Below are 101,109 nucleotides of genomic sequence, written 5' to 3'. Positions count from 1 at the left end.
CCAAATCAATCTGTAACTCTGTGCAAGTCCTGGGGGACCTTGGAGCCCGAAGGGGAGGAAGGAGGATGGAGCCAGGTGGGGGTCAGGCTGCTCAGGGAACAAGGGACAGGACAAGAGGAACCAGCCCCAAGTTGTGCCAGGGAAGGTTTAGGTTGGATATCAGCAAAAATCTCTTCACAAAGAGGGTTGTCAGGTACTGGAACAGGCTGAAGTCACCATCCCTGGAAGTGTTCAAACAATGGATGTGGTGCTTGGGGCATGGGTTAGTGGTGAACTGACAGTCGGACTTGATGATCTTAAAGGTCTTTTTCAACCTTAACGACTCTGATTTGATGAATTTCTCCCATCACCAGTCTGTGCTGGGCTCCTGGGATAGGCTGGGGGCATTTAACTGGAATTTCCACTTGTGGCTGCTCCCCAGGGGCAGAGGCAAGGAAACAACAGTGATGCAGGGAGCAGGACCCACACCCAGGGCAAGTGTCTGAAAACCTGTCTGGTGTTTTCTTTTGTTTTTTAGTACAAGGCAAAGCCTTTATTCCAACTTTTCATTCCTAGGGATACAACAGCTGAAGGACACACATAGGGATAAAAAAGTAATATTGTTATAAAATGTCACATTTATTGCTACATTACTGTTATATACAGGACAGTTCTCAAAATCTACTTTAAAAAAGTTAGGATTATTTAAAAATTCCAAATAATCCAGCCAGCTGTTTTGACACTTGTATAAAATTATTTAAAAAAATGAAAACAATTCATATCTTGAGGCACTCAGAAACACAATTTCATCCCCCAATTGTGATTCATTTCAAAGAGCAACGCATTTCCCACCCCCAAATACTTTATTTATTTTTTTTTTTTTTGCTGGGTTAGGCATATATATATATATATTTACTATATATATAGTTCAAAACTATAATGTGTATCTGATTTAAGAACAAGGATTTCAGCCACTTAAGTACATCTGGATTTACAGGTAGGCAGCATAAACATCAAAAGCAAGGACCATTTTTTATTTTAAAGGCCAAAAACCAAAAACAACCCAAAACTTTCTACAGGGTTAAAAATAAACAACTTCCGCAGGCATCTCCCATCTGCTCTCCCACCCCCCATTCCTACAAAAATATAGAGAAAGAACATCCCAGGAATGCTTTGTTTCCCCAGAGAGCTGGAGGTCTCGGCACCCAACGGGTCATTCCCACACGTGGGGTTGGGATCTTCCCTGTCCTGCCTCACCAGGTGCCTCTTTCCCCTCTCCTGGCACATGAACAGTGGCTGGTGCTTGGTTTCCCATGGCTCCTTCCCTCCTCAGTGGCTCCATGTTACAAGGTTTGCTCAAAAGCTGGTGGGATCAAGTGACTTGGGAAGACGTGGCCCCGGGAAGGGAGACCCGTGGTGTCCCCAGCTCGCTGCTCCCGGAGCTCCACGGCTCCCCCGGGCACAGCCCAGGGATGCAGGGGATGCTCTCTGGCAAAAGGCCTTGGTACCAGGACACCCCCTTGGAGCAGAAACCCCTTTGCTCTCCTGAACTGGTGCTGCAGCCATGCTGAGCTGTCCCAGGGTGTGTTACAGCCCCCTCCACCACGGCGGGGGCTTGGCTGGGCCAGGGTGGGAATGGAGAGCCCTGAGGAGCAAGAGGGGTACAAAACCAGGGGGACACAGACACCGATGTGGAGACCCATGACAGGACTGCCCCTGGCCCGGAGCTGGGCTGCAGATGGACACACAAGGTTTGGCAGAAGCTCACGTGGAGCCTGCACCCTCCTAACCAGAGCCCATCTCCCCCTGGGAGTCCTGCAGGCCAAGGCACAGCAGAGCTGGCTCCCCAAAAGGGCTGAATTGTCCTGGAAATCAAAGTACAGAGCACCAGGTCCCCCAACACCTGCCCCAAGGACAGGGAGAGGCAGCCGTGCTGTGGGACAGCAGCAGCACCCACCCCTCAAATCCTCCTGCCTGCAGCCCAGCTGGTGGGCAGCTGCTGGCATGGGCTGCCCCTCTGCAAAGGGAAACAGCTCAGAAGTGCTGGCTGGAGAGACTGGGGATCGTGGGAGGAAGGGAAACACCCTTCCAGGCTTGGGGCAGCTGAAGGAAGAGCAGCCCCAGCCAAGCCTGAGGCTCAGGGCAGTCTGGGCAGCAACAAGGTGGAACAGAGCTTCTCCTTTCAGGGGGCTGAGGGGATGAAGGATGCTGGCAGTGCCCCACCAGCATTGAGCAGAAGGCACAGGAGGGTGAAGGGTGTGTGGAGCAGCCCCAGGACCAGGCCTTGTCCCCTCCAGTTCAGTTCTCAGTATGAGCTGGGTGTTCCTACAGTCTCATCTGCCCCCTCCCAGCTCCAGGGCACAGGTCTCCAAATGCTTTTGGATCTGCCAGGAATGAAGCTGGACCCCGAGGGCAGCAGGGGAGCAGGAACTCAGGAGCAATCTCAGAAAAGAGCAGAGAGAATGGGCTGGGCTGGGATCTGCAGAGCCCTGGGAAAGGGGAGAGGGATAAGATTTGCATAGGATTTTTAACAGGGCAAAGACCTTGTGCAAGCTCAGGGTACAGAAATCAGGCCTTGCTATTGCTGGTGTTGGGCAGGAATGAGAGTCCAGTGGCCAGGGCTTGCTCTGGGTTAGCCAGCACTGCAGGTGGGGGCTGAAGGCTCAGCTCCATCCCGAGCTTTGTTTCACCTCCCAAAGCCCAGGGATGAACTGGAGCTGGCCCAGGCTCCCCACTGTAGCACAGCAGGGCCTGCAAGAGGAATTCGGGTTCCACTGGCTCCAAAGTTGGCAGCAAAGCTCAAGGGGGGCAGGGGATTGGGGGGGGTTCCAAAGCCCCTGTTTCTCAAGCCCCCACAACTGGAACCACCCAGCAAGTGCCCAAAGGTTCTGCTGGCTTCAGTGGGGACACTGGTGAGACACAAAGGACCTTGGAGAGCAGTTTCTGCACTGACTCTGAGGAAACCACAGCTTGATTCCATCCTTGCTGCCAGCACACCTCTGTGTGTGAAAGCAGGGGAGCAGACAGCCCTGAGCTGGCTGGGGCTGTGAGCAGATCTGCCGAGGGCTCACAGGCAGACAGCCAAACATGCCAGACAGCTGGAATTCTGCTCCCTGGGGCTGTGAGCAGGAGCAGCCAGGCTGCCACCACTGCCTGAGCACCAACACATGGGAGGCTGCAGCTGCTTTGCTCTGGGGAAAAAGCAGGTGAAAAGGGAGAAAACAAAAATCTTCAAATTTTACTGTTCACAGGCTGGATTCCAGACACTCCCCAGTACTGTGGCATGCACAACTTGTGTGCAGGGAGGCAGAGGGCTGGCTGAGCGAGGCAAGAGGAGCCTCCTGGGCTGGGGACACAAAAAATGTCCCATGGCAGTGTCCCAGTTGTGCTGCTTCACTGGGATGCAGCCTGGGGAAAGAGGAACTAGAAGCTGCACAGAAGGGAAGACAGCCCCTCTGTCTGATGAAGGAAGCTTTGGCAGGGCTCAGTGGCCCCCAAAGAGGAGGGCACACATCCCCAGGAGCAGCCATGCAAGCAAAGGCTAAGAGAGGAAGGAGAAAATGGAATAAATGGCACTGCACAGCATGTCACCCACCTGTGACACCTCTCCTGGCAGCACCACTGCTGTGGGGACACCCAGCCAGGCAGAGGAGCAGCTCTGGGGATCTGTGAGATCCCAAGTGGAATGGAGCAGGGCTGTGGGCTGGGGAGGGTGCAGGCCTGGCCCTCGCTGATCACAACAGCTAAAGACAAGAGTTTCATTGCTACAGGGTGACATTTCGGGGCTGGGCTGGTGGTATTTTGGGGAAAGCACCTGGCAGTCGTTGTTTTTAGAAAAGCCACTTCCCCTGGCAGGTTACAGGCACCATGTTCACACTAAGCCAAACACACTGGCAAGACAAAGGAATTTTTCCTTGCTGCTCTTCCCAATTGTTCCCTGAGCACCTGGAAAGCAGAGATGCCACTGAGGCCACTGGGCTGCCATCGAGGCAGCTCCAGGGACAGCACTGCCACCCCCTACATTGTGCCTTTGAGATGATCTCTCCAAACCCTGGCTCCGAGGGCTTACGCTCAAGGATCTTCACCCAAGCCTTGCCATGGAAGGAAGTTGGCTGGATTTGCTGTCAAAGTAACATCTTAAACCACCTAAATGCAGCTTAAAAACCCCATTTTTGTTGCAATGCCTGGTGATTCAGGGATGGTGAGAAAGGTTCTGGCTCATTGGGATTTCCCCCTGGCCTGCAGGACTCAGAGGGGATAAAGTTCAGCAAATTTGTGAACAACTCATACATCTTCTCAGATTTCCAATTTTGTTGAATTTATGGATTTTTCTTGGCTAGTCCCTTTAAGTCCAGTTGTCCATGACTGCCACCTCCAATCCTTGGGGCAAATTCAAAAGGTTTGTGAAGCACTTGTATTTTTTGTAGGGTTTCAAGCTTTCCAGGGCTGGGACACTGCTCCATCCCTCCTGGCCCTGGGACAGGGGCACTGAGCCAGCCAAAACCCCTGAGCAGGGGGTACTTTGCAGCCCCAGCACTGTCTCACTAATGGAGCAGGAACTCTCATGAAGTAAACAAAAAGCAGATGCTGAGCCTTCCAGTTTGCCCTCCAGAGCATGAATAGGAGTCAAGGCTGTCACATATGGAGGAAAACCTCTTCCCCCTCCCTGCCAACTGCTTCAGCAGCCAGAAGAACCCAAGGGAGTGAAGTGTCGTAACCTGATGAGCTGATTAGGATAAAATGTGTCTGTTGACACAGGCAAGAACCTGGGTTACTGGAACCACTGAGCTTTCCTGGCCTTCCCAGGGAGAGAGCTGGGGCTGCTGAGCTCTCACCATGCAGAAGGAATGGTGGAAGCAGCAAGCTGGGGAAAGCCAGGAGCACCCAAAAGCCTCAGAGCGGTGGTTGGATGTTGGGGAGCCCCAGGGCAGGACCAGGGTGAGCAGGGACAGTCCCATCCTGCCCTGGCACTTGGAGTGGCTCAGCTTGGAGCTGTCACAGGGAATGAGGGCCATGGTGCCCAGGTGTGGGTGGGAGATAAGCACAGCCCTGAGCACTTCCAGCAAGGTTTGCCAGAGCACGAAGCACAGCTGTGAGCATGGAGGAACAGCAGGTTATGGCAAAGCCTGGGGCTGCTGGGAAGTGCCACAGGATCTAATCCTGTTTGCCAGCCCCTCCCTTTCCCCATGCCAAAGCAACACAGCTTCCCCAGGAGCCCAGGCTGGAGCAGCACAGGAGAGATGGACCCTGCAGGGGAGAGGGGAGTTCCCCACATCCCCCCAGACCAGCACCCACGTCCCGTGTGCCACCCTGCCTGGCTGGGCTCTGTGGAGCGGGGAAGAGCCAGGCACAAAATGTTTCAGAAGGGAAAGGAGAGGGAAGAACCAAGAGTAAATTCCTGGTGAACATTTTTCCATGGCCAGCTCCAGACCAGCTGCTGCAGCTCAGCACTGCCCACAGCCTCTGTTTGCTCCACACCTCTGGAGCCCGAGGGGCTGCCAGGGATTCTCTTCCTGCTGAGCACACCAGAGTGGTCTGGAGTGACTGGGAATCCCTTGGAGTGAAGGGATAGCTGCCCTTGGAGCACATGGTGCAGGATGGGCACTCCTGCTGCCCTCCTTCCCAGTGCCAAGAGAGGAGCCCAGGTGACCAGGTGCAGGTGACGGTGCCCACTCACGTCCCATGGCACAGTGCTGAGCTCAGTTTGCCTCCAAGGATGCCTGGGAGATGTGACAGCAGGTGACAGCAGGGTGTGAAGCCACCCTTCTTCCCGAGCCAGCATTTTGCATTTCCGATACGAGAAGGGATCCTGCTGGTGGTCATGGCTCTGCCAAGGCTGGAGTGAGCCAGATCACTGCTCCTTTCCTGCCTCCAGCATCCTCAGGTCTGCTGCTGCCCAGCTTCCTGGCCCTGTATCCCACTGCTGCTGCCGTGCTTCGGCTGCCTCCAGCTCTTCCCAGTGCTCCAGCTTTGTTCAGTTGGTCTTTGTTCAATGCTGCTCCTGGAAGTGTCTCCAGCAGCTCTGGCACGTGGGAAGAGGCGCTTCCCTCGTGCATCCCTGGCTGCTCTGCTCACCTGGAAGCGCCTCAGTCCCTTGGTTCTCCTGCACCTGGGGCCTGCTCTCTCCCAGCAGCTCATCCTCCCCACGGTGACGCTCTGGAACAGCCGTGTCCTCTCCCACACGGAGCCGTGGGGCCTCGGGATCTCCGGGGACCAAGCAAACCTTGCTGAGCAGCCCAGGGGGAGCGGGAGCACTGCTGCCACTCGCTTTGCTGATTAACTTCCTTTTCCCAAATCAGAAATGGCCGAAGCAAAGAGATGGTGAATTCAGCACATGAGTTTGTTTGTTTTTTGTCATGGAAGGTACAAGCCAGGCAAGGAAGAACATTCCCTCACTGTGGCTACATTCGCTTTTAGTGGCTTTCCGAGCCGAATCTGAGAATTCCTCTCTTTATATCCAGTCTCTCTTAATACAATTTTAATATTCTGGTTGATCCTAAAGATGCAACGTTAACTATAGAAACAGCAGCAGAAAAGCGGAGGGTACAAGACATGTTTTTATACAAAAAAAAAAATTTTCATTGCTTACAAAACATATGCAAAAGAAGCTAAAAAAACCAAAAGGCATTGCTATTTGTTCTACATAAAAAAATCTCATAACTAATGTTCTTTTTTTTTAAAAAAGAAATATCAAGCTTAGGCACAATTTTGCTGCTGGCTGCTTGTGAACAAGCCAAGAGAACACGCCACCCCCTCCTAACTGAGTGATATGTATTGACTGTTCTGCACTTTATACTTAAGGCAATTTTTTGTTTCCGTTTTGTTTCTGACAAAGTGTTTTTTCCACCCCTTACGTCACACCAGGATCCGTCTGTGTGTGTCAGTATGAGCAGTACTACAGTTTATGGTTCAACAGGGTTGCAGGTCACACCGAGGGTTTTCTTCCTACACATCTCCGTATCCAGAGGAACAAAAAGATCTACAAATAAAAATAGAGAAGTCTGAAGTGATAGAAACCCAAATGAGAATGAAACTGCTCCCTGCACAGGGGGCCCCAAGGCTCCTGCTGCAGCTTGTCCCCACAGGGCTGGGCAGGGCTGCAGCTGAGTTTTGCCTTTGTTTTGGTCAGGCCATCCCAGGCACCCACTGGGGCAGGGGACACCAAGGGACTGTGTCCTCTCCATGCACTCCATGGGATCAGCTCCTGACCTGCCACTCCTGGATCTGCTCAGTCCCCCCACCATCTCTGCACTGCTCACATCTCCTGTGCTCCCTTAAATATGGGAATAGCCCATCAAAGGGATTTCCACCTTCTCTGACTCTCTTGGCTTTTCTGGGACCTGCCCATTCCCTCTCACAGAGCCACAAGGAAAAGGAATTGCTGGTTTCCAGTAGCCAGCTGGGGCAGGACTGGGAGGTGCAGTCAGAGCCCACTCAGAGAGCTCCAAACCCCTCCATCCCAGTTATGGGGCTGCACTCTCCTGGGGGCCACAGGCTGTGGGTGTCCATGGGGCACGTGACAGACAAAGAGAATCATGGAATGGGTTGGGTTGGAAGAGACCTTAAAGTTCATCTTATTCCATCCCCTGCCATGGGCAGGAACAGCTCCCACTGTCCCAGATTGCTCCAAACCCCATCCAGCCTGGCCTTGGACACTTGCAGGGATCCAGGGGCAGCCACAGCTGCTCTGGGCACCCTGTGCCAGGCTTTGCACACATGCAAATCATTGATTTCAGGGAAATGAAGCAGGGCCGTGGCTGGTGCTGAGGGAGCGGGGCTGCCCAGCCAGAGCAGAGCAGGGTGTGGACACAGGGCTGGACCCACACTGGGACATGGAATCAAAGGTGGGGAATGGTACCTTTACATGTGTCCAACAGGGTTGTGACCGTCTCCTAGACCAGGATGTGAAGCTGACAGTGTCATCTGGGGGTCTCCTACCACTCCGGACACTTTCTCCTCTTCCCGACGCTTCAAGCAGGCCGCTTTGGGGTTCAGATTGCGCTCTGTGCCCAAAACAGCAAGGGGAGGGAGCAACCTCAGTCTGGGCAACAGCATCAGCCCTGGCAGCAGCATCCCAGAGGGACTCTGGGACAGTCCCAGGCAGGCCCGTGTGAGATGAGCTCTGTGCAGGAATCTGCCAGAGCCCTGCTTGAGCAGAACCCCAGCTGCACCCCCTCTTAAACATGGAATCATGAGATGGCTTGAGTTGGAAGGAATGTTAAAGCCCATCTTGTTCCGACCCCCTGCCATGGCAGGGACACCTTCCACTGTCCCAGAGTGCTCCAAGTCCCAGCCAGCCTGGCCTTGGACACTTCCAGGGATCCAGGAGCAGCCACAGCTGCTCTGGGCAATCTGTGCCAGGGCATCTCCATGTGCTTGTTACAGGAACCCCAATGTGCCTCAGCCAGCACTCAGAGTTGAGGACTGAATTTTCCAAAGCTGCTTAATGGGATCCAGGTGCCAAATTATATTAAGCATGAACAGAGAGAGAGAGAGGAACCTCAAATCCACCCCGGGCTGGGGCTGGGGAGAGCTCAACACCCAGAGGTGCTGCTGGCACTGCAAACACACACCTCACACCAAAAGCAGGAGTCAGGACAGAGAAGCAAGAGCATGCAGAGACAGGGGGAGAGACAGGCCCCAAAATGCACCTGCCAGTGGTACCATACCTCGTACTTGCTGCTCCAGGCCCAGAATGACCTGCACCGCTTGCTGTAGGATGATCAGTTTGGTCTGTGCTTTGTCCGTTTTTAAGTGCATCTGGCACATGCGTCCCAGTTCTTTAAAGGCCTCGTTAATGTCCCGCACACGCACCCTTTCCCTGGCGTTATTGGCCATTCTCCTCTCCCGGTCCCTCAGATCTTTGTCCTCCAGTGACAAGGCCTCGTCTGTACTGCTGGGTTCATAGCACCACAGGGGTTAGTCAGGGGGTGCCACCGAGGGGGGCTCTGTGTTGCCGTGCTGGGAGTGCTCCGGGTGTCCACTGGAAATGGCCCAAACGGCCTCACTTTGCAAAGCCAATTCCTTCGGGTGCTTCCCAGAGCAGCCCGGGCTGTGTCACCCCTGTGAGCCCAGGGAAGGTGCTGCCAGCACAGAGCCAGGTGCCCAGGGGGCTGGAGGGGCCACTGGGGGCAAGGGTGGCATTGATACAGCATTAGCCACCAACACCTTCTACCCTCTGCAAAATTTTGCCTTCCTGTTTGTTTTCGACTGAAAACTCAGAAGACTGGGGGAGGGTCTCTGCCAAAAACATGTTTGTCCCCCAGGGAAAGATTCTGGCAGGAAGCAAATCATCCTTTGTAAGATTTCCTTCTCAAATTCCATCTGCAGCTCCCAGTGCTGGTGTTTGGAGCAGTGGTGCTGCAGCAGCACACGCAGCCTGGCCTGGCACCCTCTTAGGGGCCAGGGCAGCACTGGGAGCAGGAGCCAGGGTTGCTCTGAGGATCAGACTTGGATGCAGACACTGAATCCCAATCTTTCCACCCAGCCAAAAGCCCACCAGAACAGGTGATTTTCTTTTCCAGGCACAGTCAGAAGTTCTGGGAGAGCCCCACTGCTGACAGCACCCCAGGGATGCCCGACACAGGCAGGGATGGGGGGAAGCAAAGTTGTGCTGGCAGCATCTTGAACCGTGGCCTTTGCCCATCCCCTCAAAAGCTCCAATTTAAGCCCAGACGACCTTCTCCCCCAGAGCAAAACTTCTTGCAGGAAGACACCTATCTGAGGAGAGTTCTTGGGTGAGACCTGACACTGGGACAGCCTGCAGCCTTGGGCTCCTGGGGAGCCATGTGGGGATAAGCCTTTAGCAAAGAGGGGCCAAAGAGTCAGAGCCTTCCTGGAGAGCCTCGGGCCAGTGCAGGGCCATGTGAAGGGGGAGCAGGGGCTCCCCAGGCGAGCACTGCCTGTGTGGGACAGAGGGCTGCCCACTGTCCCTGCTGCACCCTCTCCTCGCTGCCTTGTCCCTGCCTTGTCCCTCCTGGCTGCCCCAGCTGGCACTGCCATCTCCTCTCCACATGCCCAGGACAGGCGGGGGGACAGGGACATCCTGGCACCTGTGCCCCCACACAGGATCCCAGATCCTTCCTCCAGCACAGCCTGGTGGCTGCAGGTCCTTGCTGGTGGCCAGTCCTGTCTGGTGGCTCCCCCAGCAGGGACAAGGCTTGGATGTCACACGTGGGCAGGACAGAGCCGTGTCCCCACCACCGGCACGTACCACTGGCAACTTGCACTGTGTGAGGATGGGATGGTTTTGCTGCCTTGTGCCCCTGGGGGTCACTAACCAGCCTAAAACTCCTCAGTCTCCTCCTTTCCCTTCCTATAGCTGCTGCAGCAGAGGGAGGATCCTGGCAGCTCCCCTGGCACACAGGGACCTGATGGCCCCGTACCCATGGCAATGCTGCCAGAGGTGTGTGAGGGTGGGATTCTCCCCTGGAAAGCAGCACAAACCCATGGAGGGGACACTGCCTGTCTGCACTAACCTCTGAGGGAGCCTGCAGGGCTCAGCCACCTCCCTGGCTGCCTCCAGGAAGGGTTTAAAAAGGGACAAGCGTGGGAGACCAAAGTGAACATGGTGCCAACTCTGCCTAAGCCCTGCCCCACCCTCGGTCCTGCCTGGGATCCGTGAGCAGCAAGTACAAGGTAGAGTGGGACCACCGAGAGGTCACGGCTGGGGCATGTCTGTAGGAGATTGGAAAGAACAGAACCAAAAAATAAAAACTTGAAATAAAAAAAAAAAAAAAATCAAAAGGAAGGGAAAATTAAAAAAGAAGACAGGAAAAAATATACATGTTATGAAAGGCAAAAAATTACAAACTGAAGAGAAGCACAAAGGACTCCAACATCAAGGCACAGCAAGGCCAGCAGAGAGGAGCACAGGCAGGCACAGCCCCCGACGCGTGTTACGATAGCTCTGCAGAGAGAAAGGGGTTATCCTGCCCCGGCACCCCGCGCTGCAGGCGGAGCAGGAGCGGCAGCATGCACTGTGGGATGCGGGACAAAGCAGCCACGTCCTCGGAGAGGGACAGCCACCCTCGCTTCCCTCCCTGGGATGGGTGCACACACACTGTGGGTGCACATGTGTGTGGAGGGGAGCGAGGGTGCCCTGAGGGTGTCCCGGTGAGGGGCAGAGCCTGCAGGTGCCCGCTGGCAGCTCCAGGCTCAGGATGCACAGCGCTCCCAGCCTGTGTCAGACAGCAGCGATGCAGGCAGCGAGGGCTGCCCAGCCCACGGCATCCTGCTGCCCTCGCACAGCTGCCGTGGTGCCAGGGCTTTGCCAGGTGCCACGCTGCGGGGACAGGAGCACAGAGCCCCATCAGGCACACAGAGGGGACAGGAACAGGCTCTGTGCTCAGAGCAGCCCTTGGAGATGGCAGAGCTGGACCCCTCTGGGAGATTTTCTAGTGGGGTTTCTGTCGCTTTGCTGGCCAAGCACTGAGCGCTGCTGGCTGTGGGGAAGCAGGATGGCACAGGCGTCCCCGCGGGGACCGGCATGCAGCACACGCGGTGGCAGCGGGGAACAAAGGAGAGAACAGCAGGGATGGATGCAAAAAAGGCAAAAAAAATAAAAATAAAAAGGACATCGATAGCCTTGAGTTGGTCCCCAAGGCCACAGGGGAGAGAGACAGTGCGAGGCACCACAGCACGTCACAGGAGACAGACAGACAGACAGCCCCGTGCCGATCAGATACGTAAAATATCACCACTCCGGGACCCTCACTGACCTCTAACTTGTTGCTCCAGGTTCAGTATGACTGATACGGCCTGGTGTAGGATTAGCAGTTTGGTCTGCGGTTTTTCGCTGTTTAGGTGCAGTTGGCACATGCGTCCGAGCTCTTTAAAGGCCTCGTTGATGTCACGAACCCGCAGGCGCTCACGGGCATTATTGGCGACCCTCCTTTCTCTCTCTCTCTCGGCTTTTTGCTCTGGGGGAAGAAGATCGTCCTCCTCATCCTCATCTTGACTAATGGTTTAAAATAAGAACGAGACAGGGACATTCCTCGTGTGCACTCTCAGCACTGGTCAACTCACAGACAAGAAACACACGGTGACGCACCAAGATGCCGAGCCCCCCATGTGCCCTGCCAGGACCTGCTGGCCTGTGCCACACGCAGGGACACGCAGGGGCTTCGGAGAGAAGCAGTTGAGGCTCTTCTTCTGCCTCTTTTTTGTTTTGTTTTGTTTTTAAACAGCAAAGAAAGAAACCACAATGTGATTAAGGCCTGAGCTTGTTGCCAGGAGAGTGCAGGGTGGCCTGGACAAGGTGAAGGCCAACACTGGAATCCCCAGCTGGAATTTGGAAAGATGCAGCTCTCTGCCTCCAGGGCAGGAGTGGGGCTGGTGCTGCCTCTCTGGGCACCCATCACCCTGGTGAGGTCTCCAAGCTGGTGGCAAGGCTGCAGAGCAGCCAATACACTGAAGGACTCTACTTGAGCCACTGCCACTCCTCTGGCTGGATGCAACAGAGGATACAGAAGCCCAGAGCAGAGAGCAGAGTCACCTCAAGGCAGGGAAGGGGTCAAACTGTGTCTGACTGGGACTGAGCACTTGTTCCTTCTCTGTGTGGCCCCAAGTGCCCACACAGGCGGGGGGGGGATAAGGTGCATCCTTCTGCTTTAAGAGCATGAGGACACCCTGAGGCCACAGGGACAGGAATGAGCAGGAGGGTGGCAGGGACCCTCAGGCAGGAGCAGGAGCCCAGGCTGTGTGAGACCACACCAGGCTCCAGGGTGGGCAGGGGCTGGGGGGTCTGTGCTGGGCCAAGCCAAATTCTCAGCAGGTGCTGGCAGCTGGACCCCAGCCCAAACACCCCTGGCCTGGGAACAGAGAAAGTGAAGGGAGAGACCTGTTCAAAGAGCACCTTGTTCTGTTCCGGGAGGGTTTCAGCTCCTTCTTCTCCTCTTCTGAGTTATCTGCCACTGATGTGTTCTCTTCATCCTCCTTCTCTTCCCTCTTTATTTCGCTCGTTCCTGAGGAGACGCTGCTCCGCCCCAGCCCCCCGGACAAGCCTGCAGAGAGAGCAGAGCCACATGCAGAGCTTGAGGGGGCTGACCCACACAGGAGGCTGGGAGGTCCCCAGTCCCTGCTCCTGCAGTGGCATCCCAAACTCATCCTGCATTGCTGCTCCACGCTCAGGGAAGATGGGGGTGCTGGCTTTGCCCTGCTGATGCTCCCCATTCTCCCTCTTACTTCAGTTTGGGAGCCCAACCTACACAGCAGAGCACTGTGAACCGTGCACCCACACCCGGCAAGGGGGACGGGAAAATACAGGTCAAACATGTAGGGTTAAATGGGATATTGGGAAGGAATTCTTGGCTGGGAGGGTGGGCAGGCCCTGGCACAGGGTGCCCAGAGCAGCTGGGGCTGCCCCTGGATCCCTGGAAGTGTCCATGGCCAGATTGGATGGGGCTTGGAGCAGCCTGGGATGGTGGAAGGGGTCCCTGCCATGGGAGGGGGTAGAAGGGGATGAGCTTTAAGGTCCCTTCCAAGCCAGACCATTTTGGGACACTCTGAAACCTCTGGAAAAGGCTCCAAGTAGAAACTGCCCTGTGAATGCTGCAAGGAAGCACCAGCCTTGCAGAGACATGCATCTTCTCCCAGGCTGCTGCTGCACAGGCCTGGACCCAAGCCCCACAGGTGACCCTTCCCCAGCACAGGTGAGCCCCATCCTGCACTGTGCAGAGCTGCCTTACCACTGTACGTGTCCTGCTGCCTGCTGAGGTCTGGGAGTGAGCTGGGCTGTGATGGAAGAGTGACATGGTTGTGGAGCAAGCTGGGGTTGCTGGACAAGCCATCTTCAGGGTGGCCTCCTCCCACCTGCAGCACAAGGAGCAGAGTGAGCCTTAGAGGGGGGTGTGTCATGGCCAGTGGCAATGGGGACATTGAGCTGAGCAGCCAGCCAAGGACACCCCCGGGGCTCCACAGACTGGGCACCACCGTGTGCTCCCCTCACACTCCCACACCTGGAGCTCTGGAATGCAGGAGGGAAGAGCCAGCCTGCTCCAGCACCAGCTCTCTGGGACTGTGGTGGGGACACTGCAGCTCCCTGCTCTGAGCAGGAGCTGGGCCCAGCCCAGAGCCCCTGTCACTGCTGTGTCCCCCACTCTGTGGCCGCTGCAAGGCCAGCACACCAGAGAGGACACGTGTCCTGTGTCCATTGAGGACCATTGTTTCAGCCACCTCAGCAACACGAACTTGGCTCCAAAGGGGCTGGAGGCAAAGAGTGAAGGCCCCTTCTGAGCCCATGGCCCTGAGGCTGTGCCACACAGGCTGGGCAGTGACAGGACAGAGCCAGCCCTGCTGGCTCCCCAGCTGGCATCAGCCTACAGAGGACACATCTCATTCCCTGCTCGAGCAGAATCCAGGGAGCCTGGAAGGGGATCACAACTGGTTCTCTGGAGACTGGGGAGGTGTCACTGCTGCAGCAGGCAAGCAGCTCTGCCAAAAATGTGCTGCTGTGGTCACCAACTTCTAGACAAGGGGGGACCCAGGTGACCCTGCATGGGACCCCAGCATCCACGTGCCCAGGGCACCCTGGGTCCATCACATTCACTGGAGCTGGAATGAGCCCTCACACACCAGTGGTCCCCACATGCACAGAGGGACATGGTGCCTGCCCAAACCATTCAGAGCAGGGAACTCCTGGTGACACCTGGCACTCCTGTACCCACTGAATTCCTCTTCTCCTCCCTGCATATCCCAGGGATGCCATCAAGTTGTTTTGAGGAATTTCCAATCATATTGAAGAAGAGCAGCTCTCTCACCACCTCTGCCTGCCCTGAGAAGGGACACAAGGGAAGGGCACACAGAGCTTGTGCCAAGGGTGGACTCAATGTCCCCAGAGCAGCTGTGGCTGCCCCTGGATCCCTGGAAGTGTCCAAGGCCAGGCTGGACAGGGCTTGGAGCAGCCTGGGATGATGGAAGGTGTCCCTGGCCATGGCAGGTGGTGGAACAAGATGAGCTTTGAGGTCTCTCCAACCCAAACCACTCTGGGATTCAATGACTCAACTGTCCCTTGGAGGACATGGGAATTGACTTCTGTGCATGTCACCCATGCAACGCTGCCAGCACCTGACCCAAGCTGGACCACACTGAGCTATTGCACCAAAGGCAAATTCAGTCCCTCTGAATGCCAGGGGATGCCACACTTGACACATGTCCCCAGCGTGTCCCTGCCAGCTGCCACAGCGCTCCCACACTCACCAGACTCGGGTGCCTGTTCCCCAGGGCCATGACTGAGGCGGGGAAGGCCTGGCCCAGGCTGCCCACAGCAGCACTGTGTGCTGGTGCTGAGCCCAGCAGCCCGTGCATGTCCCCGTGGTTGCTGGGCATGGCAGAGGTCTGGCCCACGGCGTGGTTCCTCAGCACGTGGATGGCTTCATCCAACCTGTCTTCCATTTTGTTTTGCTGGAAGGGCAGGACAGAGACAGGTCTGTGTTAAGTGCCCCACCCCTGGAAGTGTCTAAGGTTGGATGGGGCTTGGAGCACCCTGGTCTAGCAGAAGACATCTCTGCCCATGGCAGGGGGTGCAACTGTAGGAGCTTTAAGATCCCTTCTAACCCAAACCTTTCTGTTATTCCAATCCAATTCCATGACTGCAATCCCATAAAGGCAGCAGCCCCCTGCTGCTCTGCAGTACAGAATGGCTGCTGGCAATCCTGGACTCAGGTGCTGCAGGGCAACCTGTATCCCAGGGATGGGGAGAAATAAACCCATTCCCCAAAGGCACAACGAGTCACATGAGTGGAACTGCTCAGGGCAGGGAGGCAGAAACCTGCCAGGAATCCCTTGGGCCTGGGCTGGGGGCAGGGGGAGGGTGCCAGGCTGCCAGAGGAATCCAGGTCAGGGATGCAGCACTCGGTTCTGCTCAGCTGCTGCCCCCCAGATACCCATCCCTGACCCACCAGCTGATTCCAGGTGTACAGGGGAGAGGGTGACACCCAAAAACCCTTCACCACCAAGCCCTGAGGGATGAGAGAGAAAAGGAAAAGCTGGAATTTTTGGTGCCACTCACCAAAGTGTGGAGGCTCCCTTCGTAGCTGGGAGATAAGGCACCCGCTCCACCTGCCCGCGGCCACTGCGACGAGCCTGGAGACAAACGCAGAGTTGGGGACCGGCTGTGGCCACGGCTGCCACTAGATGGGGCTGGAAGCTGGGGCACCACACCGGCCATCGGCCACCAGCCACACACAGCACTGCTGGAGCACTCCTCCGGCTACACCAGCACCACCCAGCACTGCACAGGCCACTGCGGCATCACCACAGCACTGCATGGGCCAGCACGGCACTGCATGGGCCAGCACAGCACTGCATGGGCCACCATTGCACTGTATGGGCCAGCACAGCACTGCATGGGCCAGCACAGCACTGCATGGGCTAGCACAGCACTGCATGGGCCAGCACGGCACTGCATGGGCCAGCACAGCACTGCATGGGCCAGCACGGCACTGCATGGGCCACCATGGCACTGCATGGGCCAGCACAGCACTGCATGGGCCACCATGGCACTGCATGGGCCACCATGGCACTGCACAGCACTGCATGGGCCAGCACAGCACTGCATGGACCACCATGGCACTGCATGGGCCAGCACAGCACTGCATGGGCCACCATGGCACTGCATGGGCCACCATGGCACTGCACAGCACTGCATGGGCCACCATGGCACTGCACAGCACTGCATGAGCCAGCACAGCACTGCATGGGCCAGCACAGCACTGCATGGGCCAGCACGGCACTGCATGGGCCACCATGGCACTGCATGGGCCAGCACGGCACTGCATGGGCCAGCACGGCACTGCATGGGCCAGCACAGCACTGCATGGGCCAGCACAGCACTGCATGGACCACCATGGCACTGCACAGCGCTGCATGGGCCAGCACAGCACTGCATGGGCCACCATGGCACTGCACGAGCCACTGTGGCACCACATGCTGTGCATGGGCCACTACAGCCCCACACAAGCCCCCGTGGTGGTGCACAGGCCACCATGGCACTGCCTGGCACCTGATGGGCCAGCACAGAGCTGTGTGACACTGCAGGGACACGTGGCACGGTGTGGCACCACGAGCTCTGCTCTGGCTCAGCCCATCACACCTTGAGAGGTGTCGGAATGTGCCTGGCCCCAGTGAGTCGCTGTGACCTCGGGGCCGGGTTATGCTGCGCCCCAGGCACGGGGGGTCCTGCCCGAGGGGACCAGGAATGGGCTTGCAGCAGGTGCTGAACATGGGCTTTAACCACTTGGCTGCTTCCCAGTTCCCACTGTGCTTCTCCCGTGGGGGCAATCCAGCCACAGCCTCTCCAAGATGGGATGCTCAGGGACAGGGTCAGGAACGGCAGGAGAAGCTCCCAGGGTTGCTGCCAGCCCTGATCTGAGAGTTTGGGGCTGATCTGGGAAATTCACTGCCTGGGAGGTCCCAAAAGCAAACCCGACCCCCCCTTTACCCTTTACATTGTCACTCACCTGCGAGGCCCTGCGGGGACCCGACCGGGGTGGAGGGGTTGGAGGAGAAGTTATTGCTAGAGTGGTCGGGGGAGTAAATCTGCAGGGACAGAAGGGGGACGGTCAGCAGTGCCATCCTGAGCTAGCTGTCCCCTCCCAGTGGCACCCACCATCTGCTGGGACCTCCCTTCCCAAACCCACAGCCAGCACAAAGCCCAGTTCCCCCCAGTTCCCCCACTAACCCCGGGGTCTCTCTCTGTGCCCATTGTCACCACCCCTGAGTGCAGCCTCTGCTCTTGAGGTCCCCTCTCAAGGAGGAAGCAGAAGCTCTCAGGAATTGTTGCAGGGTGCACTGTCAGCACCCCGCTGGCACCGTGCAAAGATCATGGAATGGGACAGAGGCAACTCTCTGGTAACCCAGTGAGACCAGTGCCCTCCAGTTTGAACCAGCACACACAGGGCAAGGACCTGCAAGTCCTGCCACAAGGTCTGTGTAGGGTGGTCTTGGCAGAGCAGCACCAGGCTGGGAGGGCACAGAGCAGGAAATGGGGCTGCAGGGCCACCACAACCTGCAGTGCCTCAGTTTCCCCATCAGTACATCAGTTTCTCCATCCACCAAAAGGTGCCAGGACTGAGATGACAGCACATGGAGAGGGAAAACCTTCTCTCAGAGGCTGCTGTGGATTTGGGATCCATTCACCAAACGTGTCCATGTTCCCTGCTGGGTAGAGTGTTCCTGCAGCAGCAGGACCAGGAGTGGGTCAGGACTATCCCAAACTCTTACCGAGGCCAGAGCCTTCCCAAGCGCGTCTCCAGAGCTCCCGGCTGTGGTTCCTCTGTTACCTGCCAAGAGAGGACACAGATGCCACTGCCAAGGTCCCAGACCCCAGCAGGACACAGGACCTTACAAGACCTTCTTTGGGGTCTTCTGCTCTGGGGTGGAAATTTTCTGCTTTTAGTGCTATGCTTGAAAATTAAATGTTTGTCCAGCTCCATTAAATGTTTGAGCAGCTGGGACATGGGGCACCTTCCCCTGGAAGCCATCAAGGGGCTTCAGAGACATCTCTCCAAGCTCTGGGCTGGAGGTGTAGTGCCACCAACAGCAATCAGACATCTCTGCTGCAGCACAGCCATTGCCATGGGGCATCTCAAACCCCAACCACCACCAATGCACTGCATGATCCCAGAGGTCTCTTCCAGCCTTAATGATACTTTCATTCTATGAATCCCAAACTTGCTTCTCCACAGAAAAACAAGCTTTTTTCTACAAATCTATGTCAGGATCCTCCTTTCCTGGGGAGAATAAATCATTTCAGTAACAGGTTTTGTAACAGGTTCAGCAGTGTCAAAGATGAAAGCACTCAGGGGTTAACGTAGTATCCAAACCCAGCACGAACATTCCCGTTCAGCATCTAGGGCAGCAGCTTCACACAGGTGCAAATCCATCCCACAACTCATCTAATCCACAGCACCTCCAGGAGATACTGCCAGGGCTCCTGGGCTCCTCCCAGACCCACCCCACGAGGTGTAAACCCCCGGACCAGCACCCAGATGCTCCAGCAGCAAGAACATCACTGTGCCTCTTCCCCTGGCAGGGACTCCAGGCACAGGTGACACTCAGGGACCAAAGGTGTCTGGGTGGTTTGTACAAGCCTTGCTTTTCCAGGTGAGCCTGTGGCCGGCTGTGGAGCGAGGGGTCACTGCAGTGACTGGCCATACCCATCATGTTGTCCGTGCCGCTGATCGGGGGGGTGTGACTGGACACTCCGTACGCTGTGGAGGCTGAGGAGAAGCCGGACACCGAGGGGAGTCCACCGTTCACCTCTCCTGAATGCAGCTGGTAGTTCTGGCAGGGAGGGGGAGAGGGGTGAGAGGGGCCCTGGAAAAGCTGTAGGGTTCAGCAGCTGGGGCAGGACCTAGGTGGCCCAAGCCCACAGACAGGGGAGAAGGTAACAGGGAGGTGACACAGCCATGGGGACACGTTACCATGCGTTCATGCTGATGTAAACTGTTGAAGCCACTGGACTGCGGGAGCGGGGACGAGGAGCTGCCCAGCATGGCACCGTAACTCGACTGGCTCATGGCACCTGGGGAACTCCACAGGTCTGGCGAGTTATGGAGTCCATCTGCAAGGAACACAGAGCTGAGTGGGGCAGGGACAGCAGCAGACAGTCCCCAGCCACCCTGGCTGAGGGGCTGTGACTGTCCCCACCTTGCCCTGCCTGTGCTGAGCATCACCTGCTGAGTAAATCTGGACAAACTCCCTGGGCCAGGGACAGGAGCCCAGGAAGGGCTGGAGCTGTGCCAGGCCTTGGGATGGATCTCAGGGCAAGGTTCTTCCCCCCGAGGGTGCTGGCACTGCCCAGGCTCCCCAGGGAATGGGCCCGGCCCCAAGGCTGCCAGAGCTCCAGGAGCGTTTGGACAGCGCTCTCAGGGATGCTCAGGGTGGGGTTCTTGGGGGGTCTGGGCAGGGCCAGGGGCTGCACTGATCATCCCTGAGGGTCCCTCCCAGCTCAGGATATTTGATGATTTTGGGGCTGCATTGTGTCTCATGCACTCCTGCCCTGAGCAATGTGCAGATGTGCAATCCCTCCCATGGTCCATAACGGGCAAGGCTGCCCCTGCTCTGCCTCTCGTGGGATCACAGGGCTGGGAATCATTCACCTGTCATGTAAAAGGCTCCAGGATACACAGTGCTGGGAGGTTTCGAGGGAGTATATCCAGCTGGATCCCTGCTGTAGTCATCACCTGAGTTGGATGGATACACCTGTGGGGCAGGAAAGAGGTTAAAGAGAAGGGCTTGGTCAGTACACAGCCCCACATCCTCACCGTGGCTGCCCCCAACTCTGCACAGATTAGACTTCAAACCTCAGACTTCAGCAGTGTTTGACCACCTCTCCCAAGGCAGCAGAGCAGCAAGTGCTTCACTCAACTGACCTTTCAAGGCCTGGAGGGACAGGACACAGGGAATGGCTCCCAGTGCCAGAGGGCAGGGCTGGATGGGATATTGGGAAGGAATTGTTGGCTGGGAGGGTGGGCAGGCCCTGGCACAGGGTGCCCAGAGCAGCTGTGGCTGCCCCTGGATCCCTGGCAGTGTCCAAGGCCAGGCTGGACGGGGCTTGGAGCAGCCTGGGATGGTGGAAGGGGTCCCTGCCATGGCAGGGGTGGCACTGGGTGAGCTTTAAGGTTCCTTCCAGCCAAAACCATCTGATGAGTCCAGGAGCTTTGCTTTGATTCATCTCACAGCAGATCTGGGTGGGGATCTGGAGCAGCTCAGCCAAGGTCCTCAAAGGGCACAGCCCTACATGGAGCAGGGCAGGGGACAGGGCACAGGGGATGGGGCAGAGGGCACAGGGGGCAGAGCAAAGGGCACAGGGGGCAGAGGAAGGGCACAGGGAACAGGACACAGGGCTCCTCTCTGCTTGTTCCTGTCATCCTTCTTGGTCCCCAGAACCTGCCCAGCTCCAGCAGAAGTTTCGACTCTGCTCCAGTTCCGTTTTCCATGGTTATAACTTTTTCTGGGTAACCACAAAAGCCACCACTGCTGCAGTGACCCCACACTGGGGGGATGGGCTGGGTGGTGGCAGTGGGCACCAGTGTGGCCTCGGGACCCCCCTGTGCCAACCCTGCCCTGTGCCAGGCTCCTGAGCACAGCCTCTGCTCAAAGCCCACAGGGAAACAAGGCTGAGGGGAAACTGAGGCACGGGGGCTGAGCAGCCCCTCACAGCCATTTTCACAGGGGAGGGGACAACTCTCAGAGAGCCCTCACACAGCTTTTGGGTCAGCAGCACTGCTCTGCTCTATGATTTAACAGCACATTAAGCAGAAGAAAAAGCTTTCCCTTCCCTTCTAAATTAACCAAACTCATCCTAGAAAGCCCTGACCAAAAATCAGCTTCTGCCAGGACAAAAACAGACTTTTCTTTTTTTAAAGCAGAAATCCAACACGCAAAGAAACCGAAATGGCATTCAAAGAAACTGAAATAGCACTCTGATGATGTGAGAACTTTTGTCACAGCTTATTTTCATCCCCTTTGATTCATTCTGAAACTGATAATTTTTTTTTAATCCAGCCAAAAGCAGAGGTGGGGCAGGGGCTGGGCTCTGCCTGGCACAGACAGTTCTCTCTGGGAAGGAAACTTGCCTGAGTTTCTTTTTCCCCACAGCCAGCTGCTCCCTTCCAGCCCTCGTCCAAAATTGATGGTGGGGAATAAAAGACACAATCAGAGAATCCTTAAGGTTGGAAGAGAACTTTAAGATCCAGTCCAACCATAAAAGCAGCAGCACCACCATGTTCACTGCTAACCCCTGTCCTCAAGTGCCACATCCACATGTTTTCTGATCAATTACAAGATGGTGACTCCACCATGGCCCTGTGACAGCTTCTATTTGTTTGAAAAAACAACCCTAAAGCCCCCTAAAAATCCAACAAGGATCATCAGAGCTGGGAAGGGTCTGGAGCACCAGGAGGGGCTGAGGGAGCTGAAAAGGGGCTCAGCCTGGAGAAAAGGAGGCTCAGGGGGCCCTTCTGGCTCTGCACAACTCCCTGGCAGGAGGGGACAGCCGGGGGGGTCGGGCTGTGCTGCCAGGGAGCAGGGACAGGAGGAGAGGGAACGGCCTCAGGCTGGGTCAGGGGAGGCTCAGGTTGGATACTGGGGGAATTTCTTCACAGAAAGTGTGGTCAGGCATTGGCACAGACTGCCAGGGCAGTGGTGGAGTCACCCTGGAAGAGTTCAAACAACGTGTGAATGTGGCACTTGGGGACATGGGTCAGCAGTGGCCTTGGCAGTGCTGGGGAACAGTTGGACTGTGTGACCTTTAGAGGGCTTTTCCAACCTTAATGACTCTGTGATTCTACAGGGAACTCGTAAAATAAAGACAAAAAAAAAGAGAGAGGGGGAAGGGCAAATCCTGACAGACACTGGCAGCTGCCCTTTGTCCCTTGCTCAAAAAAGAGAATTCCAGGCCCTGGTCCCCAGGATGCTGCCGGGTGCTGTGGGCAGAGGGAGCCTCGCGTGGGCTGGGGGGGATGGGGGAGGCAGTGCAGAACGGGAATCCAGCAAATTGACTTTTCCTATAATTTGATTAAATAGCGGGAGCCGGGACAGGGAATGGAGTGCAGCACGTCTGAGAGCCCCGCGCCATCTGGCAGGGGCTGGCTCGGGGCCAGGCGCCCAGCAGCTGCACCAACAGCCAAGCCAGAAACCCACGGAGAAAACAACAGGGATAAAATGGCAGGGATGGAGGGAGCAGGGGTGCAAAGCAAGGCAGAGGCAGAGTAGGGGGAACTTCACCTTGCTGTGCATCCACCCTGCTCCACCACCCCTGGAACATCTCCTGCTGGATCCTGGAGGGCCAAATTTCACCACAATCCTGGCCCTGACCCCTGCTAATTTTTCCTTTTGCTGCCCAGCACAGGGGAGGCTGTGGAAAGCCAATTCCACGCTCTGCACGGAGCCGTGTCCGGGGCTGGGCGCTGCAGGCAGCTGTAAATCAGGGCCAGGCCCCGTTCCCCAGCCCGCGGCCCCAGCCCAACGCCGGCGGCCTCGGGGACCTCCAGGTGAGGTCATTTCCTCCGGTTAAAATCTGCCAGCGCGGCGAGAGCCGCTCGAAAAGGCCCAGTGCTGGGATTCGCAGAGCTCTGTGGTCTTGGGCTGTTTTTCCCTCCCTGTTTTTCTTGCTTAAATGCAGGAGCTGGGGTGGGACTTTGGGCAGACTGAGGCTAAACACAGCAGTGACCAGACTGGGAATGTACAGCCTGAAACAGCTCCCAGGCACTGAACTGACTGTGGCAACAAAATCCGGCAGGAACCAACTTGCACAAAATCCCTCCCCGGGTTCCTGTGGCACCAGAGCTGATGTGGGGCCATCTCCAGCCCTGGATCCTGTGCCCAGACAGGTCAGGAGTTCCACAGCTGCAGGGAGACTCCAGGGGGCTCCGTGCCCTGAGGGCAGCCCCAACCCAGCACCTACTGCATGGAATCCTGGAATGGTTTGGGTTCAGAGGAACCTCAAAGCCCATCCAGTTCCACCCCTGCCATGGCAGGGACACCTTCCACTACCCCAGGGTGCTTTGAGCCCTGTCCAGCCTGGCCTTGGACACTGCCAGGGATCCAGGGGCAGCCACAGCTGCTCTGGGCACCCTGTGCCAGGGCCTGCCCACCCTCCCAGCCAACAATTCCTTCCCAGTATCCCATCCAGCCCTGCCCTCTGGCTCCTGGAGCCCCTTTAGGCCCTGCAAGGGGCTCTGAGCTCTCCCTGGAGCCTTCTCTTCTCCAGGTGAGCACCCCCCACTCTCCCAGCCTGGCTCCAGAGCAGAGGGGCTCCAGCCCTTGGAGCCTCCTGTGGCCTCTTTGGGACAAAAGCACTGAGCCCAAAGGCCCTGGGTTCCCAGCACAGGTTCCTCTGTGCCTGTCCCTGCCTGGCATCGCTGCTCACACCCCCTGAAGCCCCTCATGGTGCCAGTGCCTCTCGGTGTCTTTGGCATCACTCCCTGTTCACCCACCCACCCTCAACTCCTGCAGCCGCTGACCTCGGTGAGGTTTCAAAGCAGCTCGGGAATTACAGATTAAAGCACTACATTTTAATCAGATGCTGATTAACCTATTTATTTTGCACGGGGTCCAGTGATAACATGGGGCGGGCTCCTGCATGGGCGAGTCAGACAAGAAAGAGCCTTTGATCTGCTGCCTTTGAGGCCACTCCTGCTTCACACTTCTCCTGCCGCCTAGGCACGGATCTGTCTCCCCAGGTGTGGAAGTTCAAAAACAAACCTGGAGCTCCCAGCACAAGGAGGGTGAGGAAAAGGGGCAGAACCAGCCTGTCCTCTGAAAATTGGAGCTTTGGCATAAAGGGGAAGCTGAGGCAACAGCTAGGGTAGAGAGGGAGATTTAGGTTGGATGTTGGGGAAAAATTCCTCCCTGTGAAGGTGGGAGAGACCCTGGCACAGGTGCCCAGAGCAGCTGTGGCTGCCCCTGGATCCCTGGCAGTGTCCAAGGCCAGGCTGGACGGGGCTTGGAGCAGCCTGGGATGGTGGAAGGTGTCCCTGCCATGATAGGGGGTGGAACTGGATGGGCTTTGAGGTCCCTTCCCACCCAAACCATTCCATGATCCTATGAAAGGCTGGAGTGCAGGTGTCACTCAGACAGAGGGACGGGACTGAGCTGTGGCAAATGCCAAGCAGCTCTTCCTGTGGGAATCAGGGCCCTCCAGGGCTCTGCTAGCAGGAAGGGACAAGCCCCAGCGCTTTGAAATTCGAGGCCAATAAAGGCCATTTGTCAGGGGTGATGTTTACCCCTCATGTATATATATATAAAGCCCCAAATTTCACACGGAAACTCAAGGCAGCAACACAGATTGTGACTCAAGCAGTCTGTAAAAGCACAGACTCTTGGAGCTGGTTTCTGCCTCATGTAGATCCACAAGGATCCTCCAACACCCCCAGGTCTGTGAGCCTAACCTGGCGAGGCCTCAGTGTCTCCCCTCCTCTATCCTGCACAGCCAGCAGCTCGGGGTGCCCAAAGGCAGAGCCTGTGCTGGGGTCACAGCTCGGCAGCAGCAGCCAGGGAATGCCACAGCACGGATTTCCCCGTGGATGGGGGTGTTCCCTGGGGAATGGGGGAGCGTCACAGCGGCTGTGGCAGAGAGTGAGGGCACGTCTCCAGCACAGCCCCGGGCTGGGGACAGAGCCCGATGGGACAGAGCCGACCCCCTCCAAGCACGCAAACATTCCAGCCAGGAATGCAGCTCTTGCCGCCAGACAGCTCCCGTGTTCCTGCAGGAACCCTCCAGCCCGCTCCAATTAGCTTTCCTGGAGATCCCATTACTTCCAGCCACAAAGACATTGTTCAGTTTATTCCCCTGGAACAGCCGCGGGAGCAGGGCTAGCTCAGCTTTCCTCTGAGGCAGCGCACACCTGGAGCGGGCTCAGCTGCCGCAACTGCGCCTCAATCCTGCAGGGAAACCCGAGCCCAGGGCTCGCCTTTCACTCGCCACATAGCGTCAGACACGGCCCAGGCTGCGGCCACGGCTCTGCCCCTTCCCGGGGAGCTCTCCCTCCGCTCCCCACTCGGGAAATCCCTTCCCCAGCCGCGCTGTTCTGGGCACAGCGAGCAGGGATGGGGAACGCGCTGCTGCCACTTACCGAGGAGGGGAGTCCAGGAGGCACCTTCCGAACCTTTTTGGGCTGTCCATCTGGATGAGAGAAGAGAGGATCTGAGTTTTCAAGGGGGTTAGAGAGAGGGGAAACGAGCTGCAGCCAAAATCTCTGGGGTTGGAAACTGCAGCTACAGACAGGGCTGAGATTCCAAATGTCCCGTGGCCAAGGAAGTATCAACAGTGGAAATGTCCAAGGATGAGCCTCTCCAAACCTTGTCTGCACCCTTTGGGGACATGTTTCACACCCACACAGAGATCCCAGGACAGCAAGGGCTTGCTGGGAGAGACCGAGCCCATAAATATAAGAATGTTTAATGTTACAACCCCTCATTGGGGTTGTTTCTTTGGAAACACTTTCAACTTGAAGTGGGTTTGTGGAGAGAGGATGCAGAAATGGAACCCTTGCAGGGCTGGGCTGTATTTTCATTTGCTTCCTACACAGGGATAGACTTGGGAAAGCTTCACTGCTGCAGGAGGCAGGGATGTGCTTCCCAGGGCCAGACCCCAGCCCATCCATCCAGTTCCAGCTCTGGAGGGGGACACAGTGTCCTGGAGGAAGGGGATAGCTCAGGGACGTGGTGGGGAAACATCCAGAAGTGGCTCATGGGGAAGCACTGGCTAAATTTGTTTAAAATTCTATTTTTCATAATTATTATTTTTATAACTATTTTCCCATAATTATTTTTATTATTTTTCATCATTAAGGAAAGCCCTGGCTGAGGGGCACAGGGTGCTAACACAGCTACTTGCCAAGCCAGGGACTTTGCTGGGATGTACTTCCAGAGGATAAATTCACTCCACAGAATGCTAGGGAATTATTTTCCAGGCTGAAGTGGCAGTACCAGAGTAGGTGCCTTTTTCTGAAAAGCACTGAAAAATGCACCCATCACTGGGTCACTTCTGGTTTCATTTGTTGGGGAAAGCCCAAAATAGCAGCAGGAAAGCGGCTCTGGAGGGTGTAGGGGGAACTGTGACGAGAAACACAAATTCTGGGGAACTGGAGCTTGTCTTCCCTCCGAAGTTAAACTCACACCTGACCCCAGCCTTTGGTAAAAGCTTATTCCCAGGTCGATCCAGACACGAGCAAGCCCTGCTTGGGAACAGCGGAGCGGGCAGGGAGAGCTCCTGGAGCAAACACTGCCTGTGTCCCAGGCACAGCACCCAGACCTGCCACTGCCCCCTACACCCTGCTCCTGCCAGCCCTGCCTGCTGCAGCTCCAGGAGGGCCACCAGCCACACAAACAGCTCCACTGCAGCCCAAGGTTTCACAGGAAGGACAAGCGATGTGCAGTGTGGCTGGAGGTGTTTTTACAAGAACCTCAAGCCACTTGCTGCTTTCAGCTAATCTGGTATTTTCCAGAAAGAGGGAAATTGTACCTGACTCTGAGCACCCCTTCTTTGAGGTTAGATCTCTCTCTCTCTATATATATATAGAAGATAAATATATATATATATATATGCATTCTCTCCCCAAAAATAACAATTTCCAAATTCATGCCAGGGACACACATGGCAACATCAGTCCCTCATTCCCAGCATCAATGTTCTCATTCCCAAAGGCAGATCTGATGAGGGCACCTGCCTAGCTGGCGTGGTGGCACCCGGGGAACACGCAGGCACTCACCTATGCTGCTCTCAGCACCTCTCCTGCGAGGATTGTTGGGGTAAGAAAAATACTGAGACCCCCCTTTGCCCCCAGTGGGGGAAAGCGTGCTTGGGCTGGCGATTCCCATCTCGCTGGGCAGGAAACCAGGCTGCAAACAAGGAGAGAGAAAAGCCCTTCCATGGAATTACACTGGAAAATGACTCGCTGGGAGAGAACAGAGCTGCTTTGAGCCACCTTCAAACCAATTCAGCTGAGGGGAAAAATAAACACAAGTCAAGGGGCCAGGAGGGAAAGCAAATCTGTAAATATGGGGGTGGAGGTGGGGGAATAGGTGTGGAGGAACAAAAGGGGCTTTCAGCTTGTGCTTTCCTGCTGGATCTCAGCAAAGAACCTCTGCAAACCAGGGATGCAAACCAGCAGGTGCCATGGTGGGGGACATGGTGGTCCCACAGTCACAGTGCAGGTGCCATGGTAGGACCCTTGTGGTCGCACGCTCACCTTGATGTCCAGGAAGACAGGATGAGCCCCATGTCACCAGCCCATGTTGTGGCCAATACCCTGGAGTGGTACTGACCCAATGCTCACGGTGGTTTTCTCCTGAGTTTTATCAGGGAAAAGCCAAATCCCTCTTTCCAAAGCCAGGAAACTCCTCCCTCGTGTTTATCCCAGCTGACCTTGGGCACGCTGGGAAGCAGCACGGGGCTGGGGGAGCCGGAGCCCAGGGTGCTCCTCCTGGGATGGAGCCTCTCCTCCAGCACTGCCCCTCTCACCTCGAGAGGAAGTTCAGTATATTTACATGGAACTGCACAGGGCTGGCACAGGGCCCTCAAGTCCCAAAAGCTCAGCTCTGACCCATCTTCCGAGGGCAACACATGGAAATAAAGGAGGATTTCAGGCTTTTGAGAAACTGGAAAGAAAAACCTTTGCTTTCAAACTCCGTCTCCTCCAGAAAGGGGTCATGGAGGGAAAGAGGAGCTCGTGTGTTCACAGCTGGTGACATTCCTGCAATCTGTTCCACTGCTCAGGTTTCCTCTGCTCCGGACCCGCTCTGTGCACAGCCAAGGAAAGCACCCGGAGGGATCCCGGGAGCTGCTGCCCTGCTCCTCCTGCAGGCAGGAGATGCACTGGGATTTTGAAGCAATTTCCCAGAGAAAGGGGTTTTCTTCCTGTTTCTTCCCCCTGGGGATGCCCCAGGAGATGGGTCAGGGTTAAACAAGGGGGAATGCTTTGCCAGCTCTGCTCCAGAGCAGGGCATTTCTGGGGAAGATCCTGATCCACATTCAGGGCATCTCCACCAGACAATTTTTCATCTTTTCAAAAACAAACAAAAAAAAGGGTCAACCCCCCTTACTCCCCCAAACTGGAGCCAGAAGCAACAACTGCTCTGGGGGCCACAGAGGCTCCATTGGCCTCCCCCCACCCCCCACAAGGGGGTTTTGTCTCCTCTCCACATCAAGTGGGATTTGCCACCCGATCCCAAGCCCTGTGCCCGCCTCTCCTGGGGCCTCTCCCGGCCATTTGCCCCCCCATTTCTGTTACCTTATATTCCCCCTCCTCCACAAAAGCCCAGCAAAACCATCACATCCAAAAGCAACACTTGGCACTGGGCCCAGTTTTCTTTGAGCAGCTTCAGTGGTAAATGAAATCCACTCTGGCACAGCCAGCACAGCTGCTCCAGCAAAGGAAACATCCTCACTTCAGAGAGGAGGAAATTATGACAAATTTGTGTAAAATTAAAACATGTAATATGTGTGTGTGTACATGGATAAAATAAAAGCTGTCCGGCCAAAAGCTCCTCCCTTGGCTCCAGTGCTGGGACGGTTTCCCCAGGGCCATGCTGGGCACTGAGGGGGCACTTGGAGCCACACATCAAAGGGAGGTGCTTGCTCCTTCCCAACAAACTATTTCTGGATGCTGGTGGCAGCAGGGAAGGTTATCTCAGGGCTGCTCCCCTGCATTCCAGGCTCAGATTGACGCCTGTGGTATTCCCCACAGGAAGCAAACTTGTTCCCCTCAGCAGCTCCTGCTGCAGGGTTCACGTGGGGTGACCCAACGGGGCTGGGATGTGTCTGAAGGAGGTGGCTCTGCTGTGCCAGGTCCCACCCAGGATTGTGGAGATCATGGAGTCCCAGAAGGATTTGGGTTGGGAGAGACCTTAAAGCTCATCCAATCCCACCCCCTGCCATGGCAGGGACACCTCCCACTACCCCAGGGTGTTCCAAGCCCATCTAACCTGGCCTTGGACACTTCCAGAAATCCAGTGGCAGCCACAGCTGCTCTGGGCACCTCTGGCACTGGAAGCCACTCCCAGTGTCCTGTCCCTCCAGGCCTTGTCCCCAGTCCCTCTCCAGCTCTCCTGGAGCCCCTTTAGGCCCTGCAAGGGGCTCTGAGCTCTCCCTGGAGCCTTCTCTTCTCCAGGTGAGCAGCCCCAGCTCTCCCAGGCTGGCTCCAGAGCAGAGGGGCTCCAGCCCTTGGAGCAGCTCTGTGGCCTCCTCTGCACTGGCTCCAGCAGCTCCACATCCTGATGCTCCACAGAGAGCTCCTGCTGCAGGTCCTGCATCAACAGCCCCACCATGAAACCACAGCTCCACCTGACAGTCACTCAAATGATGCTGCAGCAGCACAGAAACCACCTCAGAGACCCTCCCTCCCCAAAACTGGGACACAGGACACTGGCCAGGGAACTGGGAGATGCTGCCAAAGAGGGAGAGGGAAAGCCCAGGGCAGGCAGTGGAGGGGGAAGGAACCTCCTGGAACGCTCCCTTGCCCATGGCCAGCCTGGCACAGGGAAAGGTGTTGCTTTGATCTGACTCCCTGGAGCTCCCCAGCAAGGCAGCGTGGCTTGGTCACGGCTGATCAAATACAAACCAGGAGTAGCAATAACAAAACAAGTGAGGCTGAAGAAGATTGGGAAGGAAGGAAGAGGCTGCTACTACCAACATTTTCTAACCTCTGGCGACTCTTCTGAGCCAGCAGCCCACACCAGTATGAACCCCCAACACTCCACAGAGGTTTTAGAGCAGAGCAGAGGCTTCCCAGGACCCCATGCACGGAGATGAGATGTAAATCCAGGCTGGTTTTCATTACCAGACTCACTCTTGGGAGCCAGTAAATGAAGCAGAAAATCTCACTGCATTTTATCATTCATTACCTGGTTTAGTCCTGGCATCCCTGTGTCTCTTCCAAACGTGGAGTATGAGGCTCTTTCACTGCTCTTCCCTGCAGAAGGAGAAGAAAAAAGACAAGGTTTGGGATAAGAGGGAAGTGGAGGGGGGCGTTTTTGCCCCCAGGCACCTGGATCCTGCTAAGGGACAAGTTCTGTTCCTGCAAGGCAGCTTGCCCTGCCCTCCTATAAAGGGACAGGCTGAAGAGCTCGTGCTAAAGCAGGAGTTGCTTTAAGTTCATGGAGAGCAGGTCCATAAACACCAAAAGCCTGGAGCTGCAGAGGCACAGGGAAGTGCTTGTGGCCATGGAAACTGGCAGTGTCAGCCCCGAGCCAAAAGCTCCCTGCAGACACCGGAGACCCGGCCAGCTGGACTGGGCAGGGGCAGGGCAGAGCAGATCAAGGGCCAGGACAAGTGACCAGACTCCGGGTGTGCTTTCCAGACAGCAGGAAATGCAATCCCAGCACATGAGAGCTGAGCTCCTGCTCCACACAGGGCACTGAGCACCTTCTTCCCCTCTCCTGGGGGAGGTTCAACTTCCCAAGACCTGCGGTTCCTCACAGCCAGAGCATTGCTGCCAGCTGGGATCTGTGTGGGAACAGCCCTGTGCCAGCAGTGCCCGCATGCCCCTGTGACCATTACAGAATTCCAGAAGGATTTAGATTGGAAATGACCTTAAATCCCATCCAGTGCCACCCCTGCCATGGCAGGGACACCTTCCACCATCCCAGGCTGCTCCAAGCCCCGTCCAGCCTGGCCTTGGGCACTGCCAGGGATCCAGGGGCAGCCACAGCTGCTCTGGGCACCCTGTGCCAGGGCCTGCCCACCCTCCCAGCCAACAATTCCTTCCCAATATCCCATCCAGCCCTGCCCTCTGGCACTGGGAGCCATTCCCTGTGTCCTGGTACTCAGGATCAGTGAAGGTTTCTCTCACAACCACCTCAACCTGCACACTCTCAGCTGAAAATAAAGGAGCCCAGACCCCTGGTGGGATGTTCCCTCTCTGAAATATCCTGGCACTCTCCTGCCTCATGGTCACTGCCCTGGGCACAGAGTGGCCCAGCCAGCAGCACCCAGGGGTGCCAGGACAGCAAAGGACACAAGGAAGGGAGGGAGGGAATGGTTCTGTGTTGTTCCTGGAGCAGCTGGAGGCACAACAACATCCTTTGGGATTCTCTCCATTACCAGAAAGCAAAACCAGACACCCTTCTTGTGGGGAGCAGGCACTCCACCAGCCCCCATCCCCAAACCCTTCCCAAAAAGGGAAGATCACATCCTGCCTCGGGTCTGGCTTAGTGAGCAAAATTGTGAGGGGCAGGATTTTGCCAATCTGCTTAGCCTAAAGCCAGCCCTGAAACCACTAAGATGCAGGTTAATGCACACAGGCAACACTGGGGCTGGCAGGACCTTTTTCACACCACTAAGAGGTTTTGGGGAACAGATGAAGAAAGGAGTGGAAGCAAAATGCCTCAAACCAGCCTGCCTGAAGTACAGGACCCAGAGACCAGAGAATGCCAGTGTGGTTTGGGTTGGAAAGGATCATAAAGATCATCTCATTCCAGCCCCTGCTATGGCAGGGACACCTTCCACCATCCCAGGCTGCTCCAAGCCCTGTCCAGCCTGGCCTTGGGCACTGCCAGGGATCCAGGGACAGCCACAGCTGCTCTGGGCACCCTGTGCCAGATGGGAAGAGAGAGGAGGCTGCTCATTTTGCAACCTCACCATGGAGGTCTTGAACTCAACCCAAAAATTTTAGAATGGATTCCCCCACTACAAGCCCCAAGCCCCAGGCCCCCATTCCTGATGGTGCAGCCTCCCCCTCCCTCTGTCCAGTGACAGCCGGAGGCTCCGGGTGCTGCTGCCATTTCCTTTCAGAGGCTTAAACGTTAAGTAAACAAAGGTCAAAATGTCAGAGGATGGATCTCCTAAATGACCTAATTTCTAAAAGAGCTTAAGAGCTCGATCTGCTGCAGCACCAGCCAAGGGGACAAAGCACTCAGCAGGTTGTGGCATCAGGCAGGTCCTGATTACTCCTAAAGCAGAGCTTGGCTGGACAGCAGCAGCCAGGTCTCCCATTTAATAACACACTGCTGCTTCCATGTGTGACTGGAGTGGGGAATCATGGAATCACAAAACAGTTTGGGTTGGAAGGGACCCTAAAGTTCATCCAGTTCCATCCCCTGTCATGGGCACAGACACCTTCCTCTATCCTAGGGTGCTCCAAACTGCATCCAGCAACCTCTGCCATCACCAGAGACCTTGGGCTGAACCAGGGGTCTCCTGGATATGTGTGGGAAGGTGAAGAGACACTGGGCAATCCCCAACCATGTGATGTTTAACAAGGGCAAGTGTCAGATCCTGCCCTGGGATGGGGCAGCCCTGGATGCAGGGACAGACTGGGAATGAGAGGCTGGAGAGCAGCGCCCTGGCAAGGGACCTGGGGGTCCTGGTTGGTGGCAAGTTGGATCTGAGTCACCAGTGAGTCCTGGCAGCCCAAAGGGCCACCAGGCCCAGGGAGGGATTGTCCCACTCTGCTCTGCACTGGGGCAGCCTCACCTCCAGTGCTGGGGGCACCTGGGGCACCACAAGATCAGGAGGATCCAAAGCTGTTGGAGTGTCCAGAGGAGGGACACGGAGCTGGGGAAGGCTCTGAGGAGCAGCTGAGGGCACTGGGCTCGTTCAGCTGGAGCAGAGGAGACTGAGGGGAGGCTCCTCGGGGGCTGCAGCTCCTCCCGAGGGGAGGCGGAGGGGCAGGGGCTGAGCTCTGCTCTGGGCCAGGGACAGGAGCCCAGGAAGGGCTGGAGCTGTGCCAGGGCTTGGGATGGATCTCAGGGCAAGGTTCTTCCCCCCGAGGGTGCTGGCACTGCCCAGGCTCCCCAGGGAATGGGCCCGGCCCCAAGGCTGCCAGAGCTCCAGGAGCGTTTGGACAGCGCTCTCAGGGATGCTCAGGGTGGGGTTCTTGGGGGGTCTGGGCAGGGCCAGGGGTGGGACTCAGTGATCCCTGAGGGTCCCTTCCAGTTCTGGCTATTTCAGGATTTTATGAACCCAGTGCCAGCCCTGCACTGCTCCAAACCCACATCCTTCTCTGGATTCTCTCATTCCTCACTCAGCATCTGCTGCACCCTTGGGTCTGTGGGTGCCCCATGCGATGGGGACACTGGGACACAGAGTACAGCCCTGGACAGCCCCAGCTCCTGCACCATCCATCCCTCCATAACAAGGGAAAAAAGCAGGCAGAGGAAATTCTACATTTAAGTGTCTATGAAAACAAGGCAGAAGAAAGGATGGCAAACCTCTGGATTGGAATGTACCTAAGCCTGCTGAAATTCAAAAGGAGAGGCTGGACTTGCCAGCAGAAGGAGCTGTTTCTGTGGCCAGAGAGGTGGCACAGGTGGCAAATCCAGAGCCACTCTGTCACTCCTTGGCAGCCACAGCCCAGGGCACCAACCAGGAAAGGTGGCAAAGCCTCAGGAAGGAGGCAAGGACCAGGATGGAGACGAGTCCCAGTAACGGGAAAAACCCATAAGGAATCTCCCCAAACTCCATCCTGCTCCCAAGAGAATTACTGAAATCCTGCAGATGGGTGTACAGGGATCTTGTGGGAGGAGGAGAAGATCGTGGGAATAAATCCCTTGAAGAGGAAAGGGGTTTCCTTCGAAAAGAAGGTGAAGCACAGTGAAGGCACCTTGAGTCACTACACCCCAACACTGGCTGAAAGCATTCAGCATTTTCAGATCTTTCTGGCACCCTCCTCCTGCTTTTCCCCCTGCCAGCTCCTTCTCCTGCCCCTCATCTGCCTGTGCTGCCTCCAGCCCTGCCTAAGGAGTCTTTCCCAGCCTCTCTCCTCTCCCAGCATGTTCCCTCTTGCAGGATCTGGCTGTGTAGGGCTCTGGGAAGCCTCCCCCAGCCCTGCCTTCACCCAGGGCTTTTCCAGAGGAACCCCCCACAGTGTCTGTGTGACTCCTCCCAAAGGCACATCTCCTCCCGGAGCTTGGGCATGAGGTAGAAAAATAAAAACTGCTCTTCCCAGAGCTTCCCACCCACTCTGGCAGTGTCAGGGATTGGCTTTGGCACCCTGGATCACGGTAGCATTTCACCTCCACCAGAACAAACTGCTTTTAAATAATCTTATGTGTTGGACATTTCTCTCACACACCACAGAATCACAGAATAGCCTGAGCTGGGATCCTCAGGGATCATCGAAGTCCAACTCCTGGCCCTGCACTTGACAGCCCAAGAAAAAATATTTAAATGCTGCCTACAAGTTTTTCCAGCAGCCACTGGCAGAACCAGTGCCCCTACATCACACCAGCCCCAGCACAGCCACCACCCACCGTGCACCTCCCCCAGCCCCACACTGCTAATTCCATTAAAATTCCATTAGAATTCCGGCCTGGGGGAAAAGGAGAGGCAAAACACAGCCAGGGATTAAAAACAGGGAGGAAAGAAAGAAGTTAAAAAACCAGGAGCAGCAATAACCCCCTGATTAAACCCATTGTCCAAGAAGACCCCCATCTACAGGCACTGACAATACCCACCCGATTAGGAACACCGCTCTGAAAGGCAGCTAATTACTAGAAATAATTACTAGAAAGAAATCTGTTATGGCTTATCAGTTTCCTCACTGTTTAACCACGCCACTCCCTGCCTGTCCCTGCTGAAGATGAATGGTAAATTGTGAAATCGGTGACTTCAAACAGACAGAAAAGCCCTTCTCACCCTCCTCACCCTCTAGGACAAGCCAGTTTGTCACTGTGCTGTGTCCTGGCACCACCCTGGGACAGCCAGGGGTGCTCCTGTCCCCTCTCCCCAGCCCAGGCTGGGAAGCTCAGAACTCCCCAGGAGGTTTCCTGTCCTCCAGGAGCAGCACCAAAGACTCAAACCTGGAAAACCTGGAGGGAGCAATGGAGAGCTCAGACATTGGTTCTGCACCTGCTCACCTGGTTCAAAGCCCCCCACCCAGCATCAGTGCTTCTCATTCAGAGCACTGATGGTGTTTCCATCAGGGATTTAGAATCATGGAATCCTGAAATACCCTGAGCTGGGAGGGACCCTCAGGGATGATCAGTGCAGCCCCTGGCCCTGCCCAGACCCCCCAAGAACCCCACCCTGAGCATCCCTGAGAGCGCTGTCCAAACGCTCCTGGAGCTCTGGCAGCCTTGGGGCCGGGCCCATTCCCTGGGGAGCCTGGGCAGTGCCAGCACCCTCGGGGGGAAGAACCTTGCCCTGAGATCCATCCCAAGCCCTGGCACAGCTCCAGCCCTTCCTGGGCTCCTGTCCCTGGCCCAGAGCAGAGCTCAGCTCCTGCCCCTCCACCTCCCCTCGGGAGGAGCTGCAGCCCCCGAGGAGCCTCCCCTCAGTCTCCTCTGCTCCAGCTGAACGAGCCCAGTGCCCTCAGCTGCTCCTCAGAGCCTTCCCCAGCTCCGTGTCCCTCCTTTGAATGCTTTCTAATTTATTTTCTTATTCTTTTGACAAATTTAGGTTACTCCATCCAGTGCAACACAGCCCAGAGCTTCCTGCCCAGTCCAACCTGTAGAGAGCTCTGATTTTCCCCATCACCTGTGGAACTGAAGCTGTGGCAGAGGGCAGTGACTGAAGATTCCCCTCACAGCGCCTTTAATGAGAGCAGCAGGGGCATCACCCACAGCGCTGTGGGACCCTGGATGTGGGAGCATCTCCCACAGGTGCTGTGTCTGTGCAGCCTCTCTCGGCTCTGTGCAGAAGGTGCCTCCCAAAGCCAAGCTCCCATTGTGCCTCATGTTCATCCAAAGAACATCCATGAGCTCAAACTCAACAGCTGAATAGAAATCAGTGCTTTTCCTTTCAAACTGCTTTTGGATCAGGTGTGCACCCTGTGATCCACAAAATCACCACCCAGAGACTGGGCTGGACTGGGTGAGGAGCAGTCACCGTCCTCCGGCTGCCACCGGCTGCTGCTCCTGCTCTGGGGCCACTGCAGGGAACAACAGGGATTAAATCAAAGCTTTGTACTCCCCAGCTCGACCCCAGGGGCTCAGCAGCCCCTCCCTCACTGCCCCTGGGAGGGGACTTGGGCTGGGGAGGGGGACCCTGGGCAGGGGAGGAGGGCTTGGGTTGGGGTGACACCTAAAGGCCCAGCTGGGACAGGGATGTAGCCTGTGGGCAATTCAGGGATGTGCTGGCAGTGTCCTGCTCCTCTCAAACTCACACCATGTGGAAAATTGAGGCCAAAAATCACCATTTGCTCCATTGCTCCAACAAATGCTGCCTGCTGTAGTGTCCCTTTGCTGTGGAAAGGTGCTCCCTTGTCCCTAAAGCCCATCCTCAGAGGATAGGGGGCTGCAGCCTGGCCCTGGGACATGCATGGACTCCAGGAACACAAAATCCAAAGGATGGGGGTCCCAGGAGGAGCCATCACCACCGTGACTGCTCAGATCCCCAGCTTTGGGGGTCCCTTTCAGCTCAGCCTCCCTCTCTACTGGCCCAACCCACTATTGCCAACACAGAGCATCCATGCTGCTCCCAAAATGGTTCTTCCCATAGTTCCTGATCCTCTTTGAAGGAATAAAGGTTGAGTGAGAGATAAAAATTCTGCTCTTGGAGAAGGGTTTAGATGTTTCACACACCTTTCATCCATCAACAACCACAACATGTTCATCCCCTCCACCTCCTCAGGTTTTAAAATTCCCTGATTCCACTCAACCACGCCATTAACATGAACTTCCCACCCTGAGGGGCATCTTGCTGGCAACCAGGGCCTGGCAGACAAGGGGACACATTTCCAAAACTCCCCTTTCCCTACCATTTTTCCTCTGCTTTTACAGAAGCATTATTTTATTTTCCTGCCTTTCCTCTCCCTTATCCCTTTGCATTTTCCCACTCTCAAAATTTTCAGAAGCAGCTTGGAAAAGAGGAAGAGAAAATCCCACCCCTGCTCTTCCCCATGTCCTTTCTTCACAGCACATAAGCCAAGAGGTAGGTTTAGACTGGATATTGGGAAGAAATTCTTGGCTGTGAGGGTGGGGAGGCCCTAGCACAGGCTGGCTGTGGCTGCCCCTGGATCCCTTGAAGTGCCCAAGGCCAGGCTGGATGGGGCTTGGAGCAGCCTGGGACAGTGGAAGGTGTCCCTGCCATGGCTGGGGGTGGCATTGGATGGGCTTTGAAGTCCTGTCCCACCCAAAGCACTCCATGATTCTTTGATTCTACAATGAAAACTGATTTATGAATTTTGGAACCTGTTCCCAGAATCAATGCTTTCTACTTTAACCACATTCAATTTTAGGACAAAAGGGACTTGGAAATGAGGAACCCTTTCCTGCCTGCCTGTTCCCTGTATCAGTGGTGACCCCCCTGGGGAGATGCAGCCCCTTGAGCCTGGGGCCAGAGTGTGGCCACAGTCCCAGCGCTCACCCTCGGCTCCAGAGCCACTGGAAATGGCCCCACGTGCCGGGGACCGGTCGGGCTCGCAGGGAGAGCTGCAGTGGCTGCCAAGGACCCGGAGCCCCGGCTTTGAGAGGGAGCCAAAGGCGTCTTCCCCGCACACATCAAAGGGGAAAGCTCCGTGTTCCTCCCCAGGCAGCTCCTTCTCAACTGGAAACTCTCAAGGCTGCCTTGGCCCCGGGTGTGGGATGGGCTGGGATGGGTCCCCCCACGCACATCCCCCTCAAGCCGCGCTGAGCTGCAGCAAGGCTCCCCTGTCCCACTCAAAAACTTCTCTGTGCTCCACTTACATCCTCCTGAGGAGGGAGGGAAAGGAGGAACTGCCCAGAATGGCTCCTCCCCCTGCACAGGATCCCCAGGGGACACCCAAACCTTGTCCCCCAACAGCACAAGGGGTGAAAGGGGGGAGCAGAGCTCATAGGGAGCCCCAAGCCCTGACCCAGGCCAGGAGGGGCCAATGTATGGCTGCTCCTGTTCCAGCATGACCCTGCTCTGCTCTTCCCCTTTGCCACCACATCCACAGAGGGGATTTTGTTTTGGGGGGATTTTCTGTTTCAAACATGACTCCCTTTTCTTATCCCTCCCTCCCAACCATGAGCAAGCCCTGCCCTGGCCCCGCTCCTTCCACTTGTGCTGGAGTGTTTTAAGCACCCTTTTGTGTATAAAGATGGGGAGGACTAACCCCAATTCCTGACCTAATGCCATTAGAGCTCTCTAAGCCCTCCAGGAGGGATATTTCTGCTCTTAATCTCTCCTCCCACCCCCGAGCTGGGAGAGGTGACTGAGTGAATGGTCACACAGGATCACCATCCCCAGCACTCGCCAGTCCCTGTGAGCTCCTCAAACTGCCTGCCTGGAGCTGGGGATGGAGCAGCCAGACAAGGCTGCTGGAGCCTGGCAGGATATGGGAAGAGGCCCCTCCAAACCCCACAGCAGCAAAGGGGGCACCCCCAACTCTCTGGGAAGTGACACAGCCACCAGCCCCTTGCAAATCACAGTCACCCAGTGGGTCTGGTTGGAAGTGACCACAGCGAGATCATCTGATACCAACTCCCCAATCGAGAAGGGTCATCCCAAGTCCTTAATAAATCCTTAACGATGTGCATCTCTCCCATCCCTAATTCTCAGCTCCCAGGAGCACACTCAGCCCACCCTGGAGGGCATCGACCCCTGCTACTGCCTTGGAGTGCTACCATAAAGCAGGGAAAAATAACCACACACATAAAACAGCTGGCACTGATGGAACCCTCTGGGTACCACCTCCCTGGACCACAGCCTGGAGAAGACCTGGAGCAGGTCCAGCACAGGGAACAGCAACACTGTCCCAATGCTCCCCCCAGCATGGGCCAGCCAGTGCCACGTGTCCCCTGCCCTGGGGACCTGGCAGGCAGCTGCAGGCACTCACCCACGAGTCCAGCTCCCAGGAATGGTGATGAGGAGATGCTGTTGTGGGATGGCAGCTCCCGGTGCTCACCGTAGTGGGGGCCTTCGCCATAGCTCTGCTGGGACAACAGGGGACAGTCACACCTGATGTGGGGATGCTGAGCCCAACCCTGAAACACTGCCAGGGCCCAGCCTCCCCCAGCAAGGGACAAAGCCAAAGGCTCCTTATGAAAAGGGCATGGAAAGGGTTTCATCATCATGCCAAGGGAGAGCTGTGCAGTGCAGAGGCCGTGGTGTTGGGAGGGGACATGGCAGCTGGGGATGTGGGGACAGGGGACATGGAACCATGCTTTGCCCTGTGCTGGCAGCTCTTGGGCAATTTGGCACCCACCAGGTAAAAGCCAGACAGCCCCTCCCTGAACATGGAGGGTGAATGGGCAAGGAAAAGGCTGGATAAATATAAATGTATATTTTTAGATATATTTATATAAAAATATAAATTCTAAATATACAAATGAGAGTTGACACCACGGTGCCAGCTCTGTCACTGACCAGAGGGAAGGAAAAGGTGCCATTGCAAAAACGAATCACACAAACCCATTACAACAAAAATGACACCATTTCCATGAAGTTTGTGGCATTTCTCTCTTCCCATACTCGGGCCCCTGTCATGAGGTGTTGTAGCCTCAACTCCTTCCCTGAAAAACCCTTCCCAAGTTCTCCATCCCCACCAAAGGTGCCATGTCCAGACAATGTGGTGGATTCCAGGGATTCCCTCCTCAGGTTCCCAAAGTCTTGTGGGGTGGGTGCTCAGAAAGCTTTGCCATCAGATGAGATCCCTTGACCCACCCATCTGTGTCTCCTTCAGGTAGTCTCCCCTGGGCCCCCTCTCCCCAAACCAACACTGAGTGCAGCGAGGGAGATGTCTGAGCAGCCACAGGAGCCCATCTTAGTGCAGGTCTGGGAGAGGGTTCTGGAGGAGAAACCTCAAGGGGACCTCAAGGCAGCAAAGCCTGGGGAGATGGGGATGAGGGAAACCCTAGAGAAGTTCACAGAACCCATGTCCAAAATGGGGCGAGAAAATCTGTTCCAGGGTTGGACCAAACACTCTGAAAGGCCTGGGAAAGACCCAGTTTGTTTTGGTTGGAGCTTGGTGTTTGTGCTTTGTCCTTACCCTTCCTTGGTCAAACGTGGAGCTGTTTTGATCTGCCGTTCCCCAGGAACCTGATCCTGGTCTTTCATCCAAGCCTACCGAAAAACAGGAAGAACAAAGGTTACTCTTTGCTTTATCAGCAAAGCCTCAAAGGTGTTCTCGTAAAATTAACTCTTCCTTCTACAAACAAAACAATATTTTCATTAATAAACCACTTCCACTTGGCGTGACCGAGCCTCCCCTCTGCCTCCTCACCTTCCCACTCCCGCTGGGAGTTACTCCACAAACTTCAAAGCAAATCCCACCACAGCCTGGAAATGGTTCAAAACATAGGACAGTGGGAAGAGGAGAAACAAGTATTTTAACTCCTTTATTCCAGAGAGCACCCACAAACCTCTTTCCCCAGAGAGTGATGGTGAAAGGAACTAACTATAAATCAAAACCACATTGCATCCATTTGGATGCTCCAGCAGGACTTGAATTTTGCCCATGGTGCTGCAAGATCATGGGCCAAATTCTGCTCAACCCAAGCAGAGTGAAAGAGTGCCCAGAGGCAAAATCCTCAGGTGGGAATTGTTGGGGGGTCCAGTGTTACAGAGTCACCTGTCCAGGGGTGATCTTCCAGCACCTCAAGGTTCCCCTGAGGAAGTGGGGCCATCAGAGCACACCCCCAGCCTTCTCAGCCTCAGCCCTCCCAGAAATATCCTTGGCAAAAAGCTATCCAAACCAGACGAGCAGAGGAGCAGGCAGAAGGTTTTGCAATGTTTCTGCACAGGCTGCGGTGGGAATCAGCTCCTTTCATCCCCTGCCAAGTCCATGCAGGCAGCACCTCCTGGGCTGCACAAGGCACCCAGGGGAGTCAGAGAATCATGGAATGCTTTGGGCTGGAAGGGACCTTACTCAGCTCATCCCACCCCTGCCATGGCAGGGACACCTTCCACCATCCCAGGCTGCTCCAAGCCCTGTCCAGCCTGGCCTTGGGCACTGCCAGGGATCCAGGGGCAGCCACAGCTGCTCTGGGCACCCTGTGCCAGGGCCTGCCCACCCTCCCAGCCAACAATTCCTTCCCAATATCCCATCCAGCCCTGCCCTCTGGCACTGGGAGCCATTCCCTGTGTCCTGTCCCTCCAGGCCTTGTCCCCAGTCCCTCTCCAGCTCTCCTGGAGCCCCTTTAGTGAGCTGGGAATGTCCACCATGACACAAAAACCTTGGGTTGTTGCATCAGCCCAGCTCCCACATTTGCAGCTGATAGCACCATCACACAGAAGGAACCTTCCCTGGAACACAGCCTCGACCTGACTCAGCTGCAGAATCTCTGACTGTGCTGCTCCATCTCCTGCTCCAGTGGGTGACCAGGGGCTGGTGGGCAGCACTTGGTGTCCAAAGGGGGCAAATCCAGGAATTTGAGAGAGGCTGGCCAGGGTGGGGGCATCCATCATCTTTGGAGGTGCTGCACAAATGCTGTGAACTCTGCTGGGTTGGACAGGGAGAAATCCCAGATCTGCAGAAGGCTGAGAGTGAGGGTGGCACCAGCCATGGACACTTCCCAGGCCATGGACACCCCCTGCTCCCCACCAGGGGTCATGGCCACACCGGCCATGGAGTGACACCAGACTCTGCCAGCAGCATCCCTGGGGCTCTCTGGGGACCCATCCTGTGCTGGTTCTTCCAATGGGGATGGCACCTGCAGGTGCCCCAGGATGCCCTTTGGGGAGCAAGGAGCTGAGCAGCAGCAAGGCCATGGGGGCAGGGGGTCAGGGCTCACTCCCATTTCGCTTGGCAAAGCTGATTATTATGGCAAACATGCCTCAGATTTGTCTCCTCCGCTCCCCTCACTGTTCATTTAACCAGAAACTTCTTTCAAATTACATCCTTCTATTTCTGTGCCTTTGTGTTAATCATTTCCCCAGAGAATTGGTGTTTAATTGCTGTCTAATTTGCATAATTATGCATATTAATCTCCACACCTAATGAATATTCATAATTCTCATTTAGATTTTGTTTTCTAATCAAAAATTTCCAATGTGATTACTGTGCAGAGCAGGGATAAGCCTCTAATAATACCTTGGATACTAGGGAGAATTACTGCCAATTCTCCCACCTCCTACTTCCTAGAATAAACTTTTGCTTTGCTAATGTGTTTTTCCAAAGCAATTCATCTGCAATCCCTGCAAACCCCGGCGAGGCAGGAGGCAGAAATGCTCCTTTGAGTCATTTTGCTGTCATGGGTGGTTTTAAAGCTCCCCAAGGGTCGGGGAGAAGACATGAGCAGGATCAGCAGCCTTGGACATCCTTGGAAAACTGTTCCCTTTGGGCTGGAAGGATAAGAACTGCAATACCACAGTCCCCATGAGGAACCCCAGGAGCCTCAGAGGCAGAGGGGAAGCCAAGGCATGGGGGTCCAGACCCTCACACCCAGCCCTGCCCCGTGCAGGACAGGCTTTGGGGGTCCTGGGCCACCCAGACCTCTCACAGAGCCCTTGGTCCTGCCAGCAGCCCAACAGCAGAGCAGCATTCTCAGGCCAGAATATGCCTGGAGGGGATGTTCAGTGGGCTCTGGAGGGAGATAGGGTGCCTGGAAATCCAGGGAAATTTTCCTCAGGTTGTTGAGTCTTCCTCCTTTGAATGCCCCTTCAGATATTCAAGAACCTTCAGATATTCTCTTGAATTATGCCAAAAACAATCTGGACAGAATCCTGTGCCCTGTTCTCTGGGATGCCCCTGCTTGAGCAGGGAGATGGGACCAGATGAGCCACCGTGATCCTTCCAACCTCACCCATTCTGGGATTCTGTGCCAAAATTCCTGAAAAATAAAAGTGAATCCTTGTCTGGTCTCCCCAAGGAAGGAGGGAGAGGGGACAGTGAGTGGCACAGGGGGCAAAGGCTGAAGGTGAGGGTCACACATCCCTTGACAAGGACAAACCCCTGGCACAAGCTGCTGTACCCCGTGGTGCCACCACCATGGCAGAGACCCTGAAGAGGGGTCAAACCTCTGAGTGCTCTAACAGTGACTGCAGAGGATGAGCCACTCATCCAGAGCATGGCCAGGTCCCCAGCCCCTCCTTGGCCACTTTGTGACCTAAATGGAGTCACAGCAAACCAACCCTTTTTTTTTCAGGAAGAAATTCTCCCCTGTGAGCATGGGCAGGCCCTGGCACAGGGTGCCCAGAGCAGCTGGGGCTGCCCCTGGATCCCTGGCAGTGCCCAAGGCCAGGCTGGACGGGGCTTGGAGCAGCCTGGGATGGTGGGAGGTGTCCCTGCCATGGCAGGGCTGGATGGGCTTTGAAGTCCCTCCCAACCCAACCCAAATCTGGGATTCTGGGATTCTATAAGCCCCAGGGAAAGCCAAAAGTCCTCTGGTAGTTCCTGTGGCTGCCAAGGTGAAGTGAGGTTCCAGTCTCCCACTAAGGCAGCAAAGAGCATCCCAAGGTTCTGGAAGCACCTCTGAAGATGCCCATGCCAGCTCTGTCTGATGTCTCCTGAGAAATGAAGTCTTGCACCTTCCCCAAGCTGCAGCCACTGGCTAGAAAGGTGCCAGCAAAAAGTCTCCCTATTTTCAGCGCCTGCACCTGCAAGTGTTTTAGGAATTCAGGGATTTCTGGGATGAAGCCAGGAAAAAGCAGACTGCCCTCTTTCAACGTCTGGCATCTGTCCTACATTCCCTGCCAGCCCTCTCTTCCCTCCCTTCGTATTCCTAAGGATCCACAATTTGGCAGCAAATGCCCTTGGCCAGCCCTGCAAAATCCCAATGTTTGGCCATGGGCAGGTGTGTCTGGAAAAGCTCCCATCAGCAGGATTTGCTCCACTCCAGCACAAAGCCCTCGGACACGGTGTCACCCCAAACACGGTCACACATCCCGGCCCTGTGAGCACGGAGCAGCCAGGCTGGACCTGAGTGCAGGGAGAGGAAGGGGAAGGGGGAGAGGGAAGCTGGGGTTGGAAGGACATGGCTCCGCAGCTCCAGGGCTAAACCAAGGGCACCCCAGCAGCTGTAGAGGTGACTCAGGTGCCCAGGGAAGGATCAGAGGCACCTTGGGGCACCTGGAAATGTGTTTCCTGCCTCTGGGCATCACTCAGGTGAGATGGAGATGTCATGAGAATCTTCTGGACCCCAGCTGCCCCATACTTGTGGACAGATCTGCTGCCTTAAAACACCCACAGTGCTGGGAAAAAAAATGATAAATCCAAGTCACTGAAGAGAGATCGTATCCAAAGGGCCGTGGAGATACTCCAAGGGCTGGAGCCCCTCTGCTCTGGAGCCAGGCTGGGAGAGCTGGGGGTGCTCACCTGGAGAAGAGAAGGCTCCAGGGAGAGCTCAGAGCCCCTTGCAGGGCCTAAAGGGGCTCCAGGAGAGCTGGAGAGGGACTGGGGACAAGGCCTGGAGGGACAGGACACAGGGAATGGCTCCCAGTGCCAGAGGGCAGGGCTGGATGGGATATTGGGAAGGAATTGTTGGCTGGGAGGGTGGGCAGGCCCTGGCACAGGGTGCCCAGAGCAGCTGTGGCTGCCCCTGGATCCCTGGCAGTGCCCAAGGCCAGGCTGGACGGGGCTTGGAGCAGCCTGGGATGGTGGAAGGTGTCCCTGCCATGGCAGGGGTGGCACTGGATGAGCTTTAAGGTCTCTCCCAACCCAATCCTTTCTGGGATTTTGTGATTCTGTGACTGAAAACTCCCATGGCACTGAGCTGAATTCTGTCTGCATGAGAAAGCTCCATCCTGGCAGAGCTTGGCTTTGCCACCCTTCCAGTGCTCTCCCTCAGTGAGGTGTGCGAGTTTTGGAGATACCCACGTGCCCATGCTGCTGGCAGGAGCCAACTTGATTTTAAAATAACCCCATTTCCCAGCTACCCAAGTTAAGGCACACTTTCCAATTGAGAAACGACAAAAATAGGAGCTACCTCCTCTCACCATTAATACAGTTATTAAACTGCATACAGATTAATTGTGCATTTTAATAACCCTAAGCATGAATATTCATAACACATTTCTTGCTCATGTTCTAATTAAAACATACTAATAGAATAAGATGTAGCTGTCAGACAGTCTTTTTTTTTTTCCTCACGGTTTTCCTGCCGCAGCCAAGAAGAGCTGATAGACAAGAGCTGTCCTAAGCTTCAGCAGGGATAAAAATGATTTAACCACATTTAGGCTCAGAAAAACCTTCCTTGGTGCAGTAATGAACCCTAGGAAAGGCTATGGACAAGAGACCAGTGACACAGAGCAATGAGAGCTGTTCCCATCCAGGAGGAACAGAGCCACTTTAGACACACAATTCCAACGTTACTGGAGAGTAATAGGAAAGGGGAGCTGTTTTACCTAAAGGAGGACAGATCTACTGCAGATATTTGGAGGAAATTCTCCCCTGTGAGCATGGGCAGGCCCTGGCACAGGGTGCCCAGAGCAGCTGTGGCTGCCCCTGGATCCCTGGCAGTGCCCAAGGCCAGGCTGGACGGGGCTTGGAGCAGCCTGGGATGGTGGAAGGTGTCCCTGCCATGGCAGGGGTGGCACTGGATGGGATTTAATGTCCCTCCACCTGTTCCAGGATTCTATGTAAAGGCATTAACAGGAGGCCAGGTGTTGTGATCCATTCCACATCCCACATCCCTCCTGCTCAGTTCCCAGCCTGTGCCTTCCAGCTGCCATCCACGGGAGCCAAAAATGCTGCACCAAGAGGGGCTGGCCTGGTTTTAACAACCAGGGCCCCCAAACCTACCTGGGCACAGGTGCTTGAGCCCTGAGCTCTGAATGCCCCAGTCTGGGCACAGCACTTGGATATGGTGTGGGAGGGAGTGTGGCTCTGGAGTCAGCTCTGAGCACCTGCACACAGCCAAGGACCCCACAACCTACGGCCTTTGTGTGAACAGGACAGGGTCAGGAGCTGGACTCGATGGTCCTTGTGTGTCCCTTTCCAACTCAGGATATTCCAGGATTCTGTAAAAGGACTTTCAAAACAAGCTCAGCCCCCAACCATTGCTTTGCTCAAAGCAAAGCTCAGTGTGTGTGCAGCCATCTCTCCAGATCCAGAGGACATGCAGGGACGGAGAATGGGATGTTTTGCTCCTGAACCCTCTCACATACCACTTGTAAAGCAAATACAGAGTTTTTGTTCTTAAATCCTGTAGCAAGGGATACATTGAGGAGAACATGCACTGCTGGAAAGCTGCAGCACTGCAGGCTCAAATCATGGAATGTTTTAGGTTGGAAGGGACCTCAAAGCCCATCCAGTGCCACCCCTGCCATGGCAGGGACACCTTCCACCATCCCAGGGGACTCCAACCCCCGTCCAGCCTGGCCTTGGGCACTGCCAGGGATCCAGGGGCAGCCCCAGCTGCTCTGGGCACCCTGTGCCAGGGCCTGCCCACCCTCACAGGGAGGAATTTCTGGGATTTCTTCCTATGACTTGAAATGTCCCAAAGGCACCTTGTTTTCACCTGTCAGGAGGAGGAGGCAGTGAGGGACCCTCCCAGCAGGCGCAGTGCTGATACTGGGGGACTCTGCTGGGGTTTCTGTGCTGCTGGAGCCGTGACTGAGCCAGGCTGAGCCTCTCCCTCCCCCAGCCTCCACAATCTGCCCTCCCTAATCTGATTCCAGCAAAACGACTGGGCCAGGCTTCTTCTTTTTTTTTTTTTTAAATTCTATTAAAAATATTTAGGCCAAATCCATCCTGTGGCTGGAGGAGGAGCAGCCATAGCTGCCACAAAAGTGCATCTTCCATCTTTAGGAGAGACCAAACAGTGCCCATGGTGGGGATTTGAGGGTCAGGAGGGAAATTCCAACTCTGCAGCCACAGCAGTGCCCGAGGGTTGGAGCAGGACAAGGATGTGGTGGCAGCTGGGAGTAAAATCCCACAGCCAGCAGCTTTCCAAGCTCAAGGAACACTTAGATCCATGGAATGGTTTGGGCTGGAAGGAACCTTGAAGAACATCTAGCTCCAAACCCCCTGCCATGGTTATTTAGCCCAGAGGAGCCCTGCTCCCCACCTGCCTCCTTTGGGGCTGGGACAGCACGAGCCACCACAGGCAGGGCCAGCAGTGCCACTGTAATTTGATTTGAAGCAGAGGTGACAGAAGGCTGCTTGATAAACACTTCCAAATTAAGCGGCTTTGTGTGCTAATCGCTCTGGCGATCAGCCCCACAGCGAAATCTCTGCTAAAAGGGATTGGAAATCAATAAAATTAGTCAACTAGTAATTAGCTTTAGTCCCGGGAAAACCAGCAAAGTTGTTTTTCCTGAAGAGAGTTGGCTCCACTCAGTGAGGAACAGCCCACCCGAGCACCCCCCAGGAAAGGCTCTGACGTGCTGGCACAGGCCCTGTGAGGGAAAAGGGGGTGCTGGCAGCAGCTCCCAAAATTCCTGTTTATTTACCAACCCCATCCACCCCCAAATAGGAAAAAACAGCTGTGAGTGGAAGGCAGCCGGGAGCTGTTTACAGGACGTCGATTGTGGAGGGGACCATACAATTTGTTCACTTCCTTTTCCCGGCGCACGACAAAACAATTAAAATAAAAATAAGGGGGGGATGGAAACCCACCCTGAACACCTGGAGGGCAGCACAAGGTCCCTGGCAATGCCGCCCTGGAGGGATCTGCTCATGGGGTGGGTCAAGGGATGTTTTATCCCCTTCACTGCCTTGAAATTTGAGGTTGGACCAAAACTGGCTGGTTGGGATAGTGAGGCTCAGCTGTTCTGCTGCCCTGGAAGTGTCCAGAGCCAGGCTGGATGGGGCTTGGAGCAATCTGGGATACTGGAAAGTGTCCCTGACCATGACAGGGGGGCTGGAATGTGCTGCCACTTCCTGACCTGTCCAGGGGCATCAAACAGGCCAGGTGGCATTTCCCTTTGTGACAGGAGCCCGGGAAGGGCTGGAGCTGTGCCAGGCCTTGGGATGGATCTCAGGGCAAGGTTCTTCCCCCCGAGGGTGCTGGCACTGCCCAGGCTCCCCAGGGAATGGGCCCGGCCCCAAGGCTGCCAGAGCTCCAGGAGCGTTTGGACAGCGCTCTCAGGGATGCTCAGGGTGGGGTTCTTGGGGGGTCTGGGCAGGGCCAGGGGCTGCTCTGATGATCCCTGAGGGTCCTTTCCAGCTCAGGATATTCCAGGACTCCATAAACAAGATGCTCTGGGCCAGGAGAAAGCACTGACACCATCCCCCAGACCAGGCACCCCAAGGGAAGGACACACAACAGCACTCACATTAAACTCACAGACCCCTGCACCATTCCTGGGGCGGATTCTGCCCCTTTATCTTTGTGATGATGAATGAACACAGAGCCCAAATCCAAGACAGGCCCACCCACCCCACACACCCCTGATTCAGGGAAGCACCTGCTGCTGCTGCCCCCTCCCCAAATGTGCACTCAGGGATAATTTTTGACTTCAAAAAGCTGATGCCACCGCTTTGGTGATTGTTAATTCCCCTGCTCAGCATCTGCTCGGCATCTCCTGCACTGTATTCCAGTTCAGCAGTTTCTGCACACACACAGATGGGGTTTAGGAAATGTTTGGGGCTGGGGAAAAATAGGAGAGAACTAGTGAAGGAGTGGGGAAAAAGGATCCATTTCCCCTGGCTTTCCATGAGGGATAACTATAACTATGGGGAGAAACTGAACCTACACCAAAACCAAACAAAGCCAGAAAGAGGGGAAAAGAGCCAAAGAAGTACTTTAGCAACTCCTGGTCTTTTGGAAGATGCTGTGCTACCCCTGAAACAGCTCTCAAAGGACAGGGCAGGCTCCAAGACAACCCCAGGCTGGTGTTGGGGGGTTGCTGTGGCATTCCAGAAACAGAACCCTGGAATGTCCTGAGCTGGAAGGGATCCACAAGGATTGCTGAGTCCAACTCTGTCCCTGCTCAGGACACCCTAACGATCCCACCATGTGCATAAACAGTAATAATTATATGCAATAATAAATGTACAAAGCAGTGCCCAGCACAGGGGTGAGGAAGTTTTGGAAAAACCAACAAAACCCAAAAAGCAAATTCATCCATCCCTCACTTTAGACGTGAGTCATATTTACAGATGCAAAGGGAGGTCCCCACTGCATTTTAGAGAGTGATTTTATGGTAATCAAAATGAAAGCTTGCCTTTATTTTAAGTCTTCATTAAGGAAATTAATAACTTGGGTCAGCCCAAGTCTCATCAAGGCCTTGCAAAATGACTGCACAGGGTGCCCATGGTGGCACTGGGACACAGCCACCCCACTCTGTCCAGAACATGGCCAAGGACCTGACCCAGGGTGCCAAGGTTCACACCAGAAGTGAATTGTTGGGCTGTGCTCCTCCTGGAGGATGGGTCAGAGTGGACAGGATTTATTAAACTAAAAGAATGGGGATGGATGGATGGATGGATGGATGGATGGATGGATGGGATCAGCCCTGGGGAGAAGGACTTGGGCTGTTGGTGGGTGAGAGGCTCAACCTGCCCCGGCCACGGGCACTGACCCCAGGAACCCCCTGTGCTGGGCTGAGCCCCCAGCGTGGGCAGCAGGGGAGGGGGGATTCTGCCCCTGTGCCCCTGTGCTCAGGTGAGACCCCACCTGCAGAGCTGCCCCAGCCCTGGGGAACAACATCAGGAGGACGTGGAGCTGCTGGAGCCAGTCCAGAGGAGGCCACGGAGCTGCTCCAAGGGCTGGAGCCCCTCTGCTCTGGAGCCAGGCTGGGAGAGCTGGGGCTGCTCACCTGGAGAAGAGAAGGCTCCAGGGAGAGCTCAGAGCCCCTTGCAGGGCCTAAAGGGGCTCCAGGAGAGCTGGAGAGGGACTGGGGACAAGGCCTGGAGGGACAGGACACAGGGAATGGCTCCCAGTGCCAGAGGGCAGGGCTGGATGGGATATTGGGAAGGAATTGTTGGCTGGGAGGGTGGGCAGGCCCTGGCACAGGGTGCCCAGAGCAGCTGTGGCTGCCCCTGGATCCATGGCAGTGCCCAAGGCCAGGCTGGATGGGGCTTGGAGCAGCCTGGGATGGTGGAAGGTGTCCCTGGGAGTGGCAGGGGTGGAATGGGATTGACTTTGAGGTCCCTTCCAGCACAAGCCATTCTGGGATTCTGTGATAAAATTCCAGTGAGAGAAGTGAAGGCAGAGAGACTTTGGGGCCTCCCAAATTCAGGGAAGATCCTGCTCCCTCCAGCAGGAATGCCCCGAGAGCAGCAGCCAGGCCCTCTCCCAGCCCCTGGGAGAGCCAGCAAGATGCCACACGGAGAAAGAAAACAAACCTGTGACGACAACCAGAGGGAAGAAAATAAACTTTAAAGCTCAAAACACTTCCCCCAGCTGTAAAAACAAAGGCCAGCAGTGACCAAACATGAGCACAAAGGAGCGGCAGGAGAAGGGGATGGAGGATAACACATTCAGGGCTTTTGAAAGGTCATCAGCCTGCAGGACAAACCCACCGTGTCCCTTGTCCCCAGCCTCTCCAGGACACCTACCCATGTCTCTCATCCCCAGCCTCCATCCAGGCCTGATGGCCCTGCAAGAAGCAGGATGTCAAGGAGGGTCCAAGGGACAAAAGTGCAGGGAAATGGACCAAGAATAACACAGGGCTGAGTCAGACCCGCAACAGGTGTCAGAGGAGCCGCTTCTCCTCGCTGTCCCTCAGTTCAGTCGTGTTTTGGAGGGACAGCTTTGCTCCCTCTATGGAAACAGAGACCCAGTGTGAGGTGACAGTGGGGACCCCACAGTGCCACTGCACTGTGACAGGGTGGGTGACAGGGACCATGGCAGCTGGGACAGCACAGAGGCATGTCCCAAAGCTCTGGTAACAGCTTGGATAAACCCAGCCCTGCAGAACAACAAGGAGGTGGCCCAGACCAAACCATGTAGTACCTCCTGTGCAGGAAGGTGTCACACAGCACAATGTCTGTCATTATAGTATCATGGAGAGGTTTGGGCTGGAAGGGACCTTAAAGTCCATCCAGTCCCACCCCCTGCCATGGCAGGGACACCTTCCACCATCCCAGGCTGCTCCAAGCCCTGTCCAGCCTGGCCTTGGGCACTGCCAGGGATCCAGGGGCAGCCACAGCTGCTCTGGGCACCCTGTGCCAGGGCCTGCCCACCCTCCCAGCCAACAATTCCTTCCCAATATCCCATCCAGCCCTGCCCTCTGGCACTGGGAGCCATTCCCTGTGTCCTGTCCCTCCAGGCCTTGTCCCCAGTCCCTCTCCAGCTCTCCTGGAGCCCCTTCAGGCCCTGCAAGGGGCTCTGAGCTCTCCCTGGAGCCTTCTCTCCTCCAGGTGAGCAGCCCCAGCTCTCCCAGGCTGGCTCCAGAGCAGAGGGGCTCCAGCCCTTGGAGCAGCTCCGTGGCCTCCTCTGGACTGGCTCCAGCAGCTCCACGTCCTCCTGATGTTGTTCCCCAGGGCTGGGGCAGCTCTGCAGGTGGGGTCTCACCTGAGCACAGGGGCACAGGGGCAGAATCCCCCCTCCCCTGCTGCCCACGCTGGGGGCTCAGCCCAGCACAGGGGGGTTCCTGGGGTCAGTGCCCGTGGCCGGGGCAGGTTGAGCCTCTCACCCACCAACAGCCCAAGTCCTTCTCCCCAGGGCTGCTGCTGATCCATTCTCCCATAAATGCACAGACAGCCCCATGGAGAACATTCCCTGTTTCTGCCTCACATACATTCAACAACATCAACACAAAACAAGTGACATTCACTACATACAGGTTATTCCCCAAACTAGGGGTTATATTCCATTAAACAGAAACCTCCACGGAGACCACTGAGTGTAAATCCACATCCTGGTTTCTCCAGATTATTTATTGTAGCACAGAGCTGCACACTCATGACAGGGGCAGACACTCCACGCTCACACATGGATTACTGTCCAAATGGGGGAAATTCATTGTGCTGAGTGAACAAGTGAACTCACAGCCTGAAGCCAGCGAGGACTGAAACACACTGGCTCCCCTGGGATGCTCTCAGTGACCTCTCATGTTCCTCGGGCCACGGGGTGTTTTGCACACCCCCACAGATGCACAGAGGAGCTGCAACACCCCCACTTACTCCACTTAGCAGCACCCACCTCTATTTCCGCTCTGATTTGCATCTTTCCAAGTATTGTTTAATTTGCAATGTAAAATCAAATTACAGCCGCAGAGATGCAACCGGAACACCGGGGAACAGAAATCTTCTCCCATTTGGTTTCCATTACTCACCAAGAAGACGAATGGGGACAGAAGCTTGTTTACTTACAAGTGACCAAAAAAAAAAAACCCCAGAAGTTTGCCAGAGAGGCATTTGAGATCAAACAGGCAGGCAGTGCCAGCTGTGTGTACGTGAGCCCTCCCAGCCCTGCACTGCTGCAGCCCTACAGGTAGGGAGGCCAGGGGCTGTTAAAAATTAGACAAATTAAGGATGGCTTCCAAATAATGTGGAAATTACATGGGGAAGTGGCCAAACACACGTACACCCCACCAGGGTGGCCTTGGCAGTTTGTTTGTGAGCCTCCTCTCAGCGGGGAGAGGGATGGTGGGGAATGAAAACAGAGCCCAAAGGGGTGAGGAAGACAGCCAGGGGTGCTCATTCCAAGGTTATTCCTGCAGGGCGCTCGGCCCCTGTGGATGCCCCAAGGGCGCAGGATGCGGCCACGGGGCTCGAGAGCCAGCACTGGCCCAGACGATGATTCAGCCCACAGGAAGGATCATCTCAGAAGAATTGTTGGACACAATGAGGAAAACTTTCCCAAACAAAGCATTCTCAGCACCACCTGCCTCCCTCCCTCAGCCCCGGCTCCTGCTCGCGAGTAACCTCCAGCCTCTGGTCACAACAAAAGACGGTGTTTTTGTTTTCCCCTTTCCCAAGGTGAGCATTCCTGGGGCACAGTGGGCTCAGGATTCCATCCTGGCCCCTGAGAACAACACAGAAGCTGCCAACAAAGCCCCCAGCCATGTCCAGTTACAGCCAGCAATCTCAGGACTGCAAACTTCAGGAGCTGGATATACCCAAAATATACAAGCTAGGCTTCCTAAGGAATCCCTAAAGCAAATCCATGGGTCAGAGCACACCAGGTGCAGAGTTTTGGGGATAACTGCATGTACAGTCAAGGAGTTCTCCCTCCCAGACAGCAACTCTTACAGAATTTGGTCCTTGTCACATACACAGTGAGGTATTTACCTGAAGAACAATTTAAAGACAGATGTGACCTATTTAGAGCTCTGCCAAATATTTCTGTAATTGAATAGACCATCGATTATTTAAATTGCATTAAAAAGGACTGAATTCAATCCATTTGCTCCTACAAAGCACCATTTCCATGAACCACAACTCTTTTTCCCCCTCTTTAAACATAAACACTTCAAGATGTTCATTTGTCCCTTGCCCTGAAAGGATCCACATCTTTGTATAACCATACCCCGTGCCCTAAATTCCCCCTGTAGCCCTAAAGCCAAATGGACAAGTCACAGGAAGAGTTTACCTGAAGACAAATCCCAGCCCATCAGCTCTGAGGCTACCAAGGCTTCTGGTGTGTATGAGGCAGGGCCATCAGCCCTCATGACTTTGGCAGGAGTCACTGATGCATGGCACTGTGGGTTCAGGCTGTCAATCCACCCTCACTGACTGTTGTTTGCCACACACAGCTCAGGGGACACCAAAAAGTTGCTCCAGCTCCTCGTGTCCTCGTCCCCTTGTCCCTAAATCCAGCTCCCAACACACATCTCCAGGCAGTGCCTAAACACTGGTGGAGGGATTCAGGCACTGAGCTGGTGGGGAGGAAGGTTTTATAAATCTGAATGTGTCACCTGGTTTGGGATGTAGAGAAGTGCCTGGGGCAGCTCCAGGGAGAGGACAGGAGGGAGCCAAGGGCAGCCTGGATCCAATCTGTGTATGACAGGTCATGGTGGCACCAGCTCTGGCTGGAACACGCCACCCTCAGCAGGTGCTGCCAGGCTCCTCCTGCTCTACAAGGGGCAGGGAGTGCAGAGCTGAAGGAGCAAAGGGAGCCCACCCTCACATCCTTTCAGGCTGGGCACCGACTGTGCCCCCACCTCACCCACACTGTCCCTGGGCAAACGGTGGCACGGGTGAGGTGCCAGTAGATGGCACTCAATGAGTAGCACGGATCTTCCTCTTTCCCAGGAATAACCAGCACCATCCTCCTGCCTGCACATTTCAAACCATTTCCTGGGTGCAACTTTGGCATCACCCAACAGCAGCTGGCAGGAGCTGGTGCTGATGTCAAGGCAGGTCCAAGGGACAAAAGTGCAGGGAAACGGACCAAGAATACAAGAAAACAAGGTCTCATCCCTTGTGCTAGGCAACAAAAACAGCCCCAAAAAAACCCCACTGCCCAGCCCCTTGGAAGCCCCAGAGATGCCAAGAAAGCAGATTTTATTATTTTATTGACATCTCTCATGTTACCCTGGGCACACTGACCATTGTCTGGGTTGTGGATGGGTCACCCCAGAAGGTGGGAGGCAGTTTCCCCTCCCTGCTCCACAGCCAGCGTTGGCAAACCCACAGCAGCATCAGCCTGGCCTCACAGCCCATCCCAGCCCTGCCAGGGCTCACACACCAGGGCTCTCTGCTGCTCAGAACAAGCTGGAGACAAAAAGAGACCCATTAGATTATCTTGTCTGTGTCTCCTCTACATGAGGCTTTGATTTCTGGTGCTTTTGTCAAGCCAGGCACTAACACTCCTTATCAGGAATCCTAATGCAACTGTCTAGGAAAATTGACCCATTAGCAAGCTCCTCTGATATTTTTCTCAAAGATTGCTTTCTTTTAACTATGAGACGCTCAAAGAAATGTTTTCCTACATGAACGAAAAGAGCTGCAGCAGTTAAAAACCTGGAGCTGCAGTTTGCTGGGATAGTGAGAGCTGAGCTCATCACTGTGAATGAGAAGCTGCTGTCTCAAAGGAAAGTGGCTGCATTTTCAAATGCAAGTTTGAAATTTAAATAAAAATTAAAATTATATGTATAAAAATGAGAATGGCAAAAAAAAAGTGCTATTTCCAGCCTAGTGCTGCCAGGAAAACAAGGACCAAAGTCAGCCCCAAATCCCTGGACTACCTCCAGCACGTGAGCTGTGCTGGCAGCTCCCACCTCTGCTCTGGGGACACCCAGGGCCATGCTGGCCCCTGACAAAGCTCCCTGCAGCAGCTTCATGAGCAGCTCAGGGCACAGCAGCAGTGGCTGCTGTGGGAGGAAAGGGCCCTTCTCACCCAGCATTTCTCTTGAGTGAGTTCTGGGCTTGTTGGACTTTCCAGGGGCTGCTGAACATGTAAGGCAGCAGGAAACCCAAAGAAAATCAGTTCCCCATTTGGAGCACAACGTGCCCCAGAAGCCCCCAAGACGGGGCAGGCCAGGATGGATGGGAAGAGGAAGATCTCAGCTGGCAGCTGGTTTGCAAAACCACAGCCCCACACCTTCGCCTCTCAGAGCCCCACCATGGCACAGACAGCAGGGACAGGCTGGAGGGGGTAAACTGCCCTGGCTGCTCCCATCAGAGCCCTCATTTCCTGACAGAATCAACAAGGGGAAATAAGCTGTTATCAATCTCTGGTGCCCAGGATCCACCACACTCTGGGGTTGTTCATCCAGGTCCTGCCCACACTCCTGTGGTCAGGGCGAGGAGCACACACAAACCTCTGCTCACCTCAGGCACAAAGCTGTAATTCTGAGAGTCCCACAATTGCTTGGGTTGGAAGGGACCTTAAAGCTCATCTCATTCCACCCCCTGCCATGGGCAGGGACACCTTCCACGATCCCAGGGTGCTCACAGGAACCTGCTCCTGGGCTTGCACAGCTCTGCCCACCCTGCAATTCCCCCTGATCCTGCAGCATCCCAAAGCCTCAGCTGCTCCCTGGCACCCCAGAGAGAGCCCAGGATGCTGCCTCACCTACACACAGGCCTGTTTATTTAAAACTCAGAGATACAGGTTTCCCAAGGTGTCCCTGTACCCCACCTCAGTTCAAAGGAGGCACCATGTGCAGCAATTCAGATGAAATGGCACCGCTTAAGTTACAACTCCACACACACAAGTCAGTCCAATCAAAGCCAGATCACCTCCAGGGAACTGTTTGATTCATATCTAAAACCACCTGAAATAAAAACCATCCCATGAGCCCCTTGTAGGGCACGGAAACCCCACACCCAGGCCATGTCACCACAGCAATTAACAATACAGCAATTAACAATACATCAATTAACAATACAGTAATTAACTGTGCCAGCAATGGGCTCATGGTGTGGGGACCACAGGTGACCCTGCACAGGACATCCTCAGCTGGCACCTGAACTTTGTGCTGTGTCCCCAACCTCCAGTCCCCTCTGTTCCTGCAGCCCTGCCCTGGTCACAGCTGTAATAGGTTCGGGGGACTTGGGCACACACAGAGGGGAGGCAGCAGACAAATCTGAGCTGTTCCTGCTCCCAAAAAGGGTTGGGTGTCCTCAATCAGTTTTACGGCTCTCAGTTCCTGCCCAACAGCACCGAAAAGTCTCAGAACGTGAGGAAGAAGATCCCTGCACAATTCCAACCTGGCCCTCCACAGCCCACCTGCCACCCAGCTCCCAACCGACCCACTACAAACCAGCCCGTCACACTCCATCCTCCCACCCTTTACCAAAAATGCTGCCAGATGTGAGGCAGGAGCACGTACCCCTGGGCAGCCTGTCCTGGGCTGCCATGTCCCCGCAGGCGCTGCAGAGGAGCCCCGCTCGCACCGCGCTCCAGCCCAGCCCTGCGGAGGGAGGAGCAGCCCCCGGTGCCTCGCTCCTGTCCTGCCCACCACTGCCTGCCTTTGTCTGGGGACTGCAGAGAGTTCACTGGAGGGACAGGCAGAGGCACTGAAAGGAAAGTTAATGAAGTTTATGGGGTGGATCAGGTTTACCAGGGAGTTTATGAAGCGCTGCCTGGAGAGCAAAGAGCAAATGGACAGCATCTCTTCCAGATCGGGATTGTTCCTAGGGAGCCCTGGAAAAAATCACCCACATGCTTCACTCATGCTCTGATCTACAGATGAGGGTGGGCAGGCCCTGGCACAGGGTGCCCAGAGCAGCTGTGGCTGTCCCTGGATCCCTGGCAGTGCCCAAGGCCAGGCTGGATGGGGCTTGGAGCAGCCTGGGATAATGGAATGTGTCCCTGCCATGGCAGGTGTCCCTGGGTATGGCAGGGGGTGGTACTGGATGATCCCTAAGGTCTCTTCCAACCCAAAGCACTCTGTGATTCCATGATGTTATCTTGTTATCTCCTTTTCAGAAGCACTTTAAAGGCCAGGCAGCACCAGCAGCTGGAGCAGTTTTTGCCCTCTCACAAAAGCCACCTCCACCCAATCCTGCACAGCTCTGCCATGGTGATCCAGGGGACTCCTTTGGCACAGCCCTGGGCACTGGTTATTGTTTGGCTTTCCTTTATCTGCAGATCTCAAAGCATTTTGTAAATGCTAAAACCTTGAAGCCTCTCCAGGGAACAAAACTCTTTCTGATATTGTACAGATGGAGAGACAAGCCCAAAAATGAGGGCAGAGCAAGGGAGGAAGCAGAGCCCAGAGCTGAGCCAGAGCAGCTTTTTATTGGAACAAAGTACAGCGACACAGATTATCTCTTCAAGACCTGCTCCTGGGAGAAGCACTCACTATCCAGGTGGGAAAGCCTGGCATGCTGAAGCACCCAAAAATTTATTTACAAGTGGTGATCCAAACCACAATGTCTCAGTCATCTTTCAGTTTTCTTCTTTGGGTAAAAAAAAACAACAAGCAAACAAAAATACCACCCCTCCCCCCCCCCCCCCCCAAAAAAAATCAGTTCTACAGTTTCAACTTTTTAGAAAATTATTTAAAGAAAACAGAACAAAAAACCACAATGATTTTAAAAACACAAAGCAAGCTGGGGGAGAAGAGCTCTTCTCTATTTTTGAGCAGACTGAGGATGGCTGGGCAGGGCAGGGAGCTGGGGGAGATGCTCCTGCTGGCTCTCAGGTCCTGCTGGCCATGGGGAGCTCTCCATCTTTCCACTCAGCTTTATTTCCCATGCACTTCAATTTAAAGGAACCTGGGGGCCAGCAGGAATCGGGAATTCAGTGCACCCAGCATGGCTTTGCCCAGTGCTCCAGGGAAATGCTGCAGTGAGCCAGATGGGATGGAACTGTACCAGCATTTCACCCAGGACATCACCCAGTGCCTGCAGGCTCCAGCTAAGGGAGAAACCCCAAATAACTGAGTGTCTAGGATGGGAAGGAGCCAGCACAAGGGTGCCCTGGCAGCTGGAAAACCTCACAGGAATGAAGACAAGCAGCAGCAGGAGCAGCCCAGCACAGGCATCCTCTGAGATGCACAAACCTGCCCTGCTCAGGCTGTAAAGGTGTCAGGAGCAGCTCCCACACAAAGCAAGTGAAGTGCTGGACCTAAGGAGCCTCCAGTGTTGAGTAAAACAAGCAACCAAAGAGAACCCCAGAAGTTTGCTGTGAACACACGATTCCAAACATCACTTCCCTGAGATGCCTCAATTCCCAGACCCTTTTCTGAGCATCATCTCTCCCCCAAGCCCAGGATCTCAGGTGACAGACACCCCTCCAGTTTCTGACCCACACCTGGTGCTCTGCACCACAGGAAACCTGGAAGACCAAAACTGGCCATGAAGGAGGCATGGAGTGACAGGACAAGGGGGAATGGCTTCCCACTGCCAAAGGGCAGGGTTAAATATGATTTTGGGAAGAAATTTTTCCCTGTGAGGGTGGGGAGGCCCTGGCACAGGGTGCCCAGAGCAGCTGTGGCTGCCCCTGGATCCCTGGAAGTGTCCAAGGCCAGGGTGGACGGGGCTTGGAGCAGCCTGGGACAGTGGGAGGTGTCCCTGCCTATGGGAGGGGGTGGAACAGAATGAGCTTTGAGGTCCCTTTCAGCCCAAACCGTTCTGGAATTCTGTGAAGAGCATGTAAAAACCTCACAGGACAGAATTCAGGACTCATTTTCCTCTCCAGGCTGCTCATATCCAAGTGATGTTTCAAGCATGACAGAACTCCACTTGGATCAACCTCATGTTTCCTGCGGAGCCAGGCAGTTCCTGGAAAGTCAGCACAGGGACAGCAACACCTCAGTGCCCTGGGAACGGGGAGCACCAGAACTGCCAGCCTCTTCCATGGCTCCCCTGCAGCTCAGGAAGGAGCCAGAGCCAGAGGGGACATGAGGCAGCTCTTGGTGACTGATGGGGAGAGGCTGGGCAGAGGCCTCCAGGCACCTTGGCCAGAAACAGCAGCTTAACTTTGAACAAGCCCCAAGTTTTGAGTTCTGAACTAATGGAAACTGAGAGGACCTGAGCAGGGTCTCTGCTGCCCACAAGGCAGCCCAGGCTCCTTCCCCTTCAGCTGTTTCACCCCCGGTCGCTTCTGCAGCTGCTCCAACCTCAGAGGCTGCTCTTTACATCACAGCCAGGCAGCAGATAACGAGGGAAACACAGCTGGGATCGGCACCACCGAGGCTCCACATTTGGCCCAAAGGGAATTGGACTCAACCAAACCCAAAACAGGAGTCCCAGGCGTGAAGGTCAAGCAAGAAGGTGCAAAGTGGAGCTGTTTGGGTGAGCAGAAGCTGTGGATGGCAGCCTTGGGGCACTGGGGGATGCTCCCGAAGGAAGCTCAACATGCAGGTTCAGATCGGCTCAGATGGCCAGAGCCACCCTGCCCGTTCTCTCCATCCTGCACCTTCACTCCCCACTGATTCCCATGGAACTGCTTCATTAATTAATTAAAGTGGTGATGGCTCCTGGGCTTCATGATACCAACAGTGAATCAGCAGCAGGTGGGTGGGCAAAGAGAAGGGGAACAAGAACCAGAAGAGCTCCAGGGTTTGGGGCAGACACTGCCCAGATGGGACCACTGTCACTGGGAGAGCAGCCACTCCTTCCACACTCACCAGTGCCACATCCCCAAGGCTGGCTGTGCCAGGATGGAGACAGCTCTGCACATCCCTGGGCTCAGGTGATACCTTTGGATTGTCCAAAGTGACCCTTCAGAGAGGCAGAGACAACAAGGCTGACCCAGAGCTCGATGGTGCAATCACAGACCAGACTAATTCTGCTCCTAGGATGCACCTCCCACCCCAAAGCATCCACAGGGTGCAGAGGTGAGGGTCCTCCCATGAATGGCACAGCCAGAGCCTCCTGCCCCAGTCCCCAGCACCTACAAGGCCAGAGAGCCCCTCATGCCATGGGAAGGTGCCAGAGCCCTTCTCTTCCTGGGAGAGATTTTAGAGTTAAAGCAATACCGGTAGTGGGATTGTCAGCAGCACAAATGCACAATCAGGAGGGGAAGATGTGGGGGGAAAACATCCAACTGGCAAATATAATACTTGGAAGGAAAAGCAGATTTTTAAAAAAATAAAAAATGAGGGGGTGGCAAAAAAAAAAAAATCTCAGGAAGTCATCTAGTCATTCCTGCTCTTTGCAGAAACAATAGACTCGGGATGCTGGCTAAGTTATAAATAATCCTGCTGGCTACACAACACAAATCCAAGACAGGAGCAGGGTAACTATCAGCTCCATGGAAAGTGAGTCACTACCTTCTTACAGCATTCCCAAAAAGGGAAAACACCACGGCCCCACTCCTGCTCTGCTCCACTGGCCAGGACCCCATCCGAGGGCAGGAGCAGCTTGGTGACACAACAGCTCTGAGACTTGGACACCCTGAGCCCCAGCGAGCTCCAGCAGCAGTGACACTGATCCCAAAGCAAAGCAGGACACACAACCCGACACAAAATCACAGAATGCTGAAATAGCCAGAGCTGGAAGGGACCACCAAGGATCACTGAGTCCCACTCCTGCCCTGCCCAGACCCCCCAAGAACCCCACCCTGAGCATCCCTGAGAGCGCTGTCCAAACGCTCCTGGAGCTCTGGCAGCCTTGGGGCCGGGCCCATTTCCTGGGGAGCCTGGGCAGTGCCAGCACCCTCGGGGGGAAGAACCTTGCCCTGAGATCCATCCCAAGGCCTGGCACAGCTCCAGCCCTTCCTGGGCTCCTGTCCCTGGCCCAGAGCAGAGCTCAGCCCCTGCCCCTCCGCCTCCCCTCGGGAGGAGCTGCAGCCCCCGAGGAGCCTCCCCTCAGTCTCCTCTGCTCCAGCTGAACGAGCCCAGTGCCCTCAGCTGCTCCTCAGAGCCTTCCCCAGCTCCGTGTCCCTCCTCTGGACACTCCAACAGCTTTGGATCCTTCTGGTACTGTGGGACCAGTGGCAAGAAAGCTCAAATTGGGGAAAATAATGAGAAGCCACCAACTCCACAACATCCTTCTCTTTTTAGAAAGGAAGTTGCTATTGTGAGATGCTTTGGCTGAGCTGTTTTCCAGATCCCTCTCTGAACGTGAGAGCAAGTGCAGAGATGAGCAAAGCCAACATGCCTCAAGATGCTGGTGAAACTGCACCAGGAAGGGTGGGTGTGCCAGGGCTCTGCCCCTGCAGGAGGGACACAGCCCCTCTGGCCTGGCAGCTCTCGGGGAAAAGGGAAGATGCATCTTTTTGGGCACCCAGAACATCTTTGGCACTTCAGAGCACCCAGGACTGGGGTGTCCCTGCATGGCCACAGCCCCCTGGAGCCCTTGTGTCAAGAACAGAATGTGAAACCATGGAATGGTTTGGGTGCAAAGGGAACTCAAAGGCCACCTCGTTCCACCCCCTACCATCACAGGGAAACTGTCCCAGGCTGCTCCAAGCCCTGTCCAACCTGGCCTTGGACACTTCCAGGGATGGAGAGCTCCCAGCTTCTCTGAATAACAGATAAAGGGAAAGAGCTTCCCAACTGAAGACTTGGAAGTGACATAAGTTCTCCTTTATTTAAAAAAAAACAAAACAAAAAAGACCCAAACAACAACAAAAAACAAAACAAAACAAAAACCCAACAACAAAACTTCCTGACTTGTTATTCCATTACCCAAATCTGGAAATGTAATCATATTAGTTCAGCTGCATTAACACAACAAAATCCCCAACAAAAACTGTCTTAAAGATTGAATTGATCTCCAAGGAGTGAAGAGAAATGAGAACAAAAGTCAGAAACCTGGAGCAAGCAGCTCCCCCTGCGAGTACCATGGCAAGCCCGGCACCCAAGCCACTCTCTGACAACAGATTCACAGAGGATGTGAAATAATCAGGATGCAAAGTGATTTTTAAGAGCTTTTTCTGCCAGGTAGGTGAGGTAAAAGGTCAGTAAGAGCCATGCAAGCACACTCAGCTCAGCAACATAACACTGAGTTTGTCACAGAGCTTAACTCAGCTTAAATAGACCTCAGTCAAGGGGAAAAATCCAGCCTCGAGCCAAGTGGGAAGTCCAGGCAGCTCTGAGGGACTCTGGGGATGTGCAGTGTCAGCTCAGCAATCCTATGGCTCCCAAAACCTTCAGCAGCCCAAGCTGCAGCAAAGCCCCTGCTCCTGTTCTGTGGTACCTGGGGAGCACTGCCCAAACCACAGCCCTTTGTGGGAAGGGGCTTGGAGCAGCCACTGCTCCAACTGAAGTGAAAAACCAAACAGCCTCAATCCCCAGCCTGGGATCTGCAGCCAGAGCCCATTCAGGGAACACCAGGAACAACATGAGGGGCTCCTCTACAAACCCACCTGAAGGGCTGGGAACATGTAGGGAATCCCACCTGGTTTGGGCTGAAAGGGACCTCAAAGCTCATCCAGTGCCACCCCTGCCATGGCAGGGACACCTTCCACCATCCCAGGCTGCTCCAAGCCCCGTCCAGCCTGGCCTTGGGCACTGCCAGGGATCCAGGGGCAGCCACAGCTGCTCTGGGCACCCTGTGCCAGGGCCTGCCCACCCTCCCAGCCAACAATTCCTTCCCAATATCCCATCCAGCCCTGCCCTCTGGCACTGGGAGCCATTCCCTGTGTCCTGTCCCTCCAGGCCTTGTCCCCAGTCCCTCTCCAGCTCTCCTGGAGCCCCTTTAGGCCCTGCAAGGGGCTCTGAGCTCTCCCTGGAGCCTTCTCTTCTCCAGGTGAGCAGCCCCAGCTCTCCCAGCCTGGCTCCAGAGCAGAGGGGCTCCAGCCCTTGGAGCAGCTCCGTGGCCTCCTCTGGACTGGCTCCAGCAGCTCCACGTCCTCCTGATGTTGTTCCCCAGGGCTGGGGCAGCTCTGCAGGTGGGGTCTCACCTGAGCACAGGGGCACAGGGGCAGAATCCCCCCTCCCCTGCTGCCCACGCTGGGGGCTCAGCCCAGGACACAGCCAGGAGTGGAGCTGCCACCAAAAACAACTTGTTAAGAGTAAATCTAATCCCTCTCCCTCATGGGGCTGGAGCTCTAGCACCTCACAGGCCTTGGAATGACCACCCAGCCAGACAAATCCAGTTTGAGAGGAAAGGTGTGAACACTTTGAACCATGGGACAAGAAATGAAGGAACCCTGGTTTAAAATTTTTTCTTCAAAAAGGAAAAAAAGAACCCAACCAACCATATGTGATGGGGAGGCACATCCACCTTCCCACAGCTTTTCGGGCCATTCATCATTTGGATAAAATCCAGTTTCACATTGAAATTCAGCTGGACTTTCAAATGCAAATCCGAGGAGAAGAGCAACATATGGTAGAGGTTAGTGCATATTTTTCCTAATTAGATGGCAAACTGCTGCTTTGTATAACAATGTTAACAGGGCAGGAGGAGCCTTTGCAAGGGAGACCACATCACTTCAGAATAAAATGTCCCAGAAAGCAGAAGAGGCCCAGGCCACCCCCACTCTCAGGGAAGGTCACACACTCACTGCCACCAGGATGGGTTTTGTCACTTGTCAGAAGTGAGACTTGTCCCCCCAGTTTGGGAATGACAAGGCAGAAAGGTAAGAGAGGGGATTGGAAACAGCAGTGACCCCAGGGCTTGTCCTGAAGGATTTTGGCTTCTTCCAGGTCAGGGAAAATGTTACCAATTCCTCACCCCAGGGGCCAGGGATGAAGGAAGGACGGGCAGAACTCCCTGAAGGATGCTTCAGAACTCCCTGAGAAGGGGAGGAACAGTTCTGCTTTGAGCAGTGCCCAGCAGCCACCACCAAACCTGCCCCAGGAGAGGCAGGTGCCACCACCAGAGGTGACTCCAGAGCTTGCTGGCCACATCCACTGCCTTCAGACAGGAAAAAGGGAGCATCACCCACTTTCTTGGAAGGTTATTCCCAGCTAGGACAAGTCAAGGTTTATTGATGACTGTCCCTTGCCCTGTTTGATCCGAAAAAAGCCACATCCTCATGTCCCTGTGCGCTGGAGGCCGCCCTCCCTCCCAGCCTTGGCCCCAGAGGCTCTGATATGAAGCTCATTTATTTATTTTCAGTCCCTGTCTAATCAGGCAAACTCCCCTGCTAGAAAAAGCTTATGCCACATTAACTTCACCTCCTTCTTACTCCTGACGCAATCCCCAGCTAAATTTAGAGGAAGACATTGCCTGAGGTCACTTTGGAGGTGGGGATGTGCTTCCCAGGGTTCACAGGCAGATGGACAGTGTTTTTTAGATTTTTCTCCCTGCTGGCTTTGGAGCTGGGCTACCTGGTGAGTTAATTGAAAAATTCAGGATTAAAAAATGAGGGCAGATGTCCTGGACTGCCTCTTTCCCTTCTTTACTGGGGGAGTGAGGCACTGGAGGCAACTTCCCTCCACAAACATTAATCAGGGCAGGGAGAAGAGCATCCAAACAGCCACTGCAGAAACTCTCAAAAGCTGAACCAAGAAATCTCCTCTCATGGCTCAGATTTTCCCTTTCTGATGTTTGCTAAGATGTACTTCCACCCTGCAAGACAGGGACAGACAAGCCAGGATCTCTGCAACCAACTGGCAAAACTCCGACCCTCCACCTTCCCCCAAACCGAGGCAAATCCCTGTTTGGAAGGCAAGGACAGAATGGCCACAGTGGCTGCTGCTGGGGAGGACACACCTGGGGACCCTGCCACCAGATTGAATCTTGCCCAGGAGTTGGATCCTCTGGCAAAAAAAACCCCAAATAGTGACAAACCTGTGGGTACAATGACATCTTTGGGCACTGCTTTGCTGTGCTGGGGGGGTTTTCCTGGTCCCCACTCCCTGGGGGGCTCTGCCCCCCCAGATGGGCTCTCTGCTGTCACAGCCCCGTTCTGGGGCCACAAGAGCTCCGTGCCTGCCTTGCCTCAGGTGATCCCCGATCCTCAGCCGTGCTCCCAGGCCCCTGTACAATTACACATTCAACACCACAACGTATTTCAAACTGTATTTCACGCCTCATTTGGCAACAAAATTAATTAAACTTTAAGTCACCACTGAAGGAGTGCGGCACCTCTTCCCTCTGTGGGTGTATAACTCAATTTGTTTAAGCTAATGTGCTAATCAAAGCTTGCCAGGTACTTGGGGACCTCCGGGCAGAGGCGGCTCTGAAGTGTGCACAGGATGGGCTCTGCTTGGAGGGGACCAGGCACTGACTGTCCCAGCACAGGTCCTGCCACCAGCCTCTGAAAAAGCCTGGATTTCCTAAAATGCAATCCCTCCTCCACCAGCACCAGGCCCCTGCAGCCAGGCCAACATATCATCCCAGGGGTTTGTGGGGCTGGGAGCTGCCCACTAGCTGGAAATCACAGAATCCTGGAATACCCTGAGCTGGAAAGGACCCTCAGGGATCATCAGTGCAGCCCCTGGCCCTGCCCAGACCCCCCAAGAACCCCACCCTGAGCATCCCTGAGAGCGCTGTCCAAACGCTCCTGGAGCTCTGGCAGCCTTGGGGCCGGGCCCATTCCCTGGGGAGCCTGGGCAGTGCCAGCACCCTTGGGGGGAAGAACCTTGCCCTGAGATCCATCCCAAGCCCTGGCACAGCTCCAGCCCTTCCTGGGCTCCTGTCCCTGGCCCAGAGCAGAGCTCAGCCCCTCCCCTCCGCCTCCCCTCGGGAGAAGAGGCACCAAGAGGATCACTGCCATCCTGGCTTCCCAAGCTGATCAGTTTGAGGGCACTGCATGGATCCAGCTGGGCTTGGGGATGTGCCAGGGAAACCCCTGCACATGGTCCTGACACTGCCCAGGTCCCTTGTCCTGGCCACACAGGGACTGGTGGTGCCCCCACTCCCAGCTGTTTGGAGGTGCTGGGAGAGTGCAGGTATCCCAGCTTACACAGATGGGAATCCAACAGGCAGACAGAACCATAGAGTGGTTAGAGATGGAAGGGACCTTAAAGCTCATTTCCACCCCTTACAATGGCCAGGGACACCTTCCACCATCCCAGGCTGCTCCAAGCCCTGTCCAGCCTGGCCTTGGGCACTGCCAGGGATCCAGGGGCAGCCACAGCTGCTCTGGGCACCCTGTGCCAGGGCCTGCCCACCCTCCCAGCCAACAATTCCTTCCCAATATCCCATCCAGCCCTGCCCTCTGGCACTGGGAGCCATTCCCAGTGTCCTGTCCCTCCAGGCCTTGTCCCCAGTCCCTCTCCAGCTCTCCTGGAGCCCCTTTAGGCCCTGCAAGGGGCTCTGAGCTCTCCCTGGAGCCTTCTCTTCTCCAGGTGAGCAGCCCCAGCTCTCCCAGCCTGGCTCCAGAGCAGAGGGGCTCCAGCCCTTGGAGCAGCTCCGTGGCCTCCTCTGGACTTGTTTTGATGTGGGTAAACTTTCTGACATCACTAAGACAGCTCTATTGTCCCTACATCCACCACTGGCTCCCCCTTGGCTCCCTCCCTTCCCATGATGGAAATGCCCCTAGGTGAATCCCTCCATCCTGTGCCTGCAGCAGGGAGCACAGGCTGGGCAGAAGTGAAGAGGATCCTCTCCAGGCCACCAAGACAACAGAGACAACAGTCAGGAACCAGGTATTTACAGTGTCCTTCAGTTGTGTGCATTGGGAAATGTAATGCCAAATGAGAGTTGAGGCCCTCCAGAGTAACAAAATAGCACTTTGTGTTAAATCCAGCCCCTTAAAACACCCATTTGTTGTCTCTAATTAAAAATAATATTACTAATAATTGCAGTTTGAGTGTCACTGCACAGAACCATTAACAGTGGAGATGCACCAGGCCGAGGAGCTGGTCACACGTGGGACACGTGCTGCAGCAGGGCACCCCACAGGGCATGAGGAATTGCAAATTAGCAGCAGCAAGGTCCAGCAGCAACACTTGCCAGACCTGCTGGGTCCCTTCCAAAGCCATCTCTCCCTTTGGAAAGGGCACAACAAGCGTGGAGGCCACGAGCTGGAAGGCTGAGCCAACATGTGCTGCTCAGGCAGCCCTGGGTTGGGGCAGGATTGGAGGTGAACTCAGGCAGAGCTGCAGGAAACCCCAGAGTCCTCCCTTCCAGAGACCACCTAAGAGCTCAGAATGCAGATGAGAGTCCTGAGGAACAGGGCAGTGACAGAGGGAATTCACAGAATCCCAGAATGGCTTGGATTAGGAAAAAATCTTATAGCCTATGCAGTGCCACCCCCTGCCATGGCAGGGACACCTTCCACCATCCCAGGCTGCTCCAAGCTCTCTCCATCCCGGCCTTGGACACTTCCAGGGATCCAGGGGCAGCCACAGCTGTGCCAGGGGCTCCCCACCCTCACAGGGCAGAATTTCTTCCCAATATCTAAGCTGAACGTACTCTCTTGACTTACTAATTGCTGCCCACCAGCTTCTCTCACTAAAGATAAGGTAGTGCTGGAGCTTGTACCTGTTCTTTCAGAAGGTGCACACCTAGCCCAGCTTCCCCTCAGCTCCTCAGATTTTTACACAACACAAACTGATCCCATCGGAGCCCGTTGAGCTGGCACGGCCTCGCTGATGCGGAACTGCCTCATCCAGGGGAGGAAAGAGCTCTGTTGTGAAGAGAGCCCTGCACTACTTCAGCAATTCTGGCAAATTAAAACTGTGCTTAAACAAGGTCTGTGGCAAACTGGCAGTTTCTAAACAAAAGCTGTCACTTATCTCAGTACACTTTTCTGGCACCCCCAGCATTCTCTGCACTCTTTCCCAGTTAAAGATCTTAAATCCAGTCAGAAGGATTCTCCAGGTGGGAAACGAACAAAAAACCCCCAAAAGAACCCCTCAAAACCTCCCCTTGAAAACATGAACCCTTCACACCTCAAGTTAAACACACACTGAGACAGGGAATGGTTATATTTGCTTCTCCCCAACTGCTAGAGGAGCCCTGAGCTGCTGCTAGAGCATCCCCATAGCACTGTCACCATGTCCCTGCTTTTCCCAGGCTTCATCCTTGTGTGTCCATTAGAATCCAGTTGTGCCTCTGGAAGGACAGGACACCCTTGCTCCCAGTAGTGAAATAAAATTCAAGGGGAAAAAATTAATTGCAAGAAAGTGAGAGCCCTTCATATTTCAAGCCAGGTTGGACAAGGCTTGGAGCAACCTGTGATAGTGGAAGGTACCCCTACCCATGGCAGCAGATGGAATGAGATGGGTCCAAATCTGGGATTCTGGTTCAGCCTCACTGCAAAGGCACAGGAGAAACATCTGTGCAGGTGGGGAAGCCCTGGGAGCAGGAACATGCACCCCAAGACATGAGGATCAGAGATGGGGTGTGACCCTGGATTTAAAGCATGCAGGTGTGAAGACCTTCCCCTGCCATTTGTTGCCCCAAACATGCCAACCTGCACTCCTTGCCCCAAGATTTTGGGCCCTCCAACTCCTTTTTTCCAGACCTTGTTTTCTATATCCTGGTAAATGGGATGCACCCCATGGGGAAAACAGGGAGCAGAATGGGGAAGGGAAGGAGAACAGGAGCTTCCCAAGGACAAAGACAAAACCAAAGCAGAAAGTCCGGTTTGCATGGAGGAGATGAACCTCACTGAGAGCATCCAGGCTTTGTTACCAGCAGGGTGGGACTGCAGCACATGGGGGTGTCCCTGCCACACCTGGAGCATCCTCCTGCATCCCATGGGCTCTGCCAGTAGCAGGACTGGAAAGGATCCAGTGCTGTGGAGAACAGGGGGATGCAGGGACTGCACTTGGAGGCACTGAGACTGCACGGCTTTGCAAGCTGGACCTGGCCTTGGAAAGGCTTTTCCATGGAATCCCAGAATGGTTTTTGGGTTGGAAGAGACCTTAAACTTCATCTCCTTCCAAACACCTGCTGGGGGCAGGTTCACCTTCCACTGTCCCAGGCTGCTCCAAGCCCTGTCCAGCCTGGCCTTGGGCACTGCCAGGGATCCAGGGGCAGCCACAGCTGCTCTGGGCACCCTGTGCCAGGGCCTGCCCACCCTCCCAGCCAACAATTCCTTCCCAATATCCCATCCAGCCCTGCCCTCTGGCACTGGGAGCCATTCCCTGTGTCCTGTCCCTCCAGGCCTTGTCCCCAGTCCCTCTCCAGCTCTCCTGGAGCCCCTTTAGGCCCTGCAAGGGGCTCTGAGCTCTCCCTGGAGCCTTCTCTTCTCCAGGTGAGCACCCCCAGCTCTCCTTTGATTTCCTTTGATAATGGCTAAACAGTAACATTTACTTTGAAACAAACGGTCACACCAAGGGCCTGGCGAGTGAATTTTTCTGCTTTGCCTTTTTCTGTTGTGGTGGCTTTGTGTTTGGTGACAGTTTGCATGAGCATGCCATAAAAACACTCAGCCCAGATCCCAAACTTGAACGGGAAGTGCCAGTTCTAAATATCAAGTCCCATATTGCACACCTCATGTCTGCCTTTCATCATCCATCAAAATAACAAGCGGAGCCCAGCACTCCCACTTTAGCATAAGCAAAACATGTGGGAACTCGAGGCAGTTAGTAGGAAAACGTGATACAGCCTTGCTAATAAAAGCTCCTGCTTTCCTCACTATGGAAAACAGTTGCAAATGGGTTTCTGCAGCCTGGGACTTGACTGCTGACAGCACGGCGACAGAAACGCTGTGCTTGGCTCTTCCCAGCCCTGCCTGTCGTGGTGTCCCTGCAAAGCACCCAGCCCCAGGAGCAGAGGGGAGCCCAGCACCATCCTGCTGCCTCAGACCCTGCCCATCCCACTCAGAGCTTCCCAACACAAGGGCTGCCTGCACACTCAAAATAATTAAACCTTCAAACAGCTCCCCCATAGCACCAATTAAAGAGACAACCCCAGCTTTCAGAGAATTTATGACTCTCGGTGCTGTTGCCACAGGTATCCACGTTTGCGCGTTGTTTAAAGCAAGTTTCAAAGGGGATCCGGGCTCACCTCCCTCCAGGGAGAATCCATTTGCTTTGTTCACCAGACTATAACTTGAAATTTGTTACATGCACCAGCTTGTAACCCTTTGAAAAACTCCCTGCTTCACCAGCTTCAAATGGACTTGATGAACTTCCCCCGATCAAAGCAATTCCCTCCCAGGGAGCCTCAGCTCACGAGCAAGGAAGCACCAACGAATTTTGGGGGTGGGAATCACAGCACAGGCCAGGAGGGGACCCTCCCTCCCTAACCCACCTGAGAGCCCAAACAAAGAGCTCAACCCACTTTGGCACAAAGCATAAAGGAAAAGGCACTTCATGCTGAATTTTGCTTATTTAAAAGGGGAGGAAAAGAAAAAAATAAAAATTATCAGAGGTTTTTCTTGTTGAGAGCAGAATAATTTGTCAGCAGGAGACCCCATGGCTTCCATCCCATCAGGACCCAGTCCTGGCACCCCACACCATCTGGGATGGGAAGGGAGATGGTTGCACACCCTCCACGTTACCCACAGGTGGAAGTGCTGCTCCTATGCTGCTCCAGGAGATGTTTTACCTCCCTCAGCCACGTGCCTTGGATTTATTTCCCTGCTCTGCAGAGCCCAAACCCCTTTGCTGGAGCAAAGGTGCAGCCAGCACGCACCAGCCCTGCTGAAAACTCAGCAGCCACGAGCCCACAGCACAACTCTGCTGCCTCCAGCCACTCCCACTGCCTCCATGTCAATTAAAATGGTCATTTCCATGAGAAATTCGGCCCCAGTGGTTTCCTGCTTGAGGCAGGGCCCAATGAAGCACTGGGAGGGAGCTTGCTGCAGCTAGGATTAGTCATTTATGAACTATGATACGACGGGGGACACGCTTTGAGATGTTTTGCTACTGCAAATAACAAACACTTTCTGGGGAGGGGACGGTGAACCTCTTTGAGGAGCAGGACAACAGGCATGGGCTGAGCACCCTGGCTAAAATAAAACCCCGGCAGCAAACAGCCCCTGCTGGAAAACTCTGGTTGCAGCTCCAGCCCCAGGCAGACCAGCTTCCCGTGGTGACCTATATGTGCTATAAATGCTGCAGCCACGGGCTGGGTGACGTCAGCTCCATCCTTGTGGCAATTGTTGGGTCTCTCCTTGCCAAGAAAAGGCAAAGCGGAGGTGCTGAATTGTCCATGCGGCGGGGGAGCGAAACCAGTTCCTCCCCGGAGCATTTGAGGACAGAAATGAGGGAAACAGTGGCAGGGCTTAAAATAAAAGCAGGAGGCAAATAGGAAAGCAAAGGGATCTCGAAGCTGGAGGGTCTGCATGAACACTTTGAATTTTTCTGCCCTGGGGGAGAAAAAGGGCTTCCCTTGGTAAAGGGGCCACCAGCAGCTTGGCCAGGGCAGTTATTAGAAACATGGAATTGTTAAGGTTGGAAAAGATCTTTAAGATGTTCAAGTTCAACTGTCAGCCCATGTTCACCACTAAAGCACGTCCTCAAGTGCCTCATCAACACCTGCTCTGAACACTTCCAGGGATGGGGATTCCATCACTGCCCTGGGCAGCTTGTGCCAATGGTTAACAACACTTATGGTGAAGAAATTTTGAATTTGAAAAGGACTTGAATTTGGGACAATTTTATCACTGGGATTCCCTGTTAAAAAATGCTTCTGCTCCTTTATTTACTAGTTGGACTTTGGAAGAAAGAATCTCATTTTGGCCAGGACTGATCAGTCAGTGCTTTGCTCCCTTCCCTCCTCAGTTCCCTGGGGAGGAAAGAGCCTGGAGATAACAGCTCCTCTGGAAGGGAAAAAGAATAAAAGCTGCACACTGCCCCAGGATTTCCACAAGGAGATGGGAAGGGGGAGATCATGAATTCCCAATTACACCAACCTGGTGATGGGCTCCCATCCTGCATGGGCAGAAGCATAAAACACCCAATATTTCTGGCACATGAGTTAACGTCAGTTTGTTGAGGTTACCACAATAAGCCCAAACAAAGAGATCCTGGCACTGTGGTGCACAGCACCAAGCTAAGACTCAGACAAATCAGTGTTTGCTTCTCCTTTGCAGGCAGAGGGGAAATACTGCACTGCCTTCACTGCAGGCAGCAGTCAGCCCCCTGACTGAGAAGTGCCTGAACACATGTGGCACATTAAAGAAGCCCAGGCCCTCCTGCATGCAAGATGTAGCGTGATCACCTCCAGGTCCAGGTTATGGTGTGGCTGTGAGGTGCTCTGCTCCCCCTGCAAAATCCAAGGCTCTCTGCCCTCTGACCACATCAAGGTTAATGATGACTCCAAATCAGATTTTGAGCTGGATGACTGCCTATGTGTTGGGGGATGAACTACCTTAGGGGATAACCAAGGCTAGGTTGGACAGAAACCTGGTCTAGTGGAAGGTATCTCTGCCCATGGCAGGGGGTGGAAAAAGATGAGCTTTAAGGTCCCTTCCAACCCAAAGCCTTCCATGATTCTGCAATTCTAACTAGTACCTGATTGCCTCAGTGAATAAAGCTAAACCAACAAACCAAGAATCTGAAACAACCTCTTGCCATTTTCTAGGGCCTTGTTTGGACACCTTGGATCCTTCTAACAGGCAGAACATAGACCTCTGCATGGCACAACTCACTGATGTCTTACTGCAGTTATTCACCCCACCAGCAAAAAGCCAAAGATGCAGGAGGAGGGCAAAGTCCCAAAACTGACACTTAGATGAAATTTGTCCCCTCATCTCCAGGTGAGGCCAAGGATGGCTGCCCAAGGGATAACTCTGCTGCTGGAACAAAGCTCTTGCCCTACACCCAGCCCTGAGCTGCATTCCCAAGCCAGGATGCCCGTGGATAAGGGAGTCTCTGCTGCATCTGAGGCTGGGACAGCAGGGATTGTGCAACGTCCCTCAGTGCAGCTGGAGAACTCAGTGCTCTTTTTTTATGAACTGCTCCAAGTCAGGCTCAGAGAGCAGAAGGCCAGAGGAAGGGTGGTGACTACCTTTCACTCACCCAAAAGAAAAGAAGGGGTGGGGGAGAATCAAAGATCTGGTGTTGTTTGGGCTGTAGGGGGGTCTGGCTGTGCCGCAGGGCCCCGCTCCAGCCTCTGCTCCTGGCCAGCACCACAGACCTGGCAGCCAAGGCAGGCTCTGAGCAGGAAACGGATTAATGGCAGCTCCTGCACCGCTCTTCTCCCCGCAGCGTGTAGCACGTCTTTTGTGGATTATTTTAACAGCACAAGGCACACAAGGAACACTCACTGGAGAGATCAGCTTCCATCTGGGTTAACCCGAGAGTTTTCTCCCCTCCAATTTCCTCCAGCGCCCACTCAACAGCTTCCCTCCCTGCAAAAGTGTTTGCTCAAAACCATCTTGACATGCAGCTAAACAGCTCAGTCTGAGAGCATCACATTTGCCTGGTGCAGAAGCAGGGCAGGGCAGAGCCCCCATCCCACTGCCGCAGGTTCCCCAGTGCCTCGCTGGGGCATCAAAGCCACTCTCCAGAAATCCCAGCCCAGTCTCTGGGATGCCTCTCAATGTCACAGCACAGCCAGGAGTTTCCCTGCACAGCTGGAGCCAGCCCAGGGCAGGGAAGGCTGAGTTTTAACCATCCACAAAGTGTTCAGCAGGAAGGGCAAATCAGCTGAACTTCTCTCATGCCAGGGGCTGTGTGAGCAGCTTCCCTGGGCATTAATACCCTGGCTCAGGGATCCTTCACCTGAGCCTCAAACCAACCAGCACACTTTCAGCCTCCAATTGCAGCCCTCTCGTCCCCACTGCCCTGTTCCCAAACACTTTGGGTGTTCAGCATCCCTGGTGCACTCCTGGTACCCTGGAGGGCTCTGCACGATCCCTTTGGGAATGCTGAGATCCCACCCAGCAGCAGGGACCTGCTGGAGGGGCTGCATGGAGCAGACCCCCAAAGTGCACCAGGAATGAGCCACCACCCCCCTGTCTTCAGAGGGGAACAGCAAAAGTCTTCCAAGGCAGTGTAGACACATTTAAGCAGCTTAGAGACCAGCCCTGTCTGCTCCCAGGCTCCTGGAGCAGTGGGACAACAACCTCCAGCTCAGCCAGCAATGTCTTAATGGGAGACAGCTCAGCAAGAACAGCTTTGCCCACCCAGAGACACAAGGAGCAACAAGGAAACCATCCAGAGAAACAGCAGCAGAGCACCACCAGAAAAATACATCACCAAAATACAGAACCCCTTTCCCCATGGCATCTCTGGAACCAAACACAAATTTATTGTAAGAAACATTATGGTATAAAGGGAAAAAAAAGTAAGATGACAGTACCTGATCCTCCAAACTGAGTGCTTGCAAGGGTCGTGGGTCTGTTTTTTCCATTAGCCACTGGCAAGGGAAACATCTAGAAAAACAAGGAGATGAGAGAGAAGGGAAGAGAAAAGAGATTTCAGTATGTTGGTTTTACTGTACCGCTGCAAAGGGGTCACACTGGGGAGGGGAGGGGGGAGGCAGCCCGTTATTGATGCAAAAACCTTTCCTTGTGTCCCTGCTCCATCACTCAGGAGGGGCAGGAGGGAGGCCCAGCCCTGCTCCCACACACATCCCCATGTGCACAACCCCTGGTTCTGTAGGGGCAGCTGGAAACCAGCCAAGGAGCATCCCTGCTGTGGTCCAAACCAACAGTTTCATCCCAAAATTGCTCACCCGGGCTCCAGGTGAGCCCTGGGGAAAGGCTGACTCCACTCATTAAAAGCCAGCAGGATAATGACAGCAATGCTATTTTATCCCTCACTATTCCAGCTCCCACAGGAGTCCTGGTCCCATCCCACACCTCCAGCCTCGTGCTGGGCAGGACAAGGGCTGTCTATGGGGCTGGCAGGGCCCACTGATGAGCCCCCAGCCTCATGGAGCAGCTCCCACCCTGCTGCTTTGGGGGCTCCAGCAGCACCAGGACCTGACACAGCCCTGGGGCCTGGGGGGAGAAAGCTGCTCCAAGGGCAATATCATTACTCATGATTTAAAAAATTAATATATTTCACAGAATTAGTTGCTCTGGGGACTTGTTTGCTCTATCGCTGCAGCTTCATTATCACAACTGAGCCTCTCCTGCCAGGAGCTTCCTCAAAAATACTGCACACCTCGTCACCTAACCTGTATAAATATTTTTAATAAAAGTTGGTAGAGTTTCAGAGGCTGCTATTTAATAATTTACATGCACCTGCGTGCAGCAGAAAAGAAAACTAATTCTCCTCCACACAAATGGAGCTCCAGCCAATAAAACAACTGGTGGGAAAATGCTTAGTGAATTAACATTTTAATATCCTTTTTCTACTCAAGATACTTTCACCACCAAGTCATTTGAATTTTTATTATTTTTAGCTTTGTAATGTCTGAGTAACTCAAAAGTTTAATGCTTTGAAGATTAAACAATGTAATGGCACAAGAGCCTACAGAAAGGCAGCGTTTCATGCCCTGACATAGCTGATGTCTGGCTGTGGTCAGAAACATTCCTTTGTACAGAACCGTCTGCCCAGCTTTGTGTTCACAAATGCTGGGGAGGAGAAAAAACCCAACAAAAAAACAGTTAAATGTGGTAGAGATGCAAAGAGAACAGTTAGAGAACCAACTGCCATTCATAAAGAGCACAAATTTGGGATCATATATATGCATGTGCAGGGTGTAGATGTTTTATACACAGATTTAAATGAAGGTGTAAACAGTGTTTGCTGTTCATCCCGGCTGCCTGCACTCACCTGCCCTGACCTGCCTGCCCATGGCCCCCTGGCCCCTTGGGATGTGCCCCGAGGCTGCTGCTCACCCCAGGGGCTCCCAAGGTGTTTGGGGTGGCCCAGCAGCTCATCGGATGAGCTTTGTTTCCTCAGGAAGTTGGGCTAGAAAATAAAAACAAACCCCAAAGATTGCAGCTCACCTTCCTCTGCACCGCTGCAGGGCTTCCCTGCGCCCCCCTCCCCCTTGCAGGGCAGGAGGGGGGTTCTGCAAACATCTCCAAAAGTGCTGAAAATGGGCCTTAGGGGCTGATCCCACCCCACCTGTGCTCGCTCCCTCTTCTCGAGGTAGGGAAGAAGGTTGAGATCAAACTCCCTTTTTGCCAAGTGGCAAGGGGCAGGTCTGCATGTGCAAGCAGGGGGAAAGGGATGCACCAAGAGCCAACCAACAAAAAGCACATTCACATACACACAAAAAAACAACCAAAAATTTAAACAAACAAACAAACCACACGCACAAAAAAAAACAAATAAAAAGGCAGATCTTTTCATGAGCATTTCTGCTCAGCACTTGCTGAGGCTGAAAATCCCAAGGTTTGAGCAGCAAACACGAGTGGAGAAAAGGAACAGCCTTGTTCTGTTGTACACCCAGCACCTTCTGCTTCTGCAGAGCAGGAGGGTCCCCCCAGGACAGCAATTCCCAGCACCCCCAAAACACCCCCACACCCCCCCTCAGCCCGGGGAACCCCTCCCCTCCTCCAACTACTTAGAGAGAGATTTTGAGGCTGATGCAACATCTTCCTGCTCTCCCTCCCCAGGGGATTTAGGAGTCATGGACCCCTTCCTGCAGCAAGACAAGTGGAGATGCTAAAGCACAGAATCCTGAAATATCCTAAACTGGAAAGGACCCCCAAGGATCACCCAGTGCAGCCCCTGACCCTGCCCAGACCCCCCAAGAACCCCACCCTGAGCATCCCTGAGAGCGCTGTCCAAACGCTCCTGGAGCTCTGGCAGCCTTGGGGCCGGGCCCATTCCCTGGGGAGCCTGGGCAGTGCCAGCACCCTCGGGGGGAAGAACCTTGCCCTGAGATCCAAGCCCTGACACAACCTCATGCTGTCAAAGAAGGGTGATGGAGAGCAGGGAACCCTGGGTTACCCCTCCACATTTATCACTTGACAACCCCAGGAGGTGTTTTGGGCATTTTTCTTGCTCCCAGCCTCTTTTTCCACTGTGGTGTGGGCTGAAGCTGCCCCGAGGAGCCCGGCACAAGTCATAAGTGCCTTCGATGGTGTGTGTCGCTCAGAGGTAAAGTTCATCCACCCACTGCAAATTTCCTTTCTGCTTTTAAATGCTGCTTTAAAAATAAACTGCGGGGAGGGAGGAGATGAACCGGAGCTGGCACCTACCAGGGGACCCAGGCGTTGAGGAGGGACCCAAGCATGAGCTCTCAAGAGTAATTGGGTCATTACTTGGCCTTTGTTAGATTTGAATAATGTAGATTTAAACGGTTATGTAAAATCCCCTATCTGAAGTCCTTTATTTGGTTTTTCAAGTCCTATCTCCAGCCTCCCTGAGAGCTGACAACAATTTCTGCATTCCCTCCTAGCTCAATTTCCACCCTTCCCAAAGAATTTATTCTCCCTCCATTTCTCCCTGGGTAAAAGAGGCAAATCCAGAGCATGGGAAGATCCAAATCCCTGCACCCTCCCTGAGGAGGTTATAGCTGAGAGACCCTACACTTCATACAAAAAACTCCTAAGGAAGAAAGGGAATTTGCCAGAAACAAGGAACATGAATCAGCCTCTCATTTACTGTGTCCATCTAGAAGAGCATCTCTTTTCAAATTAAATCAGTGCTCACTCTCTCTCCTCTCCCACCTGATGAACTCCAGGCTGGACCAACCTCAGGCCTGAATTTGAAACCTGAAATCTATTTTGCAGCTTGGAAAGTATCCAGCTGTTAATTTGGGGAGAAGAGGCAATTTGACTCAAAATACATTGCCAGCAGGACATTCTATACATGTTCACTTAAGACAGACCTTCCTGACTACAGCCCCAAACGCCCACTGTGTGTGAAGTCAAACTTTAAACTTCACAACTGCCTCGCTCTGAACAAAACTCAGAGTTTTATCATGGAAATGCAGGCACTGGGCCTTGGCCCAAGCAGGGCATGGCTTCAGCATCCTCCAGCGGAGCAGCAGGAGTTGCTCCAGCCCTGCTTGCTGCCAACAGTTTGGCTCCCACCCCCGGATCCGGGGTTGGAGCCGCAGGAGCCGCGGCGCAGCGGGAGCAGCCGTGGGTGCAGCGATGAGAGGCAGGTCCTGTGTGACTGCTCAAGCCCCTGCCCACCCTGTGCCGAGCCAGAAAGCCCCTCTGCCAGGCAGCTCCCCGCAGCATATGGTTAATACTCTGCTAATAATCATGGCTGTTAACAGCACCTCGCTCCTGCCAGAGCCCCCGGCTGGCACTGGCACGGGGCCGCTCCCAGCTCGGCTGGCGCTCGGTGCCACCGACTCACCCAGGGCTGCTCTGCTCCCCTGTCCTTCAGAGCAGCCCAGCCCAGCCCAGCCAGGACAGCTGAGTGGCACCTTCCCACTGCACACCAGCACAGGTGAGACACTGCCTGGGATAACCAGTAACCACAAAAAGTCCTAGAATCCTGGAATATCCTGAGCTGAAAGGGCTCCACAGGGATCATCAGTGCAGCCCCTGGCCCTGCCCAGACCCCCCAAGAACCCCACCCTGAGCATCCCTGAGAGCGCTGTCCAAACGCTCCTGGAGCTCTGGCAGCCTTGGGGCCGGGCCCATTCCCTGGGGAGCCTGGGCAGTGCCAGCACCCTCGGGGGGAAGAACCTTGCCCTGAGATCCAAGTCCTTGTGGCTGAGCATCTCCCGACAGCACAGGCAGCTCCCCCCATACACAGCCTGTGCCCGTCAGGCTGAGCTGCAGAGCCTGGCAGCCACCAAAGCCCAGCCTAATCAATAGGCTGAGCTGCCCACTCGGGTCTATATGCAGGATGCTTTCTCAAAAGCTCCTCTCCAGATTTGCCAGCCCATCTGGGCCTGCTGCCAGGGAGCAGTGGTGAAGGCAGGCTTACAAATTACCTGCACTTTGGGGCAATTAGAAAAGGCAATTTATCTGGGGGTAGAGGTAAGTGTGCTGCCATGCACACCCCAAAGCATCACTGGGCCTTTCCTTTGACTCCTGCTCACTTACAGATTCCTTTGATTTGTGCCCTTTTTGGCAAATTACAGTGGCACGAAGCTTTTGGTGAGTGCTTTGCAGCTCAATATCTACCAAATGGATTTATTTATTAGAGAGGGGATGAGTCTCTTCTTTCAGGTCTGCAAGCCCAGTTTGCAGCATCTCACACAACTCTTGTCATTTACTGTCCTCAGGAACTTATGGCAGGCCATACCACCCCCTTAGGGCCTTAAAATTCCCTCCCTGCACAGCAAAACACAGGGCAGGGCTAGACCACAGACTGCTGGGGCTGAACACATTTTCCCTAGAAAAAAGGAATCAAAATACTGATCTGAAGCAAATGCTTCCAGCTGCTCTGAGTATCTCTGCTTTTTCCTCCCCTCTACTCTCCTGGAGAGGATTACTGAACCAATGCTCCACTCCTGTTTATTCAAAGAAAAATATAAATACACTTGAAAGAGTGAGCTTTGTGGTCAAAAATCCTGTATCCCAAGGACACAGGGAGAGCAAACCATGGAGCGCCTCTTCAACAGACCCATCTACTGTCTAGGAAGCTTTTCCATTTCAGCTCCTCATCCTTGAGGAGAGATGTTAATATTCCCTTTATGCAAAGGAGGAGAAGGGTGTGTGGAGATGAGGGTTTGTGAAACAGAGCTGGCTGCGGTCCAGGCTGCGCCAGAGCCCATCGGCCAACGGATCCTGCAGGGAACGTCTTCGAGTCATTTGCTGAAAAATGACATTTGCAGGCCCTGATGTTGTGAGCACCTACCCCCAGCACCTCCATGGCAGCCTTGGAGGAGCACAGGATGAATTCTGGTCCTTCCCAGAATTACATCAGTGGAAGAGCATTGAATCCAAACCCAAATTTAATCTTTTTGGTGTTGATTCACCTCCGAGGACAGAGACATTTGTGTACAGAGGGACCAGGTCAAGACTCCTCTTGGGAATACAGCTCTAGGCATGCAAATGAGGATGGTTGGTCAAATTGGAAAATAAGGTCTTGGGTTTTTTCTAAATGGTGAATGGGATTTGTTGTTTTTTTCCAAGGAGAAAAAGCAAAGTGGGACCTGCTGCAGCCCCCATCAGGGAGCAGGTTCTGGGTTACTGACCCAAAGTGCACTTGATGGAAAGCCCCAGGGCTCCTGCCGACCTGCAGGACCTCTGAGAGGGACAAATAACCATAGGAAGCCCTGATCAGATTCCTGGTTTCACAGGGGTACCATCACTGCAGTCCCTGTACACACTTCAAAACATTCTACCAGAAAAGCCCATTACCAGCAATTTAACAGAACCAGCCTCCCAGTAGAAGTATGAAATTGGGAGAATAGGCCTCTCCTGCAGGAGAATTGCTCTTGGGGGGGCTGATAGTCACCCCCCCTCCCCGCTGCCCCCTCTCCAGCACAGAGCCCTGTCAGGACAGGTACAACCCCCAGCTGTAGAAAAAGGTTTATTTCCCAGGGCTGAACCTCAGTGTGCAGATGCAGAAAAGCAGATGAGCCTCAGCACATCCACAGGTGTCACAGCCACCAGGACAGCAGGTGACCCTAGCTCTGCCACCACTTTTTGTTCCTTCTCCTCCAAGGGGCAGGAACGTCAACCCAGCAGGGCTGTGGGCTGGGTGACCCAGACTGGGGTGACTCTCATGGCCATTCCCCCTCCTGGAGCTGTTTCTATCTCTGCAGCACGTTTGCTTATCTCGACAGCAAGACACACGCTTGGAGTGCCATGAGAATGCAGCACACAACAGAGGAACCCAACAGACAGTTATTTCCCTTTGAACACCAGCTCTGCCCTCCACGAGTCACCTGCCAAGGAGAGGCAGCACTGCTGGCAGTGCCACAGTGGGATGTGCCAGGAACTAACCCTGCTCTGCAGTGACTAAAGGGACTTCTCCTCCTCTGAGTTGTGCACACCCTTCAGGGGGAACTCTTAGGTCCTGTTTCTTTGAAAATAAACAGCTCCTAAATGCAGCTCAAGGTTTCCAGGATACAGAAGAGCAGAGCATGGTGAGCACAAGTGTCCAACTCCTGCGAAAGTAACATGCTGGAGAGCTTGGACACATTTCAAACTGTGACAAAATAACCTGTGGGAGCAAAACTTTAATAGTCTGGATCTAGGGAGAGGAAAAAAGCTTGATTAATCAGCTACTGAAGTTACATCTCCGCATTGCTGCAGAAACAGTCACCCAGTGAACATTTAAACAGAGAACACACAACTCTGTTAATTCCCCCAAAATTTCCCATCCAGAAAAGAAACCTCTCTGCCTTCCCGGCGAGGGAACAACACACGTTTGAGGGGAAGAGGGGGAGAGGAGGGGCAGAGGCTTTGCTTTAACTTGAAAATAAACAAGTTGCAGCACATGTGCACGCACACAAACACGGCACATCTGAAACCCATCATGTCCAATTTACAGGCTCACATTTCCTCCCCTGTGCAGCTCCCAGCCCCAGGGCTGCGCAGCCCCCCGGCCGCACTCGCTCACCATACTGAAGTCCAGCAGGTCACTGAGCTCTTTGTCTGTCCCAACTGCAGCCATTCTCTGCTGCTGCTGATTCATATTCCCACAGACTCAACAGTGGCAGTCCTGGAGAAAGCAAGGGGGAGGGGAGAGAGATATTTTAATGACTACAGCAAACTACCCACCCCATTGATGAATATTTTAAAAAGACAGAGTGGAGGGGTGAGAAAAAAAAAACCCAGAACGCGTCTGCAGCGTCCAACTCCGGGGCCAGAGCACAGTCGGAGTCCTCACACAGCACCCAGCGGCAGGAACAAGCATTCTATTGACCAGACACACTTGTATGTTAGTTTTTTGCTGCCAATTCCACTAGTTCAGGCCAATTCTGTTCCCGGCGTGTGGCGAATGAAGGGGGGAAAAGAAAGAAAAAAAAAAAAAAGGAAAAAAAAAAGAGTCAACTCATTTATCAAAGGGTTCAGGCAAGTTATCACTCAGGCGCTTGTCTGGCTCGGCTCGCCCCCTCGCCTTCCCCCACACTTGCTCCCCGCAGGAGGCTCTCTTGTCCTTGCCGAGTTTTGTTAAAAAAAAAAAAAAGTGAAAAAAAAAAAGTCTGATGTTACAGCTCTTTCCTTCGGGTCGCCGAGCACCTGCAGCTGCTTTTTCAGGGGCTGTGTTTGGGGATGCCCAGCCAGGCCGTGCTCAGTGAGAACTGAACCTCTCCACTCCCAAAAGGGACTGGAAACAAAAAAATTTTGTTTTCGGAGTGTTTTTGCAAAAATAAAGCCCTCCAGGCAACCTTGAAAGAGAGGTAAATATTATTCTTCCTAATTTTACAGATTATTTTTTTTCAAAAGGGAGATTGATCTTTTTGGCCAGCTTGCTATGATAGAAAAATATTTCTTTGGGAGGGAGGAAGAGAGGCCTGGGATGAGATAAAAGATTCCTTTTTTTTTTTGGCCTTTTTTTTTAGGAACTCATTCATGGTTACAAAGGGCAGCTGGCCAATAAATTTAACTCATTAATCGTAAGGTTAAAAAAAAAGTAAAAAGAAAAAAAAAAAAAGAAAACTCCACACGATCCAAAGTGTTTGTAGGCTCAGCCACTACATTTCAATGAAGTTTCATAAAAAAAGGCTGAAATCAGCCCAGCGTGTAAAAAGCCTTCACCACTATAAAAAACAGCCCGGGAATTTTCTTTTTTTTTTTTTTTTTTTAATTTTCATTTTCTTTGAAAAGCCTTTTTCAAAGTGTCATCAAGGCATCTGGTCAGTGTTTTTAAAGCCACTTTCCCAAGCTTCAGCCTCAGTGCCTCAAGTGGGGCTGGGGGACCCAAGACCCCGGAGAACCCAGGGAATGAGGAGGGTACATCTCTTCCCAGCCCCCCAAACCCTGCACCCCGGAGGCACCGGGGACAACGTGAACAAAACCCGTGTTCACCCCAAAGCCAGGCTGGGGAGATTATTTTTATTTATTCCACGCACACTTTCTGACCCCAAAGCAGCCCGCGGGGCCGGGGCGCTGGGCCGGGACCCCCTCCCAGATGTCCCCGCTCCCCCGGGGTCCCTCCCCAGCCCGGACAAAGGCTCGGCTGCCCCGGGACGGGCGCGGGCCGGGGGTGAAGTTGTTCGCTGCCCCTCACCCACGACCCCCGCGCTATAGAGACGGGGGTCCCGGCGGGCAGCCCCCGCCCAGCCCGGGGAGCGCAGGAGGACGAAGCGGCCCCCAGCAGCCCCCTCCCCGCCGGGGTGGGGGAAGCCGAAGCAGCCGCCCCCGCGCTGGGTCCCGCGGCTGCTGCAGTCCCCGAGCCGGGAAGGGGCTCAGGGACCTCTGGGGGGGCTGCGGCGGGCCGGGGGCGGCCGGCGGGCTGTGCCCGGTTGAAGTTCGCAGCAGGAGCGAGCACCGGGCCCCCGTCCCCGCCGGGCACCCGCACATCCCCTCCCAGGGGCCCGCACGCCTCCCGAGCCCGCCCCGCCGCTGCCGCCCCCCTTCCCTCGGCCCCGGCAAACTTTGCCGAGGGGACAATAGCGCCGAGCCCGTCCCGTCCCGCTCCGCGCCCGCAGCCCGAGCGCTCCGAGCCCCGCCACACCGGCACCCACAGCTCCGGCACCGCCGCGCCCGCAGCGCCGGGACCCCCGCTCCACGCAGCCCCCAGGGCGGCGCGGCCGGGTTGGCTTGGTTATTATTTTATTATTTCTACATTTTTATTTTATTTTTTTTTTTACCTGTTCCAGGCCCGGCGCGCCCGGGGCAGGGGAAGCGCATGAAGGGTGTCGGGGGTCGCGGCGGGGGCGGGGGCGGCCGCGGCGCCCAGGCCCGGGGGCGGCGGCGGCGCCTATTGTTCTCCGCCGCCGGCGGATACAATGTAGCGAAGCGGCGCGATCGCCCCGCACCGGGCGGCGCGTGCGCCCCGGCCCGCCCCGCGGCCCCGCCCCGCGCCGGGCCGGGCCCTAACGCTGCTGCAGCCGGGGCCGCCGCTGCCGCTCCGCCTCCCGCCGCCGGCCCGCCCGCCCGGCCCGCGGCCCCCGCATAGTTCCCCCCGCGGCGGCGGCAGCCACGGCGTCTCCCCTGACAGCCCCCCCTGCTCCCGCGCCCGCCTCTGCCGCCTCCCCCCGCACGCCCTCACGGCTCGCGGCCGCACGCCCCGCCCCCGCCGTATCCCTCCGCCGTAAAAGCAGCGGGGAACGGGGGAGTGATGCCGCCGCGAGCGCCTCGCGGCACCGGCACGGGCGGGGCCGCTCCGGGGGCGGCGGAACGGGGCCGTGGCGGCGGCAGCAGCGCGGCGGGGACACCCCCGTAGCGGGGACTATGTTTCCTAGCGGAGGGGAACGGGCGGTCGGGAGAGAAGTGACAGTGACGACACGGGAGCTCCGCGAGATGGACTGATAAAGCAGCGGGGGCTCGGCCAATGGAAAAGCGCTGTTGCTGTGATTGGCAGCTGATATGGCCAACCAGGATGCGGACTGTCGTGGTCCCCGCCCACCGAGCGCGGGGGCGGGGCCCGGGGGAGGCCGCGGGTTGCCGTCGCCGCCCGCGGCTCCCCCCGCTCTGCCGGGGCCCCCGGCGGGGCAGGCCCGGGGTCCCTGGGGGTCCCGCCGCGAGAGCCCCCGCCCGGCAGCTGCTGCCTCGCTGCCGCCGCCCCCCGGGACCCTCCCCGAGAGGCCGGAAGGGCCTGGCGGGACCTGCGTGGCTGCCATGGCCCGGCTGTGCCGCCCCCTCGGGGGCCGCCGGGGGCCCCTTCCGCGGAGCTGCGGCTGGAGGTTCCCCAGCACAGCCCAGCCCCGGGGCTGTGGGGCCGGGGCAGCCCCGCTGTGGGGTCACCCGACAGCGCTGAGGCCTGGAGCGGCCTGCGCGGCTGAGACCCGGCCCCGGACGGGCCCTGCAAGTGCAGCGGGACCCAGAGCCCACGTGTGACATCCTGGAGTCGCCTCAGAGCAGCTTGGATGCGGAGAGGCATCAAATTTCGTCTCTTTCCACCCCCTGCCATGGGCAGCGACACCTTCCACCATCCCAGGCTACTCCAAGCCCCATCCAGCCTGGCCTTGGGCACTGCCAGGGATCCAGGGGGCAGCCACAGCTGCTCTGGGCACCCTGTGCCAGGGCCTGCCCACCCTCCCAGCCAACAATTCCTTCCCAATATCCCATCCAGCCCTGCCCTCTGGCACTGGGAGCCATTCCCTGTGTCCTGTCCCTCCAGGCCTTGTCCCCAGTCCCTCTCCAGCTCTCCTGGAGCCCCTTTAGGCCCTGCAAGGGGCTCTGAGCTCTCCCTGGAGCCTTCTCCAGGTGAGCAGCCCCAGCTCTCCCAGCCTGGCTCCAGAGCAGAGGGGCTCCAGCCCTTGGAGCAGCTCCGTGGCCTCCTCTGGACTGGCTCCAGCAGCTCCACGTCCTCCTGATGTTGTTCCCCAGGGCTGGGGCAGCTCTGCAGGTGGGGTCTCACCTGAGCACAGGGGCACAGGGGCAGAATCCCCCCTCCCCTGCTGCCCACGCTGGGGGCTCAGCCCAGCACAGGGGGGTTCCCAAGTCCTTCTCACCAAGGGCTGTTTCTGATCTGTTCTTTATCCAGCCTTTGCCTTTGCTTGGGGTTGCCCTGACCCATGTGCAGAACCTTGCACTTGAACTTGATGAACTTCATGATTTTGGCACAATCCTGTCTCTCTAACCTATCTAAGTCCCTTTGGTTCCTCATCCCTTCTCTCCAGCGTGTGACCTCACCATGGAGCTCTGTGTCACCAAGTGCCCTGGATCTCACTGTCCATGTCAGCTGTAGAACTCCACCTGTTTCCCTGCCCACTTTGCCGTTGCAGCCAGTGCTGGCACTGGAAGCAGCTTGCAGGTGCTTGGGGTCAAAGGTGCCAATGGCTCATAGAATGTGTGTCTGCCTGGCTGGGGTGAGGGAATTTGTATTGTTCCCTGGGGTCCTGGGAGCTGCTTCTCCCACCTCTTTTCCAGCTGGTTTATAGAGGAGCTGGGATTGGGCCTGGGGGTGGAGAGATGGTGCTTTTCCCAGTTACACCTGGTTCAGGAGGTGCAGGAGCAGAGGCACAAACACATGGTTGCAGCAGGTGTGGGATGGGGTTTAACTTATCTCCCTGCATCCACCCTGGATCCCAACACAGGGATCTTGGAGGAGCTGGGCTGCTCTCCCTGGCAAAAGCTGCTGCTCCTGCTCTGCCCAAGCAGCTACAAGCTCATCGGTCAGCAGAGCTGGTTTGGCTTTCCCTGTGCCTGACCCTTCTGCTTCCAAATCTGGGGCCAGCTGTCACCTGCAGCTTTTGGGCCATTTGGCTTTTTTTTTTTTTTTTTTTTTTTTAAGTGGAAAGAATTGCCCACATTTACGTGGGGTCACTGACCAAAGTCATCTCCTGTCATCAGGGATGGATCATCCCAGGGGTGAGGACGGCCCCTGCCCCAGTTCAGCAAGGATGGGGATGTGGGCTGGCAGTGAGGTGCTGGTCCGAGGCACATGGAATCATAAAATTGTGGAACAGTTTGGGTGGGGAGGGACCTTAAACTTCATCTTGTTCCATCCTCATGCCCCAGGGTGGGATGTTTTCCACCATCCCAGGCTGCTCCAAGCCCCATCCAGCCTGGCCTTGGGCACTGCCAGGGATCCAGGGGCAGCCACAGCTGCTCTGGGCACCCTGTGCCAGGGCCTGCCCACCCTCCCAGCCAACAATTCCTTCCCAATATCCCATCCAGCCCTGCCCTCTGGCACTGGGAGCCATTCCCTGTGTCCTGTCCCTCCAGGCCTTGTCCCCAGTCCCTCTCCAGCTCTGGGTGAAGGAAGGCAAGCATTGCCTTGTTGCTGCTGCTCTGTAAAAAGGAGCCATTCACCACCTTCTGCTGCATTTTCTCTGTGCCCAGTGGCCCTTGGAACTGGTGTCATCCCCCAGCACCCTGAGTTCAGCCACTCCCTGCTCTGTGAGGCCTCCTGCCAACGTCATCTCTCTCCTGCTGCTCCTCCTCTGCCTTCTGCTCCTGAGTATGACAGGGAGAAGATGAAACATTTCCCTAACACAATTATATTCTAATTTTGCATGTGTGGCCATGATTTCTCTGCCAACAATTGTAATTAAACCTTTGAGCTTTGCTCTACTGCTGCTGGTGACTCAGGAAAGCCAAGGGATCATGGCATGGCATGGGCAGGAGCTGGCATGAGCCTCGCTGGTTTTCTACAGACATCCATGGTCAGGACAGTGTGGGATGAAGGCAGTGAGGAGATTTTCCTGCTCTGAGCTGTTTTGGTCACTCGGTCTATTTTGAAAATAGAATTTGTGTTTCACAGAATGGTTGGGGTTGGGGAAGACCTCTGAAGATCATCCAGTTCAACTCCCTGCCAAGGCAGGGTCACGCAGAACAGGTGACACAGGAACACATCCAGGTGGGCTTTGGAGTCCCCACTCTCTGACAGAGATTTCACAGCCTCTTTGTGCAGCTTGTTCCAAGGCTCTGCCACCCTCATGGAAAGAAGTTCTTCATTGTGTTGAGGTGGGATTGCTGGTGGTTTAGTTTATGGCCACGTGCTCCTTGTCCTGGGCACCAGAGCAGAGTCTGGCACCATCCTCTGACACCCCTTGGGGATGCCTGTATGGATTGGTGAGATCCCCTCTCAGTCTTCTCTGGACTAACCAAGCCCAGCTCCCACGGTCTCTCCTCATCACAGAGATGCTCCAGACCCCAAATCATCTGCTAGACCCTCTCCAGTAGCTCCTTGTCCTTCTTGTCCCAGAACTGGACACAGCAGCCTGGGTGTGCCTCACTAGGGCCGAGTAGAGGGGCAGGGTCACTCCCTGCCCTGCTGGCCACGCTCCTCCCGAGGCCCCCCAGGGTCCCACTGTCCCCCTGGCCCCAGGACACTCTGCTGCCTTGGGGACAGTTTGTCATCCACCAGGACCCCCAGGTCCTTCTCTGCAGAGCTGCTCTCCAGTGGGTGACCCCCAGCCTGTGCTGGCACTTGGGGTTGTTCCTGCCTGGGTGCAGGACCCTACACTTGCCCTTGTTGAACCTCCTTAGGTTCCTCTCCACCCAGCTCTGCAGCCTGTTATTAATTAACCTATAATTAATAATGCCTCCTTTCTTGTGGGTGGCAGCATCATGGCAAAAAACGTGTCCCCAGGCCTGCTCGTGGGGAACCAGGGAAGTTTAAAACTCCTCTGACATTGTGGGGTTTTTTTCTTGAAGCTGAGAAGTTCCCCCTTCCAGTTCGCAGCATGACCCCCTCAGTTTCCCATTTCAGGCTATTTTGGTAGGGCAGGAGGAAGCAGAGGGGATGAGGGGATGCACAAAGGGGCACCATGGGGATGCTGTGCAGACACATCCACCCAGAGGTGACACCAGAAGGGCTCCAGTGACTTTCCCCATCTGAAGAAGTGCTGGAGCCTCAGGTTCAGGGGCAACCTCAACATCCACTGGGCACCTTGTGAGGTGGGGTAGGGGCATAAAACAGAACATGGGCAACGCAGAACCACAGAATCCTGGGACCTTCTGACTGGGAAGGGACCCACAAGGATCATCCAGCTCCTGGCCCTACACAGGGAAGCCCCAAGAACCATCAAGATTCTCCCAAGAACCCCAAGAACATCTTGAGTTCTCATTGTTTCCATCCCCTGCACCTTTGGGATGGGGGTAGCAGTTTTCACCCTCTTCACAATTGGTTGTGCTGGTAACACACAGCGGGTAAATAAGAAAATAATGCTGAAGCTGTGTCCAAGTGCTGGGAGTTGTGCCTGAAATGAAGCAGTTTCACAGCGACTCTTGCAACGCTCAGAGCTGATGATGCCAGGGGAGAAAAGTGCAGTGGAGACTCCAAAGGGTGGGGAGAGCTTCCCCCACAGGCAGGTCATCCTCCACAATGTCATCCTCAGCTCTGCTGCACAGAGAAGCTGTGGCTGCCCCTGGATCCCTGGGAGTGTTCTAGACCAGGCTGGCCAGGCTTTGGAGCCCCATTTCCCTGGAATTTCCTTTGAGCCGGGCTGGGTTTCCACCCTGTGATTCCCTGGGCATGGCACTGCCCCCTCCAGGGACCCAGACCCGTTTTCCTTCTGTGAGTGACCGGGGACACTGTGACAGCCACCCACAGCCAGGGACCTGCTGCCTGGTCCAGAGGAGATGGATGGGCCAGGAGCACCCAGCGAGGCCGGTGGCTGCACTGAGCCCCCCTGCCCTAAACACCAGGACAGCCCAAGGAGGGGTGAGGGGCACAAGCAGGTGAGCCTGTCCCACCCAGAGCCCTGGCAGCCCCATCTGCCCCCAGGCATCCTCATCCTCCCTCAGGGAGGTAAAACAAAGCAGAGCATTGCTCACTGCAGATGCCCATCCTGGAGCCACTGAGAATGGCCGGTGTCCGGCCGGGCTGGGCCACTGGCAAGGGGTTGGAGAGAGCCCGGGGCTCCTCGCTGGATCCCGAGGGCTTTAAGGAGCAGGTTTGGTTCATATTTGCATTTAGTCACAGTGTGAGTCAGACATTCCAGCCCCGGCTGCCGAAATGCCTCAGCTCTGACTTCTGATTTCCCACTGCAACCTTGGGTTGGTTTTTTATTTTCTTTTTGTTTGCGGGGCTTTTTTTCCCCTTCCCTTTTCCCTTTCCCTTTCTCTTCTTTTTCTTCCCTTTCTCTGTTCTTTCTGGCCAGCCCCATTCCACAGGCAGGTCCTTGGCACCGGGCACAGGTGGATGGGGCAGAGGGATGGGCAGGGACATCCCGCAGAGTTTATTCTTCCCTGGAGCAGTGGGAAGCCAAAGGAGAGTTAAACCTTGCCAGGTGGAGGGGGTTGATCCAGGGAGCCCCCAGGTCCCTCCAGCAGTGGTGGGGGGACACGGGGGTGGCACTGAAGCCACCAGCAGCTTTTGCCTCCCCTGGCCATTGCGGAGAGGTCCCAGGGCAGGGCAAAACTGGGGGGCAGGAGTGGGAGGAAATGGGGTGAACTGCCAGGACAGACCCTCCCCTCTGCTTCGGGGTACGTGTCAGGCTTGTGCAGGTTTGTTTGTCCTCAGCAAAATGCCAGTTCTTGATCTGTAAAGTTTTTAATTAAAACTGATCTGGAGCTCAGCAGGCTCAGAGCAGCAGCTGCCTCCCCCTTGTGTCCCCCCCTGCTGCCCCCTGCACCCAGAGCCGGGTCCCATGGGGACATCAGGGTGTCCAGCCCATCCCGGGGGCTGCGGGACCCCCGCGCCGGGGGCTGGGGGCAGGAGCTGTGCCGAGCACTTGGCCAGAAAGGCGATTTTGTTTTTGGTTTCCTGCATGATGTGTTCCACATGGCGTTGCATCACGCACAGCTGTTACATCACTTTAGCCAGGAAATTTAAAACAAGTGGCCTGGGCTGGAAATGGTGGTTTAATTATTATTTATGGATAACAACAACAACAGCGAGAGAGAAGAAAGGCCTCAAAACTTTTTTTTTTTTTTCCCCTCCTCTTTTTAAATCCCGCCCATCTCTCACATTACAGCGACTTCGTCCCCAGCTCCCTCCCATCCTGCGGTGGGGAGCAGCCCCCGGGATGGGCTCCCAGCGGGGGCGACTGTCGGGCTTGGCTTGGCTGCTTTGGCCACACTGTCCCACTGCCCTCCGAGGGTGTCCCCCCCTTCCCGGCCACCCCCGCAGAGCTGGGACATCCTCCTGCACCCATAGGGACACTTCCTGCACCCATGGGGTGAGCAGCACCTCAGGAGCATCCTTGGCTTTGCCAGCCATCGTCCCTTCGGCTGCCATGTGTCACCAGCAGCCCTCGCCACTGTTCCGACCCTGCCAGCTGAGTTGTGACAGTCACTGTCCCCTGCGGGACACTCTGGAGACACATGACAGATCCCAGTTCATCCCAGCCTGCTGGGGCTGCCCCACAGGGCGTCTGAGGGACATTGGTGACAGCGTTGGATCCCTTTCTCCAGACTATTTCACTCCTTTTCTTCCACCCGTGGGGACAGGAGTGATGCCGAGAGCATTGTCATCCTCATTGTCCCCCCTGCCAGGAGGCATCATCACCCTCTTCTTCCTTTGGACACAGCGTGGAGCAGGGACACCAGTGGCTCTGCTCCCCTGCTGTCACCACTCTGGGAGTCCCTGTCACCACCCCGGGTGTCCCTGTCACCACCCCGGGTGTCCCTGTCACCACTCCGGGGGTCCCTGTCACCACTCCGGGGGTCCCTGTCACCACCCCGGGTGTCCCTGTCACCACTCTGGGGGTCCCTGTCACCACTCTGGGGGTCCCTGTCACTGCCATTCGGGGCAGGACACCTCCCTCCATTGGGCTCTGCTCTTGGCTGAGCATGACTGACGGCTACACATGGCTGTGTGTGTGTGTCCCCAGGCTGTGTGTCTGTCCCCAGGCTGTGTCTGTGTCCCCAGAGCTGTGTGTGTGTGTGTCCCCAGGCTGTGTGTGTGTCCCCAGAGCTGTGTGTGTGTGTCCCCAGGCTGTGTGTGTGTCCCCAGAGCTGTGTGTGTGTCCCCAGGCTGTGTGTGTGTCCCCAGAGCTGTGTGTGTGTCCCCAGGCTGTGTGTGTGTGTCCCCAGGCTGTGTGTGTGTGTCCCCAGAGCTGTGTGTGTGTCCCCAGGCTGTGTGTGTGTGTCCCCAGAGCTGTGTCTCTGTCCCCAGAGCTGTGTGTGTGTGTCCCCAGAGCTGTGTGTGTGTCCCCAGGCTGTGTGTGTGTGTCCCCAGAGCTGTGTCTGTGTCCCCAGGGCTGTGTGTGTGTCCCCAGGGCTGTGTGTGTGTCCCCAGGGCTGTGTGTGTGTCCCCAGGCTGTGTGTGTGTGTCCCCAGAGCTGTGTCTCTGTCCCCAGAGCTGTGTGTGTGTGTCCCCAGGGCTGTGTGTGTGTCCCCAGGCTGTGTGTGTGTGTCCCCAGAGCTGTGTGTGTGTCCCCAGAGCTGTGTGTGTGTCCCCAGAGCTGTGTGTGTGTGTCCCCAGAGCTGTGTGTGTGTCCCCAGAGCTGTGTGTGTGTGTCCCCAGAGCTGTGTGTGTGTGTCCCCAGAGCTGTGTGTGTGTCCCCAGAGCTGTGTGTGTGTGTCCCCAGAGCTGTGTGTGTGTCCCCAGAGCTGTGTGTGTGTGTCCCCAGAGCTGTGTGTGTGTCCCCAGAGCTGTGTGTGTGTGTCCCCAGAGCTGTGTGTGTGTCCCCAGAGCTGTGTGTGTGTCCCCAGGGCTGTGTGTGTGTGTCCCCAGAGCTGTGTGTGTGTCCCCAGGCTGTGTCTCTGTCCCCAGAGCTGTGTGTGTGTGTCCCCAGGCTGTGTGTGTGTGTCCCCTGGCTGTGTGTGTGTCCCCAGAGCTGTGTGTGTGTGTCCCCAGAGCTGTGTGTGTGTGTCCCCAGAGCTGTGTGTTTGTCCCCAGAGCTGTGTGTGTGTCCCCAGGGCCGTGTCTCTGTCCCCAGAGCTGTGTCTCTGTCCCCAGGGCCATGTGTGTGTCCCCAGAGCTGTGTGTCTCTGTCCCCAGAGCTGTGTGTGTGTCCCCAGAGCTGTGTGTGTTTGTCCCCAGAGCTGTGTGTGTGTGTCCCCAGAGCTGTGTGTGTGTGTCCCCAGAGCTGTGTGTGTGTCCCCAGGGCTGTGTGTCTGTCCCCAGGGCTGTGTGTGTGTCCCCAGAGCTGTGTGTGTGTGTCCCCAGAGCTGTGTGTGTGTGTCCCCAGAGCTGTGTGTGTGTGTCCCCAGTCTGTGTGTGTGTGTGTCCCCAGAGCTGTGTCTCTGTCCCCAGGGCTGTGTGTGTGTCCCCAGAGCTGTGTGTCTGTCCCCAGGGCCGTGTCTCTGTCCCCAGAGCTGTGTCTCTGTCCCCAGGGCTCTGTGTGTGTGTCCCCATGGTCCCGTGGCTGGGCAGGGGACATCCCTGCTGTGAACTGCCCGTCTGTTCCTCCAGAGCCTGCCCAGGGGTTTGCACAGCCCCCAGCTGCCTTTGCTGCTCGGTAAACTGAGGCACAGGAGAGGATGGTGGGATGGGCTCTGAGCATCCACAGGCCCCTGCCAGGCACAGCCATGGCCCTGCAGAGCAGCCTGGGATGGAGGGGACACAACGGGCGAGGTCTGGGGGGACAGGCCTGGAATCCTCCCGTGGGACCCGCAGGGGGGATCCAGCCCCCAGCCCGGGCAGAGCTGGGATGGAAACTCCTCAGCCCCGTGTCAGAGCCTCGGGGCAGCTCCATGGGGAGTTCACCGGGGAATTCTGAGTGCAAGCCCCGTGTTTTGTGTGGAGGGTTGAAAAACACAAAACCGCTCCATTGCAACGCTGCTGTGGCACTTTGGAGGTGACAAAACCCCTCGGGCCACCTCCCAGGGCCACCACGGTCCCCAATCCCTTCATCTGCAGGCTGCTGGTGGCACCTCTGGGGAACGCAGCCCAGCTCTGAGGATGCTCACAGGGCTCAAAGAAAGCTGTCCCCAAATTGTCACGTTCAGATGATTTCTGGTTGTACAGAAATGCCACCCTGGCTGGTCCAGGTGAGGACCGGGTCCTTCTGCTCTGTTTTCCCTGAGCAATGGGAAATCATCCCACACAGAGCCTGGGGATCCCTGGGGAACTGCTTGGGGAGTTCGATCCTGCCCGGGGGGCTTGGAAAATGGCTTTAAAATCGACAAAACAATGAGCTGGGGTGATGAGAGTGCCCTGGGAATGGTGTGGAGGAGGAGGAAATGCGGCATCCCCGGCCCCAGGTGGGGTCCCCCGGCACGGCTTCAACCCAAAATAGAATCCACCCACGGGCAGGAAACCCTCAGTGCGTGTTCAGGGCGGGGGAATCTCCTCTGAATGGAAAGAAAAGGCGCCCTCGTCCCCAGAAACCATCTGAGCCCCACCCCCGAGGCCAGGGGATCTCCAGGGGTGCCCCGGGGAGCCCGGTGGGACCGAGTTCCCCAGCAGGGTGGGGGGAGAAGGTTGGCTGAGGCAGTTCATGGTGGGAGAAACTTAGAAAGGGATGGGAGAACCTGCTGGTCTGGGCAGAGACACAGGCAGGAGGCTCTGGAAATGGGGATGGGGACAGAGGAAAGGAGGGAGAAGGAAAATGAGAGATGGAGCAGAGGAGACAGCTGCCATGGGAGTTAGGCACGGAGCAGGGGACAGGGACAGGAGCCCAGAGTCTGTCCAAATGGCACAGGGGCATCCAGCACCTTCACAGGTGAGAACAGCAGGGCAGCTGTCAAACCTGAGGGTAAATACTGCCCATGGCCAAGGAAGGAGACAGCAGCCAGGACTGCCAATGTGTTCCCTGTCAGCTGGAGAAGTCCCCAAAGAGGGCTGGGTGCTCTGTGAGAAAAGGACTCGTCACTGTGAGAAAGGGACAGGGGGAGGTGGAAAGTTCTTGCCTGGCTGAGTTGGAGTTTTGGACGTCAGTGAGATGTGAATGTCCCATTCTTGGAGAACTTTTCCTGATTCTTCAAGCTAAACAGCTCAGTGAATTCATCCTTCCAGTGGGAGAGGATCAGGAAGTTTCAGTCTGCAAAGGTGCACTGAAGAGGAGGGAGCTGATCCGAGCACCGGGACCAGGGTGGCCTTTGTGCCTTTGCCTCAGTGGGAGGAGAGGACACCGAGGTGCCTCCCTGGGAGCCAGCAGGGGATTTCCCCTCCCTCCTCAGATTTCTTCCCTCAGTGTGTTTCTGATCTAATGTCAAAGTTTCAGCTTCGTTTGAGGAGTAATAGAAACCACAGAGTGAGGTGAGTCCCTGCTCCGGGCTCTGTCCCCAGTCCATGGGAGAGATCCTGGTGACAGCTCTGCTGCAGCAGGAGAGGGCTCAGCCAGGAGCCAAATTTTCCATCTCAGCCCCATTTTCCATCCTCCTTTCTCATGGTCTTGGCCCAGGGGTGGTGTGGGCCCCACCTGCCCCATCTGCCTTCCCACTGCTGGATCCAGCCCTGCTGACATTGGAACACCCACCCTGGCTTTGTCCTGTTCCATACTGCACCACCTCCTTGTCCCTGCGTGTGACATGGGTGGAATCCTGGAATATCCTGAGTTAGAAGGAACCCACAGGGATCATTGTGTCCAAATCCAGTCCCTGCCCAGACCCCCCAAGAACCCCACCCTGAGCATCCCTGAGAGCGCTGTCCAAACGCTCCTGGAGCTCTGGCAGCCTTGGGGCCGGGCCCATTCCCTGGGGAGCCTGGGCAGTGCCAGCACCCTCGGGGGGAAGAACCTCAGCTGCTGAAAGCTCCCCCTGCGTGACCCCTGAGTGACCTAAATTTATGTCTCATCTCCCCAGCAAGGGGCTCAGGGCTGGGTGTGCTTCTCCTGGGGACACAGCCCCACGTCACCTTATCCTAGAGGCTGCTGGGGGCTGCAGCCACAGCACAGCCCCAAATCCAGCCCCTCTCCCAGGAATTGCTGGGCACAGGGATGCTGTAGATGTTCCAGCCTTGCCCATCCTCACCACAGCTGCAGATGCGTCTCTGCCGTGTCCTCCCACCACGGCACCACTTCTCTCTCACTTCCTCAAGCTGAGATGTTGCATGGGGGGAGCCAACCTCAGCAATCCTGGTGAAAATAGAGGCCGGCACCCCCGGGAGCTCACGTCACTGCAGCAGAGAGGCAGGAGCAGCAGGAGCTCCTGGCAGGGCTGAGCTGGGGGCTGCCAAGGGGAGCTGAGCAGCCTCCCCGAGCTGTGCCCTGTCCCCAGGGCAGGCAGTGAGGCTGGCACAGGGCAATGGCACAGGGCAGTGGCACGGGGCAATGGCACAGGGCAGTGGCACTGGGCAGGCAGTGAGGCTGGCACAGGGCAGTGGCACAGGGCAATGGCACAGGGCAGTGGCACAGGGCAATGGCACAGGGCAGTGGCACAGGGCAGTGGCACGGGGCAGTGGCACGGGGCAGTGGCACGGGGCAGTGGCACAGGGCAGTGGCACAGGGCAGTGGCACGGGGCAGTGGCACAGGGCAGTGGCACAGGGCAGTGGCACGGGGCAGGCAGTGAGGCTGGCACAGGGCAGTGGCACAGGGCAATGGATCAGGGCAGTGGATCAGGGCAGTGGCACAGGGCAGTGGCACAGGGCAGGCAGTGAGGCTGGCACAGGGCAGTGGCACAGGGCAATGGATCAGGGCAGTGGATCAGGGCAGTGGCACAGGGCAGTGGCACAGGGCAGTGGCACAGGGCAGTGAGGCTGGCACAGGGCAGTGGCACAGAGCAATGGCCAGCAGCCTGGCTGTGGGTGCCTGTTCCATGGCTGGAGCTGTCGGGTCCCTCCCTGACGCTTTGCAGGGTGCTGCCCCTCCCCTGCACTCCGGGTTCTGTGGAAAAGGGGGTCACAGAGGGGACAGGGGATGAAATCCAAAGGTGGGTAAAGGCACACAGAAGGAGGAAGAGGAGGAGGCTGAAGAGATGCTCAGCCCTGGGCGTGTGACAGGACACAGCATCACAACCCCTCTGCCCCTGCCTGTGGCCAGGAGTTTGTCACTGGGGGGGTCAGGAGGGGACATGAGCACCCCAGGGCTGTGCCCAAGGGACATTTAGGATATAGGAGGGTGCTGTGATCCTGCCCATGGGCTGGTGGGTTCTCAGCAGCCCTGCCAAAGGCTGGGGACACCTGATGGCCACTGTGACCCTCAGCCTGTGTCCCCACAGGGCCCTGGCACCCCCACCCTGGCAGCGGGGAGCCCCGAGCTGCAGGGAGATGGGCTGGGGGAGGGTGCAGGAAGCAGATTAACGGCAGCCACTCGTGAAATGTAGGGCAGCCCCATCTGTCAGGCGGCTCCCGTTCGAACCCGGCTGCGATGCCTCCCCCACCTCCTGCAGCCCCTCCCCACCCTGCTCCCTGCTAACCCACATCCGGGGGGGCTGTGGGAGCATCCTCCGGGGGGGAGAGGAGGCCTCGGGCTGTCAAAGGGGCTTTTACCTTCGTGAAACGCTGGATGTGCCTCTCGTTCCCACAGACAGCCCCTGGCCTGGGCACCCGGCTCACCCCCAGTCCTGAGTTTTGACACCCAAGAGTTTTCTCCTCTTTTGAGCCCTCCCAAAAGCTCCAGCTCAAAGACTCAAGGGGTTTTGTGACAGTTTTATTTAAAATCAGGAGTTTAAGGAAGAAAAAACCACATTTGGAGATGGGAGAGGCAGAGGCAGAAAGATGACTTTGGCTGCCCACGCCTGTGGCCAAGACCCAGCTCTGCCATTCCTGGACTGGTTTTTGGAGCTGCTTCCAACGCTTTTCATGTCTGGCAGCACTGGAGAATTCCCAGGAGCTGCTGGAGACAGATCTGCCAGCCCTGCCAGCCCCAGGAGGTGCCAGGGGTGTTGCTGGATGGAACATGGGAGAACCGGGACAGGCTGGGAGCTATCCTGACAGCCCAGCCCCTCCCAACAGCAGGGAAAGCCCTCAACCCCTCATTGAAACTGTGAAATACAAAAATCCTGCCTGCCCCAGAAGCTGTCCCTCTCCCACAGAGCACCTTGCTCAGATTTTGAGCAAAAGCAGGCACAAAGCAGCTTGGAACCCCCTGGCCCTGCCATCAGATCTGCTCAGCATTCAGCACTGTAGGAAAAGGTGCCAGTTTGTCGCACCAGGGGATGAGTGAAGGGACAAAAATCTTCCTAAAATGAAAATAGACACTTGGGTGTTGCCCAGAGGTACACAGAGTTCTCAGAGAAACTGTGGCTGCCCCATCCCTGGAAGTCCTGGAGAGGTTGGACAGGACTTGGAGCAATCTGGGATAGTGGAAGGTGTCCCTGCCCATGGCAGGGGGAAGGACAAGAGGAGCTTTAAGGTCCCTTCCAGCCCAAACCACTCTGGGGTTCTGTGTGTGCAACCTGGGGCTGTGGGGACGTGTTCACCTGCTGGGGTTTGCAGTGACCTCAGTTTACCTTGGCAGCCTCAGACACCTTATCTTATCTCTGCATCGAGCTGTGCTGCAGCAAAATGAGTGCCAAGTGCTTCAGCTTCCCCTGGCCCTGCCTGCCAGGGCACCCAAATCACCCTGTCAGGGCACCCAAATCACCCCTGCCAGGACACCCAAATCACCCCTGTGGGACACCCAAATCACCCCTGCCAGGGCACCCAAATCACCCCTCTGGGACACCCAAATCACCCTGCCAGGGCACCCAAGTCACCCCTGTGGGACACCCAAATCACCCCTGCCAGGGCACCCAAGTCACCCCTGTGGGACACCCAAATCACCCCTGCCAGGGCACCCAAGTCACCCCTGTGGGACACCCAAATCACCCTGCCAGGGCACCCAAATCACCCTGCCAGGGCACCCAAATCACCCCTGCCAGGACACCCAAATCACCCCTGTGGGACACCCAAATCACCCTGCCAGGACACCCAAATCACCCCTCTGGGACACCCAAATCACCCTGCCAGGACACCCAAATCACCCTGTCAGGGCACCCAAATCACCCTGCCAGGGCACCCAAATCACCCCTGCCAGGGCACCCAAATCACCCTGCCAGGGCACCCAAATCACCCCTGCCAGGACACCCAAATCACCCCTGTGGGACACCCAAATCACCCTGCCAGGACACCCAAATCACCCCTGTGGGACACCCAAATCACCCTGCCAGGGCACCCAAATCACCCCTGCCAGGGCACCCAAATCACTGCTGTGGGACACCCAAATCACCCCTGCCAGGACACCCAAATCACCCCTCTGGGACACCCAAATCACCCTGCCAGGGCACCCCAATCACCCCTGCCAGGGCACCCAAATCACCCTGCCAGGACACCCAAATCACCCCTGCCAGGGCACCCAAATCACCCTGCCAGGACACCCCAATCACCCCTGCCAGGACACCCAAATCACCCCTCTGGGACACCCAAATCACCCCTCTGGGACACCTAAATCACCCTGCCAGGGCACCCAAATCACCCCTCTGGGACACCCAAATCACCCTGCCAGGGCACCCAAATCACCCTGCCAGGGCACCCACCTCGCTTAGGCACAGCCCCATGAGCTCATCATCGGAATGGGAGACGTGGGGAGAATCTGCTCCATAGAGAGGAACAGGGACTGCTCCCCATCCTCAAATCCCCCCTCCAGCCCCCAGCATCCCAGGAAGCAGAGGCTGAGCTGCCTGGCACCACCCTTGTCTCTGGTTTTTGGCTGTGTGGTGGCTCTGCAGGTGCCCAGGCCCTGTGGGTGCTGTGGGGCAGCCAGGATGGGCTGTGGGGCAGAGCCTGGTGTTTATCCCTGATCCTGCCCCCACCCCACACTGCCAGAATAAAGCCCTGATGCAGAACGCTCCAACCTCTCCTCAGCAGGACATCACTGGCATTCAGACCTTGCTGCTCTCCTTGCCTGGTACCTTAGAAACCCAAATTTTGGCATGTTTTTTCCCAGAACTGTGCCAGGAGACAGGGATGGGGTGCTCAGGAAAAGAATCTGTGGGTCCCCACAAGCAGCAAGGAGGGTGGGGGGTCACTGCTCTGGGTAATTTCCACTTTCCCGGGTGCAACCGGAGCTGGGCAGGGGGACCTGCACCCCCAGCCCTGCCCCTGCGGTTCCAGGGCCCCCCGGGGCAGGGTGACAGCGAGATGCAGAAGGCAGGATGTCACCTCAAACCTCAAGAGGAGCTGCTGCCGAGGGGGAGGGTGGCTGGGATGCTGGAGGGGGTTTCGAGGCACCCAATGTAAACACGGGTTCTCCTCTCCCAGCCGGCTCCTTCCACAGCCCCCGTGGTGCTGAACATCTCTCGTGTCCCCAGGGGGACAGGGAGTGGCCAGTGGGGCAGGGACATGACCCTGTGGGGGCTGGGTAGGGTCCATGACTGGAGAAAATTCTTTGGTGCCCTCAGGGGTCCTTCGGGGGTGGTGGCACGAGCGTGTCCCCCTCTCTCGGGTCCGCACAGCACCCGACCCTTCAAATCCACCGGGAGATGGATTAGGCAGCTTTGGGACAATGGGTGGGGACCCTGCAGCCCCCTAAGCTCCTGGGAGAAAAATGGGGCAGCTCTGGCCTCAGCCCTCTCTGTCTCTGGGCTCTTCACGAGCTGGTTTGATACCAAATTTTTGCCCATCACCACCACAAATCCCTTTTGCTCTTCCATAACCCACAAATCCCTCCCCACCTGGGGCACAGAAACCCTGAAAGTTGGACCCGGGACCCTCGACCACATCCCTCTGCATGTGGGACTGGGACACATCAAGGAGGGAGCCGCGAGTCATTCCGAAATTCCTAAAACACCTCCAGAGCCCTGCTGGCACCCACGGACCCATTTGGGGCTCAGGAGGGTTCTGGGGAGGGGACAGCCGGGGGTGGCAGTGCCCGCTGCGGTCCCACAGCTCCCACGCTGGTGTCACCCACCTGTGCAGGTGTCCCAGAGCAGCCACAGCCCCCAGCTGCACACACGAGGTTCCCACCTGCCCAGGGATGGAGCAGCCTGGCTTTGAGCTTCCCTCGGGAAGGGGCAGCGACATGGGGAGGGAGTTCGGGGAGGAGGAGCTGGAGGTGATCCCGGCGCTGCCCCCCGTGCCCGGCCCCCCGTGCCCGGCCCCCCGTGCCCCGGCTCCGGCGGGAGCTGCAGGTGTGCGGTGGGGCCGGCTGGGGGCCACGGGGAGCCGGGGTTGTGGCTGCTGCCTCAGCCGGGCAGGGCAGGGCTGTGCCGAGGGTCGGGATTGTCCTGTTGGCCACGGCTCCACCTGCCCCTCGTCCCCGGGCAGCCCCGAGCCCCGCGGGGCGCAGGGCAGGGAGCACCGGTCCTGACTGAGCCGAGGGGATGGCCGGGGTGGGGATGAGCTCAGTGGCGGCTCCCTGGATCCTCAGAGAGCCAGCGAGGCTCCGGCCTCCTGCCACAGCTGCCCGGCCACCCTCGCCACCACAGCATGGGGCAGGGGGACCATGGGAGGGGTCCCGAGCCTGCAAGCAGCAACTTCTGTGGCTTTGAAAGCAAAAAAAGAGCCCTGCATCCCCAGGAGCAGCTGCTCCTGCTTCCCCCTCTCCTTTCCTGCTCTTATTCCCTTTTTCTTTAATCATCTTCTTTTGCCTCGACCTCATCGACGCTAAGATGGAGCCGCTTCCCTCCCATCCAGCCCAGCTCCCTGCGCCTCCCCCAGCGCTCAGCTCACCTCGGGGGTGACAACGACAGCTGCGAGGGTGCCGGGTGTCCCTTCCCCCTCTCCCACACCCCGT

At 55.8% G+C, this 101,109-nt stretch overlaps 1 protein-coding gene across 13 annotated transcripts; it reads right to left on the bottom strand.

Annotated features, from left to right (window-relative positions):
• Positions 1–586: 586 nt before the first annotated feature.
• On the bottom strand, positions 587–83,967 carry TCF3 (transcription factor 3). Of its 13 annotated transcripts, none has more exons than XM_058858324.1 (20): positions 83,823–83,965; positions 81,626–81,727; positions 74,544–74,616; positions 40,320–40,393; positions 39,168–39,264; positions 30,331–30,398; positions 27,198–27,327; positions 25,560–25,609; positions 20,082–20,184; positions 19,404–19,543; positions 19,137–19,263; positions 18,202–18,260; positions 17,439–17,517; positions 15,989–16,062; positions 15,178–15,381; positions 13,668–13,791; positions 12,821–12,983; positions 11,700–11,938; positions 7,838–7,982; positions 587–6,958 (listed from the first exon to the last, which is right to left on the bottom strand). In XM_058858324.1, the coding sequence occupies exons 2-19, from the start codon at positions 81,698–81,700 to the stop codon at positions 7,840–7,842; spliced, it is 2,022 nt and encodes a 673-aa protein (XP_058714307.1). In that variant the 5' UTR covers positions 81,701–81,727; positions 83,823–83,965; the 3' UTR covers positions 587–6,958; positions 7,838–7,839. The 13 variants fall into 13 exon arrangements, with proteins under 13 accessions (XP_058714307.1, XP_058714311.1, XP_058714308.1 ...); XM_058858328.1 differs by having other exon boundaries at positions 12,836–12,983; positions 83,823–83,963; XM_058858325.1 differs by having other exon boundaries at positions 39,168–39,261; positions 83,823–83,963.
• Positions 83,968–101,109: the final 17,142 nt, after the last annotated feature.

This window comes from Poecile atricapillus, chromosome 28, assembly GCF_030490865.1.
Source record: "Poecile atricapillus isolate bPoeAtr1 chromosome 28, bPoeAtr1.hap1, whole genome shotgun sequence".
NCBI classification, from domain to species: Eukaryota; Metazoa; Chordata; class Aves; order Passeriformes; family Paridae; genus Poecile; species Poecile atricapillus.
The sequence above is the reverse complement of the archived record's forward strand: the minus strand, read 5'-3'. Positions and strand labels throughout refer to the sequence as shown.

What these genes read in the sequence shown, in the direction of transcription:
- TCF3 (XM_058858324.1), bottom strand. Translation starts at nt 81,700, where the DNA reads ATGAATCAGCAGCAGCAGAGAATGGCTGCAGTTGGGACAGACAAAGAG. An exon ending in CCACGTTTGACCAAGGAAGG is followed by an intron (nt 39,265 to 40,319) that starts GTAAGGACAAAG and finishes CTGTTGTCCCAG; the next exon opens with CAGAGCTATGGCGAAGGCCC. An exon ending in CCTGGAGCAACAAGTTAGAG is followed by an intron (nt 7,983 to 11,699) that starts GTCAGTGAGGGT and finishes TTTTGGGCACAG; the next exon opens with AGCGCAATCTGAACCCCAAA.